At 33.1% G+C, this 126,263-nt stretch overlaps 8 protein-coding genes, 1 long non-coding RNA gene and 3 pseudogenes across 9 annotated transcripts; 10 read left to right on the forward strand and 2 right to left on the reverse strand.

Moving 5' to 3' along the window:
- Window positions 1-17,394: 17,394 nt before the first annotated feature.
- Window positions 17,395-20,024, forward strand: LOC128186960 (uncharacterized). The gene is made up of 6 exons (XM_052856959.1): window positions 17,395-17,511; window positions 17,972-18,039; window positions 18,420-18,674; window positions 19,124-19,253; window positions 19,350-19,375; window positions 19,507-20,024. The coding sequence occupies exons 1-6, from the start codon at window positions 17,411-17,413 to the stop codon at window positions 19,809-19,811; spliced, it is 885 nt and encodes a 294-aa protein (XP_052712919.1). The 5' UTR covers window positions 17,395-17,410; the 3' UTR covers window positions 19,812-20,024.
- Window positions 20,025-28,028: 8,004 nt separating this feature from the next.
- LOC128186959 (uncharacterized) lies at window positions 28,029-29,733 on the forward strand. The gene has a single exon (XM_052856958.1). The coding sequence runs from the start codon at window positions 28,041-28,043 to the stop codon at window positions 29,730-29,732; it is 1,692 nt and encodes a 563-aa protein (XP_052712918.1). The 5' UTR covers window positions 28,029-28,040; the 3' UTR covers window position 29,733.
- A 9,322-nt stretch (window positions 29,734-39,055) lies between these two features.
- On the forward strand, window positions 39,056-49,268 carry LOC128186961 (uncharacterized; annotated as a pseudogene).
- A 2,306-nt stretch (window positions 49,269-51,574) lies between these two features.
- Window positions 51,575-54,274, forward strand: LOC128187513 (uncharacterized). The gene is made up of 6 exons (XM_052857937.1): window positions 51,575-51,675; window positions 52,268-52,332; window positions 52,503-52,769; window positions 53,555-53,705; window positions 53,821-53,846; window positions 53,970-54,274. Exons 1-6 carry the CDS (start codon window positions 51,575-51,577, stop codon window positions 54,272-54,274), a joined length of 915 nt encoding a protein of 304 aa, XP_052713897.1.
- Window positions 54,275-57,187: 2,913 nt separating this feature from the next.
- Window positions 57,188-59,951, forward strand: LOC128187867 (uncharacterized; annotated as a pseudogene).
- A 2,273-nt stretch (window positions 59,952-62,224) lies between these two features.
- LOC128187879 (uncharacterized) lies at window positions 62,225-65,589 on the forward strand. The gene is made up of 6 exons (XM_052858529.1): window positions 62,225-62,360; window positions 63,125-63,189; window positions 63,539-63,785; window positions 64,832-64,954; window positions 65,072-65,097; window positions 65,239-65,589. Exons 1-6 carry the CDS (start codon window positions 62,260-62,262, stop codon window positions 65,550-65,552), a joined length of 876 nt encoding a protein of 291 aa, XP_052714489.1. The 5' UTR covers window positions 62,225-62,259; the 3' UTR covers window positions 65,553-65,589.
- Window positions 65,590-67,489: 1,900 nt separating this feature from the next.
- LOC128187874 (uncharacterized) lies at window positions 67,490-71,298 on the forward strand (annotated as a pseudogene).
- Window positions 71,299-75,663: 4,365 nt separating this feature from the next.
- LOC128187878 (uncharacterized) lies at window positions 75,664-87,336 on the forward strand. The gene is made up of 6 exons (XM_052858527.1): window positions 75,664-75,769; window positions 81,653-81,717; window positions 83,944-84,198; window positions 86,346-86,463; window positions 86,578-86,603; window positions 86,731-87,336. Exons 1-6 carry the CDS (start codon window positions 75,669-75,671, stop codon window positions 86,979-86,981), a joined length of 816 nt encoding a protein of 271 aa, XP_052714487.1. The 5' UTR covers window positions 75,664-75,668; the 3' UTR covers window positions 86,982-87,336.
- Window positions 87,337-87,824: 488 nt separating this feature from the next.
- LOC128187876 (membrane frizzled-related protein-like) lies at window positions 87,825-89,362 on the reverse strand. The gene is made up of 5 exons (XM_052858524.1): window positions 89,195-89,362; window positions 88,904-89,113; window positions 88,369-88,530; window positions 88,113-88,250; window positions 87,825-87,991 (listed from the first exon to the last, which is right to left on the reverse strand). Exons 1-5 carry the CDS (start codon window positions 89,274-89,276, stop codon window positions 87,840-87,842), a joined length of 744 nt encoding a protein of 247 aa, XP_052714484.1. The 5' UTR covers window positions 89,277-89,362; the 3' UTR covers window positions 87,825-87,839.
- An 827-nt stretch (window positions 89,363-90,189) lies between these two features.
- On the forward strand, window positions 90,190-94,349 carry LOC128187870 (uncharacterized). The gene is made up of 7 exons (XM_052858518.1): window positions 90,190-90,606; window positions 90,722-91,204; window positions 91,457-91,621; window positions 91,996-92,247; window positions 92,545-92,649; window positions 92,748-92,834; window positions 93,259-94,349. Exons 1-7 carry the CDS (start codon window positions 90,495-90,497, stop codon window positions 93,489-93,491), a joined length of 1,437 nt encoding a protein of 478 aa, XP_052714478.1. The 5' UTR covers window positions 90,190-90,494; the 3' UTR covers window positions 93,492-94,349.
- Window positions 94,350-95,497: 1,148 nt separating this feature from the next.
- On the reverse strand, window positions 95,498-101,265 carry LOC128187514 (low-density lipoprotein receptor-related protein 12-like). Its single transcript, XM_052857938.1, has 5 exons — window positions 101,244-101,265; window positions 97,361-97,514; window positions 96,888-97,111; window positions 96,487-96,600; window positions 95,498-96,272 (listed from the first exon to the last, which is right to left on the reverse strand). Exons 1-5 carry the CDS (start codon window positions 101,263-101,265, stop codon window positions 95,857-95,859), a joined length of 930 nt encoding a protein of 309 aa, XP_052713898.1. The 3' UTR covers window positions 95,498-95,856.
- Window positions 101,266-103,253: 1,988 nt separating this feature from the next.
- Window positions 103,254-106,352, forward strand: LOC128187881 (uncharacterized). Its single transcript, XR_008244100.1, has 3 exons — window positions 103,254-103,352; window positions 105,010-105,049; window positions 106,186-106,352. It is a non-coding gene; the product is annotated as an uncharacterized LOC128187881 (long non-coding RNA).
- Window positions 106,353-126,263: the final 19,911 nt, after the last annotated feature.

Raw genomic sequence — 126,263 nt, forward strand, 5'->3', positions numbered from 1 at the left:
CATGTCAGCTTTATCCACATTTAGCAAGGAAAGAAACGGTAAAATGCTTAACTATACTCACGATTCATTAAATTTCTGCAGAATATTAGGCTCATGAGAATGTGGTTTTTAAATTATGAAGAAGCACTTAGGATTCTGGTAAACCCAATCAAACATGAAGAGTATTCACAGCATATGTATAGTTAATGTATATGTAGTAATATGTACGAGGAGGTTTGTAACAGGACACTGACACTCAGAGTGAACAATGAACGTCATAGGAAATTTTACACCTAAGAACCAGTCATCATGATGGTGGACAACAACCTCTTATACACATTTCTAACATGATTTAAGCAATTATATAACTTGCAAACTCCTTAGACGTGATTCCTTGTTTTTTCATTCGTGTAATTTTAATATTTATACTGTGACAATCACTGTTCATATCGAACACACCCGATTTTATTTTTCCCATAATTCTTTGCAACGTGCTTGGCCGACGCTAACAATAGGCGCTAAGTTATACCCGGCCGAGCTGTCCAGCAATAAAGACGTGCTTAGTGTGTGAAGGGGGTATCGTGTTAGAAGCCTGTGTGGCATGTTTTAGTTTCACAAGTTCAGCATTTGACGCGGACACGGATAGCTGACCGTGTGTCATATTGTTCATGTTGATGACGACGATGATGTTATGATGTTGATGACGACGACGATGATGATGGTCATGTCGATGATGATGGTGTAGATGATGTCGTTCATGGTGAAGTCGATGACGATGCGATGTTCATGTTGATGACGACGATGATGTTATGGTGATGATGACGACGACGATGATGATGGTCATGTCGATGATGATGATGTAGATGATGTCGTTCATGGTGACGTCGGTGATGATTATGAAGTAGATGATTATGGTGATGACAATGATGTCTATTATGATTATGGTGTTGTAGGCGATGATGTTGACGATAGTGTCGATGATTATGATGGCGATGGTGATGATGATGATTGTGGTGACGAAACTACTCTAGTTGTGGTTGTCCGTAGTTGGTCCAGGACTACAGCCCCGGAGATTCGGACACTCTTCTAATTTATTTTTGGTCATTTGTATAAACATCATATTTTTTCTTGTTGAGTGAAAGGTGTGTGAGTGTTTGTGTGGTTTAGTGTTTATATTTCTATCTTTTCTTTCTTTCTCTTATTTTTTTTGTTATTAAATTTTGTTAAATTTAAGATGTCTTGTTGTTGTTTGGAGTAGCCTCCGCTCATCCCGTTACAATTGGTGGCAGCGGTAGGATGAGTTGACTCCTCCAGATACTACAAGATATCTTTATAAGTGAACAGTTGCCAAGGTTTATTTTATTTTTCATTTTTTGATCTTTTTTGTAGTACATGTAAGAGCAAGTGTAGGTCGTTGTTTCCTTTTCCCTTGGTGAGTACATTACGTTAGGCAGATTGTTTTGTTAAAAGTTGAGAAGTTAGTCCCTTTATGAGATAATTTTGAGGTAAGTTGGTCTGTCAGTCAATGCACCATGTCTACTGTCAAGGAGATGCTGGAGCTACTTGAAGTGGGGACCAAGATGGGGATGAAGGATGAAGACCTTCAACAATTCGTGAAGGACGAACAGGCCAGAATGCGGGACGAACGTGAGAAACATAGAGTCGAGAGACAGGAGGAGAGAGACCGCGACTTCAAACTACAGATGGAGGAGAAAGACCGCGACTTCAAACTACAGATGGAGAAAGAGCGCACCGCAAGAGAACATGATGAGCGAGAGCACGCCCGATTGATAGAAGAAAAGAGACATCAGCAAAAACTAGAAGAACTGGAACTTGATCACAAACTGCAACTCGAGAGATCTCACATGAATCCGAGTGTTGTGACTAAAGAGGAGAAAGAAACTTCTCAAGTGATAAAAGGACCAAAACTTCCTCCGTTTGAGGATTCGAAAGACAACATTGACGCGTACATTCAAAGATTTGAGATATACGCAACAACGCAGAAATGGAATAAAGACACGTGGGGGACTCATCTTAGCGCATTACTCAAAGGAAAGGCACTGGATGTGTTCGCAAGACTCTCACCCGAAACAGCACTTGATTTCAACGAGTTGAAGAACGCCCTGTTGAAACGATTTGACATGACGGAGGACGGTTTCCGCAAGAAGTTCCGATTTTCAAAACCAGACGGAAGTGAAACTTTTATGCAATTTTCTACCAGACTGGACAGTTACCTTGAGCGGTGGATTCAGCTGTCTAAGACTAACAAGACATTCGATGATCTGAATGACTTGTTCTTACGTGAACAGTTTTTATTGTGTTGCTCGAAAGAACTTGCCTTATTCCTACTTCGATCCAAGACATGGCGCGATACGCGGACCAGTTTGCTGAGGCCAGAACAGTGACATCCTCTTCACTTACGCAAAAACCGCTCTTTGACAGACGACAGCAGTCCGATAGACAACCGCCGTACAAAGATTCCGTGCAACAAAACCAATCTGGAAATGCAGTGAAGTGTTATGAGTGCGGACGACAAGGACATAAAGCCTTTAACTGCAACTTCCGCAAAAGTCCGAATAACAGGCCGTTTAATTCGAGCGAGAAACAAGAAACAACACCGAAACATACTTACCCTAGTGATTTTCAACGTGGGTCGTACAATAATGGGAACCATGGATATCCAGGACGCGGTAGAGGTCGCCAAGGAGCCGCGAGTGTCGTCGAGAAACATGGAAACTTACCGTGTGTTGGTGATTCGGTTGCTTTCTGTGAAACGGAAATGCCAGTTGTGAAAGGATGTGTTGGCAATAAACTAGTGACTGTGCTAAGAGACACAGGTTGTAGTGGTGCCGTTATTCGTAGAGAACTGGTAAACGATGATCAACTAACAGGGACATCTCAACGATGCAAGTTAGCAGACGGTCGTATTATTGATTCAGATGTGGCTAGAATTGATGTCGATACTCCTTACTTTACCGGAAGTGTTGATGCTTGGTGCTTTGATTCGCCTTCGTACGATCTTATTCTTGGTAATATTCGTGGAGTAAGGAAACCACATGAACCAAATCCAGCCTGGATTCATTCCGTTGAAAACATAGCAGCTGTTGAAACGCGTGCGCAACTGATAAAGAAACAGTCTCCATACAAACAATTGAAAGTACCGGAAGCAATACGGGATGTATCGCCGGAGGATATCTTACAAGAACAACGAAACGACGAGACACTGAAAAAGTTATGGAGCTTAGCTGAGAGTGGACAGCTTAAACATTTCAGTGACGGCGGATTTTCAAAAATGTGTGAACGGAAGCAAATGTTGTTCAGAGAATTTTGCAGTCCCAAAGTGTCCAGTGGAAAACTTTTCCGACAGTTAATCGTTCCCCGGAAATACAGAACTATCGTTATGAAGATAGCACATGAAACGCTGATGGGTGGTCATCTGGGATCAAAGAAAACAACCGACAGAGTAGTGTCCGAATTTTACTGGCCAGGAATTCAGTCAGATATTAGACGGTTTTGCAGATCATGTGACGTGTGTCAGCGGACTATTCCAAAAGGAAAAGTACCTGCAGTACCGTTAGGACAGATGGACTACAAGATCGATATGGGAGGCAAGCTGAAAACTTTCCACGCAAATCTTCTTAAGAAGTATGTTGAACGAGATACATTGAACTGTGGTGTTTTGTCAACATGTGCAATTTCACTCATAGACTTTAGTGACCTAGATGATAATGAACAACAGGACTCTATTCTTATGCCACCTGTTACTCAAACCGAAACAGCAAAGGACATAACGTTTGCAGACAGACTAACACCAGATCAGTTGGAAACTGCTAAATCACTGTGTGATTCGTTCTCAGATGTATTTACGGATATACCTGGAATGACGAACTTAGTGGAGCATAAGATTGTTGTGACATCGTCTGAACCTGTGCGTGTGAAACCATATCCAATTCCGTTCAGTACAGAGAAAACAATTACAGAAGAAGTTCAGAAAATGCTACAGTTGAATGTGATTGAGCCATCATCTTCCCCTTATTCAGCTCCAGTTGTCATAGCTCGGAAGAAAGATGGAACGAATCGATTTTGCATTGATTATAGACGACTGAACTGTGCTACGGTATTTGATGCAGAACCAATGCCCAGTCCAGAAAGCATATTTTCCAAAATGACCGGAAAGAAGTTTGTGTCAAAGATAGACTTAAGCAAAGGATACTGGCAAGTACCGATGGCTGACGAGAGTAAGCCGCTTACAGCCTTTTCCACACCATCCGGATTGTACCAATTCAGGACAATGCCGTTTGGTCTTGTAAACGCGCCGGCAACATTTAGTCGTATGATGAGAAAACTACTTCAAGGTATGAACGGCGTAGAAAACTTTATCGATGATGTCATTGTTTTTACAGATACCTTTGAAGAACATCTACACATACTGAAGACTGTGTTCGAACGACTCAGAGATGCGGGACTTGCGGCCAGACCGACAAAATGTTTCATCGGATTTGACAAGATTGACTGTTTGGGACATATGGTGGGCAACAAGTGTCTAGAACCAGAACAGGACAAGATTGATGCAGTCAGAAATGCGCCAATACCACAAACCAAGAAACAGGTTCGTGCCTTCCTAGGCTTAGCAGGATTCTACAGAAAGTTTATTCCGAATTTCTCTGCGATAGCCATTCCACTTTCTGATCTTACGAAGAAGGGCCAACCAAATAAAGTTATTTGGACTGAAAGTCAGCAACGAGCTTTTGATACATTGAAACACATGTTATCAGAAAGGCCAATATTGAAGTTGCCAGAATTTAATGAAACCTTCATTTTACGCACGGACGCTGCAGATGATGGGATAGGTGCTGTGCTGTTACAGATGGAGGATGACGAGAAACTACCCGTAGCGTACGCCAGTAGGAAACTTCAACCAAGAGAAAAGGCATACGCTGTTATCGAGAAGGAGTGTTTGGCGGTAGTGTGGGGAATACAGAAGTTCCACCAGTACCTTTATGGACGCGAGTTTCTACTTGAAACTGATCACCAACCCCTGACCTACCTTAACAAAGCAAAGACAGAGAACTCCAGACTGATGCGTTGGGCTTTGCAGCTTCAGCCATACCGCTTTAGGATCATTGCAATCAAAGGAAGCGACAATGTGGGTGCGGATTACCTGAGTCGTCAGTGAGATGTATAGTAGACAGTACAGGTATGTATATAGGTTTTATTGTAAATACGTGAGAATTTTCAAAATTCAGTGATTGTTTATTTGAAATTGCAGGACAATTTTTTAAGGGGGGAGGTGTGTGACAATCACTGTTCATATCGAACACACCCGATTTTATTTTTCCCATAATTCTTTGCAACGTGCTTGGCCGACGCTAACAATAGGCGCTAAGTTATACCCGGCCGAGCTGTCCAGCAATAAAGACGTGCTTAGTGTGTGAAGGGGGTATCGTGTTAGAAGCCTGTGTGGCATGTTTTAGTTTCACAAGTTCAGCATTTGACGCGGACACGGATAGCTGACCGTGTGTCATATTGTTCATGTTGATGACGACGATGATGTTATGATGTTGATGACGACGACGATGATGATGGTCATGTCGATGATGATGGTGTAGATGATGTCGTTCATGGTGAAGTCGATGACGATGCGATGTTCATGTTGATGACGACGATGATGTTATGGTGATGATGACGACGACGATGATGATGGTCATGTCGATGATGATGATGTAGATGATGTCGTTCATGGTGACGTCGGTGATGATTATGAAGTAGATGATTATGGTGATGACGATGATGTCTATTATGATTATGGTGTTGTAGGCGATGATGTTGACGATAGTGTCGATGATTATGATGGCGATGGTGATGATGATGATTGTGGTGACGAAACTACTCTAGTTGTGGTTGTCCGTAGTTGGTCCAGGACTACAGCCCCGGAGATTCGGACACTCTTCTAATTTATTTTTGGTCATTTGTATAAACATCATATTTTTTCTTGTTGAGTGAAAGGTGTGTGAGTGTTTGTGTGGTTTAGTGTTTATATTTCTATCTTTTCTTTCTTTCTCTTATTTTTTTTGTTATTAAATTTTGTTAAATTTAAGATGTTTTGTTGTTGTTTGGAGTAGCCTCCGCTCATCCCGTTACATATACATTATATCAAAATATATCATAGTTAGATCATATAAAGTTAAGTATCAAACCAAATTTTCTGTCAAAAGTTAACAATTAAAAGAATTATTTACATGTATTTGTAGGGTCTAATATCATCTTATAAACAATAAACAGGGTTTCTATCTTATATGTTCAAGACATTTTATGTCATACATGTATAATATGTTAATTGGTGCAAATGAATTACATGTATAAATAAAGGAACACATAGACATAGCAAAATTTAAGAGACTGGGGAAACAATTTTTAGTTAAACTTTACATAACAAAGAACACTGCACTCTGATACTCTAATGATAGTCGACTTTTGGCTTTTAAGTAGATATGAGACAAGCATTACAATTTACCATAATTTAAGGTTTCTGAAGTTGATATTAAAAAGATGCTTGAGTTTCTGATAGACAATATCTATGTAGTTTTTGGAAATCAAGTCTTCCTACAATCTGTTGGAATTCCCATGGGTTCCAATTGTGCCCCATTGTTAGCAGACCTATTTTTGTATTCTTATGAAGCAGAATTTATTCAAAAACGTGCACGTGAAAAAAATAAATCACTCTCTGTGGCCTGCAACTCAACATTCAGGTATATCGACGACGTATTATCAATTAACAATTGTTATTTCCATTCTTATGTTGGCTCGATATATCCCAATAAATTTGAAATAAGATATACGACAGAGTCTGCTTCATCTGTTTCATATTTGAATAATTTACTGGAAATGAACATTGATGGTAACCTAACGACAAAACTCTATGATAAACGCGATAACTTCAATTTTTCTATAGTCAACTTTCCTGTCTTATGTAGCAATATACCTTCATCACCTGCATATGGTGTTTTTGTCTCTCATTAAATTCGATACGCAAGGGCATGTTCTTCGTATGAACAGTTTTTAAGGCGAGGCAAGCAACTGACAAAAAAATTGATAAAACAGGACTATCAACAGTCTCGATTGAAGTTATCTTTTCGTAAGTTCTATGGTCGACACAACAACCTTGTCAGCTAATACAATCTTTCACTGGGTCGCATGCTGACTGACGTTTTTCATACTAATTGTTAGACCATAATTAATCCCCTAATTGTGTACGGTCTTTTCCGGCTTTTTTTCTCTCCCGATTACGACAAAGAACACAAGACGGGTGTGACCGGTCAGCAGAGGATGCTCACTCCTCCTAGGCACCTGATCCTACTACCTCTATCTTTTTGGAGGTCCGTGTTGCTCTGCTTTGAATTTGTATTTCGTTTTGTGGATTGTTGAGATGGTTGACGGTTTGTTATTGTCATTTTTTTCATTCAACACCTTCGAGTCTAACAGCCTAGCTTCAATTGTACTGATCTACAAGTTTTGAAATTGAAATTCATATTCTCTTAAATTTTAAAACTTTATACGAGTTTTTAAAATGCTTTTCATTGTTTAATACTTGAACATTTAAAAAAGGCAATTATTTTTTTTATTACGGTGTTCATTCATCCATACTGAAATCTCAAAATGCGCTTTACATCATTAATAGTATGTTGCGTTTGAATAAATAAACCTTAACATTAATAGTATCTTTACAAAATTTAAAACCTGAGAAAAAGCCACGGTTTATTTTCAAGATTTAAGAATATTTAAATCATGGTGGATAAAACCTCGTGGTAAGATTTTCTCTTAAGATGACATAGTTATGGTCCCTTAAATAATACACCAGTCCCTAAAAAAATATGCCATATTAATAAAATTCAAAGTAGTATTCATGAGTGATGATCAATACCAATTGGAATCTTTTAAAGTATTAAATATTTCCATACTTTCTAAAACGTCAAACGCAAGGGTATTAGTTTATTATCATTTTTGTCTTAAAATATGTTTGTAGAGAAGAACATAATGCCGATTAACTGTACGTATGCAAAAATATTTATAATTGGTTTTCTATAGCCTTGTATCTTTATATTAAAAATGTGAGTGCGAATTAGATTAATCATCTTAAAATAAAATGACAGCTACTTTGTATTATTAGTCATTTGATATATATTGTGTTCTTTAAAGAATAGTTTAAAGTCGAAATGAAGCTCCTAAAACATGTTAATTAACAGATAAAACATAGCGAAATCTGAATCCTTATCTGAGCAGCAAATGTCACTGGTACGTGATTTTCATCCGGATAAATACTAATATGATGGTAATAAATTATCTAATATTCCTATTTCCTGTTGAAAAAGTTAAACAGCGAATTTAACATTTATAGAAAACTAATGTACATAATATCTACATGACATACGAATCTATTTTGACTTTTGTAGGCTGCATTTGAGGAGCCGAAGGGAAAACGCGGGTTGTCGGCAATAATTCAATTTGTTCAACTGCTTCTTTGACAAACATACGAATTATGATACAACTTTACACTCAATTTACCACTAAGCACTTAACATAAGTAATATAGGTAAAACACCTTTATTAGTTTTATCAAATTCTGCAGAAAGTCACAACAAAGTGGTGTACAATTTAGAAAACCCACCAATGAACACAAGGAGTCAACAAAGTTTTTATATGGTGAAAGCAGTTACAAGAACACTGACGCTCGAAATGAATAATCAGGCCGGAAACCATGATAAACAAGAGTACCAGTCTTCATGAGAATGCACACCATTTGGCTTTTTCAACATGAGTTGAGCAAGTGAATGACTGAATGCTTCTAATGCGTTGAATATTTATGAGAGCAATGCCATATGAAAGCCTTTTAGTGATCAGCCTATCCGTCGTTTGTCTGCGGGACATCACTTGTTCATATGTTTCTTCTTTTTCCCCTCCTGGCTCATATTTTACCCACATACATGTAGGTATTTGGCTAAAAAGTGTGAAGTGACCTTAAACCAACTTTCTGGGCCAAATGTTAAGGTCAAAGGAGATCGTTGTGTAAAATCTTTGGCCGAGGACACAGATTGATGTTCGAGATAGTATTTAATTCATTGTATCTGTTTTTGTCGTATATAGGAGTAAACCTTGCAATCAACGCGAGCCATTGGAAATTACGATATTATACAATCGATTAAAAATATTTTTTCCCGTAAAACTTACCAAATAACAATAGTTATATCCATTAATATTCATTTTCAAAATACATTTGTTTTATTATTTACTAGGATTTTTATGTTTGCTGGAGACTGGACAACAAATTACCAACTTGTTTTGTCTTAGAATATAAGAGGTGTTTTTTGCCACATTTGTTAAAAGGGTATAACTAACAATTGTGTAACTGAGAAAAATCGTGTAATTGCGAAAGATTTCTGGAGGGTCTTGACTACTTAGTCTTTCATATTGGTAGGACACTATCTTTGGAAACAATAGTACAAACCTGATCAAGATCACAAACATAAATGAATCCCGGAAAAATTTCACATTTTTTACTTGTGAAAGTTTTACTGAAAAATTTTATTGGCTTCCTTTTCATATTCATGAATATCATTATTTCCCCATAAATAAGCAAATTAATTGCTTTTATTAAATTTGTAAAAAAAAAAAAAAAAAAAAAAAAAAAAAAAAAAAACTGGTTTGCTTGACTTTTGGTTTGCCTTAACGGGTAATTGACAATGCACCTCGATCGAAGGAAAACATTTTAATAACTGTGTTTTGGTATTGTTTAGCTAAGTGTGATTAATTTTCAAAAATTATGAATTGGTGTTTAAATATTATATTGTTGAGGTAGACTGCAAGTTTTATCCGTGATAGATCAGAATTTTAGCTGCATTGAGAGCACATGTGGAAGAATTAAAAGTTTCTTCTAATGACGTGCTAATCGACAAAATAACAATTTACACTAATTTAAACTAATTTATATAAAATTATTTTAAAAACAGTGATGTAAATTTTGGTGTATTATATAGGACATGAAGGTAGCTTGCACTGCATATTACAACATTGCCATGATTTTAATCTCGAATAATTTTTGTCTCCTTTTTGTTCCCTTTTGGGGGTCAAATTAAAACTTTCTTTGCAGAATTTACAGCGGATTCTTTTAACTTTATCCTCCGTTGATGTTGGTAGTCATAAAATAGAAAGAAATGTAATATCAGTTATAGTGATTTAAAGTGAATTTTTGGAGGTTTTTATTTTTTTTTTTGGGGGGGGGGGGTTAATCATATATTGTTGATAATGGACGAAAGTGAGTATGTTATATTAAATCAAAATACAACAATTCTGTCGCTGTACCAGTGATTTAACAGTGTAATTTTCAGGAGAGCATGTTTAGTTATGTAATGATTTTTTATTCTAATAACAAAAACTTATTATTGATAATTAATCACTTTTGTTGATAACAGGCCTTTATGATTGGATTTTTATTCACACAATGCAATTAATTTTTTTTTCAAAACACATTTTATATATATTTATATTTTTTATATGGTAAAATCAACATTTTTGTAAAAATGATAAATGATTAAAATTGCATGGCATATATTAACTTTATGTTTTAAAGCTCATATGAAATTAAGGAATGCCTCAACTGCCTTATGAAGGTAATCCTTATAATATGATAATATTTCAACATAAAATGATTACATTATATGACAATCAGCATGTAATGTTAAAGTATCAGCACGTGATGTTGAAATATCAGCATGTAATGTTAAAGTATTAGCATTTAATGTTTAAGTATCAGCATGTAATGTTGAAGTATCAGCATGTATATTGTTGAAGCATCATCATATAATGAAAATCACCCACATGAGGCAGTTGAGGCGTTCCATTTGAAATCATTTTTATATTGTGTGGTATTTTCATCGGCATGGATGTTGCAATCTTTTGTTTAGTAATCTTTGTTGTCGTCTCGCCCACTTACACTCTTGAAGGAGGCCATATCTGTTTAAAGAGTAAGACAACGGAGAGGTAAAGTACAATTTTCTAAATATTAACTGTGAAGAAATTAAATAATTGTTTTATACATATTGTAATGTCGTAGTCTTGTATTCTATATTGTTTTGCCTCGAACTAGGATGTCTCGACGTCAATGGATGAATCGCGTCACGTGGTTGCCTTATAAATTTCTTGACACGGCAAGCGTCAAAATTTATACGGCAACATGGCGAACGTAACGTTATTTGAGCTGATTTTTACACAAACATTCAACCATGCCTATAATTTTTAAGCCCCAAAATATTTAGAGTGACGCCCCTTTGCCCTTGACGTAATATTATGACCCTACAATAACACCCATCTTTGCACAAACGACTAAAGAGGAAGGTATAAAATTAGAGAATGAAGCTATGAATTTAATTGTTATATATTATGTTTTGTTTGTTTACATATCAAATTGTAGGTCCTCGACACAACAAAACACTTATTAGGTTTGTTACTGACTGTTTACAGAAATTTGCGGAGCCGAGCCTTCTATGGACATTACCGACACCACACATTTCTGTAAACAGTCAATAACAAACCTAATAAGTAATATTTATCCTTAAAGGGGCATGGTCACGATTTTGGTCAAATTCTATTTTTATGTTTTTATTATTCACAATGCTTAAGAAATACATTTCTACTGATCAAATAAAATTTGAGAGTCATTTGTAGAGTTATAAGCAAGATACATGACTCACAATTCTTTGTCATGTAAACAAGGCTCGGGCCCTGTTTTTGTTTACATAGGTTCAATATACCAGTTAAACATCTTTTTCTAGCTTATTTGTCTATCTTTTTATTTATTTTTAGCATAGATAAACAGTTCCTAACGTTTAAAACATTTGTTTTAGGTTTAAAACTGAAATTTTTACTTAAACGTTCAAAATGTAAACTTTGTAAATATTAAAATTGGAAAAATAATTTTTGACCAAAATCGTGACCATGCCCCTTTAACGTCTTTTTATCTAAACCTTTAAGGGCTTAATCTTAAAACACTATTTTATTATTTCAAAATCATATTCTAACGATTCATCAAGTTTTAATGCCAATATTTATATATTTAGAATACTAGGTTTTAATTAACTTCTTTTAAACTCATTTTTCATTAATATTATATGTCAGGATTTACACTCATAACTTCTTTATGGATTGATTTAAGATTAGTACAAATGTTCAGGGCCGTCTGAAGTTGGTTCCTTGTACATGTATTTTCTTTTTGATTTGACTAATTACAAACTCTTAAAGATGTTTAAGTCTACTTTTGGGGGTCTCCGTCAATTCAGATTACTTTCTCAAAATTTCATAACATTACTTGTTTATGAATTTTTTGTTGTTGCTGATTTTAATTTATACAGATGATGATGGTTATCAATGTTATCATGATAACGCCCCCTCCTCTTTATTGAATTGCATTCTATTTGAACTTACAACAATTAATGTCAGTTAGTAAATAATGTATGTTAGTCATGCAGTAGAATAATGTTTATAATGCTAAAATAGAAAGTGTTGTTCATATATTTATATCCATTTCTTATCAAAAGGGGAGAACGTGAAACAATAAAGACATGCTGTGGGGACTTTAAAGAAAAGAATGATAAGTGTGTAGGTAGGTACATGTATTTGATAAAATAATACCTTTAGAGGAACATATTTTATCATAATAATGTCAATTAATTAATTTAGTTGGTGATTTGTATATACAGGTTCTTAAACTGGAGATGCAATTTTATTGCAAGGCATATCTTGCCTTAAAGAGACTAAATCTTTAAGGAGGCTGGGTGGTCAACAAATTACACATTTGATCTACCTTAAATTTTCATATATCTTAAGCTATAAACTATTTAATAATTTTAAAAAACCCATAAATTTTAACTTTAAATTAGAGTATTTTTCTTAAAATGGCCAGAACTAGCCAGCCATTTTAAATATTGATATTGTTTAAAATAACAAGACAGTTTGCTAATTAAAAAAAATAGTAGCGGAAGGAATCATCATGTGAATTTATTAATGTAAAATACCAAATCTAAACAATACATATCAATAACATATCTTAATGGGCACGATGATATTTGAAATGACGTTTATCATTACCAAAACAAATCATTAATAAATATTTTATAACAGTTTACTGTACTTGTTAAATGCTTTCAGAATGCAGTCCCGGCTTTTTTGGATGGAACTGTACTAACAGGTGTCCTGGGAATTATTATGGAAGAAGATGCAGGGAAAAATGCAGCTGTAATAAACTCCAAATTTGTCATCATGTTTGTGGATGCTTGCAGAGAGTTTACTTAGATAATTTAAATATAACAAAGAATGGTGCTGGTATCTCTTTAGAAAAAGGGGCGTTTTCACCTTTTGTAGAAGAGTGTCCTACTACAAACGATGTGTTCTCAACAAGCACAGGTCTGATCTACTTATATATTTGTTTTTATTCGCAAATTGAAACTCTTATTCTTCCCAGACCTTTAACTATAACAAATATTTTACCTACTCTAATCTTAATGGCAGCTGCCAGGGATGGGTCCCTGACTAAGCTGCAACCTAATACAGAAAAATAATAGTTTTTCTAAATCATCTCGCAAGATGACACATTCAATGTATTTATAATAATAACAATAGAACAAAAAGAAAGATGTATAACGTATGTATGACATTTTAGGTATATTTGAAATACATATTATAGAAAATATATGAGTTTACGTATATAACTGAAAAGACTATCTCATTTAAACAAATAAAATATGATGGATATTTTTGGCCTTGAATTAAATAATAAGTTCATATAATTATATACATATATTTGCAAAATCTCTTTGCTGCCACAAGGGATATCATCACATATCCTACAGAGTCCTCGTTTTCCCCTATAGCAGCTCCACTGGAGAGACAGTAACCCTCCAGTAGCGTGGGTTATGAAGTTAATTGTATAATTTGAGAATACATGCAAAAGAAACATAAAGACTACACATCCAGAATATGTTTATTCAACATAAGCCCATATCAGTTTTGTAATACTTTTTTAATCATAATTCAAAAATAACATTACAGCTTCTCAAATAAAAGCCTACACATATCTATGTTAAAATTACTAAATTATTGTGGGTTTTTTTCAGGGCTAAGTAAAACATTTTTATGGACGTTTTCACGTGCGAAATTATGTCTTCTGATTTTTCAATATCATTATTTATTCTGCACCACATCTTGTATTTATAAATTCTAAGCGCTACATATGATATAACATTGTTATAAATGATAACTTTGTTATTGATTTCTTCATATAGTCCAACAATTACATGTTTCCATGAAACAGCAAAATGTATTCTTCTTTGAAATGCATATTTATCTAAATAATTCTGGTTTTTATCCCTTCTAAGGGTATGATAAGTTCTTTGAGAATTGGTCCACAGTGCACCCTGTTACAACAAATTTAACTCTGTATTTAATATTTAAGTCTTGTATAACGGTTTTGAGGTGAGAAATAAATACAGGCTTTTGCACATACACTGTCAAAATAGAGTTAAACCTATCTAAACAACTGTTCCCACAATGATTACAACTCTAGCTGAAGTACTTAGATCTGTCCATTTGATGAGCATTCCTGAAATAGAAATTTGAAGTTTACTCTTCTTTAATTAGCTAATAATTAACTATAAAAAGGAAATTAAACAATATTAAATAACATTTGTGCTGACCACCACAACCTGTATATTGCGCAGACTGTCTGAATGATCTCGACAGTCGATTACTTTGTCACATTTGAGCATTTCGTCAATGCAAATCTCATCAAGACACCAATCGATCACGAAAAAAAAACATTTGAAAAACTACATTCAACTGCATTATTAAGTTGATAACTTAACTGTTTTATTTCAGTTAATTATAATAATGTATACATCGTTCATTGATGTTTTATTCTCTTACGAGTTTGATTTGCGTGAATTATTTTGTGATGGATCAGAATTTATCACAACATTGAGAGCACAAACACGGACCCCTCGGACGACTCAGGGTAGTCGTAGTAAAATTCACATACAATGCGTAAATACTAAATTGTTTTAATTGTGGACTTGATATAATTGACTAACTATATTTGAAGTTTTACTCCGTGTCATATGACACTCGTGCTTATAGTGCTAATTACTATTGTTTTCAATTTATTTCGTTTGTTCATTATCATCATCAGGCAAGAATTAGGCTACGGATTGTTCAGGTGTAGGTTTTGGATTCCCAGAAATCACCCATACCGACCTAAAGTTCATATAAAGTGCCCTTTTATCATCTAGAGCATTCAGTCTTATTGTCGCCAAATTTTCCCCGGTGGTAGTTTGGTGGAGTTACATGCTCAAAGCACATGCCGTCAAATATAAATGAAGATCCCGCTGTCTTGTCGAGCCACAATAGCAGAGACTTTAGCGCGCGCACCTCGGCGTTCTGCATTTTTAATGGATGCAACAGAATGGCCTAAGGACACAGTCTTGATGTGGCAGCGATTTCGAGTAAGTTAATGCGAGTTAGATTTTTGTTTTTGTTTTTTTTAAGACTGGGGGGGGGATAAGTCAGCATGTTCTATTTAATAACGAAAATGTTTTGTGAACCAAACATACATTTTAGCAAAACTAGATCAATGGACATTTCAAAAACCGTTACTCCCACGACGAATTTATTGTTTTGGGTCATCATGAAGGTATAAACAGCAACTGCTTTGCAAGTACATTCCATGATTTACGTTAGCAAATTTTGATAAAAATGTTTACAGTTATTATGTGAAAATATGTATCATTTTCAAATTAGTTCATCAGATACATGCTTTGATGTATGAATTTAACAATCATATCCGTAATAGAAAGAGAATAAAATAAACCGTTAAACATATAATTTTTGTTAGTAAAATCTATAATAAATATTAGATTATATATTTATCTCAAGCAATATATAAAGTAAAACCCAAATGTTATTGATTATAAACCGTAACATTTTTGTTGCTAGTTGACATTTATTTAATGTATGAATTCTTACTAAAAAAATCAATTTAAAGTTAAGAATTGATATATTTTTAGACACATTAATTTTTTTTGTTGGTACAATCAGCATTTTTAGCAAAATGATAGATATTAACATTACGTTCTTAAAGCTCATATGAAGTGTCTTATGTAAACTATCATAAAATATTGCTAGATTAACAAACGAAAAATTATTTTTTTACAGGTAAGTTTAGAAAATACTACTTCCTCGAGACCATCATTATTACAGAACATTGCAGATTTCCTGGAAAACAGTATATCAGGAGGTGATTGACTTATAACTCCTTCATCAGTATAACAGAATTACGATTTTCTTGGTTCGTATATTTCTAAATTGTAAACTCGAGTGACCATGAAGACAATTGTAATCTATACTACTATATTAAAATAATAGACTCGAATTTTTGGGCTTTAAATACCGAGAAATCGGAAGAGTACTGTATATATTTCAATAATCAGTGGTACTTGAAGGTTACCAATTTGTTTTTATTTTTTCTAAATCAAGCTTCGCTAATTAACATTTAACAAAAATTCCTTTAAAAAATCCGGAAATCATCTGGATATTTTGGATTTTACAATCATGCGCATTAAATTCACTCTAAATCATGAGAGGCTCTTTATGTTTCCACAATATCACATTTGCATGGATAAACTCAGGAGATATTTCAAGTACGTGTAAATTTTAATTGGAAATTTGTTATATATTCTGTCCATCAGATAAATTCAGTGCATTTTTTATGAAAAATTCTAAAAGTTCCGAATGTCAACATGATGTGTAAATTCGTGTTTTTCGTGATGGTGAAAAAGAGTCGTGTTTCTTATCAATATAAATTAAATTTTTAAATGAAATGTATTTACAGCCTCAAAATGGTTTGTTATGAATAATTTGACTGTAATTATCAATGCAGCTTCATTAATTTTCTCCAAAATCGTTTCAGAGCGATTCTGCAATGTTTTGCTACATTACGGGTATGTGGGAGGCACTTTAACTGTGGCAAAGGCCTGTCCCGAGACACAGTTAGATTATTATAACTAAGCAGAGTGTAGTGAAATAATAGCATTATTGTTCGCTTAAAGCTTGATTATGTGAATGTCAACAATACGGTGTGTCGATGTGTTTATTTCGTAAATGTCCGATATCATATCCAATTTCAACTCGTGCACGCACGGGTCAAAATCTAGTTTAGTTTTAAAAAATGTACGTTTCATGAATATTCAAACATGGAATTAAATTTCCTGTTTCAATATTCAAAACTTTCAAAAATTGTTATTGGATTTAGGAAGTAAATGCATTTGTATAATGCGTAATTAATACTGTTAACTTAATTTTGATATATAGTTGGTGTGTTATTTTCCTCGGCATGGATGTTGCTATCTTTTGTTTGGTAATGTTTGTTGTCGTCTCGCCTACTTACACTCTTGAAGGGGAAAATATCTGTTCACAGAATGTGACAACGGGAAGGTAAAGTCTAATTTCTAAATTTTAAGTGCAAGAATTTAATTCATCATGATAACCCACTCCTCTTAATTGACCTACATGTACATTTTGTTTAAACTTACAACACTGAATGCCAGATAATAATTAATTTAAATTTGCAATGCAATAGAACAATGATTGAAATGATAAAATAAAATACAGCGGTATTCTGATTTTTTGTATACATTATGCTAAGCCAGTCCTAGCTAAACACAGCATTTAATTAATTTTACATTGTAAAAGGTATTCTGGGTTGAAGGGTCTTATAGAACTTTTCGACAAAAATCAACTATACCTTTTTCAGTTGTTGAACTGTAATAGTCGGATTGTAAGATCAAATTCACCTAGTTGGACAGATCTAGCTTAAAAGTAGCTCTAGCAACAGGTATAGACGATTATTAATATGAGTGCGTTGTTCATTTTTTCTTATTCAAACTTTTATCAGTAGAGGAGAACTTGAAACAATAAAGTTATGCTGTAAGGACTTTGAAGAAAAGAATAATAAGTGTGTAGGTAGGTACATGTATTTGATAAAATAATACCTTTAGCGAACATATTTTATCACGATAATTTCATTTGCTTGATTTATATTGGGAGTGTAAATACTGTTTCTTAAATTGGAGATGCATTTTATAGCATAATTATATACCCCAAAAACTTTTTATATATTTTGTCTAAAATAAAAAACAAGATAATTTATCAATTAAATCAGTACGTTTAACAAAAGGATTTATCACAAGAACATATCACTGTAAAATAACAAATCAAAACAATACAGATTCGTTACATATCTTAATGGATACGGTGATATTTGAAATGACAACCTTTACCATAACCAAAACAATTCATATATTATTTTATAGCAGCTTACTGCACTTGTTAAATGCTTTCAGAATGCAGTCCCGGCTTTTGGGGATGGAACTGTACTAACAAGTGTCCAAAATATCATTATGGAAGAAAATGCTTGACAAAATGCAGCTGTAATGAAACGCAATTTTGTCATCATGTGTGTGGATGCTTGCAACGATTGGACTTGTATAATTCAAACATGACAAACAATGATGCTAGTTTCTTATTAGAGAACGTGACGTCTTCGCCTTATGAAGAGGAGTGTCCTTCTACAAACGATGTGTTATCAGCTAGCACAGGTCTGATCCACTGCTATCTTCCTTTATAGTCATAAACATAATATATCACCTGAATTACTGTGTATTTTCCAGAATTAAATGTTAAAATACTTTTTTTTAACTTTGGTCAGTAAATTGATTATTTTATTTGTCGTTTTAAATATCTAATTTTTGCATTAGCTAAAACATCTACCATATCTTTTTGCCTAGTTTGTCTGTACAATTTTAAACAACAATAGATAAACCGAAAACTGAATTAGTTTAATTTTCTGTTACGTTAATAATTCGTATGGCACTCGTTTATATGAAAATCATTTTCGTCGAGAGCAGCAGTTTTCTGATCAATGTTTTGGATCCGCGTCCTCCTAGTCAATACCTAACAATAATAAATATACGGTAGGTGTGAAGAAAAAATTAAAAATCAGGTTTTATCATAGATTCAAATGATAATTTTCTAAATGCATTTACAGTTTCTACACCGTATTCACAGTCCCCTATCGGAATGCATCCCCCGGAATCCAATTTTAGAAGATCATTTCTTATTGGAGCAGCAATTGTCACGGGGTTGTGTATTGTATTTGGAATAGGACTGTTATATCGGTAATCATGTTTTTAGTATATACATGTTCTTCCTGTATTTGACATTATGAATATTAAAGTGTATTCTGGGGATCAAACATATTTCGCCTTTTGTAGGTTGCACTTGGGGAGAAATAAAGCAGGTTGGGAATTATGATGTTAATTCTATCTCCTATCCTGCTCATGACACATTTAATTAATAACAATGTAACGTTAAATACACTGAACCACAAAGTAATAAAAGTTTTTAACAAGTATTTCAAAATTTTCACAGAATGCCGCGTTCATCATAATATGGTGTACGATTTAGGAGATACATCAAGGATTCGAGAAAATCCAAGTGTACACGAAGAGCCAGCAGAGCCTTTGTATGGTGAATGTAGTTACGAGGACACCTACAGTACATTGGTACTAAGAGTGAACAATGAATCTGGTCGGGAACCTAATACATCAAGACAGCCAGTCTTTACAGATGATGACAATATATATGAGTTTGCACATCGTTATACGTATCATAGTGATGAGGGAGAGCCAACAAACGTGTATATTACTGGTATGACTGAAGACTGTTCGCATTAACAAAGCTCCGATCGTCTATAAATCGTATAAGAGTGTTACTCAAATGTTGATAAGTAAATAGAAAGATTTATAACTTATCTTTACTTAAAGAAAATTATGATGGACAGAGGGAACAAAAAATCAGTTTAACTACGGTTCAAAGTTTATCTAACACAGTATCGTATTCATTTAGGGTTGTTCACACGAAAAACGTTTTTTTTAAATCTATACCACTGTTAATAAACTGACGCTTTCAAATATTTAGATTTTTTTTTAAATTTACGATTCTTAAGGTAGTCCTATACTCAGCACTAAATGGGCTCAATCATTAAAAGCTTAGCTTTAAATGATAAATATACATTTTAGCAATACATATACAAAAGAAAATATGTATGTTTACATGCTAGTTTGTTTGTTATCACCTCTCAGACGGGTGTACCCCTTGCGAAAATTATTGACAATTATGAAATTTGCCAGGCGTCCGTTTTTCCTAAAAAATAATTTTCAATTTTGGGAAAATTGGTACTAACCATACAAAATAGAGTATAAATATTTATTTAAGCCATATTTCATCAAAAATTTTGCGCAAAATTTTTTAAGTAAGTGCGCTTTATGGACCTGGTGTATCAAAATAGAATACAAAAATGCAATGCTAGTATCGCGTTTGGTAATTGTTTTACTATTTTATGGACTCAAACTTAAATTCATGGTGTTTATTCTATAGATTGACATCTTAGAAAAAAGATTTGTAAAAATAAATTATATGTTGACGGATTACTTTTCACGCTATAAGCTCTAAACAAAGTAGACCCTGACGAAAAATTCCGTAAAAATCACATTTTGCTACAGTTTTCTGCCTAGATCTGTCAACAATGTTAGATATCATTTAAACATTAATTAAATGACGATTGATTAAATTCGAAATAGCTTCTGTCTTTAAATTTAAACCGGTTTTAGTAAAAGAAAAAGACAAATTCGGGGGGGGGGGGGTCAAAACAAATAAGATATAAGCATACCTGAGATCCTGGTTAATCAGAAACTTCGTTTAAAATTTTACTTTAACAGAATCGAGTTTCTCAACATTAATCATTTCTATCTCTCATAGAATACATATATATCCGTTCTAATTGCTTATTATTGCCATTGTTTACAACAGCGATGTAGAGCAAAATCAATACCGGGTATCAAATACGCTTTGTTAAAGTCGAACCAATATTGTAAAATCCGTATTATGACGTAGTGCGATACTCGGACTACTTTAAAAATAATAATTTGATGATATTTATCAAAACAATATGTTCAACCAATACAATACAAGTTTGCTGCATGCAATATCTTTTTAAATACGGAGATGACTTTTATATAAGGACTTTACCGGGATATAAGTTGAAATATTCTTCGTAAAATTGATCATGAACACATTCAATGTATGACAGAGTTCAACCAGTGCACCAACTACTGGACCATCTAAACAATGCAGAACTTCAGTGACAAACAAATCTAGATACAGTAGCACGAAATACACTACATGGTCGCACAAAACACGGTTTTTTTTCAATAATTGTTGTAATATAAAAAAGATACCTTATTAATAAAAAAAAATATCGTGAATCAACAAAATGTTATCTCTAGAGGAAACATTAGCTGTAACTCCAGCTTGGTTTTCCCATGCTCTATTAAACGATAATCACAAATAAAATTGAAAGTAGCTGAATTTAATCTTTAAGTCTTTTATATCGTTTTGTGGGGAGAAATAAAAAGAAGCTGTTACACATAAAAATAGAATTAAGCCCATTCCAACAACTGTTCCCACAATGATTCCAACTCTAACGAAAGTACTTAGATCCGTCCATTTGGCGAGTATTCCCAAAAATAAAAACTTGATGTTTACTCTTCTTTAATTAGCTACACGTGTTGGATTTCATGAGCTCGTTTATAAATAAATTTTTATAGAGTCAAAATGAACATCTGTGCATGCTGACCTTCACAGCCAGCATATTGTGCAGACTCGTCCGAATTATCTTGACAGTTGACTTCCTGGTCGCAGTTTAACTTTTTGTCAATGCAAATATCAAGACATTGAAACTCGTTCTCTGAACAAATCTTTGAATCTGGTTCTGTAAAATTATTTAAAATTTAAATCAAATCTTTTGGCTGAAATCCAAGTATAAGCATCTTTTTTTCTCTTCCTTTTCTGACTGTGTAGTATCTCCTAAAAATACACTGTGTTTTATTCTAGAGTTTACATCAATATCTATACTTACCTGCATCAACTTTTTGCATTTTCCCCGAGCTGCCTACGATCATGCCTGAACTTTTGAGACCACCCCTGTGGTATCATGTAGTGTTTACCCATAATGCACAAGCATACTTCCGTTTCAGTTTTGTTCGGGCATTCGAGAAGAAAAGCCGCGTATTTTTCTTCGATTAAAATTTCTTAAGCCTGCGGTCTTAAAATGTCTGATTCAATTAAAAGAACTTGATTCAGTTGATGTGATATTACGCCCTCAAATTTACTAAGAAAATTAACTGTACTCTTGAAAAATAAATTGTACCTTAAACATATCTTTAATATATGTATGATTTAAATACAGAATAAAATTTTACCGATATTGCCTCAAAAGTTAATTTTTGATGCGAAATTCTCCGGCGGAATTAAAATTTCCGGAAAAATTTCGTAAAATCGGTTATTTAATTAAGCATTTTACCGTGTGCGCATGAAATTACCAAGTTCCCACTTTGACAAAAAATAAAACTCTATAGGCGCGACTTCCATGCCAAAAATCACGATGGTAAAATTCTGCGCACTATGTTAATTTCTTGAAAATACCAATTTTGAGTTGCTTCCCTTTCGTTGTGTAAACAATATGACGTCACCGTAGTGACAAACGCAGACGAATGATCGAGCTGTTTAAATCCATAGCATTTTACAGTGTGAAACTGTCATGGAAAAAGATCAACATTTTTACAAATAACCTTGTCCCCTCTTCCTGATTCGCACATGTGTATCATTATATGCATAAAATAAAGGTTATATACCGGTAGGTGTATATCGACGTACATGTACATGTACATCCATAGTTCTAAAATAAATAAATAGCAGTTTAGGGTATAATAATAAGGCCAAATGGTGTCGTCAGTTGTGAATTTGTGCACTTGATCACAGTTGATCAATGGTCATATTTTTTTTTATAAACTTGTCCATTATGAGAGGCATATAGTGCACTTATATGCAGTGTTTTTCCTACTACCTTGTTCAATGGAAAGTACCTGTTACTATAAATAGATTTACTTGGCGTACTGAATTAAGGAAACCAACTTTATTAAATAGATATGTGGACGAACTGTGGGATGTGATAGAAAATATAAACATACATTGTATTTATGGTCCATTAAATAAATAAATTTGTTTTTAAGGTTAACGTTACAAGTTATTTAACAAATATACAAGTACAGTCGTTTGACCAGTTCCGAATAGGGTACAGATTTGGCGGTGATGTAAATGTTCCCGGGTGTTATTTTTTAAAGATCTAATTTTTTGGCCGATATACACCATATTCCTGCTGATATTAATGCAATATTGCTGCATTTAATTTTTTTAAATACCAAATTACGCGGGAAGCCATTTTACCAGTTGCGAATAACATAACTGTTTCTATACATATCAAATGTAGATAAAAAAAAGTTTCGACCCTAAAACCATTGATTGAACCTGTTGAATAACAGGTTTAATGCAAATTACTCAGTTATTAGTATTTTCTTAACCTATACAGTTTGATTTGCACGGAAATGACAGACAAAATCACCGTAACAATAAGTTAGACTGGTTACTAACATCTTGTCGGAATACAGTCGCAGCGCCTCCACTTATCATTATAGTGGTACAATATGATTTATTTAAGCCTGAGAAAGACATTTAATGAGTTCCAGAAGTATTTGTTTTAAACTATCCCTTCATTCTATCCCAAAACAGAGGGAAACAAATTGGGTATTCGGAACTCATAAAATGACGGCTCAATAAAATTCTGCATCCACTTGCGTTTTTATTTTATTTTTTATACTGTATGCTCGTGGGTATGTTAGAATACATACTAAAACTACGTTTAATAAAAGTAATCTTGTTACAAGTGAAAACTTAAGGCACCGACAGACGATTATATGCGCAATTTAGCGTTGCAATGACCTGGATTTAGTAGGTCGACTAATCTAAGACCGATATCAAGTACATATATATGACCGCAAAAAATGAAACTACTGCAGAATTCAAACAAGCATTAATACGTGTTTATATTAAAGGTATTGAATTTTTTTCTCCATCTTTTATTTCATTAATTATTTGCTATTTAACTTCTGAACTATTCGGAACTGGTCAAAATTCGGAAGTGGTCAAACGACTGTATACAGCTATTTTATAGTATATCTGTGTGTTTACCGGTACATATATCTGTTAGAACAGTTGATATAAAGGCAGGGTTTTTTGTTATAGCTATATGTTTATTTATTCATAAAGGAAAATATAATGAAAAGACAAAATGTTATGAAGTTTTAATAGTAATGTCTCATAGTAAGTCATGATGTTTAGGTACATTGTGTGTATTTTTAATATGTGTAAATGCCTGGGACACTTTAAAAAATATTTCAACTTGAACTTGCTTTAATCTTGGCCCCTGGTAGGTAGGGTGATTAGAGAAAGTTTGACAATCCTGGTAGTTTTACATAGAAATTTAGACCTATAGACCTGTATCACTTTCCCCAGTACATGTAAATGACTATTTGTCCGTCACACCTCATATCTTGAGCACAGTTAGGATTTGATATTTATTTGGCTCATGTACCGCTTGGAAGAATGACTGTAAAATATATAAATTAAACTTTTAAATGCTTTTCGGCATAAGCATTGTTTTTTTTATATATACATGTTCAAAAACACATAATGGGCGTTTAAAAATACTAGATTATATCCCGCGCAAGCGCGGAATTTAACATTAATATAATAAGATGCTTGATGTGTTGATCCAGATTTTTTTGTTCATTTTGTATGTACTGTGTCCGAAAATTTTCTTGATCTCTATTCTTTACATATTCTATATAATTAAAATAAAAAAAACCCAACTGCATGGGAACAGGCAGTGATGAAAATTGAAACTGAAATTGGTTATATATACATGCACATGTACATGGCCTTAATTTCTTTTGTTGCAGCTGACTGGAAGAAATTACAATTTTTCAAATTTCAAAAAAAAAAAAAATATTTCAAACCAGGGAGTGGGTATATAATGCGTCGTATTTCTTTTCTAAATTTTGATCTATAGGCCAAATCTCACAATATAATTTTTATCATTGTCCCCAATCAGAATTTCAGATTAAAGACTGTCATGTAATCCCCACCCCCCAAATTCAACTTCCCTGTTTTATGCATACATAACTTATTCATATAGACGTTGAAACAATTTGTTCATGTTTCACAAATTCATTGATAAGGTTTACTACCAATATGTCGTGGTATAAAATGTATGTAAATTATTTTAAACGTGTATACATATGTACCGATCAGACCCAACGTAACAGAAAGTAAACCCCAACTAAAACCTGGGTTTACTTTCTGGGTTTACTCTTGGTTTACTCCGGGTTTACTAGAGTGGACCCAGAGTAAACCCAGAGTAAACCCAAAGTAAACCCAGAGAGTAAACCCCGATCAGAAGTATATTCCTGAAACAGACGCTACATGTGTATTCGGAATATACAAAGGGCAGGAATTACAGGCAGTAAGATGGTGAGATAAAAGACGGGTCTGCTTCACACTTCAGTGCATACAGTTGACCCCAACAGCAATTCCCGAGTAAACCCAAAGTAAACCCCGAGTGGACCCAAATTTTCTAAAAGTAAACCCAAAGTAAACCCCAAGTAAACCCCAAAAGTAAACCCGGGGTTTGGTTGGGGTTTACTCTGGTGTTAGGTTGTGTCTGATCGGTACTGCTAGGAATTCCTCGTTCATGGGGAGAATTACACACCCCAATGTATTTATTTCAATAATATGATAAACCAATTAAAGTTGAAATCCAAAGTATCTGCCCGGTTGATTTCATGTAACTCGCCCTACAGTTTCGGCCTAATGTTAATTAGTCAATCCGCGTTTTTTTCCGCACCCCGTAATCGCATCTCCTCGGGCCTTTCCGGCAGGCTCGGAAAAACTCTGCCGGAAAGATCCGAGAAGTTGCGATTGCGCATCCCGTTCTCTAAAGTTCTTTCCATCAAAACTAAAATCGCGTCAAATTGGCACATTTTATATATCAGCTTTCTTTGTATTAACCAAAGATGTCCGATCCAAGGTACATGTATCTGCCAGCGATGCATATTGAACTCGTCCTACATGCACGTACACTTTCCACCTTGATGTTAATTAGTCGACCCGCGTTCTTGGTTACCCCGTTCTGAAAAGATCTATTGCCCCAGTCACACATTCACGGATCAACTCCACGGTTCTCTATGGAATATTTTCCACGGTTGTCACCGGAAAATCTAATTATCATTAATGCCCCAGTCACACATTCACGGATCAACTCCACGGTTCTACTACGGAATATTTTCCACGGTTGACACCGGAAAATCTAATGATCGTTAATTGATACGGAGTTAGTACGGATGCACTACGGAATGGATACAAATTGATACATACACTGTACGAATTACTACGGATTTATACGGAGTTAAAACGGACTTCTACGTTCTAAAACGGTTTAAAGTAGGTTTTACTAAGGAAGTACTACGGTGATTTCATCCGTAGTGGAATTTTGAACATGTTCAAAAATTGTCGCAGCTATACACGTATTGCTACGTTTGGATACGATAACAGACGGAAAAGCCACGGGTCAACACATATCGCCACGAATGATGCCGGATCGCTTCCGTAGCTAATCCGGCATTTAATCCGTGAATGTGTGACTGGGGCATATCCATCAAAACTAAAATCGCGCATTAAAGAAACGAATTGGCTCATTTTTTTTTTATTCAACATTTGTCAAATCACAATTTCTATGTATACCCTAAATAATTAAGTTTCCAATAAATATATTCACTCTTTACGTAATCATTCAACATTATTTCAATGCAAGTGAATATATTGATGCAAATTCCCACTGACTTGTATCCGCCAAAGCGTGTCCACCACCTTTTTCTCATTTTTACCATTTCGGTCTGGTTTATCGAAAATGAAAGTAGGTTTTTAATTTATTTTACAATAATTACAAATCAGGTTAATTTCAATCATAGCTTACGGACATCAACTCACGTGTTGAATTACCAAAGGTGTAAGCAGTTACTCTGGTACAAGCATTTCGTAGTTTATCGGCAAAATGTCTTAATTTATAAGTATAGATTGTCTTATTGATCTATTTAAAAAAACAATTCTCAAAATCATTGATACATCATGAATTTTGTGAAGTATAACTTAGTTACATTTAAATAATATTTTAGTAAGAATGTCTTTCAAATGTTTTAATGACTTGAACCACACATGTTCCATATGTTCCAAAGCGTTCTGTAAGCAGTTGGACATCCATCAACCAGAATAAAACTTCTGTTTTTCTCGACGGAAAAAGCCAAGTGACGTCTTGAATTAGAGAAAACGCCATGTGTGATTTAATAAAAATTCCATTAGTTGACATCGTATTTTTACAAAAACAGAATCAGAATATAGTATAATGACTTTTGATTGTGAATCTCGAAAATTTTTAAATCTAACTTGCGTAAATGATAAAAAAAATAATCTAAACAAATTGTTGTTGACTTGATAGAAAAGGCCGATGTTGTTGACTTGACGGAAGTCTGTGTTGTTTTGATTCTTTCGTTAGTTCTGGATACATATACCGACTAAGATCTTACAGACTTTGGCTCATTAAATTTTTAAATTGTTGAAATAAAAGAATTAAACTGTAAACTGATAATTCGGAAAGAAAATGAGTCTATTTTGACTTAAGTATAGCTTAAAATAACGTTCAACCGTCTTATATTGCCAAGTTCTTAAAGATATCCGACGTCATGACGTCGCAAATATTCGACGTGACAAGAGCATAATCATGCAATATTCAAAAAGCTGGTGAGGGGTAATTAAATGTCTAATTAAATTTATTTTAATAAATTTTTATTCTACACGTTCCCAAGTCAATATCGTAAAAAAAATTAGCTCATTTGAAAGAGGGCCGATTTTTATGGAAAGTGAACCAAGTCCTTTGCGTAAAATGTAATAGAGAAATGACCGTTTTGGATGACCACGCAGAGTGCTATAGACACAGAGTTTGCAACGAAGCATTTCCATGCGAAGTTTGCAGTAAGTGGTCAGAGGAAAAACGGACGTTGATCAGAAAGATGATCGAGCGAAAGAAATCTGAAGCGGGGAGAAAGTCAGCTACATTGCCAAATCCAGAAGTTCCCTCTGTGGGGAATAGTGGCAATCGTTCTGATAGTCAAGTTTCCTCTGCGGGAAACGTAGCTGCATCAGAAATTCTTTCTCCGACAGAAAGGAGTCAAAATGGCGGCGACTTGACGCAGGGTTCAGTCCCACCTCAAGTAGGTAATTTTCCGCCTTTCGTGTTGGGGAATTTCGAAGCCCAATGGCAGCAATATCAAGAGAATTGCATGAAAAGGTTGATTGACGCTAGAATTAAAGAGTTGGTCCAGGATTCGAATAAACAACCGACTATTGCTATTACGTCTGATGTTCGTTCAGACAGGGCGTGTAACAGGTTCGATAGATTTCGACCGTCAGATGATCAACGCTCCAGAGAATCGGATGACGATGATCTGGTAAGCCACAGAGGTGAAACTGATCAAGTCTTAAGCAATGCACTTGATGATGTTATTGATGTTCACGAGGATAATCGTTCAGAGTTTGATAACTCTGTCTTGGGTTCAGTACATACGCATGACACAGACTCTAATGGTTCATGCATGGTAGACTGGAAAAATTTTGTTAAAAAAGTGTCTACAGAACTGAACATCAACTCAGTTGATGCCTCTGAAACTCAGAGCCGAGACTTCAAATCATACATGTCAAATCGTTTGATTGGGACAAAATCATCTACCCCACAACAGTCTTTGCCTATGGATGGGTACATTTTAAACACATTAACAGATGTTGATGAAGAATTCCAGCGAAAAGGTGCGATTCGGACTTATAAAGCATCAGATGATGAAAAATACCGAGTCGCTTCTTCCGACTTTGACAAGTACTGCACAACGCCGCGCCTTGATGACAACATTGAGGACAGCAGTTTTACAACAGGGAGAAAAGGAAACAAAAATTCTTACCGTTTCCGCAACCCTATGTTGCATTCACGCAACAATGAGTTATGGAAGATAGATCAAGGATCTCGACTTCTTCTAAGAGAGTTGACATATGCCTCTCTAATTACGTCCTACGTTGATAACGTTGTATCTGATGAGGACAAGACAGAGGCCCTAAAAGCACTCATGCAGGTGTTCAAGTCAATGGCTGATGTTACTTCCGGCATGTTAGTGGGTGCAGTTGCAGCCCGCAGAGCCATTCACATTGAGGATTTGGCTTTTAAAAACAAAGCAACTGAAAACAAACTCCTTGTACAGACAACTCTGAATCCTAAGCTCTTTTGTGGGAAGTATTTTGATATTCTTCACGCAAGTGCAGAAAGTATGCGCGATGCTAAAGAAACACAGCACCTGAGGGGTTCAAAGCAGAAAGATGGTTCAGCCCTCAGTTCTGCAAGGAAAAGAAAGAGAGATGATTCAGTGGGCACCTCGGAACCAAAAGAACAGCAGTCATCCTTTGCAAAGAAGGGAAAGTTTGCTGCAGAAAAGAATCAAAAGACTACTATAGGAAGAGGACGAAATTTCAATTCAAGAGGTTCCTTCAGAGGTCAAACTCGTGGCTCTGCACAAGATCGTTTGGGGTTTCGTCCCCCAAAGTAATTTTGACGATCAATTAGAGAGTCGACTCGAGTTGCAGAAATCAGCCAAAGTAGGCTGTCGGATCATTTCGTACCACAGGGAGTGGATGAAAATTACATCCGACGATTGGATTTTAAAAATAGTCCAGGAAGGACTCAAACTTGTGTTCATAAAACACCCTCCAAATACAGGAGTAAGAATAACAAATGTACAAGATGTCGTCCAAAGACAATGTATTTTAGAAGAAATAGAAAGTTTATTAGAAAAGCATGCCATAGAGATTGTTCCCAAGACCCAGGAAGGTCAGGGGTTTTACAGCACCTTTTTTGTTGTTCCAAAACGAGACGGAGGTTACCGTCCGATTCTCAATTTGAAACCGTTAAATATATTTCTCCAAAATCAACATTTCAAGATGGAGTCTCTAAGGTCAGTAATACAGGCTCTGAATGTAGGAGACTGGGTGGCATCAATAGATCTAAAGGATGCATATCTACATGCTCCAATTTATCCAGAAGACAGGAAATACCTCACGTTTTGCATAGACAATATCCATTATCAATTCAGGTCAATGCCCTTCGGTCTAGCAACAGCCCCAAGAGTGTTTACGAAATTAATGGGGGCAATAGGTGCCCATCTAAGAAGTCAACAGATTTCCATTTATATGTACCTGGACGATTGGCTTCTCAAAAATGCAGATCGAATGACATTAGTTCATCAACTAAGGAGAACTTTGTTTCTGCTGATGGACTTGGGCCTGGTAATAAATCAATCCAAGTCAATTCTGCAGCCAACGCAACAGATAACTTATCTTGGAGCACTATTCAACCTCCAACAGGGTATGGTCTACCCCAGTTTGGACCGTTTTCTCAGTCTGTTTGGGGCAATTTCTACCATGGTTATGGAATCTTTTATCCCAGCACGTACATTCCTCAGAGTCCTTGGTTTAATGGCAGCCTGTATAGATTTGGTACCTCTTGCCAGACTCAAGATGCGTCCCATTCAGTTCTGCCTTCTGTCCCAGTGGCGTCCACATGTGGACGAACTGGATCATCTGATTCAAATGGACAGTTTCCTCATCCCACATCTTCTCTGGTGGATAGAGAGAGGGAATGTTCTGGCAGGAACGTCTATTCTGAGCTTCAGAGCAGACCTAACCTTGTGGACGGATGCATCAACTTACGGGTGGGGAGCCCACCTAGAGGATCGCAATGTGTCGGGGAAATGGACGGTGATAGAACAGTCATCACATATAAATCTGTTGGAACTCAGTGCAGTGGAGAATGCACTTCATCACTTCAGGGACAATGTCAAACACAAGCAAGTCTTGCTGAGGACAGACAATTCAACAGTAGTGTCTTACATCAATCGCCAAGGGGGGACAAAGTCTGCAGCCCTATGCGTGATGACATGGAGGATTCTGCATTGGTGTCACCTTCTCGGGATACAGCTCAAAGCAGCTCACATTCCAGGGAAAAAGAATGTAATAGCGGATCAGTGTCCAGAGGGCGACAAATTCCCAAGATGACAGAATGGAGTCTCAACCAAGAAATAGTTCAGCAGATTTTTCGAGTTTTTCCCACTCCAAACATAGATTTATTCGCAACAAGGGAAAACCGGAAACTAGCAGTGTTTTGTTCTCCGTTTCCAGACCCCTTGGCATGGGAATGCGATGCGCTAGCTGTAGATTGGACAGGAATGTTTGCATATGCATTTCCGCCTCCCATATTAATTCCGAAAGTACTCAGGAAAGTGGAACAGGAGTCGTGTGTTCTTCTCCTCATCGCTCCGTTTTCACCAAGACAGTCATGGTTTCCAGACCTACTACATCTATTGGTCGACATTCCAAGGGAACTTCCAATAATAAGAGACATGTTGACTCAAAGAAGAGGGCAGTTCATTCATCCAAGTCCAGAAAGTCTGCATCTGGCGGTTTGGAAAATTTCAAACAACAAAGAACAGAGAATAGATTTTCTGAGAAAGCTAAGTCATTTATCTTCAACTCACGAAGACAGTCAACAAGAAAAATTTATGATGCTAGAATACGAATCTACAAGGAATGGTGTGCCAAGAACCAAAAGGATTCAGTTGAGGCCACTGTAGCTGATTTAGCAGACTTCTTCATCTATTTGCATGAAGAACGCAATTGTAAGCCAAATACTTTAATGGGTTATAGGTCAGCGATAGCATCTATGCATAAGGGTTGGAGCAATAGTTCTGTCAGTAACAACACTGATCTGTCAAAGTTAATAAAAGGAATATACAATTCTGAACCTAATGTACGACCATTACTTCCAAATTGGGATTTGCCGACTGTTCTTTGGAAGTTGTGTGACTCCCCATTTGAACCGATGAATTCATGCGATATGAAGTACCTTACATGGAAGACAGTGTTCCTTGTGGCTCTGGCAACAGCATCAAGAGTAAGCGAAATTCAAGCTCTTTCAATTGGAGAGTCACATTTACGTCTTGAGCAGAATGGAATACGTTTATTACCAAATATACAGTTTTTAGCCAAAACTCAGAGATTAGGAAAGCCATGGAAACCAATATTCATACCAGAGTTTAATAGCTTTGCAACAGACAGTAGAGACTTGCTTTTGTGTCCTTGTAGAGCACTTAAAATGTACCTAAAAAGGACAGAGTCTTCTCGTGGTGATGAAAAGTGTTTATTCTTGACTTACAAATCGGACTCGCAAAAACCAGCATCCAAGAATTCAATTTCAAGATGGATTGTGTCACTAGTAAAGTTTGTGTATGAACATAACAGTGAGACCTTATCTCATGTGCGTGCACATGATACAAGACGATTGGCAACTTCATGGGCCCTTTTCAATGGTGCAACTCTAGAAGAAATTCTACAGACAGCTCATTGGGCAACAGAAAACACCTTTACTTCATTCTATATGAGAGATGTTCCTCAAGGAGAAGCTCGCTTTGCCAAGTCATCAGTTCTTGATACATCGAGATGGGCAAAAGAAAAAGAACAAAAATAGAATATCTTTTTGGGTGAGTGTATTCTTTATTTTACTATTATATGATAGTGATTGTAATCCCGCCCAATATTTCTGCTACAAATTCTGCAAAAAGTTGATGCAGGTAAGTATGGATATTGATGTAAACTGGAGGTTTTTAAAGGTAAAACCCCTGTTTACGAGATATCTATACTTACCTGCATCACCCACCCCTGTTCATTGGGTCCTAGTTGTGTAGGCCCTCACAAAACTGAAACGGAAGTATGCTTGTGCATTATGGGTAAACACTACATGATACCACAGGGGTGGTCTCAAAAGTTCAGGCATGATCGTAGGCAGCTCGGGGAAAATGCAAAAAGTTGATGCAGGTAAGTATAGATATCTCGTAAACAGGGGTTTTACCTTTAAAAACCTCCAATCTCATTAGTTTAACTTGGGGGGAGGGGGGTTGCGTGTTACACGCAATCCCCAAACAATGAGAAGAGTTTTTGGGAAACGTAAGGCAACGGTATAATAATTTACATGTTATTGATAAAATTATAATACATTATACAAAATGGACGCTATTATAATAGCTATCAATAGTACAATATATATCTAGTGTTGTAGTTTTATGACGTCATATGTCTTGAAATACAATGACATTTATGTAATATTGTTGATCTGGCAAGGATTGATAAAAAAACCATAAAACATGATTGTGTGTATCTACTGTCATTTATTTTTGCTAATAAGACAAATTAGGCAATAAGGGGAGGTCCTCAAACAGTCATAATATCAATTACCAGACATTGAATGTAAGTTATAAAAGGTGAGCAAATGACCTCCCCCATATTAAACAAAGATGTATACAATATCAACATGTACCAAATATACATACAACAAACATATTGTTGAACAAAAACAGCATTTCACACATCAACAGCAACATACATGCGTAATACATTGCAAAATAAATCACCTCCAAAGGTGATGATGGGGAAGAAGGGTGGGTTGATTGCGGTATTCACAAACTTGTTGACAGCTGACAGTTAAAATGACATAGTCAAAACATCGCGCGACTAAATGCCACACTCTGATTAGCTAAAGTAGACAATTATAGACAATTAAAGAAGATCAGCTAAATACTAAAAAATACTCAAAAATTAGAATTACAAATATATTATGACTAGACTATTATTTTTGGTACTGGCATAAAATTAACATATCACAATTTACATAAATGCTATTATTTACAATAATGCTGTAATAAACAAAAACTGGTATAAAAAAACTCTACTTTTTGAGCCAACTCATTCGGTATCAACAACCAACTGCTCTTATTTCGCTTGTTGTAAATAACAACAATTTCAAAATCAAACTCATTGGTCGATTTACCATCATAGATTCTTCATATATTGGTGCAGTATATCACTGACAGTCTTCCTATGTCGAAATAATGGAAGTTGAACTAGATGACGTGAACATGGGGCGCTTCCAATGTTGTTTGACATCTCCATCCACTGAGGGAAAATACGTCCTCGGGCAGGGCTTTGTTTTATACGAATTCGGGTGGTTTCGCTCCGATCGCTTGTTCGCGCTGAGTGGTTTCGCTCCGAATACATGTTCGCCTCGAGTGGATTCGCCCGGATTGTATTAATAAACACTACAATACACACTGCTTGTTGCTTTTGTTTTTAAATACGTAATTTAAATTATTTCTATCTATACATAAGTGGTAAATAAAATGTTTTAGCATTTAGTAATTTAGTTTAATTAGACAATAATTATATACACATACACGAACATGGCCTGAGCAAGTTAATTAGTCGGCAATTAATCCACCATTAATGAAACCGTTAAATAAATAGCTTTGATCTAATTTGGAGAATTATGCGGGGCCACGTATGCTCATGTGAGTGACACCGACAGTGCAAAGTGTGCGATTAACACCCATAGTGCAAACGGTGTATGTGTTTCCACCTCATATTGAACTAAAAAGACTATCACTAGTGCTTTTGACCCCGATAGCGCAAACTGTACGGTTTATCTCCTCAATGTGAACTATAGACTATCACTAGGTTTTTTTTAAATGTGTCAATGTGTGTTGATGTATGTTGATGTGTTTTTTCTATATTTTCTGTGACTTTTATATTACAATAAATCTATAAAAGTTTACATGTCTTCGTCTGTTCTTCTGTTCATTATGTATTCAAGTTAAAGAGAAATAGATGATAAAGATCACAACAGCATTATTATCTATATATACAAGAGCACCTTGATTTTTATAACCATAAAATATATCATGAGCTAGCCATAATAAATATTTTTTTGTTATACTTTCAAGTCAAATACTGAAATCTGATTGGTTAAGACGCAGTTCATAATCTGTTCTATTGCCCTCAGCGTTAGCAACGCACTTAGCAACGGGTAACATTATATAAATAGTGCCTGTTTGGGAGGGTAACATTACAAGTTGTAACATGCGCGAAAATTATGCGCGTACGGTTCCCTGTATAATTCACGTTATTCCTATATAAAAACAATAAAATTTTCTAAAAAATTAAGACATTCAGTATAACAAAATAAATAGTGCCTGTTTGGGAGGGTAACATTTGAAATTGACACCCCGAGAAAACCATTGTCAACCGACGCGATTTTATTTGTGTGTCAATCGAAATCCAGAGTAAAAAAATTGAAGCTCTGTAAGGCATTACTACATAATTAATTAAGAGCACATTGCAAGTTAGATGAGCAATATACATTATTAAGTGAAATCACGGAAAATTGGCAAAAAATGATTTCCCTCCCAACATGACAAATGTTCATAAATGCATTGTAAGTAATGTTAAAATCTTATATAATTAAGTGAATTCACGGATATACAATGTATAATGGCTCACGGAAAATTGCCAAAAAAAGCGATTAGGTGAAATCACGATAATTTTAAATTATTCCATAAAACACAACGTTAGCAATTATTTGGGGTTTACTTAGATCGATAAATACAGGTAACCCTTGATCGTAAATAATATTTAAATAATATATTGAAAAGGAGCGAAACCACTCAGTGCAAACAAGTGATCGGAGCGAAACCACACGTTACCTTTTATACTGTCCCTATCCTTATCTCATCCAAATGGTCTTCTATGTAAACTGAAACGTTATCAGATTAAATCCGCAACTGTACACTTCTATACTAGTTTCGAACACCCATGACTGTACCTGCACGCTAATGTTTAAGTCGGACTATCAGAGCAAGGTGTCGGGATTGTTACAAATTATGTTTATATTCATAGATAGTCCAAAATTCCGAAAGGTCTGACTTTTTCACATCGTAGACTCTGCATTTAATTGCGTTTCTTGAGTGCGCCAACATAGCTCTAGTGGCGCTGCCATAGACCTCACTGTGCTTGTACGGGATCACACTTCTACTTCGTTTCTACTGCATGTTTCTTAAAACGCTTAGCCATGGCCCGTTCTTTGGGCATGCTTAAAGTATTTGTTCACAAATATGATTTTTAATGCTACTGTCCCGAGACTTCCATGTTTCTAAAAGGCGATGAGATTATATATTTCTTGGAAAAATCATTATAAAAGTGTATCTCAAAATGATTGACTTATAACCCCTAAATTGATATAACATAACTATGAATTAAATTCATGGTTCAAACATTTCTAAATTGTAACCTTGGATGACCATTAAGACAAATTGGAATCTTGGAAAACTTCAATATGTACTTTTCATAGATATTTGAACATGAAACTTAATTTCCCGTTTCAATATTCAAAATTATCAAATACAGCTTTTATGATTAGGAAGTAAATGTATAATGCGTAATTAATACTTCCAACATAATTTTGATACAGCTTGTGTGGTACTTTCATCGGCATGGATATTGCAATCTTGTGTTTGTCAATGTTGGTTATAGTCTCTCCTACCTGCACTCTTGAAGGAGATAATATTTGTTTAAAGAGTGAGAAAAATGAAAGGTAAAGTCTAGTTTTCTAAATATTAACTGCAGATAATTTAAATCATTATTATAAATAGAGTGAATTCGTAGTCTTTTATATTGCATTCATACTGATCTTCCGTTTCTATCTAGAACTTTTAGGCTTGACCTTCAACACAATTATTTTGAAATAAAATTCTATCAACTGTTGATCATCATCTAAAGTTCTGATGCAATTAATTATTTATCTTTGGGATACATAGTATTAATAAAAATAATGACCCCGTTTTATAAAACTTACTCTGACATTAAAAGTTGATGGTTAATCTTTACTAATATCAAATTATTATGGACACACGGAACATAGCATCAGTTAAGCTACGATTCAAAGTTTATTTAAAACAACATGAGCTGGGTTTTTTTAGAATTTTATTTTGCTGCAAAACCTGCTAGTATGATAAGTCTGCATATTATATATTTTTGTCAGAAGAAAGATTTCTCTATAAAGAATATATAGCAGTTCAATTTTTGTACAGGACAATAATTCAATTTTGCTTCAATTAAGGCTTCTTAAAACAGCTTTCACTACAAATATATGGTTAACAGGAATTTAAAAACCGTGATATTTTTTTTCATTTTAAAGAGGTTCGCTCCATAGGTTTTGGGCAGCCATTTTGGGTCACCTCTTGTCTAAAAATTTTGCATCACATATTAATTCTAGTGGTATATTTATATTTTACAATGCCAAAAAAACTATATTAATTGTTTTAAAAATATACATTTTACAGAGTTTAGTAAGGGACTATATTTTATGGCGGAAGGTTTTCAAGAAGGAAATGAACGATTTTCATTACTCACTAGTTTTAGAGTAATGTTACGTTAGCTTCCAAATTTTTAGCGCAGACCAAACATTTAGATAGTTTGTGTATTACGATATATTTATGATGTTCTAAAAAAAGATATTTAAGCAATATTTTGATATTTCTATCGATATATTTTGGCATATTAAGCATATATTTTATTGAAGTTAAGAAAAAATTAACTCCAATTTAGTCCTTAAATACGCTTATTTAATGCTATATCTCAAATTTTTGAGATATGACCTCTACTTGTTTTACTTTTAAATAAGACATTAAAAGTTCGTATATTTGTATGCAAAGTTTTGGAAAGATGACATTACTATACTATTTTTTATTTGCATAATAATTTGATTACTCTTAACTTTTGTACATCTGTGATTGTGTTCATTATGTACTGGCCTTTGAAGCCACCAGTAAAGCAAGAGTTTTAAACTTTGACTTATTATTACTTTTATAGTCACTGCATGTGTTCAACTTCATACTGTATTAAAATCATAACTAAATAATAAATCAAACTATAAAAAATTGTTTGATTTCTTCAAATTATCAATTTCTTTCAGATTTTAGCAAACATTTCAGGAAAATTCGGGTCCTATATTTCCTATATTTGTTTTCACGTGATAGCATCATGTTCTCTACATGCATTTGATGAATGGACGGGTTTATATAAATGCACCAGTCAGAATGTTTGTTCCAAATCGGAATTGAAATTCACACCGATTAGAAAGTGCCATCACTCATTGCAATGCAACATCCGCCGTACCGTTGGATTTGCGATAAAAGGATGCAACTAACAATGGTGTAACTAAGCAAACAATTTCAATTGCGCAACATTTCTGGAGGGATTGACCACTCCGCCTTTCATATTGGTCGTACTATCTCTTTTTAAACAATAATGCAAACCTGATCAAGATCACAAACATAAATGTATCCCGAAAATATTTGATATTTGTTTTGCCCCTTTAGATCAAGCTCGGCTCCAAACATACAGTGAGATTAGGGTAAGAAGTTATTGGCTTCTTTTTCATGTACATGATTATGATTATTTCATTTAAATAAGTAAATCAGTTGCTTTTATTGAGTTAGTTAAGAGTCTGGGATGCTTGACTTTGGGTTTGCCTTAACGGATAACGGTCACTTTGACCCTCGATCGAAAGAAAGTATTTTATAATCTGGGGTTTTTTGCATTATTTAGCTTACAACTCGTCAACTGTGATTAATTTTAATTTTGTAAACTGTGAAGTCATTGATCATTGGTGTTTTAATATATAATTGATGTTGACTTAGAGAGTATAATTCGTTATAGATCAGAACTTAAACTACATTCAGGGCACATATGGTAAAATTGACAGTTTCTTCTAAACTCGACTTAAAAGACCAATTGGAATATTGAAAAGACTTCGATATGTACGTTTCATGAATATTAGAATATGGAATTACATTTCCTGTTTCATTATTGAAAACTGTCAAAAGGGCTATTAATTGGAATTAGGAAGTTAATGCATATGTAAAATACATATAAAACGTTATCAATACTGTCAACATAATTTTGGTATTGTTTGTGTGCTATTTTCAACGGCATGGATGTTGTAATTTTTTGTTTGTTAATGTATGTTGCCGTCTCGCTTACTTCCACTCTAGAAGGGGGAAATATCTGTCGAAAGAAGGTGACAGACAGGTAAAGTTTTTATCTCTAAAATATTAATTCTAGGGTCTGTCAATTAAGATGACTTTCCTTTTTCAAAATTTCAAAACTGTACTAGTTTATGATTATTTGTTTGCTGATTTTAAGTTATGCAGATGTTGATGATGATGATGATGATGATGATGATGATGATGATGATGTTAATCATGATGATCATGGGGATGAATATTGCTGATTTTAAGTTATGCAGATGATGATGATGATCATGATGGTGATGATCATGATGATAAATATTATCAATATTATTTAAATTATCATAATAATGCAACTTATTTTCTTAGATCTAATTGCATTCTGTTTAAACAATTCCAAAATTAATGTCAAATAGTAAATAATTCATGTTAGTCGATCATACAATAGAATAATACTTATTAGGTTTGTTAGTTTTGTTTTTTCGAGGACCTAAAGTTTGATATGAAAACACACAAAAGATAATACATACATTGAAATTTATAGCTTAATTCTCTAATATTTTACCTTCCTCTTCAGTCGTCTGTGCAAACCTGGATGCCATATTGTAGGATCATAATATTCTGTCACGGGCAAAGGGGGGTCACTAAATATTTTGGGGCTTAAAAGTTAAAGGTATGGTTAAACGTTTGTGTAAAAAAAATCCGCTCAAATAACGTTACGTCCGCCATGTTGCCGTATAAATTTTGACGCTCGTCGTGTAAAGAAATTTATAAGGTATTCACGTGACGCTATTCATCCAATGACTTCGAGACATTCTAGTCCGAGGCAAAACAATATTGCTTAGATGGCTAAACTCAGATACTGTACCTCTCCGAATATTCTTTTTGTATGTGTTAATGTTGTTACAATGCTAGTTCAACACATTATCTCTTTTAATACTATATTGTAAAAAATATTCTCCTCGCATGAAAGTAAACACGATAGATTATATCTTTTTAGTTGTTAATGTGCAGAAATGTAGATGGAGAAATATTCCTAGTTTAAGCAGACCAAGCTTCTATTTAGATCTAGAAGTATTTACATTTATTCTGGACGTGTTGCTCATTTTTCCCTATAATTTTATTTTGTCTAAAAGGGGTGAAGTTGTAATAAAGGAGAAATGCTGTGTAAACTTTGAAGAAAAAAATAATAAGTGTGTAGGTAGGTACTTGTTTTAGATAAATGATACTTTTAGAAGAATGTATTTTATCTTCATGCATATAGCTTATATCATTTTTTTTTCCCATTTTGCTATATAATGTGATTTTATTTGCAAACTTCAGAGGCTTTCAATATAAGCCTTATAAAGAAACAAGATAATGTATTGATTAAATTAAAAAAATAAAATAGTAAAAAGAAAATCATCATACGAACATATCAATTTAATCATTTTTACTCTAAATAATGCAAATCAATAACATAACTAAATGTATCTGATGACATTTGAAATGAAAGCAATCAAAACAAATTATCTTACAGATTTAATACAAATCTCTTAAACTGTTAAATGTTTACAGAATGCAGTCCTGGCTTTCGAGGAGGGAATCCTTGTGAAAAATGTCCAAAGAATCATTTTGGGAAACAATGCCTCTCAACATGCAATTGTAGTGAAACGCAAATTTGTCATCATGTGTGTGGATGCTTGAAAAGATTACACTGGGATAATTTAATTATGACAAACAATGGAACTAGCAACTTTTTAGAGAACGTAACGTCTTCGCCTATTGCAGAGGAGTGTCCTTCTACAACAGATGAGTTATCCACAAGCACAGGTCTGATCTACTGTTATATTCTTTTTTAGTCGTAGGCATCATATATCCCCTTAATTACTGTTGATTTCCCAGGAATAACTGTTAAAAGTTTCTTTTTGCCACTCGCACAAATTTGAGATAGTGAATTGGCTCCTGTGTTTGTCGTTAAAAATATCTCATTTTTGTACTTACTGACATCTACTATATCTTTGTGCTTAGTTTGTCTGTTGGATTTTAAATAACAATAGATAAACCGAAATCTGATTTATGTTCATTTTTTGTTTCGTTAATCATTTGTATGGCACTCGTGTTTATGAAAATCATTTCCGTCAAGAACAGAAGTTTTCTGAACAATGTTTTGGATCAGTGTCATCATAGTCATTACTTAACAATAATACATATACGGTAGGTGTGACAATATACATTTATCGCATCATGATGATCGAGGGAAATATGAAGATTTATTCCCCCAAAAAAAAAATTTCTGGGGGAATAAATCTTAATATTTCTCGAACTTTCGTGCAATTAAAGTTTTATTATACCGAACAACACATGATTTTACAACATACGTCGACTTTTAATAATTTTTGGGAGTTGATTTTAATCAACTCTCATATGCAGTTACTCAGACAAACCGAAAGTGAAACAGTGTTTGGACCTAAGCACAAATCAACACCGCTGACAACATTTAGTTCTAATCAATAAATTCGATGTAATGAGTTCTTAAGCATTGTTTTCGTATTCGTACATTTTATGTATTCCTACGCCAGAGTTCAATATAGTCTCGTTCAACCAGACGTTCGGCTGTCTCCGTTAATCTCCGATAAGCAGAGTCTCTCTTGTTTGTCGGAGATTAACAGATACAGCTGAGAGTCTGGTTGAACGAGACTAGTTCTTTGAATATTACACAACATGATTGATATTGGATTTTCACGAATTTCCTGAAGGAGAATTCATATAAAAAAATGTGCGTAGTTCAAATACTTATTGGAATTTACTTGCCCTGCATGCAAAATTACATATTGTTGATTTTAAAATAATAATCGATAAAATAAACTCCCGTCAGTACTTCAGTACTTTGATTCGACTTGTGAAAGCAATTACGTCGTGATTTTTGTTTTGTTTTTCTGATTGTCTATCTTTGTTTTCATAAATTTGAATCAAATATAGTAAAACTGATTTTTGTAGCATAAAGAGAATTTAAGTGATTAAATATTTTTGATTTCATCATATTTGTCAACATCGTATGCTCATATTGGCTTTTTCATACCTTTGAGATGAAAAAACCCGAGATTTCCGAAGAGGTGAGACATTTATTCTCCGGAACGACGTTTTGTCGCCCGGTCACGTGATTGCCTAGAACCAATCGGATGACGCGTTAAATAGAATAATCATATTGAGGTATAATGAAAAGAAATAAAGATCTCGTTTTATCATAAATTCAAATGATAAACTTCTAAATGTATTTACAATTTCTACACTGTATACACAGCCTGCTGTCGGAATGCATCCCCTGGAATCAAATTCTAAAAGAGCATTTCTTATTGGAGCAGCAAGTGTCACTGGTTTGTGAATTGCATTCGGAATAGGACTGTTATATCGGTAATCAAGTGTTTTAGTATATAAATATTCTTCCTATATTTGACATTATGAATATCAAAGTGCATAATACCGGTATTAGTCTGAGGATCAAATATATTTCGCCTTTTGTAGGTTGCACTTGGGGAGAAAAAAAGCAGGTTGTGAATCATGATAGTTATGTAACCGAGCAGAAAGGAGGCAGATGGTGATTTCAGTCGATTTATTAAGTAGATAAATAAAGCATTGACCTATAAACAAAGAAATAATACATTAGACATAAAATAGAGTTTTACATGTACATTTAATATCTTTAGTTTCTGAAATCTTTGACAATAAGCTACCGTTACTCCAGTATTCATTTATAATATAAAAACATGTTTTGTAACAATTTAACATTTGAACTTACAAACAAGTTTTAGAAACTACTATGACAAGTTTAACTGCAAAAATACGATAAAGTATAAACTTTGCAATTAAAATAAAATGCCCTAATCACTAACATGATAGTAAAGAAATATATAAGTAAATATAATATTAACATACCACAAGATGCAGCAGATATACGCTGGATTGACTGACGATGTTGAAAATGAAATACTGCCTTATTTTATATTAGTTTAAACGGTTACTTAAATCAAATAGAGAATTAAATTTATTGGATAATGAAAATAAGAAAGACCAATGAAATTAGAGAACCAATGAAAAACGAGAGACTTTAATCAGCCAACTCAATCCAGTTGCGCAGTGTAACTGGCGGTTATTTAAAATTTAAGACTATTTAACAAAAACGGATAATAAAATAAATAAAACGAATAAATACATATAGAAATATGTTTGATACTATCACATACTCCCCCGAAAAATTGTTAATCTGTCCTCAGATCATAAATGTATCATTTTAATAAATAATACATACATATAGAAACCACAAAATAAATAAAGCACAAAAATTAATCATCACAAAAGTTCATTTAAGCAAATGCATGAAAAATATGACCACACGGTAGAACACGGGCTTCAACTCCGGTCTGTTCACATTTTTAATTACGGAATCACTGGTTTCTAACTTGACACTATACACTGACGGATATGGTTTCCCGACGATGACGTACACTTCCGTTCGCCACTTATCCTGAATCTTGTCGCGTCCTTTGATTCCTCTGTTGCGTAGATACACTCGATCACCAATCTGTAATTCACTGTCAACTTTTCCCGCTTCGTGTCTTCTCTTCCGGTTATCTTCATTGCTTTGGATTTCTGCTTTGGCCCGACCATACGCAAACTGCAACTTCTCAGAGTGTAGTTCGATCCATCGGTCCATGTTTACATCGGTTGTTAAAGTAGCGTTGCCTCTCCCGAGTAGGAAATCTACAGGTAGGTATGGGTCGCGACCGTACATAAGGAAATATGGCGAATATCCGGTGGATGCATGCGGCGTCACATTATATGAAAACACCAGTTCCCTGATGTATTCTGGCCATCTCCGTTTTCTCGCTGGGGGTAGAGATCGAAGTAGATCATGGAGTGTTCTGTTGAACCTTTCACATTGACCGTTACCTTGAGGGTGGTATGCAGTTGTTCTTGATTTCTTGATGCGGTATATGGTACACAGTTGCTGAATAATTTCTGCCTCGAAACACCTTCCTTGATCGGAATGAATTCTTTTGCACACTCCAAATTTAAAGAATAATTCATTCACTAATATTCGAGCTACAGTTTGGGCTGTTTGGTCACGTGTAGGTGCAGCTATTGTCCACTTAGAAAATACATCTGTTATAACCAACACATTTTCGTACCCTTGTGCTTTTTCTAGTACGGAAAAGTCAATAGCAATGCACTCTAAAGGTTCCGATGCTGTAAGATGTCCCATACTCGTATGTACTTTGGGTGGGGGAATTTTTTACACAGCGCATCGTTCACACTTCTTACAGTAGTTCTTAATGTCCATAAACATTTTTGGCCAATAACATCGTTGTCTAATCAAATTAAATGTTCTCTCTATCCCCTGATGTCTATTTTGGTCGTGTAGACTTTCGAGAACGATGTCCTTTAGACACTCCGGAAGTAATAACTGAGTGAGGTCACCTAATTTCGGATCGTTGATCTTTCTGTGAATAACACCATCGATGAAGTCCATGTGTTTTAACTGTCGTTATAGCACTTGAGTTCTTTTACCCAGTTTCTTTAGAAAACTTGGTTTTGGGACAGTCTTTGATTTCACAAATCCAACACATCTACTTATCACTCTGTTATTCAACTTCATGTCTTTCAAATCACAATTGGAATAAGTAGGGAAAGTCTCTGCACTTGACACGTCCGTAGCTTCAATGAATATCGTCGAAGACTGTGCAACTTTAATTTCTGGTGGAATCATGGATCCATGAATACATTCACTAATGATGTCCCTAGTATCCACATTTAACCTTGATAATGCATCACCGTTGGCGTTCTCTTTGCCTGGTCTGTACTTTATTTCGAAATCGAAATCAGCGAGTTGTGCTGCCCATTTTTGTTCATATGCTAAAAGCTTTGCTGTAGATAGGTATTTCAGAGGATTGTTATCCGTAAGCACTACAAACTTATTTCCCAGTAAATAATCCCTGAATTTTTCTGTAACACTCCACTTGAGGGCTAGTAATTCCAATTTGAGACTGCTCATGTTCTTTGCGGATCTTTCATTTGGTCTAAGAGTTCTACTGGCGTACTCAATCACAACAATACGTCCATTCTGATTCTGAGGTAACACAGCACCGAGTCCATGCGCACTGGCGTCAGTTTCCACAATAAACGGAATAGTAAAATCGGCGTATCCCAGTAGTGGTGCAGTTGATAAGACAGTCTTTAACTTCTCAAACGAATTCTGGCATTCTCTGTTCCATTTATCACCATCTTTACTCACTATATGACCTAGGTATTTCACAGATGACTGAAAAAATTTGCACTTGCGCATTTTCAATTTTAATCAATGCTTGCGAAGAATATGAAACACTTTGTCGAGACGGTCTATTTGTTCACGCAATGTTTTGGAATAAACTATGATATCATCCAAGAACACTAATAAGATATTGAACACTTCCTCTCTGAAACAATGCTGCATTAGTCGCTGGAATGTTGCAGGTGCGTTGGTAAGTCCGAACGGCATTCTGTTAAACTTATAAAGTCCGAATGGGGTGGTAAACGCAGTTTTCTCTTTGTCATCGTCGGCAACTGCTATTTGGTTATAGCCCGAGGTAAGGTCCATAGTTGAGAACATAGACGATCCGTGTAAAACATCAAACGTTTCTTCTACTCTTGGTAACGGAAACTTATCTTTGATGGTCTTCTCATTCAGTTTGCGGTAATCCACACAAAGACGTAAAGAGTTATCCTTCTTGCGAACTAGCACTGTCGGTGAAGCAAACGGACTGATACTTTCGCGAATGACATCATTCTTCAGTAACTTGCGGATATGCTGTTTGACTTCTTCAAACTGGGACGGAGGAATTCGTCGGTACTGTTGAGCGATAGGCTTGTTGTCCATGAGTCGAATCTGATGTGTAACTGTACTTGTACATCCAATATCGTCATCATCCTTCGAGAAGACTTCTCTGTGCTTTCGGAATAAAGATGTAATCAAGGACTTCTCTTCTTCACTACAGTCAAGTTGGAATATATCTTCAGGTAACTCAAACGGTGTCTCAGAGAGAGTAATTTCGTTGATTGCATGACTTGGTTGAATGAAGATCTCTTCAGTGTTCCCCACGCGATTAAATCCAATATCTGAATTATCACCTTCAACATCACAAAAAGACACTGTACCTATCGTACTGCGTGGTTTAAGATAAATATCTTCATCACCAATGTTAGCTGTACGAACCCACATACGACCGTTATAAATGTTGACACAAGTATTCACAGTACGGAAATTCCTATGTAAATGGGCACCATTGGTCAAAGGATTAACAATAACATCCCCCTTAACGTGCGGTCTGGTACATGGAATAACAATGGCGGTATTTGCAGGAATGCACACTGGTACAGTTCCGAATACTCTGGCAAAACCACAAACAGACTTCTGTTTTAAATTACTTGACACAAAAACTTCACTTAAATTTCCGTCCCTACGAACATCACCTAAAATGTCCGTGCAGGCACCAAGAATATTCATTCCAGTTATTCCGGGAACAGATTCTTTACGTTTACGCGTGGCGTCATCACTCGAGTCTTTCACTATTAGGAATCCACGTCGTTGAGGTATGATTTTCTCGTCATAATTTACGTGAAGCTCAATGTAACCAATGTAAGGAATAACTAGTCCGTTGGAAGCTTTTAGTTGTAAATGACATGTTGGGTTCACCATCTTTCCAAGCGGCTCGATATACTTTCGATAAAATGTTTCGGTTATTGTAGAAACCATCGAACCAGTGTCAACTAGGCATCTAATATTTAAATCCATCACACAAATGTTAATCACTGGACACTGTCCTATGATACGACACTAAAATGTAGAGTCCTGTAAACCCCCATCTATTAACGGACTCTCTTTAATAGATGTGACTTGTTTTCCGATGCCCCGGCTGTTGTTTCACTTGGTTTAGAACGACAATTTCTCTGCATATGACCAACTTTACCTCACTCATAGCACACAGGTGGTGAACGATAAAAATCCCGGTTTTCCTTTGTATGCTGACTGGTTCCGCGATCTCTGATCAAACCGGTTAGAGAGTCGATCTGCTTTTGCTGTGCTTCGATGATTTTCAAAAGCTGTTCCGTTGTAGGCGAGTCGCTCGGCTGGGTGTTTAAATTATTCTGATCGCTGATCGTGTTCGAATGGGTTGAGTTAGCGGAATCCTTGTCTATCATTTCCTCTTCCTCGCTAAACAGTATAATTTCGTCTCGGAACTTGTGGAAATCTGTAGGTTCATTACGCAATAGCTTCTTTGCTTCTTTTCTTAACAATGAATCCCGTAGACCATTCGCAAACTTCTAGCACAGCGTAATGTGTTCATTTGGAAATACACTTCTGTCTTTTCTGATAACGTTTTGATATAAATCCAGCAATGCGTATGAATAGTGTCGAATAGTTTCCAATTCTAGCTGATTTCGTTCAAAGAATTTCTGCTCAAGTGACGTCACAGTTTCGGATTGCCAAATGCCACACGAAGACAGTCCAAAATGGCGTGCGGATCCTGTCGTATATCTGGTGGGAATTTGACTTCTTCTCTTGCTTGACCCTCTAAATGTGAATAAATCAAGTCAAACTTTTTGAGTATCTGAATATTTTCTTGCTGAAAACGCAATTTCTATGTCATCAATCCAGTCATCAACAGAAATGTCAGACTTTGATTTTGGGCGGCCACAAAATGTCTTTATTTTTCTTGTTTCTGGGATAAAGGTTTGCTTTTCAATGACTTGTTTCAATTGCGATCTATATTTTGCTTCTAGTAATTCCATTTGCAATTCATGGACACGGTGTTGTAATTCAGCTTTCTTCATGGTGATAAGTTTACAATGGTATCAACAGTACTCATGAAAACGATTCACAAAGCGGAAAGTATTTGGGCTTTAACACAGACAGGGAATCGTTCGGCGTGATATCTACTCACTGACACAATAGCAAGTCGAACAAGTTCTTTCCGATATAAAATTCACTTCAATAAGAAACTTAGCTGCATATTTGGAAAATAAATTCCTACGCTGGTCAATGCTTGGATATGTTTTCTCGCAGCGCCATGATGTAACCGAGCAGAAAGGAGGCAGATGGTGATTTCAGTCGATTCATTAAGTAGATAAATAAAGCATTGACCTATAAACAAAGAAATAATACATTAGACATAAAATAGAGTTTTACATGTACATTTAATATCTTTAGTTTCTGAAATCTTTGACAATAAGCTACCGTTACTCCAGTATTCATTTATAATATAAAAACATGTTTTGTAACAATTTAACATTTGAACTTACAAACAAGTTTTAGAAACTACTATGACAAGTTTAACTGCAAAAATACGATAAAGTATAAACTTTGCAATTAAAATAAAATGCCCTAATCACTAACATGATAGTAAAGAAATATATAAGTAAATATAATATTAACATACCACAAGATGCAGCATATATACGCTGGATTGACTGACGATGTTGAAAATGAAATACTGCCTAATTTTATATTAGTTTAAACGGTTACTTATATCAAATAGAGAATTAAATTTATTGGATAATGAAAATAAGAAAGACCAATGAAATTAGAGAACCAATGAAAAACGAGAGACTTTAATCAGCCAACTCAATCCAGTTGCGCAGTGTAACTGGCGGTTATTTAAAATTTAAGACTGTATTTAACAAAAACGGATAATAGAATAAATAAAACGAATAAATACATATAGAAATATGTTTGATACTATCACAGTTATATCTCCTTTCTTGCTTCTTGACACAATATTTAAATTACAATATAACGTTACACACAGTTATTAGCAAAGCAGTAAAGAGATTATTGGTGTTAAAATTTGTTTTCAAATGTTCACAGAATGTCTCGTTCATCATAATATGGTGTACGATTTAGAAGATATATCAAGGATTCGGGAAAACCCATGTGTACACGAAGAGCCAGCAGAGTCTCTGAATGGTGAATGTAGTTACGAAGACACCTGCTACAGTACATTGGTGAACAAGGAATCTAGTCGGGAACCTAATACATCACGACAGCCAGTCTTTACAGATGATGACAATATATATGAGTTTGCACAGCATTATAGACACCATAGTGATGAGGGACAGCCACCAAACGTGTTTATTACTGGTTTGGCTGAAGCAGCTGATTAACTGAATTCACTTGATTATCGTGTAAGCTTCGTGTAGTATGCTATACAGCTTTACAGGTGTGCTCGTATTAACAAAGCTCCGAGTCGACCATGAATCGTATTGGATTGTTATTCTGATATCAAATGTTGATAAGTAAATAGGAAGATTTATAACTTATCTTTACTTATAGCAAATTAATATGGACTGATAGAACATTGCATCAGTTAAGCTAGGATTCAAAGTTTATTTAAAGCAATATGAGCTGTATTTTTTAAATTCAATTTTGCTGCAAAACCTGCTAGTATGATAAGTCTGCATGTTATAAATTTTTTTCATAAGAAAGATTCCTCTTACACGGAATATATAGCAGTTTAATTCTTGTACAGGACGACAATAATTCAATTTTGCTTCAATTAAGGCTTCTTAAAACAGCTTTCCCCACAAAAATATAGTTAACAGAAATTTAAAAACAGTGATATTTTGTCAATTTAAAGAGGTTCACTCCATAGGTTTTGGGTAGCCATTTTTGGTCACCTCTAGTCTGAAAGTTCTGCATCACATATTAATTCTAGTAGTATATTTATTTTTTACAATACCAAGTAAACTATATTGAATAAAATTGTTTTTCAAAAATTAAATTTTTACAGAGTTTAGTAAGGGACTATATTTTGTGGCGGAAGGTTTTCCAGAAGGAAATTAACAATTTTCATAACTCGCTAGTTTTAGAATACTGTTACTTTAGCTTCCAAATTTTTAGCGCAGACCAAATTTCTAGATAGTTTGTGTATTACGAATAATTTATGATGTTCGCAAAAAACATATTTAAGCAATATTTTGATATTTCTATCAATATATTTTGGCATATTTAGCTTATATTTCATAGAGGTTAGGAAAAAAATTAACTCCAATTTTGTCCTAAAATATGCTTATTTCATGCTATATCTCAAATTTATGAGATGTGACCCCTACTTGTTTTACTTTTAAATGAAACATTAATAGTATGTCTTTTTGTATGCAAAGATTTGGAAAGATGACATCACTATATTAGTTTTTTATTTGCGTTATAATTTGATTACTCTCAAATTTTGTATCATCTGTTATTGTGTTCATTATTTACTTGGCTTTGAAGCCACCAGTAAGGCAAAAATTTTAAACTTTGACTTATATTTTACTTTTATAGTCACTACATGTGTTCAACATCATACTGTATTAAAATAATAACTAAATGATAGTTCAAACTATAAATATTTGTTTGATTTTTTCAAATTATCAATTTCTTTGTCAGATTTTAGCAAAATGTTCAGTAAAATTATCATTTCTGTTTGGGGTCCTATATTTCCAACATTTTTTTCCACGTGTAAGCATCATGTTCTCTGCATGCATTTGATAATTGGACAGGTTTATGTAAATACGCCAATCAGAATCTTTTCCAAATCGGAATTGAAATTCACACCGATTGGAAAATGCCATCACTCATTTCAATGCAACATCGGCCGTACCGTGTACATCCATGTTAGATTTGCGATAAAAGGATGCAACTAACAATGGTGTAATTGAGCAACACTTGCAATTGCGCAACATTTCTGGAGGAATTGACCACTCCACCTTTCATATCAGACGGACAATATCTTTAAAATCAATAATGTAAACCTGATCAAGAATCACAAACATAAATGTATCCAGAAAATATTTCACATTTTTTTGCCTCTTTAGATCAAGCCCTGCTCCAAAAAACAGTGAAATTGATGTAATATGTGTTATTGGCTTCCTTTTCATGTACATGATTTTGATTATTTCATATAAATAAGCAAATCAAATGCGTTTTTTGAGTTAATAAAAAAGCCAGGTCTGCTTGACTTTAGGATTGCCTTAACGGGTAACGGTCACTTTGAACCACAATCGAAAGGAAGTATTTCAAAATCTGGGTTTTGGGGGTATTATTTAGCTTACAACTCATCAACTGTGATTAATGTTTGTAAACGATGAAGACATTGCTCATTGGTGTTTAATTATATTTTTGACGTTGATTAAGCGAGTATAATTCGTAATTGATAAGAACTTAAGCTACATTGACAGCACATATGGAAAAATTGACAGGTTCTTCTAAACAATGTGTAATCTCGACTTAAAAGATCAATATTGAAAGACTTTGATGTGTATGTTTCATGAATATTAGAATGTGAAATTTCATTTCCTGTTTCAATATTCAAAACTGTCAAAAGGGTTTTAATTGGAATTAGGAAGTTAATGTATATGTAAAATGCATATAAAACGTTACAATACTGTCAACATAATTTTGGTTTTGTTTGTGTGGTAATTTCATCGGCATGGATGTTGTAATTTTTTGTTTGTTAATGTTGGTTGTCGTCTCACCTACTTCCACTCTAAAAGGGGGAAATATCTGTCAAAAGAATGTGACAACGGACAAGTAAAGTGTTACTTTCTAAAATATTAATTGTGAGAATTTTAGGTTCTGTCAATTAAGATGACTCACCTTGTTCAAAAATGTACTAGTTTATGATCAGTTGATTGCTGATTTTAAGTTATGCTGATTGCCGATGATGATGATGATGATGATGATGATGATGATGATGATGAATATTACAATATTTTTAATATTATCATGATAACGCAACTTCTATTCTTAGATCCAATTGCATTTTGTTTAAACTGTCGACAATTAATGGCAGATAGTAAATGATTCATGTTAATCGATTATACAATAAAACATTGCTTAAAATAATAAACTAAGATAGTGTAGCATTCCAAATATTCTTTTGTATATGCAAATGCTTTTACAATGCTAGTTCAATTTCTTTTAATACTATATTGTAGGAAAAAAGTATCCTTGCATGGAAACTTAATATGATAGATTAAAACTTTTTAGTTGTTACTCTGCCGAAGTGTAGTTGGAGAAATATTCCTAGTTGGACAGACCAAGCTTCTATTCAGATCTAGTAGCATTTACATTTATTCTTAATGTGTTGTTAATTTTTCCCTGTAATTTCTTTGTCTTAAAGTGAAACACTTGTAACAAAGATTAAATGCTGTTTAAACTTTGAAGAAAAGAATGATATGTGTGTAGGTAAGTATATGCATCAAAGAAATGATACCGTTTTATCATATTTTTACATTCCTCTATATAATGTGATGTTTAAATAAAAAATTGTTGATTTCGACAAAATGAAATGAAAATGAAAGCAACTAAGACAAATTTTCTTAAATATCTAATATAAATCTGTCAAATGTTTACAGAATGCAGTCCCGGCTTTCGGGGGTATAACTGTGCTGAAAAATGTTTAAATGATTTATTTGGGGAAAAATGCAACCTTCGATGCAGTTGTAATGAAACACAAATCTGTCATCATGTGTGTGGATGTTTGCAAAGACTGGACTTGAATTATTCAAATATGACGAACAACGGAACTAGTATCTTGTTAGAGAATGGGTCGTATTCGCCTTTTGCAGAGGAGTGTCCTACTACAACAAATGTGTTATTCACAACCACAGGTCTGATGTACAGTAAGCATACATATTTTTTTATATCCCCTTGATTACTTTTGATTTCCCGTCACATCTTCATCATATACAGAGGAATGTCCTTCTAAAAACCGTATGTTACCCACAGCTCAGGTCTTATCTACTGCTATCTTTCTTTTTATTCCTTATCGAAATATTTATTACCTGAATTAATGTGTATTTCCCAGGAATAACTTTCATTATTTCTTTGTCTGAGAAAAATGGGCTTTGTCACTGAAACAGATCAGAGATAGGAAACTGATTCTCGTGTTTATTTGTTTTTAAATTTTTCATTTATGTACTAGCTAACATTTACTACATTTTTTTTTACTTAATTTGTATGTTAAACTATATTGTTTAAAAATGACAATATCGTATATCCGGTAATTTTCGCGATGATCTATTTTCGCGGGGTTTTGTCTTAAAATAGCAAATGATTGAATGCGTTAAAATTATATCCTTTTTTTTTAAACAAACTTTTGAAAATGCAATTATGACGGATGCAAATTAAAAAAATTCTACACGTTTTCCCATTTTCGCAAATTTTGTGACACGCATAAAAAAGTTATGTTAATAACTCGTATTGCGCTCGTCCGTTTAATGCAATTTTTTCCGATGAGAGTGTAAGTCTACTGAACAATGGTTTCAATCACTGTCATATTATAGCCGTTGCCTGAAAAGATACCGTCTGTATTCAAAAATAAATTCAAAATCCTCTTTACATTAAAACTTCAAATGTTAATGAAATCCAGCTAAACTGTTTTTTATTTGATCCTTTCTTATAATAGAAATTCGGTTAGATGAAGGTTGGGTAACCAAACTATATTCCATTACAACAGGTACACCAAACAAAGACACAAATTTCAAGATTTCATTTCTGATCGGAGCAGCAGGTGTCACTGCTGTGTGTAGTGTATTCGGAATAGGACTGTTATATCGGTATTATATTTTTATGCAGAAGTATATTCTTTCTGTGCCTGGTATTTATTTTTTAACATAAATGTACATGATACTAGTATATGGCTCATGTTTAATTTTATTTCTCATTTTGTAGGTTGCGTTTGATGAGAAAAAAACAAGGTTGTATTCTTCTCTTTCATTCAGACACAATATATGAATTACAATGCAACCATATTTTAATCAACAACAAACAAAAATTAATTAAGGTTAAAGTTCCTAAAAAATATTTTCAACTTTTTACAGAATGCCGCGTTCATCATAATATGGTTAAAAATTTAGAATATACATCAAGGAATCGGGAAAACCCAAGAGTACGCGAAGAGCCAGCAGAGCCTCTGTATGGTAAATGTAGTTACGAGGATACCTGCTACAGTACATTGGTACTAAGAGTGAACAATGAATCTGGTCGGGAACCTAATACATCACGACAGCCAGTCTTTACAGATGATGACAATATATATGAGTATGCACATCGTTATACACATCATAGTGATGAGGGACAGCCTCTAAACGTGTATATTACTGATCTGATTGAAGCAACTGAATAACTAAAAACTTAATTATTTTGTTTATCATGTAAGCTTCTTGAATATATTATAAGGCTTTACAGGTGTGTTCGTATTAACAAAGCTCTGATTCTACTATGAATCATATTTGATTGATAATCTGACATCAAATGTTGATAAGTAAAGAGGAAAGATTTATAACTTATCATTACTATTATCAAATTATTATGGACAGATGGAACATACAATCAATTAAGCTACGATTCAAAATTTATTTAAAGCAATATGAGCTGTATTTTTTAGAATTATATTTTGCTGCAAACCCTGCTACTATGATAAGTCTGAATGTTATAAAATTTTGTCAGGAGAAAGGATCCTCTTATTAAGAATATATAGCAGTTCAATTTTTGTACAGGACGACAATAATTCAATATTGCCTCAATTTAGGCTTCTTAAAACAGCTCTATTTTTCTGACGGAAGGTTTTCAAGAAGGAAATAAACAATTTTCATAACTTACTAGTTTTAGAGTACTGTTACTTTAGCTTCCAAATTTTTAGCGCAGACCAAACTTCTAGAGAGTTTGTGTATAACGATATATTAATGATATTCTAAAAACATATTCAAGCAATATTTTGATATTTCTATCGATATATTTTGGCATAATTAGGTTATATTTCATAGAAGTTAAGAAAAAATTAACTCCAATTTTGGCCTAAAATATGCTTATTTCATGCTATATCTCAAATATTTGAGATGTGACCCGTACTTGTTTTACTTTTAAATGAGACATTAAAACTATGTCTATTTGTATGCTAAATTTTGGAAAGATGACATAACTCTAATATTTTTTATTTGCGTTATAATTTGATTACTCCAAAATTTTGTAACATCTGTTGATTGTTCATTATGTACTGACCTTGGAAGCAAGAATTTTAAACTTTGACTTATATTTTACTTTTATAGTCACTACATGTGTTCAACTTAATACTGTATTAAAATTATAACCATATAATAGTTCAAACTATAAATAATTGTTTGATTTCTTCAAATTATTAATTTTTTGTCATATTTTAGCAAAAATTTCAGGAAAATAATCATTTCTGTTTGGGGTCCTATATTTCCGACATTTGTTTCCACGTGTTAGCATCATGTTCTCTACATGCATTTGATAAATGGAAGGGTTTATATAAATGCGCCAATCAGAACCTTTGTTCCGAATCGGAATTAAAGTTCACACCGATTAGAAAGTGCCATCACTCATCGACCGTACCGTGAACATCCATGTTGGATTGCGATAAAGGATGCAATTAACAATGGTGTAATTGAGCAAACACTTGCAATTGCGCAAAATTTATGGAGGGATTGACCATTCCGCCTTTCATATCGGTTGGACTAATACAAAGTATCTTTAAAAACAATAATGTAAACCTGATCAAGAATCACAAAAATGAATGTATCCCGGAAATATTTCATATTGTTTTTTTGCCTCTTAAGATCAAACCCTGCTAAAAACAAACAGTGAAATTGGTGTAATATGTGTTATTGGCTTCCTTTTCATGTACATGATTTTGATTATTTCATATAAATAAGCAAATCAATTGCTTTTACATCTTCGCTAGCCAAGGGTTTCGGTCCACTTTGCTCCCCATAAACCTTTGGCGGATTTCATTGCGAAAACTCGGTGATGTGGTGGCGCTATCTAGCGAGCAACTTGAGTTGCGCCCCTTGCATATTTACATTTTAATCGAATTAAACAACGGGTTATATACACACTACGGCATTAATACAACTTGAAAACATGTTGACTACCGAATATCGGAACATAATTAACGATGTTATTAAATACAACTTAAGTTATAAACTAGGGAAAGCATGGAATGTTTTATTCACAGTGTTTTGTAAGGACCTGTACCAGGAGTGAAAAAGTCGCCGATTTATATCAAAGCTTTCATGCCATAAAACCAGGTATCGTTGTCGTAAATATTGTAAACCAAAGAAATTAAATAAAATAAATCTCATTGAACCTTTAAAAGCAATAACCATAAGCACCGAACGTATATACTAACGGGATGGGCAGCTTCTACATTCGCCATGTTTACTTCCCATGCTATCACGCGAGCCTTGACAAGTTTGTAGAACTATGTTCAATCCCAGTAAAATATATAGGTTTTTTTAAGCGATCTGGTTAGAACATCGTTGGCGAGGCACTGTACTCGTGAACTTGTGTCTCAATTTGTTTAAAAAACCGAATGATTTACCAAAGATCACACATGTGTTTTCTTTTAAAGTTTATATTTACAAGCACTGCGATTGGATCAGCTACTCGCAGCTGCAGCCAATCATAAAACGGAGCTCGCCACCGAGTTTTCGCAATGAAATCCGCCAAGGGTTTATGGGGAGCAAAGTGAACCGAAAACCCTTGGCTAGCGAAGATGTTGCTTTTATTGAGTTAGTCAAAAACCTGGTCTGCTTGACTTTAGGATTGCCTTAATGGGTAACGGTCACTTTGAACCACGATCGAAAGAAAGTATTTCAAAATCTGGGTTTTGGGGGTATTATTTAGCTTACAACTCATCAACTGTGATTAATGTTTGTAAACTAAGAAGGCATTGCTCATTAGTGTTTAATTATATTTGTGACGTTGACTTAGCGAGTATAATTCGTAATAGATCAGAACTTAAGCTACATTGACAGCACATATGGAAAAATTGCCAGGTTCTTCTAAACAACGTGTAATCTCGACTTTACATATCAATTGGAATATTGTAAAGACTTTAATATGTATGTTTCATGAATATTAGAATATAAAATTACATTTCCTTTTTCAATATTCAAAAGTGTCAAAAGGGCTATTAATTGGAATTAGGAAGTTAATGCATATGTAAAATGCATATAAAACGTTATCAATACTGTCAACATAATTTTGCTATTGTTTGTGTGGTATTTTCATCGGCATGGATGTTATAATTTTTTGTTTGTTAATGTATGTTGCCGTCTCACATACTTCCACTCTAAAAGGGGGAAATATCTGTCCAAAGAATGTGACAACGGACAAGTAAAGTGTTACTTTCTAAAATATTGATTGTGAGAATTTTAGGTTCTGTCAATTAAGATGACTTACTTTGTTCAAAACTGTACTAGTTCATGATCAGTTGTTTGAGTTTTAAGTTATGCCGATTGCCGATGTGAAATGTTGATGATGATGATGATAATGATGAATATTATCAATAATTTTAATATTATCCTGATAACGCAAATTCTATTCTTAGATCCGATTGCATTCTGTTTAAACTGTCGACAATTAATGGCAGATAGTAAATATCATGTTAATCGATTATACAATAGAACATTGCTTAAAAGGATAAACTAAGATAATGTAGCATTCCAAATATTCTTTTTTATATGCAAATGCTTTTACAATGCTAGTTCAACACATTATTTCTTTTAATACTATATTGAAGGTAGAAAAAAGTCTCCTTGCATGGAAACTTAATATGATAGATTAAAACTTTTTTAGTTGTTAATCTGCAGAAGTTGGAGAAATATTCCTAGTTGGACAGACCAAGCTTCTATTCAGATCTAATTGCATTTACATTAATTCTTAATGTGTTGTTAATTTTTCCCGATAATTTCTTTGTCTTAAAGTGAAACACTTGTAACAAAGATTGAATGTTGTTCAAACTTTGAAAAAAAGAATGATATGTGTGTAGGTAGGCACATGTATCAAATAAATGATACCTTTATATTATATTTTACATTCCTCTATATAATGTGATGTTTAAATAAAAAATTGTGGATTTCGAAAATTGAAATTAAAAGCAACTAAGACAACTTTTCTTAAAGATTTAATATAAATCTGTCAAATGTTTACAGAATGCAGTCCCGGCTTTCGGGGGTAAATGTTCAAATGATAATTTTGGGGAGAAATGCAACCTTCGATGCAGTTGTAATGAAACACAAATCTGTCATCATGTGTGTGGATGTTTGCAAAGACTGGACTTGAATTATTCAAATATGACAAACAATGGTACTAGTATCTTGTTAGAGAATGTGACGTCTTCGCCATTTGCTGAGGAGTGTACTACTACAACAGATGTGTTATCCACCACCACAGGTCTGATGTACAGTAAGCATACTATATCCCCTTGATTACTTTTGATTTCCCGTCACATCTTCCTCATATACAGAGGAATGTCCTTCTACAAACCGTATGTTATCCACAAGCTCTGGTCTTATCTATTGCTATCTTCCTTTTTAGTCGTTATCGAAATATTTATTACCTGAATTAATGTGTATTTCCCAGGAATAACTTTCATTATTTCTTTTTCTGAAGAAAGTCGGCTTTGTCTCTGAAACTGATCAGAGATAGGAAACTGATTCTCGTGTTTATTTGTTTTTAAATTTTTCATTTATGTACTAGCTTACATTTAATACATTTTCTTTTAGTTAATTTGTATGTTAAAATATATTGTTAAAAAATGACAATATCGTATATCCGGTAATTTTCGCAATGATCTATTTTCGCGGGTTTTATGTAATCTCCTTAAAATAGCAAATTACTGAATAAGTTAAAATTATATCCTTTATTTTTTAACAAACTTTTGAAAATGCAATTATGACTGATGCAAATTAAAAAAATTCTACACGTTTTTCCATTTTCGCAAATTTTGTGACACGCATAAAAATGTTATGTTGATAATTCGTATTTCGCTCGTCCGTTTAATGCAACTTTTTCCGATGAGAGTTTAAGTTTACTGAACAATGGTTTCAATTACTGTCATATTATAGCCGTTGCCTGAAAAGATACCGTCTGTATTCAAAAATAAATTTAAAATCCTCTTACATTAAAACTTCAAATGTTGATGAAATCCAGCTAAACTGTTTTTATTTGATCCTTTCTTATAATAGAAATTCGTTTAGATGAAGGTTGGGCTACATTCCGTTACAACAGGTACACCAAACAAAGACACAAATTTCAAGATTTCATATCTGATCGGGGCAGCAGGTGTCACTGCTGTGTGTAGTGTATTCGGAATAGGACTGTTATATCGGTAATTAGGTTTTTATGCAGAAGTATATTCTTTCTGTGCTTGGTATTTATTTATGAACATCAATGTACATGATACTAGTATATGGCTCATGTTTAATTTTATTTCTCATTTTGTAGGTTGCACTTGATGAGAAAAAAACAAGGTTGTATTCTTCTCTTTCATTCAGACACAATATATGAATTACAATGCAACCATATTTTAATCAACAACAAACAAAAATTAATTAAGGTTAAAGTTCCTAAAAAATATTTTCAAATTTTTACAGAATTTGAGTTCATCATAATATGGTCTACGATTTAGGAGATACATCAAGGATTCGGGAAAACCCAAGAGTACGCGAAGAGCCAGCAGAGCCTCTGTATGGTAAATGTAGTTACGAGGATACCTGCTACAGTACATTGGTACTAAGAGTGAACAATGAATCTGGTCGGGAACCTAATACATCAAGACAGCCTGTCTTTACAGATGATGACAATATATATGGAGTTTGCACAGCGTTATACACATCATAGTGATAAGGGACAGCCACCAAACGTGTATATTACTGATCTGATTGAAGCAACTGAATAACTGAAAACTTTGATTTAATCATTTGATGATCGTGTAAGCTTCAGGTTATATGTCATACAGCTTAACGGCTGGCCGGGAGTGTTCGCATTAACAAAGCTCCGATCGTCTATTAATAGCAAATTTTTATGGACATATGGAACATAGAATCAGTCAAGCTACGATTCAAAGTTTATTCAACACAAAGTAGTATTCACTCAAGGCGTAATGATACAGTCGTTAAAAAAACAACACTTTTTTTAATTTAAAAAATATGTGCGTAATGGGTTTTCATACGTACTCGAATAGGTTTCGGGTCACGTGATCAGGTAATATAAATAGTAGGAACATGCAGTGACGTGGCACTCTAACTTCGCTCTCTAGTTGTGATTTAAGTGAGATAAAATGGAAGATGAAATGGAATGCGGTGGTTTTTGGCTGACAGATGGAGATTAATATGTGTTGTTTAAAATAAAATAAACGCTACCGGGTAGTGTACCTATGCAATACTTATTGTTTTTATTCATTTAACACTTTATTGTTTTATATTCGGACAAAAACGTAGTGAGGGAGAATATATTAATTAAATTTATACCACTGTCAATAAACTGACGCTTTTGAACATTTAGAGTGAAATGTTTGATTTTTTTTAATTGGCAATTCTTTAAAATAATAATTTGACGATATTTGTTATAAAAACAATATGTTCAACCCGTAATAAATGATGGACACAAATACCATTGAAATTGGCTGAAAATAATCTTTTAGTCTTTTATATCGATTTTGTGGAGAGAAATCAATACAAGCTGTTACACATAAAAATAGAATTAAGCCCATTCCAACAACTGTTCCCACAATGATTCCAACTCTAGCAAAAGTTCTTAGATCCGTCCATTTGGCGAGTATTCCTAAAAATAAAAACTTTAAGTTTACCCTTTTGCATATTAGCTACACGTGTTGGATTTCATGAGCTCGACTATTAAAATGAATTTTAATAGAGTCAAAATAAACATCTGTGCTGACCTTCACACCCAGCATATTGCGCGGACTCGTCCGAATTATCTTGACAGTTGACTTCCTGGTCACATTTTAGCTTTTTGTCAATGCAGATATCATCAAGACATTGAAACTTGTTTTCTGAACAAATCTAGGGATCTGGTTCTGCAAAATTATTAAAATCTAAAATTTAAAGCATATCTGTTGGTTGAAATCCAACTATAATTAGCCTTTCTCTTCTCATTTTCTGTTCAGCTCTGATAAATGATAATATAGGCCATACTTCATACTTCTCTGGACCGTGGTGGTCAACTTAAATCCAGAACTGGTACTGACTACCATACTTTTGAACTTGAACGTCGCAATGTTGCCACTTGTAGTTATTGGCCGAGGAATGAGTCGTCCACACAAACCTTTATAGGGAGATATCTCAGTATATGTAGTATCTCATAAAAAATACACTGTGTTTTATTCTAGAACCTCATTAGTTAAACTTGGGGGGGGGGGGTGTCACACAAGACACATTACAACAACAGTTTCTCTTACGGTGAAAATCATGTTTCAGTGATCATGGAGTTATAAACGTCAATTGCTCTGCTAGTACATTCCATGATGCACATTAGCGTATTATGATAAAAATGTTAACAGTTACAGTGTATAGCATAAAAATTTCATCATCAAAGTAGTGCATGATGTGCATGTGTATTTACATTCAATTCCGTGTCCGAAAGAAAAAAAAATTAACCGTTAATAATTCATGTTTACAGGCATCAATATTCATGATAAATGTTAAGATGATAAATAAATGTCAATCAATATGAAGGAAAATCCATTGTTATTCATTATGAAGCATAGCACTTTTGTTGCTAATTGATTTTTATGTTTGGATTCTTGATCACACTATGCAATCAATTTTTTTTTAAATGTTTTGAAATGTGTTTTAAAAATATATTAAAATATTTTTATTTTGACACAATCAACATTTTTGGCAAAATGAATGTAGTTGGGATGTATTAAAATGACTCATATCAAGAGTCATAAAATATTGCTATAATCGCAAACGAAAGAAATTCTTCATTCACAAATATGTTTTAAATGCTACTGGTCCCAGAGTACCATGTTTCTAAAAGGCGATGAGATTATATATTTCCATGAAAAAACATTTTAAAAGTATATCTTTAGTAAGATATTCATGGTTCAAACATTTCTAAATTGTAATCTCGAATGATCATGAAGACCATTTGGAATCTTAAACTTGTAAAGACTTCAATATGTACGTTCATGAATATTTGAACATGAAACTAAATTTCCTGTTTCAATATTCCAAATTATCAAAAACGGCTATTATGATTAGGAAGTTGATGTTTATGTGTAATGCGTAATTAATATTGTCAACATAATTTTGATATAGCTTGTGTGGTATTTTCATCGGCATGGATGTTGCGATATTTTGTTTGTTAATGTTGGTTGTCGTCTCACCTACTTGCAGTCTTAAAGGGGATAATATCTGTTTAAGGAGTGAGACAACGGAAAGGTAAAGTCCAAATTCTAGATATTAACTGTAAAGAATTTGATACGTCGATATTCATATTGTGAATTCATAATATTTTATATTACATTCATACGGATCGTTCTTACTTTTCTATCTAGACCTTTTAGAGCTTAATCTAAAACACTTCTTTACTATTTTAATCTAAAATTCTTACAAATGCTTATCAACCTCTAAGTTCTGATGTCAATAGGTATCTATTTTTGGGAAACAGAGTATTTATTAAAATAAGACTCCTATTAGCACATCACTTATAACAATCATTTGTTCAGGTTGGATCATAACTTTTATTGATTGATCTAAGATTTGTACAAGTAATGTAAACGACCGTTGAAGGACGGTTCATCATATTTTTCATTTCAATTTGACTATTAACAAAGTTTACAGGTCATAAAATAGTTTATTTTTAAAATTTGGGGAAAGGAAAGTCAGTTCAGTTTATTGTTTGCTGATTTTAACTTATGCAGATGATGATCATGAATATCATCATTATCATAATTTGCAAGTGTTAGTGCAATTACAATGCTAGTTCAACAGATCATTTCTTTAAATTCTACATTGTTAAGAAATGGAAAACAAATTCAAATTACTAGTATATCTGTTTTATTGTTTTGTTGTTAATCTGTTAAAGTGTAGATGAAGAAATTTTCTGGATATCCTAGTTTGACAAATCAAGTTTCAATTCTAGCAGTATTTACCTTTATCCTGATTGTGTGGTCCATTTATTGTTATTTATTTATTTATCAAAGTCGAGAACTGAAAACAAAGGAGGAATGCTGTTTTAACTTTGAAGAAAAAAATGATAAGTGTGTAGGTAGGTACATATATTAGATAAAATCCTCCATTAGAGGAACATATTTTATCATAAACTTGCCTAATACAATTTAATAGAAAGGTTTATTTTAAAGACTATCTCTTTAAGTATAAATGTTGTCTAAAATAACAAAAACATAATTTACCAATTGCAACTAAATTAAAAGTTAACATAATAACAGAAGGAATTATTAAACGAACATATTACTTTATAATAACAAATCTAAACAATAAAAATTCATTACATATCTTAATGGATGCGGTGATATCGGAAATGACAACCATTATCATAACCAAAACATATCATTAATATTTTATAACAGTTTACTGTACTTGTTAAATGTTTTCAGAATGCAGTCCCGGCTTTCGAGGATGGAACTGTATTGACATGTGTCCATATAATTATTATGGAAGAAAATGCAAGTCACCATGCAGTTGTAATGAAACGCAAATGTGTCATCATGTGTGTGGATGCTTGCAAAGATTGGACTTGGATATTTCAAATATAACAAACAACGGTACTAGTATCTTTTTAGAGAATGTGACGTATTCGGCTTTTGCAGAGGAGTGTCCTACTACAACAGATGTGTTATCCACATCCACAGGTCTGATGTACAGTAAGCATATTATATCCCCTTGATTACTTTTTATTTCCCATTAATCACTGTTAAAATATAATTTTAAAAAAAAATTATTTTATTGTCATCCACACAAAGAACTAGGTACAGTTTCAGTCATATTTTGCCCTGTTTTAGAGTGATTTTTAAAAATATCACCAAAAATGGAAATGAAACATTAATTTACACAAAAATATCCATAAACTAAGAATCTATAAATAGTAACCTGATGAGACTTTCACAAGGGTAATTGTGACGCCACAAACAGTGCATTTCTCCGTAATTTTCATAAAACTGAGCAGAAGACACCAATTCCTTGGTAGTTTTTTGGACAGAAAACTATGTCCACAGCCATCGCCCACGATGAAATTCACATTATAACTTTTTATCATGTTAGAACACATAAAATATATTAATTTTGTTGTGGGCGACGGCTGCGGACACATTTTCCTTTTTAAAAAACTACTAGTATGAGAAAATGTGCCATTTTCACCAATTTTTTACTCTATCTTAGAAATGTGCTAAAATGTTGAAGTCATAATTCTTTTTGAAACAAGATTAAAGTGTATAACTTGGCATTTCATATACACACATGTTCAAGATAGTATATGAGTATTTTCATGAGATTTAAACAACTTTCGAATTTTAGAGCAAATATTAAAAGAAATTGTACCTTCTTCTTTTAGATAGAAAATTTGATATTGTGATTGTCGTTATAAATATCTAATATTTATACTTACTAACATCTACTATAACTTTTTGCCTAGTTTGTCTGTTGGATTTTAAATAGCAATAGATAACCAAAAACTGAATTACATTTACTCTGTGTTACGTTAATAATTCGTATGGCGCTCGTTTTTATGAAAATCAGAGCGGAAGTTCTCTGAACAATGATTTGGATCAGTGTCCTCATAGTCAATACCAAACAATAATAGATATAAGGTAGGTGTAAAAAAAAAAGAGTTAAAAATCACGTTTTATCATAAATTCAAATGATAATTTTCTAAATGCATTTACAGATACTACAACGGATTCACAGTCTGCTATCGGAATACCTTCCCCGGAATCAAATTCTAGAATAGCATTTCTTATTGTAGCAGCAAGTGTCACTGGTGTATGTATGGTATTCGGAATAGGATTGTTATATCGGTAATAAGGGTTTTTTTTAAATATAAAATTATGTTCTTGCTGTATTTGACTTATGGAATATTCACTTGCATAATGTCGGTATCAGTCTGAGAATCACACATATTTCGCCTTTTGTAGGTTGCACTTGGGGAGAAATAGAGCAGGTTATGAATCATGATATTAATTCTATCTCCTCTCTTGCTCATGACACATTTATTAATAAATTGATTCATTAAAATCTAATCTTAAACCACAAAGTCATAAAAAGATCAACGTTTTTAACAAATATTTTAAAATTTTCACAGAATGTCGCGTTCATCACAATATGGTGTACGATTTAGAAGATACATCAATGATTCGGGAAAACCCAAGTGTACACGTAAGGCCAGCAGAGCCTTTGTATGGTGAATGTAGTTACGAGGATACCTGCTACAGTACGTTAGTACTAAGAGTGAACAATGAATCTGGTCGGGAACCTAATACATTACGACAGCCAGTCTTTACAGATGATGACAATATATATGAGTATGCACATCGTTATACACACCATAGTGATGAGGGACAGCCACCAAACGTGTATATTACTGATATGACTGAAGCAGCTGAATTTATCGTGTAAGCTTTAAGCAATAGGTTATATAACTTTACAGGTTTGTTTGTATTAACAAAGCCCTGAGTCGACTATGAATTCTATTGAATTGTTACTCTGGCATCAAATGTTAATAAGTATATAAGAAGATTGATTACTTATCTTTACTAATAGCAAATTATTATGGACAGATGGAACATAGCATCTGTTAAGCTTCGATTCAAAGTTTACTAAAGCAATATGAGCTGTATTTTTTAGAATTTTATTTTGCTGCAAAACCTCCTAGTATAATAAGTCTGCATGTTATAAATTTTTGTCAGAAGAAAGATTCCTCTTACAAAGAATATATAGCAGTTCAATTCTTGTACAGGACGACAATAATTCAATTTTGCCTCAATTAAGGCTTCTTAAAACAGCTTTTCCCACAAATATATGGTGAACAGAAATTTAAAAACCGTGATATTTTTTGTCATATTAAAGAGGTTCGCTCCATAGATTTTAGGTAGCCATTTTGGGTCACCTCTAGTCTGAAAATTTTGCATCACATATTAATTGTAGTAGTATACTTATATTTTACAATGCCAAATAAACTATATTGAATAAAATTGTTTATAAAGAATTACATTTTTACAGAGTTTCGTAAGGGATTTTATTTTGTGGCGGAAGGTTTTCAAGAAGGAAATGAACAATTTTCATAACTCACTAGGTTTAGGGTACTGTTACTTTAGCTTCCAAATTTTCAGCGCAGACCAAACTTCTAGATAGTTTGTATATTACGATATATTTATGATGTTCTAAAAAACATATTTAAGCAATATTTTGATATTTTTATCGATATGTTTTGGCATATTTAGCTTATATTTCATAGAAGTTAAGAAAAATTAACTCCAATTTTGGCCTAAATAAGTAAATAATAGTACAAACTATAAAAAATTGTTTGATTTCTTCAAATTATCAATTTCTTTGTCAGATTTTAGCAAAAAATTCAGGAAAATAATCATTTCTGTTTGGGGTCCTATATTTCCGCCATTTGTTTCCACGTGTTAGCATCATGTTCTCTACATGCATTTGATAAATGGACGGGTCATTATAAATGCAACAATCAGAATCTTTGTTCCGAATCGGAAATAAAATTCACAATCGACCCTAGCATGTACATCCATGTTGGATTTGAGACAAAAGGATGCAACTAACAATGGTGTAACTAAGCAAACTCTTGCAACTGCGCAAAATTTCTAAAGGGAGTGACCACTTCGCCTTTCATAGTGGTCGTACAATCTCTTTGAAAACATTAATGCAAACCTGATCAAGATCACAAACATAAATGTATCCCGAAAATATTTCACATTTTTTGTCTCTTTAGATCAAGCTCTGCTCCAAACATACAGTGAAATTGGTGTAATATGTATTATTGGCTTCTTTGTTTATTACATATAAAGAAGCAATTCAATTGCTTTTATTGAGTTAGTAAAAAACCTGGTCTCTTTGACTTTGGGTTTACCTTAACGTGTATCGGTCACTTTGAACCTCGATCGAGAGAAAGTATTTCAAAATCTGTGGGTTTTTTTGTATTATTTAGCTTACAACTCATTAAATGTGATTAATTCTTGAAAACTATGAAGACATTGCTCATTGGTGTTGTAATATATTTTTGACGTTGACTTAGCGAGTATAATTCGTGATAGATCAGAACTTAAACTACATGGAGAGCACACATGGAACAATTGACAGTTTCTAAACAACCTGTAATCTCTACTTGAAAGATCAATTGGGATACTGTAAACACTTTGATATGTATGTTTCAGGAATATTAGAATATGGAATTACATTTCCTGTTTCAATATTCAAAAGTGTCAAAAGGGCTATTAATTGGAAATAGGAAGTTAATGCATATGTAAAATGCATATAAAACGTTTTAAATACTGTCAACATGAATTTGATATAGCTTGTGTGGTATTTTCATCGGCATGGATGTTGCGATCTTTTGTTTGTTAATGTATGTTGACGTCTCACCTACTTCCACTCTAACAGGGAGTAACATCTGTCCAAAGAATGTGACAACGGACAGGTAAAGTGTTAATTTCTAAAATATCGATTGTTAGAATTTTAGGTTCTGTTAATGTATGTTGCCGTTTCACCTTTCCCACTCTAAAAGGAAGAAATATCTGTCGAAAGAAGGTAAAAGACAGGTACAGTTTTTATTTCTAAAATATTAATTTGAGAATTCTAGGTTCTGTCAATTAAGATGACTTTCCTTTTTTCAAAATTTCAAAACTGTACAAGTTCGTGATCAATTGTTTGCTGATTTTAAGTTATGCAGATGATGATGATAATGATGATGAATATTATCAATATTTTTAATATTATCATGATAACGCAACTTCTATTCTTAGATCTACATGTAATTGCATTCTGTTTAAACAGTACAACAATTGATGGGAGATAGTAAATTTTCATGTAAGTCGATCATACAATAGAACATTGCTAAAAAGGCTAAACTAAGATACTGTAGCACTCCGAATATTCTTTTGTATGAGTAAATACTTTTACAATCCTAGCTCAACACATTATTTCTTTTAATACTATATTGTAGGAAAAACTCTCCTTGAAACTTTATGTGATAGATTAAAACTTTTTAATCTGCAGAAGTATCAAAATCTAAAGTTCTAATGCCAATATTTATCTATTTTTATACAGAATATTTATTAAAATAATGACTCCTGTTCACTCATTACTTACAAGAAACAATTGTTCGGGGTTGAAATCAAAACTCTTTTATAGATTGATCCAAGATTTGTACAAGTTATATTAACGACCGTTTGAAGATGGTTCCTCGTATTTTTATTTCGATTTTTATATTAACAAATATTTAAAGATGTTTTAGTCTACTTTTAGGGGGCTCTGTTAATTAAAATGACTCTCCTTTCCCCAAATTTTAAAACTAAACTAGTTTATGATCTATTGTTTGCCGATTTTAACTTATACAGACGATGGCCATGAATATCATGATTACCATGATAACTCAATTGCTCTCCTAAATTGAATTACATTCTGTTTGAACTGTATAACAATTATTATTGTCAAATAGCAAATAATTCATGTTAGTCATGCAATAGAACAATGTTTTAAATGCTTAACTAATATAATGTAGCATTCTGTAAGATAACGACCCCGTTTTACTGAACATTCGACATAAAAATTCATAAATATAATAAAAATAATGTTCACGATCTTGTGAAAATTGCTTCTCATATTTAAATTTCAATTTGAGTACTTACATATTTTACAGATGTCTATGCTACTTTGTTATTGGGAGGGGGGTTCTCTAAAAAAATATTACTTTTACTTTCCAAAAATTTCAAAACTGTACTAGTTCATGATCAAATATTTGCTCATTTTAACTTAAACAGATGAGGAGGAGGAGAAAAAGGAGATGATGATCATGACGACCATGATTGTCAATATCATCATAATAACATCACTACTTTTAACTTAATCTAAACAATACAACATTTCACGTTGTATGAATGACGTATTATGTATTAACAAATTATTAACATCAGTACAACATTTGACGTTAATAATACGTTATACATACAATAGAACAATGCTTAAAATGGTAAACTAAGATACTGTACTTTTGGTATGCGTAAATTCTATTACAATGCTAGTCCTTGACCTGCAAAAGTGTAGATGGAGAAATATTTCTAGATATTCTAGTTGGAAAGATCAAGCTTTTTTTTAAATTTTAGCAGCATTTACATTGGTTCTGAAAGTGTTGTTTTTTTAAATTTTAATTCATTTCTTTATCAAAAGTGGAGAACTTGTATGCGGTAGGGGCTATGAAGAAAAGAATAATAAGTGTGTAGGTAGGTACGTGTATTGCATAAAATGATAAAAGTCTAGAATATTTTTTTTAAATCCAACTATGCTTTGTTTTGCATACAAAATATACCAATAATATATTCCTCTGTAAACTGGTAATACTATATTTTAAAGATTCCTCTGTAAACTGGTAATACTATATTTTAAAGATTATTTTTTAACGCAACTACTTGACTTTTTATTTTTGAGAGGGTTTACATAGGTTTTGACTGTTACCCAATCCATTTCTCAATGAATTATGTTTAAATTAGATAAAATGATACCTTTAGAGCAATATATTTTGTCATAAAATTGCCTAATGCTTAATTTATATTGTGAAGTGTAAATACTGGTTCCCAATTAGGGATGTATTTTTTTAAAAAAGGTATATTTCAGAGACTATCTCTTTAACTATGGATATTGTCTAAAATAACAGCGTAATAATTTACAAATTTTAATTAAAACATAATATCAGAAGGAATCATCATACGAACATTTTGCTGTAAAATACCAACTCTAAACAATACATATCAATTACATATCTTAATGATTACGGTCATATTTGAAATAACAACGTTTATCAAATCCAAAACAATTCATTTATTATTTCATAGCAGTCATTGCACTTGCTAAAATGAAAATGCTTTCAGAATGCAGTCCCGGCTTTTTTGGGTGGAACTGTACTAACAGGTTTCCGGTGAATTATTATGGAAAAAGATGCTTGACAAAATGCAGCTGTAATGAAACGCAGATTTGTCATCATGTGTGTGGATGCTTGCAACGACTGGACTTGGATATTTCAAATATGACAAAGAATGGTACTAGTATCTTGTTAGAGAATTGACGTATTCTGCTTTTTCCTAAGGAGTGTCCTACTACAACAGATGTGTTATCCACATCCACAGGTCTGATGTACAGTAAGCATACAATATCCCCTTGATTACTTTTGATTTCCCAGTAATCACTGTTAAAATAAAATTTGGAAAAAAAAAAAACATTTGTTTTATTGTCACCCACACAAATTTGAGATATAAATAAATGACTAATTTTTATACTTACTAAACATCTACTATAACCTTTTGCCTAGTTTGTCTGTTGGATTTTAAATAGCAATAGGTAAACCCAAAACTGAATTCCTTTTAATTTGTGTTACGTTAATAATTCGTATGGCGCTCGTTTTTATGAAAATTACAGCGGAAGTTTTCTGAACAATGATTTGGATCAGTGTCCTCATAGTCAATACCTAACAATAATAAATATACGGTAGGTGTAAAAAAAAAAGGTTAAAAATCACGTTTTATCATAAATTCAAATGATAATTTTCTAAATGCATTTACAGATACTACAACGGATTCACAGTCTGCTATTGGAATACCTTTCCCGGAATCAAATTCTAGAATAGCATTTCTTATTGTAGCAGCAAGTGTCACTGGTGTATGTATTGTATTCGGAATAGGATTGTGAATCATTATATTAATTCTATATCCTCTCTTGCTCATGACACATTTATTAATAAATTAATTAACTGAAATATAATCTTAAACACACTGAACCACAAAGTCATATAAAGATAAATGTTTTTAACAAATATTTTAAAATTTTCACAGAATGTCGCGTTCATCACAATATGGTGTACGATTTAGGAGATACATCAAGGATTCGGGAAAACCCAAGTGTACACGAAGAGCCAGCAGAGCCTCTGTATGGTGAATGTAGTTACGAGGATACCTGCTACAGTACTTTGGTACTTAGAGTGAACAATGAATCTGGCAGGGAACCTAATACATCAAGACAGCCAGTCTTTACAGATGATGACAATATATATGAGTATGCACATCGTGATACACATCATAGTGATGAGGGATAGCCACCAAACGTGTATATTACTGATATGACTGAAGCAGCTGAATAACTGTAAACTTAATTCAATTGATTATCGTGTAAGCTTTATGCAATAGGTTATACAACTTTACAGGTGTGTTTGTATTAACAAAGCCTTGAGTCGACTATGAATTCTACTGAATTGTTACTCTGGCATCAAATGTTAATAAGTATATAAGAAGATTTATTACTTATCCTTACTAATAGCAAATCATTATGGACAGATGGAACATAGCATCTGTTAAGCTTCGATTCAAAGTTTACTAAAGCAATATGAGCTGTATTTTTTAGAATTTTATTTTGCTGCAAAACCTGCTAGTATGATAAGTCTGCATGTTATAATTTTTTGTCAGAAGAAAGATTCCTCTTACAAAGAATATATAGCAGTTTAATTCTTGTACAGGACTACAATAATTCAATTTTGCCTCAATTAAGGCTTCTTAAAACAGCTTTTCCCACAAATATATGGTTAACAGAAATTTAAAAACCGTGATATTTTTGTCATATTAAAGAGGTTCGCTGAATAGGATTTGGGTAGCCATTTTGGGACACCTCTAGTCTGAAAATTTTGCATCACATATTAATTGTAGTAGTATATTTATATTTTACAATGCCAAATAAACTATATTGAATAAAATTGTTTATAAAGAATTACAGAGTTTAGTAAGGGATTTTATTTTGTGGCGGAAGGTTTTCAAGAAGGAAATGAACAATTTTCATAACTCACTAGGTTTAGAGTACTGTTACTTTAGCTTCCAAATTTTCAGCGCGGACCAAACTTCTAGATAGTTTGTATATTACGATATATTCATGATGTTCTAAAAAACATATTTAAGCAATATTTTGATATTTTTATCGATATGTTTTGGCATATTTAGCTTATATTTCATAGAAGTTAAGAAAAATTAACTCCAATTTTGGCCTAAATAACTAAATAATAGTACAAACTATAAATAATTGTTTCATTTCTTCAAATTATCAATTTCTTTGTCAGATTTTAGCAAAAAATTCAGGAAAATAATCATTTCTGTTTGGGGTCCTATATTTCCGCCATTTGTTTCCACGTGTTAGCATCATGTTCTCTACATGCATTTGATAAATGGACGGGTCATTATAAATGCAACAATCAGAATCTTTGTTCCGAATCGGAATTAAAATTCACACCGATTAGAAAGTGCCATCACTCAATGCAATGCAACAATGACCCTAGCATGTACATCCATGTTGGATTTGCAACAAAAGGATGCAACTAACAGTGGTGTAACTAAGCAAACTCTTGCAATTGCGCAACATTTCTGAAGGGATTGACCACTTCGCCTTTCATAGTGGTCGTACAATCTCTATAAAACATTAATGCAAACCTGATCAAGATCACAAACATAAATGTATCCCGAAAATAGTTCACATTTTTTTGTCTCTTTAGATCAAGCTCTGCTCCAAACATACAGTGAAATTGGTGTAAAATGTGTTTTTGGCTTCCATTCATGTACATGATTTTGTTTATTACATATACATAAGATAGGTAAAGTTAGCTACTAGTAACTGGCTACTAGTAACTGGCTACGAGAAGTAAAAAAAAAGTTAGCTACTAGTAACTGGCTACGAGACTTAATAAAAGTTAGCTACTAGTAACTGGCTACTAGTAACTGGCTACGAGAAGTAAAAAAAGCAAGCTACTAGTAACTGGCTACGAGATGAAAGAAACTTGGCTTCTAGTTACTTCTTACTGTCCATGTGAGAACACATACCAAGGATTTCTATTTGTGTTCTTGAGATGTATATTGCACTAAATCACTGTCAATTTTAAATATATCTCAAGTAGCTGTATATATAGACTGAAGATATATGCCAGACCTGCTAATATCAACAATCTGTCAAGTCATCCACATAATATTACCACATAATTACTCAGATATCTCTCTTTATGTAGTCAGCTACTTGTGCGTTTCGTTACAAATATCTTTATTTTTTTGCAGTTTTGTCAATATATCTCAAGTAGCTGAATATATAGATTGAAGATATATGCCAAACATGCTAATATCAACATTCTGTCAAGTCATCCACATAATATTACGACTTAATAACTCAGATATCTCTGTTTATGTAGTCAGCTCCTTGTGCATTTTTTTTACAAATATCTTTAACTTTTTTTCAGTTTTGTGAATATATCTCAAGTAGCTATATATATAGATTGAAGATATATGCCAGTCTTGCTAATATCAACATTCTGTCAAGTCATCCACATAATATTACGACACAATTACTCAGATATCTCTCTTTATGTAGTCAGCTACATGTGCATTTTGTTACAAATATCATTCTTTTTTGGCGGTTTTGTGAATATATCTCAAGTAGCTGAATATATAGATTGAAGATATATGCCAGACATGCTAATATCAACATTCTGTCAAGTCATCCACATAATATTACGACACAATTACTCAGATATCTCTGTTTATGTAGTCAGCTACTTGTGCATTTTGTTACAAATATCATTCTTTTTTGTCGGTTTTGTCAATATATCTCAGGTAGCTGAATAAATAAATTAAAGATATATGCCAGACATGCTAATATCAACATTCTGTCAAGTCATCCACATAATATTACGACACAATTACTCAGATATCTCTATTTATGTAGTCAGCTACTTGTGCATTTTGTTATAAATATTTTTATTTTTGGCGGCTTTATCAATATATCTCAAGTAGCTAAATACACAAGTAGATGACTACATAAAGAGAGATATCTGAGTAATTGTGTCGTAATATTATGTGGATGACTTAACAGATTGTTAATATTAGCATTTCTGGCATATATATTCAATCTATATATTCAGCTACTTAAGATATATTGACAAAACCGCCAAAAAATAAAAATATTATAACAAAATGCACAAGTAGCTGACTACATAAAGAGAGATATCTGAGTAATTGTGTCGTAATATTATGTGGATGACTTGACAGAATGTTGATATTAGCATGTCTGGCATATGTCTTCAATCCTTATATTCAGCTACTTGAGATATATTGACAAAACCGACAAAAAAGAATGATATTTGTAATGAAACGCACAGGGAGCTGACTACATAAAGAGAGATATCTGAGTAATTGTGTTATCATATTATGTTGATGACTTGACAGAATGTTGATATTAGCAAGATTGGCATATATCTTCATTCTATATATATATAGCTATTTGAGATATATTGACAAAACAGCAGAAAGATAAAGATATTTGTAACAAAATGCACAAGTAGCTGACTACATAAACAGAGATATCTGAGTAATTGTGTCGTAATATTATGTGAATGACTTGACAGAATGTTGATATTAGCATGTCTGGCATATATCTTCAATCTATATATTCAGCTACTTGAGATATATTGACAAAACCGACAAAAAAGAATATTTGTAACGAAACACACAAGTAGCTGACTACATAAAGAGAGATATCTGAGTAATTATGTGGTAATATTATGTGGATGACTTGACAGAATGTTAATATTAGCAAGTCGGGCATATATCTTCAGTCTATATATACAGCTACTTGAGATATATTCGAAATTGACAGTGATATAGTGCAATGTGCATCTTAAGAACACAAATAGAAATCCTTGGTATGTGTTCTCACATGGACAGTAAGAAGTAACTAGAAGCCAAGTTTCTTTCATCTCTTAGCCAGTTACTAGTAGCTAGCTTTTCTTACTTCTCGTAGCCAGTTACTAGTAGCCAGTTACTAGTAGCTAACTTTTATTAAGTCTCGTAGCCAGCTACTAGTAGCTAGCTTTTTTTACTTCTCGTAGCCAGTTACTAGTAGCCAGTTACTAGTAGCTAACTTTACCTATCTATATAAATAAGCAATTCAATTGCTTTTATTGAGTTAGTAAAAAGCCTGGTCTGTTTGACTTTGGGTTTGCCTTAACGTGTATCGGTCACTTTGAACCTCGATCGAAAGGAAGTATTTCAAAATCTGTGGGGTTTTTTGGTATTATTTAGCTTTTGGTATTATTTAGCTTACAACCCATTAAATGTGATTAATTTTTGTAAACTATGAAGACATTGCTCATTGGTGTTTTAACATATTTTTGACGTTGACTTAGCGAGTATAATTCGTGATAGATCAGAACTTAAACTACATGGAGAGCACATATGGAACAATTGACAGTTTCTAAACAACCTGTAATCTCGACTTGAAAGATCATTTGGAATATTGTAAACACTTTGATATGTATGTTTCAGGAATATTAGAATATGGAATTACATTTCCTGTTTCAATATTCAAAACTGTCAAAAGGGCTATTAATTGGAAATGGGAAGTTAATGCATATGTAAAATGCATATAAAAACGTTATCAATACTGTCAACATAATTTTGGTATTGTTTGTGTGGTAATTTCATCGGCATGGATGTTGTAATTTTTTGTTTGTTAATGTATGTTGCCGTCTCACCTACTTCCACTCTAAAAGGGGGAAATATCTGTCAAAGGAATGTGACAACGGACAGGTAAAGTGTTACCTTCTAAAATATCAATTGTGAGAATTCTAGGTTCTGTCAATTAAGATTACTTACCTTGTTCAAAACTGTGCTAGTTTATGATCAGTTGTTTGCTGATTAAAAGTTATGCCGATGATGATGATGATGATGATGATGATAATGATGATGATGATCATGATGAATAATATCAATATTTTTGATATTATCATGATAACGCAACTGCTATTCTTAGATCTAATTGCATTTTGTTTAAATAGTAAAACAATTAATTGCAGATAGTAAATGATTCATGTTAGTCGATCATACAATAGAACATTGCTTAAAGAGATAAACTAAGATAATGTAGCATTTCATTCACTGGAATCTAATTTTATAAATAATAACTGGAAATAATGTAATTTGTTGTTATACTTAAAGTGAATTCGTAGTCCTTTATATCATATCAATACTGATCGTTCTTCCGTTTCTATATAGATCTTTTAGAGCTTAATCTAAAAACACTACTTTATTTATTTAATGTTCCAAAATAAAAGAAATTTTAAATTCTCATTGTCATCTTTCAAAGTTCTAATTTCTTTATTTATTTATCTCTGTAATACAAAGTATATATTAAAATGATGGACCCTCTTTTACTCAGTATTTTTCAGGAGTTGTGCTCAAGAATCCTTTATGGATTAATATAAGATTTGTAGAAGTGTTCAGTACTGTCTAATAATGGTTCCTTATATTTCATTTTGATTTAACTATTTACAGATGTTTACAGTTGTTTAAACCAACGTTTGGGGGTCTCCGACAATTAAGATAGCTTTACTCTCTCAAAAATTAGCTTATACAAATGATAGTGATGATGATTATAGAGTGGATGATAACAATGATTACAAGAATTATCATGATAATGTCACTCCTCTTCATTCAATTGCATTCTGTTTGAACTTGCAATAATCAATCTCAGATAGTTAATATTTCATGTGAGTCATGGAATAGAACTATGCTTAAAATTATAAACTAAGATACAGTAGTATTCAAACAAATCTCTTTATGTGCTTTAATGCTAACACAATGCTAGTTCAACACATTATTTCTTTTTGATATACTTTTTTAATGATATTTAGATCTCCTTGCATGGAAAACAATCATAGATTATATCATTGTTTTGTTGTAAAACCGCAAAATTCCGGATGAAAAAATATTCCTAATTGGACACAGATCAAGATTGTAAATGTATTTAATTCTATCAGCATTTAATTTTTTCTGAATGTGTGTTGTTCCATACCAAAGCATTATGAGGCAATGTCCATTAAACACATCGTATGTGAAGGGAAAGCTTTCGTCTCGGCAACCACCAGGTTTAATTTCACACTCGTCCAAATTTCTTTTTTAAGCCTTACTTATTTGATTAGTAGATAGTAAGTTTCAACTTGGATAGAAATTTATTAGTTACAGATTAATGATATTTAAAACAAAAGAAAGTTTTTCGCGATTCAGCGGTATTAGAGAACAAACAAAGCATTTAATGTTCTGTAAAGAGGGGAGCAAATTTGTTGGAAGTATTTGCATTATTTATAGTAATTCCATTCTTTCTTCGACCAATGAGGGTCGTTATTTCAATCCTGCCTATTGTAGTGCTTATCGGATGAAAATCATAGACTCCCTCTGGATGGGATACCAGTCCATCGTAGATTAACTTCCAGCCTGAACCGGGACCCAATTTTATCTTTGTGGACTAAGACAAATGTAGATAAAGTGAATTGTCCACAGACACAGCACACAGCAAGTGGCCATATCGGGGCTTGAACCGTCCACCTTTTTATATTTTCATATAACTCCTCTAATAATATATCATAAATCATATAGCATCTGAATCGTTCTGAAATAACACACAGTGTGAACTCCGTATGTGCATTGAGAGATAACGCAAGTTGAACAAAGACCCATATTGATTTAAATATTCCTTGACCTTTTTTCACGGGATATAAGAACATATTTCATACCATATTGTTTCGTTATCAATTTTATACACTATACACATAAAAAACGTGCTACATGCATGGAAATGTTATTACATGTAATACCCAAAATTATTAACCTTTCACTTTCAGAGATATAGCGCTGACTTTTAATATCTGATTTTAAAAAGTGTTGAGATGGCTGTTGTGATAATTGTATGATGTGAATGTTCTTACACATGTATATATTCAGAACAATAACTCCTTCTTAAATGTCCGTTGATTTCACCAAGTACCACATGTTGACGAAAGAAGATATGGATTTGTAAGTCACTTTATATAATAGTTTTTTGATCATACATATACATTTGTAGCCATTTACATGATATTTGTCACTTCAAATAGCTATCTACACATATGTCTGTAAGTCATGTAAACCCAATTCCAAATAATGGTAGACTCGACAGCCGATATTCCGATTATAACAGTATATTTTCCAATGTCTTTGCTTATGATAACTCTACGTATCGATTTTGTACTATATAACCCATAACTTTAAATGACGCCAAATTGAGGCACCAGCGGGGTTTGCTTATTTATATCTAAATATTTAATCGTACGATGGCTTAAAATTACATAAATATAAGTAAAAAGGAATCATTTTTTGAATATTATGTTATAGCCTTTCGGGCTTTATTGAATTTGATCACGCCCCGACCAAAATTATCATCTTATAATACTCGAAGAATGATTTCTTATTCCTTATATCATACTATTTTCGCCAGGCTAGCTGGGCCTGTTGATGGCCGTGTAAACCCAATTTCTTTTGAGGGTCGACTGGACTTTCCCGGGCCCCATCCTCATTAAATATTAAGGCCCAAATATGTGATACACTGTGTTAGCCAGCCCCTTGAAAGATATCCCATTATAACTATATTATACGAAATGTCCATTTTCGCCAGGCTAGCTAAGCCTCTTACTGGTCGTGTAAACCCAAATCCTTTCGAGGATCGACTTGGCGTTCCTGGGGTTCCATCACCATCAAATATGAAGGTTCAAATGTGGGATACAGTGTGTTAGCCAGCCCCTTTAAAAATATCCCATTCTAACTGTACCATACGAAATGTCCTATTTTCACCAGGGTAGCTTAGCCTCTTAGTGGTCGTTTGCAATATTTCAATGTTCAGGTTAGGTCAGCAAATGATATTTTTTACCATAAAATTGATTTTTCATGAAAAATTGAAGTTAATATGAAATTTTGAATTTATGTTTATAAGCATGTTTACGATAATTTGTATAGCGAACCGACCACAGAATTCTATTCGCTATTCGAATAGTGAATAGCGAAAAGCAAATAGAACTCCAACTTCTGAATGCCTCTGGATTTAAAATACAACCATGCAGTGTTTTGGGTTCAAATCCAGCTCGTGACGCTTTTTAAACTGTTTTTTTTTAAACTGTTTTAAAAAATATATGTTGATACTTATAACATTATGTTGTATTATAGAATATCGGTATATTTTAATTTGTCGTTATTGATCAAAACTATTTTCTGTTCTTATTTCCACATGTAGTTTATTATGATATAGAATATAACTGAATTAAAATGTATACATTGTATATGCTTTAAAATTTCCAATACAACTATTTTTCGGTTTACACGTCTTTGCCCTTTCAGAAAGCTTGTGAGTTTTATTCAATACATTTGTACTTCAAATCTCAACACAATATAGTTTGAGTAATCAATTTTGTTCAAATCTGTACATAGCATTTCGAGGTAAGGTTAGACGACACGTTCCTCAATTTTATATAACTTTATTTTAGGAATTTGTTAATGGTTTACTACTACTTTGATAAGCTTTCTTGCAAAACATTAGGATACCTTACCAGGCATTTCTGCAGAATACTAGAGTATGCAATTTCCTATAAAATCTTCTTGAAAATACACTTGAGTTGCCAATATAAAAATAAATAAATATGCAGCATAGCGAAATTCACTATATTTGAACTCTATCTATTTTAGAACTTCTCAAAAATCTTCTTCTTAAGAACCATTTGGCCAGGAAAGCTGAAACATGTGTGGAAGCATTTTCAGGTAGTGTTAAGTTGTGAAAATCATGATTTTCGGGGGCAGGGTGGGGTCACAATGGGGAGTCGAACTTTTACATAGGAATATTATAATAGAATAAATCTTTAAAATCTTCTCCGAAACTAATCAGCCGGGAAAGCTTAAACTTGTGTGGAAGCATCCTTAGGTAAGGTACATTTAACTTATTTTAAATTATGATCCCCGGGGGAGGGGGTGGGTAGGGTGGGGCCACAATGGGGGTCGAACTTTTACATAGGAATATATAGAATAAATCTTTAAAAATCTTCTTCTCAGAAACCAATTTGCCAGAGAAGCTGAAACTTGTGAGGAAGTATCCTCAGGTAGGATAGTTTTGAGTTTTTTAAAATCATGATCCTCGAGGGTAGGATGGAGTCACAACGTGGGGGGGGGGACAAAAATTTATATAGAAATATATAGAGGAAAATCTTTAAAAATCTTCTTCTAAAAAACCATTTGCTTAGAAAAGCTATAACTTTAGTAAGCAACCTCAGATAATGTGTTCAAATCAAAATCTTGAGAAGAAGGCCACATTGGGGATCCAATTTTAAAAAGAAAAACATTTAAATCATTCACAAAAGGTGAAATGTTATAATTCTATATATTTTTACTTATATGCAATCGATTTGACATATGGCTGAGTCTTAAAAATTAATTAGACTTTGGCCCCAAGACGATTCTTGGGCCTCACAAGAGGTTCAGAGTTTAATAAAGGTTTATATCCCATATATGGGTATAGTCCACTAATGCATTTTCCATAGGCGGTAATGTTAACGTTATGGTTCATAGCTCCGGCCCTAATTTTCGTTCAGCAACGAAGGACCTCTTGAATGAAAGCTCATCAAATTGTCTCTTTCCTGTTAAAATGTGGTTTGAAGTCAGATTCGTTTTCCGGCAAAATGCGTCTGTATTGAAAAACTCTGAAAATGAAAGTAAAAGTAGGGAATTTCTCAGTTTTGGAAAGGGTGTACATCAAACAATTTCAATTCTTTTCTTCAAATGATAATTCAATTTTGACACTTGTTTTAAAAATTGCAAATCCTCTTTTCTGACATGTGTCAAGCATTCTGATTTAAAATATCCCAATAAATGTATATACACTCTGCAAGTATAGGGACTATTTTGCTTAAAGACACTACTTTGTTGTCCTACCGATTCTAAAAATAGTTAGAGGGATATACCCAATATAAAACAGTCATTGTGGTTATTTACAATTCTTAGCTTATATATTCACTCTAGACACTATACAGAACCATGATTCCAAATTAGGAAAAATTCAATACATAACTATGGATTTTGCAGCATTGATACACATGCATGAAATTTGAAGAAACAGTCCAGTCATAATTTACCTAAACAACATATAGCTCATTAGCACTCGATGCTCTTCAAATTGCATAAATTGAGGAAACTTTAATCTCAAGGATTAAAATACATGTAAAACATAAAAATCATATACCATCGCAAACCATGAGAGATCCTATATATATTTGAACAGTACAAAATTTAATATCAGACAGAAAAACATTCATGATCACGTTAGTCGTGCAATAAAATAATCCTTAAAATTCTAAACTAAGATATTGTAGCACTCTAAATATTTTTGTTTTGCATGCGTAAATACTATTAAAGTGCTAGTTCAACACGTGATTATTTCTTATTTTATTCATTGTAAAAAATGTTCCCCTTGCGTGGAAAACAAATAAAGATTAAATTTTTTTTTTAACTCCAGAAGTCCGGATTAGGAAATATTTCTGGTATGACATCTATCAAGCTTGCATTTAATTACATATTCTGAATGTGTTGTTCATTTAGTTTTATTCATTTCTTTATCAATAGGGGAGAACTTGAAACAAAAAAGATATGCTGTAAGGATTATGAAGAAAAGAATGATAAGTGTGTAGGTAGGTACATTTTTTAGATATAAGTATACCTTTACAGTAAGAACTGCTGTTATCTTATACTGGTTTTAAATTTGCTTAATCTGTGTCACTAAGGTTTTCAATTTTACTATAAAACGTGAAGTATAAAAACTCAAATTGGGTATGCAATTTTATAGCTATAGTTTTTTCTTTGAGCTGTTTCTTTGAATATTGATAAAATAAGACATGTTAACAATATAATTAAAATCATCATACGAACAGAATACTGTAAGATACTAATTCTAAACAAATTAATGACAAATCTTAATGTGTAGGATGGTTTTTGAAATGACAATGTACATGTATATCTTAACCATACCTACGAGGGTTGTTCGGAAATTATTGAGACATTCTCTCTAATTCTTTAAGGAAACAAGAAAAACACTTGAAATTTCACCAAAACGTAAATAAGGTTACAGTTTATCAATAAAATAAAAAGTTTCTTGTCCATGGCTTGATTAGATCATTCCTGGTAAGCGGATCGACGTGCCTTCGTTCAGTGACCCGGCGCAAGCGGAAACTTTTCGCAACGTCATTTTAACGCTTCTCAATGCTCCTGTGATTTGAACACCTTACAAACGAACAGAAATAAAGATTATTCTTATTTCTCAGTTTTGTTTTCATTTCAAGGTGTAATCGCCAAGGCTCGGGGATAGAAAACACACAACTCGTTGTATAAAAATCATATACCATCGCAAACCATGAGAGATCACCATGAGAGATCCTATATATATTTGAACAGTACAAAATTTAATGTCAGACAGAAAAAACATTCATGATCACGTTAGTCGTGCAATAAAATAATCCTTAAAATTCTAAACTAAGATATTGTAGCACTCTAAATATTTCTATTGCCTGGTAAATATATTTGTACCATATTCATATTTCATCTCAAACATTAGTGAAACTTGGTCAAAAGTTAGTCGCAAAAATAGCAAAGTGAACATTCTTTTATTTGATACACATTTAAAATATTGTTACTGCGTTTCTGCCGGATAGTTCTTTTTTAATAGAATTAATACTATGCCTATTATATGAATTAAAAGTAAATTTGCATGTAGAAATATGTTGTGTGCCTTTTAGAAAATATCACATATTTTTTGTTTTACTCGTAAATGAAAAGTAGGTCATACTTAGTAGATTGTCGTATTTGGCGCGTTTTTATCGAGACTATAATCTATTCGGAAAAGTTCTTCATTCTATCAGGATCGGTATGCGGGACATACTAAAGACCTGAAATACTAAAGACTGAATGTCATTAAATTTTATATAAATGATATATTTAAATTTCTATGTGCCGTGTCAAATAAAATGACTTTGCGTGTGTATTTATCATATTTCCATGTAAGATGTGGTAGAAAACATCATGAAATGACATTTTATTTTATATCAATTATTTACGCAAGAATTTGACAAATGAAAATTTGAATTGACTGGAAAATTTGAACTAATCCATTTTTATTTCATTATGAGGTCCCTTGAAATCATATATTAAACAAATGCAGTAAGTTTTCATTCAAAACAATGCAACAACAACAAAACCCAAAATGGTTTGAAATACATAATCTCCAAGAGAAAAATGATGAGTTGAACTTTGTATTACAGTAATGTACAAATCATGCAGTGTGTTCTCCATTACTTCATAATATGGCAATGATCATACAATTTCCGTTAGAAATGCTTACAGTAACGAAATCGATTCTTTATGATAATTGTAAAATGTTAAACTTTAAAACAAGTTGTTGAAAGTATATTATTAAAATTTACCATAAAAATTAGTACAAATATTACTTATTGTTTCCTTAAGTTTGCGGTGTGTTTTTATGTAAACAACCAATGATTCATACAACAATTATATTTTTTGCAGCCCATTTGACACTTGCGTCAAAATGATTTCTTGTCATTAACTGTGAGTCAACAGACACTTAGAAAGAAGATGTTTCAGCTTTTCAATCTCTGATTTCAAGCCTTCGCCGGGTATCCCGACCACTGACTTGTTTATCTACCGTTGTAAACAAAATATAAAACATTCTTTTAATATTACTTTGTTTAACTACTCGTTGAGGTTTCTTCAATGTTTATGCCATTTTTAACCAAAATTTGTCTCTAAGAAAGGGAAATATTCGAGTTGCCTCAATAATTTCCGAACAACCCTCGTATTCATTTATTATTTTATAGAAGGTCACTACACTTGTTACATGCTTTCAGAATGTTACGGCTCTTGGGGATGGAACTGTTCTGGAACATGCCCAGAGAACTATTATGGGAGAAAATGCAGGGAAGAATGCACCTGTGATAATGAAACACAAATCTGTCACCCTGTGTGTGGATGTTTGAAAAGATTGGACTTGAATAATTCAAATATGACAAACAACGAAACCAATATTTCATTAAAGAACGTGACATCTTCACCGTATGCAGAGGAATGTCCTTCTACAATACAAGTGTTATCAACAACCACAGGTCTGATCTACTGCTATTTTATCTTTTTTTCCGTAAGCATCAGATCTTACTGAATTACTGCTGATTTAAAAAAAAATAACTTGATTTTTTCTTTAAAAATCGGGGTTTTTTTTATTTTCACTGAAACAAATTGTGGATACAAAATTGGTTCTCGTGTAAAGTGTATTGTATGACATTTAAGTAGCCATATTTTGTTTCCATTCCACAAGATGGGAGGGGGGCTGCTTCCCTCTCCCTACTATTTTTGCAGCAGTCACTTTTCTTAACTTTATATTATAAATGGAAATATCATGGAGTTGCCCCTCCCCCTTTCACTTTTGTAGGAGCATGCAATAAATGAAACTGCAAATAAGGAATTCTAATTGAATTGAAGTTTCAGATAAGGGATTTTTCATATGCATGAATTTGAGAATTCACCCTTTTTTGATTGCTTGTCAAGGTGATTTTGATGAAGCTGCCCCACATACATTCAAAAACAATACGTGTTTGTATACCCTTTCATATTTCATATGGTTGGAATTTTTTTGAATGCCTTTCATTTGATTTTGCATCTTAAAATAACAAATACAATTTTCAAAAAATGACTATTTAATCTAAAGCTTTCAAGCTTACATGCACTTATATGATATGTGTACATTCCTAAAATAAAATTGAATTAATAAAATAATTAAATTTCAAGTGATATATATGTACATTTTCAAGATTGAAGACAAGACTAACATTTCGTCTTAAATTTGCACGTTCCCTTTATAAATTTATGATCAGCAGCGAAAATTAAAATTCTTTTCTGATAAGATAGCCTAATTGATACATGCATGATTCAATTGAATAATTTTCTTCAGTCATGCAAGCTTTTTAGAAAGCTATTACTTGTGTCTTGTAGTCAAGATCATCCCGTTATCAAGCTGTGAGTTTATAGTCAAATTGCAGCTGAAGTTGTTTTGAGAGTGAAACTATGCAACAGTTAATCTTAGTTAGAGTGTTAATTATCTTACTCTGCCCCGATTTATATAACTTACGATATCAAAATAAGTATGTATAAATATTCATATAAACTCAGTTAAATTACGAATATTGACTCAATGTGCCTATCGAATATGTACCAATGCCATGTCATGAAACGTTTTCAACACATCATCTGTACTTACTTACTTCTTACTGATTTGAAAGAGTGGACCAAAATCTCGTCACCAGAAACAATAAAAGTATTTGGATGTTGTCTTTGTTTGAATTCAGGAAACATTTTTAGCAATTGCTTAGTGTTTTCTACTCGTAACGTTTTTTTTTTTTGGTCACCTGTTAATATAAGCGGTATCCATCAGGCAGAAATATTTCGTACTTTCAAAATACGCCATCACTTTCAATTATTTTCCGACTTTTGAGACATTCGCCTTGTCTGTTACAGTCACAGGTCGGCCAGATTTTCTGCATTTTTGGCTTCGGCTAGTCATATTTTTTCTCTCTCCACCAACAAACTGTCTCAAATGATAATCTATCAGACCCGTAAACTTTTTCCAATTCAGTTAAAACCTGCAGTAGCAAAATGACCGAGTTTTGTACAACTTTTTATATACTAGTACATATATAAGCACCAATTTCTTCAATGTTCTCAATCCATTTCCCAGCCATTTTAACAACAGTGTTCAATGACTGGATCTATTGAAATGACTAAGTTACAATAGTTTAAAACTATGTAAAGCTGAAGGCTCGTGGTTATTTTGTTTGAAACGTATAGAATAGAGCTATAAAATATTACGATCGTCCACGAAATCGTGCAAAGCGGTATGAAGCTATGCTACAGCTATGCTACAGCATACATTACTAATCTAACACCCCCCCCCCCCCAATATCTTCGTACTATTGTTAACATTCACTACATTTTTTTGTCTAATTTGTGCTTTCAATTAAAAAAAAAAACCAAGAAAAAACCAAAAACTAAATTACTTTTAAGTTACGTTAGTATTCCTATTGCAAATGTTTTTATGAAAATCTTTTCCGTTGGGAGCCCAAGGTTATCTGAACAGTGATCCACACTGTCCTGATAATCATTACCTAACAATAGTACGTATACGGTAGGTGTGCGAAAGGAAATTAAAATTCTCGTTTTGATATAAATTCAAATGTTAAATTTAAAAATGTATTCGCAGTTTCTACTGCACAGACCTCTACAGCTCCCCTAGAAAAAAAGTTCAAAATAGAATTTCTTATTGGAGCAGCAAGTGTCACTTGTGTGTGTATTGTGTCAGGAATAGGACTGTTATATAGGTAATGAAGTTTTTTATAGAAAGAATTTTGTTTTTCCTGTGTTTGATATTATGAATATTAACGTGAATAATACCGGTATTAGTCTGAGGATAAAATATATCTCGCCTTTTGTAGGCTGCACTTTGGAAGAAAAAAAGCAGGTGATGAATTTTAATTCTATCTCTTTTCTCGTTTCTTGACACAATATGTGATGTAACGTAAAACACACTGAATCACAAGTTTTCAAAAAGGTAAAAGTTCTAAACAAGTATTTCTAAATTTTGACAGGAATTCGCATTCATCATAACATGGTGTACGATTTAGAAGATACGTCAAGGATTCGGGGAAACCCAACTGTACACGAAGAGCCAGCAGAGCCTCTGTATGGTGAATGTAGTTACGAGGATACCTGCTACAGTAAATTGGTACTAAGAGTGAACAATGACCCGCATACATCAAGACAGCCAGTCTTTACAGATGAGGACAATATATATGAGTTTGCACAGCGTTATACACATCATAGTGATGAAGGACAGTGACCAAACGTGTATATTACTGATCTGATTGAAGCAACTGAATAACTGAAAACTTTATCCATTTGATGATAGTGTAAGCTTCATGTAATATGTCAGACAGCTTAACAGCTGTCCGGGTGTGTTAAACGTTCGTATTAACAACGCTCCGAGTTGTCTATAAATGGTACTGGATTGTTACTCTGACAACAAATATTGATTAGTAAATAGGAAGATTAATAAATTATCTTTACTATTAATAGCAAATTATTATGGACATATGGAACATAGAATCAGTTAAGCTACGATTCAAAGTTTATTCAAAACAAAATAGTATTCACTCAGAGAGTACTGATACAGTCGTTCAAAAAAAACACAAAAACACGTTTTTTTTTTAAACTATGTGCGTGATAGGTTTTCATACGTACTCGAATAGGTTTCGGGTCACGTGATCAGGTAATGTAAATAGTAGGAACATGCGGTGACGTTGCACTCTAACTTCGCTCTCTAGTTGTGCTCTAAAAATGGAAGATGAAATGGATTGCGGTGATTTTGGGCTGACAGATGGATGTTTGTATGTGTTGTGTAAAATAAAATAAACGCTACCGGGTAGCTTACCTATGCAATACTTATTGTTTTTATTCATTGAACACTTTATTGTTTTATATTCGGATAAAAACGTAGTGAGGGAGAATATATTAATTAAATTTATACCACTGGCAATAAACTGACGCTTTTGAACATTTAGAGTGAAATGTATGATTTCCCGTGATTTTTTTTAATTGGCGATACTTTAAAATAATAATTTGATGATATTTGTTATAAAAACAATATGTTCAACCCGTAATAAATGATGAACACAAATACAATTGAAATTTGTTGAATTTAATCTTTTAGTCTTTTATATCGTTTTTGTGGAGAGAAATAAATACAAGCTGTTACACATAAACATAGAATTAAGCCCATTCCAACAACTGTTCCAACAATGATTCCAACTCTAGCAAAAGTACTTAGATCTGTCCATTTGGCGAGTATTCCTAAAAATAAAAACTTGATGTTTACTCTCTTTGATATTAGCTACACGTGTTGGATTCCATGAGCTCGTCTATTAAAATAATTTTTTTATTAGAGTAAAAATGAACATCTGAGCATGATGACCTTCACAACCAGCATATTGGGCAGACTCGTCCGAGTTATCTTGACAGTTGACTTCCTGGTCACATTTTAGCTTTTTGTCGATGCAGATATCATCAAGACATTGAAACTCGTTTTCTGAACAAATCTTGGAGTCTGGTTCTGTAAAATTATTAAAATTCAAACTTTAAATCATATCTCTTGGTTGAAATCCAACTATAATTAGCTTTTCTCTCCTCATTTTCTGTTCAACTCTGATAAATGATAATATAAGCCATACTTCTCTGGACCGTGGCGGTCAACTTAAATCCAGTACTGGTACTGACTACCACACTTTTGAACTTGAACGTTGCAATGTTGCCACTTGTAGCTATTGGCCGAGGAAGGAGTCGTCCACACAAACCCTTGTTTGGAGATATTTCAGGAGACTGTGTAGTATCTCCTTTAAAAAAATATACAGTGTTTTATTCTAGAATCTCATTAGTTTAACTTTGGGGGGGGGGGGGGTTGCTTGTCACACGCAATACCCAAACAATGAGAAGAGTTTTTGGTAAATGTTAGGCAACGGTATGATAGTTCCCATGTTAATGATGATATTATTATCAGACAAATTGGACGCTCTAATTATCAGAAGTGTATACCTAGTATGGAGTTTAATGACGTCGTATGTTTTGGAATACAATGACATATAAGCAAAACCTGAATCAAAAACCCTACTTCTTAGCCAACTTATTAGGTATCAACATCCAACTGCTTTTACTTCGCTTGTTGTAAATAACAGCAAATTCAAAAATCAAAATCATTGGTAGTTTTACCATCATAAATTCTCAGTACATCGGTGCAGTATATCACTGACGGTCTTCCTACGTCGAAATAATGGAAGTTGAACCAGATGACGTGACCAGGGGGCGCTTCCACCGTGGTTTGACATCTCCATCCACTGGGGTAAAATACGTCCTCGGACAGGGCTATGTTTTGTACTGTTCTTATCTTTATTTTCTTATCGCAATAGTTCTCCATGTAAACTGTAACGTTATGAATTATTTAATGTAGAGAAAATTCAATGGGAATAAAACAATATTATGTTTGTGTACAAAAAGACCTACCTGTGTTATCGTTATGTGCCATACAAGAGCTTAAGCTTACATACACAGCTGCTAATTCCAGTAGGAATTTGGTAAGAGACATTTTTGTTCAGATAAATGAAAAGTTGAAAGGAACGGTGATCAAGGAGTTTCGTCGTAGATAATGGACTTCTCAAGTACTCACACACAGGTAAAACCTTAGACAAGTGCCATGAGATAAAAATTGTATTGTTTTAGAGGGAGGAAAACTGGAAATGTGCAAAGTATAAAGACACAAACCACACCACACCCTTTTACCTACTACCCCACCCCGACCCCTTTTGGGCTTTTCAACAAGTTAAATTCAGAGGAATTAGTTTTACAATGTAACTACGAGAGTTTTTAAAAAAATCAACGAAACGATTACAAAATTAGTTTTATTGCTGAATTTATAAAAAGAGAAAATGTTGACAATGACTGAATTTTAAATAGAGTATAAGGAAGACTTGTGTGAATTGAATGTTTGGCATATTGAAATTGCGAACAAAAAGGTGACCAAAAAGTTAACATTTTACACGGTCTTAATATAGGAACGGCCTCCAAATATTTCATATATAGAACGAGACAGACTACTATGTACCTGTATTGACGATTCGGAATATAGATCATGTCATGAAGTATATCAGTGTTTTCAAAAAAAAAAAATCTTTGTTCAAACATCAAATTGGCAACACAACTTTTCTTTATTAGTAACCATTTGGGTTGCCTGTTCGTGCTATTGCGAGAAAAAATGCATCTTAAAATTCCAGAATCGGCAGATAAAAGTGCCTTGGCAATAAGAGAAAGCGCCGGCTTTCAAACTAAGTACATTGTGTTCCCTATTTTAGAGGTAAAACCAAAAGACGAAGAGGATTAGGGTGAATTTTAAAGCCATTGTGCGTAAATATTTTATCTCTACGGTGGTAGCCTCAGTTACATCCATCATTAGCATTTTATTGTTTGTAGCAAAGAGGGCATTTCATGTGACACATTAAACTGTCCAAAGCGAAGGTTTAAACTTTTGGGTGTTCGTAAATAACTGGTTCTTATAGAACAAAATTTAAATGCAGATCGCGTATTATCAATATAAGCTGCAAATAAAATAATTTTACGACCCATTTATGTTGATTTATCGTAATCCTGTCCATGGCAACAACAAAAACCTTTGAGCACTTTTTTGAAACGTTTACGTGTATGTAACCTGTGCATAAATGATAAAAGTAAGACTTTAACCGAGGTCCTTTTCGTCTATGTTTGAATTAAGAAACTCTCCAAGTGTTAGGGTCTGCTAAATTCACATTCTATGAAAACTTGGGTTTTTTTTAATTATAAAATGAGATTCGAGTTGCGTGCTGCGTTGTTTGTGGTTTTCGACACACTATCATTGGGGTTCGTTCGATGTGGAAATATCCGGTGTAAGTAATTTCATTCTATAATTCATTTTTTTTTAATCATATCTATAATCATTTTATTTATTTCGGCTGTGACGTTGTAATTACAATTCAACTTTACATTATGATTTATTTAAAGATTTTGTGACTGAAATTTGTGGACAGGAAATAGGTCCAGACTTCGGGACCTATCTTGAATTCGACAAGGACGGTATTATAGCCACGGATGGAAAATTTGCCCCACCAAATCTTATTGGTAAAGAATTCAAGTGCACAGTTACAATTCGAGGAATGCCGTCTTCCGGCGCAAAACGATACATGTCTGTCTATTGGCGAAATTTCATATTTAAAGCACCGGAAGTCGACAATATTGCGAAAGATCCGGAGACGTGTGGTAAGGCGTATGTTACTTTATACAAAGGCAAGGGAACTAATGTTGCAGAGAAAGAAACATTCTGTGGATTAAATGCTTTACCTACACACATTGAATGGGAGGGGGAGTATGCGACCTTGTTTTTCTACGTGGACTATCGATCCCCGTCATCCCAGGATCCGGATGATCCCTCTAAATTCCTGTATTCTGAAATCTTTTTCCGACTTGATATTACTTCATTTGACTTTGGTAAGTTATTGTCCCTTATTAATTTTCAATCTTAAGTTTAAAATTATTACATGACAAATGTAATAAATGTTTGAACTTTTTATCGAAAATGACGCTTGTTATTTAAAAGAAATTTAACTTTAAATTTAAAATTAGTAAAATTTAATGACAAACACATATTAGAGTCTACGAATAAGCCGCATTAAAATTTAATGAGATTCCATGCCACTGTATATGTTGAAGTAATTTTAGTGATCTGAAATCTGTGTGCAGGGTGTGCGGATACCAAGGAAGGGGTGGTCATGATGTGCAATAACAGCAAGCGGTGTCTGGACGACTCCTTGCGCTGTGATTTCTGGTTTTCCCGAAACTGTCAATCGGAGTCTTATCCCAGGGATAACTCGGATACGAGTAGATGGCCCCCGGGAAACTGCTTCAGTATATATATGCACTTATATACATGTATTCATTTGTTTTTTTAAAATCAATCATCGATTATTAAACATTTCTATACGAGAAGAGTAATAAATGTACGACTTTTACGTTTGTATATAGCCTAAGGAAATTGTACAAAAATGAAATAATACATGTACATAAAGATTTTTTTTAAGCTAAAATTGACCGATGTGCAGTATGATAATTTTGCAATTATCCATTTATATGGGCATTTTACAGATAAACAGATATATAAAAATTATAATAACATAATATTGGGATTTTTTGGTAAATTTTATTAGTTTTGGCGAGAAATTCATCATATATTATTTGTGAATTCATATATGAAAACAATGAGTACATGTCTTTCTTTACAGAGATAGTTCAAACAACAACTACCGAGCCCCTCCCCACTACTCCCCCTCCTGAGCCTGACTTCACTCCCCTGATTGTTGTCGTAGGACTGGCGGCTGCCCTTGCCTTCTTTTTCTGGTGTTTCTGGAGGCCTGGCTACCTGATATGGCGACTCGGTCGACTGCGCAACCATCCCTGCGTGAGAGCATGTGGGGCGTGCATTCCGTGCTCTGTAATGTGCGTCAGATGTTGCAGTTGCAGCAGCTGCTGTATAGGTAAAAATCCGCGCACTTGCAATTCACAATAATACTGGCATTGAAATAAGCACTATTTTCATAAGAGCACGTTCAATGGGATAATTTGTTGTGAAGATAGGATGTGTAATTTTTCTCTTTTCCACATCCAGTATAATTGCGATAGTATTAAGATTACCTATCCATCATGATATCTCATCATGTTGATAAAAGACATAAATCCACCATATATTTAACTTATTTGGGTGAAACTGTTATTAATTGTTGTTGTTTTATAAGACTCTTCATTGATCATATACATTCTGTATACTGTTTAAGGTGAATATGAACAGAGTCCTACGGGGCCTGCAGCCTTTAGAGCCCTTCAGGTGCAGGAGATGGAATCTCAGAATTCTTCTGTAAAGGAGAACAGTATGCTCATTGGTAAATAGAAAAATTTGGCTTTCATTGATATTCATGTAAAAATCTCCAAAATTTTGCTATCGCAATTAGCATTTCTAATATTCATTCACAACATCCAGGAGGAAGTTCCCACTCTGGTAAGTCTGGGAAGGATGCAGGACGTATTTTGCCATGCTTTCCAAGGACTTCCGTGCCGGAAAAGCAAGGTACAATCAGGTGTATAATCAAACCAGAGAATGTTTGGTATTGGTATGCAATTTGAAAAAAAAGATATTTACAAAAGCTTCCGTGAATAACAATACAGCTGTTGATTCAATTCCAACAATATTGATTTAGAGTCGGTATATGTTGGTTCTAAGTTGAAGTATTTGAATATTTTAAACACAGTCACACGTTCTGAACTGATTGCATTTTATTTATTTTATTCAAATAGTTGTTAAACATGAAATACATAATATAACATCGTTAATTATTTTAAACCAAATTCCGTTTAATGATGTTAAGATTATCAAAGAATGTATGAAAAATGTTTAATTATCAAAGACTTGCAAAGTTTGGACAATATTATGGTTAACGATGTTAAAATTGTAAAATTCAATTTCAATGATAAAGCAGTATTTTCTATTGCAGTGGGTAAAGTAAGATTGAGACAGGCCACGGTTTGTCCTTTACAAACGTCAACAGAGGAACAGGACCAAGGAAACGGGGAACAGGGCGGCTCCGGCACAGAGCCCGGAACAGGAAGTAATGAAACCAACACAGAGAACCCAAAAATGGGCGTGTCTGCAGGCGACATCAACTTCGTCAATGATTGGATGAAAATGTTAACTGGTGATGGATGCCATCTTAGAGAGCATCGATGAGACTTTATAAAGTATCAGTCACATAAACATCGCTGATTTAAGTGACCAACATTTGTATTATATTCTAATATACCGTCCTCGCTTGACCTTACATATAATAACAGTTATCATACAGCTTCATTGCCTTTTTGTATCTATAATAAAAATCGCCCGTTTCTGTTTTGACTTTTATAAGAAAAAAAAATTATATGTTATCTATGGATCATTTTGAATTTTTAAAAAAAAATGTCTTCCTGGCTTTTGCATAGTTTCATCTAAACGTTATTGACATTTGTATGATTATCTATAAGCGTTCTTGACTTGCATGGATTTAATCTAACAGATATCATATTTTGTGGCTCCATCAATGTGACAAATTCGATTTTATAATTTTTTTTAAAATTTATGTGATAAAACATAAATTTCGGATAATATTTGCGGTATCCAAAGTTTTATCGTATTGCATATGCACATAATTTTATAGTTCTTTCCTTATCATTTATCTACTAGTATTAAGTACCACTCAGCTTGCCGATCAAATAGCTAGTTATAACCAATGAAAATTATTTAGTTTTAATTGTTAACCTCCGTCAACGAACGATATTCGAATCTGATTTAACAAGTTTTAGCCACTTTCGATAAGTGTGTTAGTTTTGTTCTGTGCAAATTCATTGAAGACCCGGCACAGGTGAATTAAACTCTGTCGATTGATTTACCGATAGTATTTCCGTGGGAACGTGGAACGTGCGAGTACTTATGGTGTACTTATATCACTTAGGAATGGCTCTTCCTCCATCAGAATTTTATAATTCATTTCCGTATTTAATGCCAATCATTCATTCAAACTGATGTTATGTATTCAAAATTATTTGTTTTTATTTTGAATTAAAGAGCATAGACAAATTAGATCATTTTTTTTGGGGGGGGGGGGGGGGTCTATCAAAGAAACTTATCTCAGTAAATTGGATATGATTTTAGCATGTCTTGAGTAAAACTTTAAAAAAAATAATCACTCCTACAAATATTTCAACTTTAAAGGAGTTATTTGTCTATCAATATTATCTAGGAAACAATATACGGAAATCCAAATGTTTTGTTTTATCATCCCTTAAAATGGAGAATCAAACATTTTTATTAGGAAACTTTCAAATATTTTGTTGATTGTTGTTTCCTTTCATTTTAAATTTCACTTCAATGCATTTTTTAAATATCGTGATTAAACATACATGTAATTGCAAAGTCAAGCTATTTTACTGAGGTACGCGTTGCCAAATGACGCAAACAAATTTAGTTTAATACAGGCACGTAGCATCGTTTTTGAAAGTGGGGGGGGGGGGGGCCAGACTCATCCAAAAAATCTTGACAAGCAAAAAAAAAGAAAAAAAAGAAAAAAAAAAGGAAATTTAAACTTTTCCAAAATCTTCAAAATCCTAATACGTGGGGGGGGGGGGGGGGGGGGGGGGGGGGGGCTGGGATAGTATATAACTTCAATTTCATTCCTTATTTCCTTATTTTCATATCAATTTTTTACATACTCCTTAAAAAGTGGGGGGGGGGCCAACTCTATGATAATTCAATTTTTTATATGTAAATTTTAAAAAATTTGTTGCTGCGAGAAAAAGTAGGGTGCCCAGGCCCCCCCTGGCCCCCCCTGATGCTACGTGCCTGTAATATTTGGCTATCGACACATCGTCTACATTTCTGACAACAGGTGGGTTTCCTCTTCATTCGTACTTATACTAATCTACCTACGGGAACAAATCGTTTGACATTCGAATTGGATTGTTCAAGTTCATATTGTCGCTCACAGCTAATGTAGTGTTTTGTACTTTGTACAGAATGCACCTGTAAAAAGTGAGGCAGGTGTTAAAGCATTTCAAACGCAACCACCTGGCGTTTTAAACTTTTTCCCTTTATATATACAAATATTCTTACAATAATTAGATTGAATGATAAGAATTATAAGGAAAATCATAATTCCTGTACATGTGATTTGGAAAAAAGAAAAAGAAAAATGCAACTCAAAATACATGTACATTATAATTTTATTGCATCATTGTTTTCGCCAGCGAAATACATGGTACAGTGACAAAATGTTATCATTACATAGTACATGCTTTATCTATGTTAAAATTTAATTGAAAATTTAATCATCTTGCACCTTTTAAAATAGTCAGCATACGTACAGATTAAAAACTGAACATAGCCGTGCATTACTAGTATCTAATGATACCATTAAATAGATTGTGACTGAAAATATGTCTCACATTTCAATTAAAATATGATGATCCAACAAGTAACGATGCTAAATAACTGTAAAATCACTAACAATTATATCTTTTATATTAGAAAAGGAGAAGAGGGTTATAACTCAATCTAAATGTATTTAACAATTGCTAGCTCCTGCATTTACATTCATATTTATTTTCCCTGATTTTGCTCCCGGAACTTGTAAGTGATTTTTCTTGGAAGCGGAGGAAGAAGGCGTCGTGGGTCGTGATCCGATGTCAAGATCCTCATCCGTCTCAAAATCGTTAGACATGCGCGAAGGCGGCCCGGAAGCGACGTTTGTGTATGCGTAAGATTGGTAACCTTTTTTGTAATATTTCTTGGTTACGGGATAATTTCGTAAAGTACTTGTGTAATGTTCCTTGGGTATGGGTTCATTCAAAAATCGTTTCCATTTGTAGTGCCTGTAGACTAAGACTCCAATGATAACTCCGATCACAACAAGGGAACCGAGACCGAATGCAAGACCGTAAATCAGGGCAGAGTTGTCTTCAACGATCCCAAGTTCTTCCGCTACAAAAAAATCAATCAATCAATAAATTAATTAAATTTATCAATCAATCAATTAAATTTAGCAGCAAAAAAACACAGACAGAATATTTTGAAAATGGAGTTTTGCTTTAAATTGGTTTTGTTGATCACCAAATAAAGAAAATTGGACTACTTTTGCTCGACGTGATTGTAACGTAAATATGAAAAAAACTATATGATCTGTAATTTTATTTACCTGTACAAGCAGTTTCATCTGATTCGCCCCCACATTGATTAAAACTGTCACATCGCAGAGATTTGTCAATGCACAATCCATTACTACAGCTGAAGTAATCAGTGGCACATGGCGCTATACGTGCAAAAAAAACCAAGATACATTACTATTAACTTATCAAAAATATATATATAATTCTCAACAAGAAAAACAAAGAGAGATGTTGTAGAGAGTTCAATGGAATAAATAATTTAAAATGTTCAAAATGAACCTTTGTAAAGAAAACAGACAAAACTCACTTATTTTATTATTATTTTAATACAATAAAGTCATACTACCAATACATTTCAATCAGTTAAATGCAAAATTAAAAATCTACTTCTTTATGATTTAAAAAAGAAATAATTTTAAAAAACGTTTACCATTCGTGAAGGCTGCAAAAATGATGTCAAAGCCCCTGTAGCGGGCGCTACCGTCGATGACGAATTCTAAGGTCATTGACGTGGAGCTGGAACTGACGTTATGGGGACCAGACCTGTCGCAGTAGGGCTGGGGGTTGATCTTTGGGGAACCAGTGGAGGCACCGGCGTAGAATTTGACGTAGTCCACGCATGCTCCAGTTCGCTGTTCTTCCAATTCAAATCTCCTACAGAGAGCGATGAATGGTGAAAACATTGCATTAAAAGGATTTCGATAAAGATCGGTTATTTTTGCTATATTATTAGTGTATGCAGTATTCCCCACAACATCCTCCCCCTTTCAAAAAAAATTATAAAATATTAAATAGAAATCAATTTTTTCAAATAAGATGATCGCTAAAGTAAACAATTTCAACAAAAGCAAACACACATTAAATTAAAAACGAAAAAAAGAATTAAGTAAATTTTTTAATTACCTGGGTACGGCAAGCACTTGATGACCAGATGGCGCTGTTACCGTGATGGCGCAATTAACATTGTTGCTATAGGTGAGAGCAGTGCTAGATGGTACTCGCATGCTGGTGGTGAATGTAGATGACGGAGCGGAACTGCATGTCGATGGAAGATACACTGAACAATAGAAAAATGGGGTGTTAATAAACGTATTTAATTATAAATACATGAATATATAAATATCTTTAATGACTGTAGAAAAGAATTGTTTAACTAAACATAAGGATTAGTCCCAAATATTTGACGTTTTCCTGGCCTTTTTAACGATTCTGTTATTTTACATGCCAAGAAAACATGTAAAATATCAAAATCGTTTAAAAATGCCAGGAAAAGACAGATATTTTGGACTACATGTGGATTTCAATTACATGTATGTGTGGTTTGTTTGTCTGTTTGTTTATTTGTTTTTGTTTTTGTTTTGGTCACTCTATATAAATACTCCTCACAAAATATTTTCACAATCGTGTTTGTGAAACTAGGCAAAAGAGAGGTAATGCAACAAGGAACTTTGTTTGCAGTTAACATCGTTTTATTAATGACAAACTATAATATAAAAAGTTTACGATTACTTTCCGATTCATTCTTTGCTTTTGCAATTCGTAATTCGGTGATTTTTTTCTTTTATAACGTGATTTGATTTGTATCATTAAAAAATACTACTGATGATAATGTGGATTTTTTACCTTACATTGTATACAGAGAATAAAATCATAGATGTTTAATCTTTTAAGATTTTATTACTATCGATAATTGAAGACATATCACTTGAACATTACTTTTTGGAGGGAAAACTCAGTAAAGATATAGTACACATTTTTAGAACAGTTCAATATAGGAGTATATAGGATTTCCTTGTGAAGTTAACAAAACTTATCAAATATTTATACCATAATTATAGCGAGCGCAGCTCGCCGGCGCTGAGCGAAGCGAGCTCTAAGAACCAGTGTGCGCGGGAAAAAGAACGAGCTAAACCTACAGTTCATCAAACAAAATTTTTTGTCTGCGTCCCATAATGCTCTCTAATGTTTTCACCCGTGGTGCTATGCCAAAAATGGCCGACTTTTAACTCGTAATTTACAGTGACTTAAAGTCTGAAGACACGTTTTGAGTATCGCATATGCTTTGGCGAGACTCAAAAGATTTGTTACATGCTTTCATACCTCCGTATTGGGTCGAGAAACATAAACAAAGACATGGATGACGTCACAGTGCACTCGCGCTATATTTCCCGCGATATATTTAGAGGTGGATCAAACATCTGTAATGCGTGTACTAGCTATTTCAGTATAGACTGCAATACCTTCCCCATTGACGTACAATTTGTTTTTAATCTTTTTTAATATAGAGATGTTATGTATATATATTAGCAAGAGCCATACTTTACTGTCATATCGATCCATTTTTAAGCTAATTGTGCATGCATGAGTAGGGAGGAAATAAACAATAGGACATTTTGAAATAAATAAAAAGGAATAAAATGAAAAAAATAAACAGATTAAAAAAATTATGTAGATATTGCATATAGTCAGACCATTAAATTTAAAAGTGGGAAATTACACACCTACAAACAGGTACCGGGCTCTCTCTCTCTCTCTCTCTCTCTCTCTCTCTCTCTCTCTCTCTCTCTCTCTCTCTCTCTCTCTCTCTGGGAAGGGGGTTGCGCTGTATGTATCATAACCATTAAAATTAGTACCTTTGGCATACTTATTGTAGAGCAATACTCTCTCAAAAATTCTTTGACGTTCGTTGATACCTAAATAAAACTATAAGTTGACAATGATGCAAGGTATGTGTAATTCTTGCTGCGCTCGCCAGAACGGTAGCACCGTAAAACATATTGTTACATGAAAGTTATGTACATATATAATTTCAATGACCACATTATCATCGAATGAATATGAATGTACTGAAATTACTTTGATTTTGGTGCGATATTTTCAGAAAAACAAACGAGAAGACGCTCAAAGTTTTCGTATCAATTATTGATTTGTTCTGATTTTGATATCGGTGCGATATGTTCAGAAAAACAAACGAGAAGACACTCAAAGTTTACATATGAAAAATCGATTTGTTTGGATGCCACTTTTTGTTTATAAAAATTGAAATTAATTTACATTCATTTGTTTAATATTTGACTTTTGCGTAAATTATCTTTAAAAAAAATACGAATGTTAATTTACATACAACTCTCGAATATTTAATCATTATGTGTATGTATATACAATGTTAGACATTTTTAATTTGGTTGATATACATGTAGAATAAATAAAAATAAACCAAAAAATGTTTATAACTCTCTAAAATGAGATGACATTTTAAATGAACCACTGAGTAGAAAAGAAATAATTATAAATATGTGTGTGGCATAATGAATCGATGCTTTTTTGGTGAAAAAAGGATACTAAAAATAATAAAACATCTAATTTTAATACGTTAAGTTGAGATATTCTCCATAATTTTTATTTCAGTTTTACATTGTTAAATTTTCAAGTATCAGAACGTTTTTCATAACAGTTTATTATTTTATATTATATACATAATATGCATAATTACACGTGCTGTATTTAATTTGTTTTGCATTATCATTTCATCATGTGATTTTTATCTACTTTATGAGTTTTTGATTTCTGGAAATTTCACATATCAATATGAAAACTATGTTATTATAAGCGATGTACATGACAGAAAAAAAGATTTTCCTTCTTTCTACAGAAGTGGATTATGGTTTGCAAAAAGTCAATATATGCTCAAACAACAGGTTTAATTGCATTTTATTCTTCAAAATAACTTGTCTTCAAAAATTCAGAATATGTAAATAAGAAGTTGTAATTTTTATATTTCTTAATATTGTAAATTCATTGAATATTTTTTTCAAAGTGTTGGAGTTAGTACATGTATATTGTTTAAGATTTGTTCGCAATATAAATATCAAATGTTTCTTTAAAGACTAGGAAAGTCGGGTTATTTAATCTTTTAATTAAATCTTTCTTTATTAATTTATAATTGAAACTTCTTTTTGTGTGTTTGCCTTAAATAGAGGTTCAACTCTGGTTAAATATATAATACAATAAAATATTTTATTGGAGCAGCGAGTGTTTGTTGTGCATGTACATGTTTTGTTCAGATTAATATTTTTTAAGGTAATATGTACATCTGTATATAATGTCTTAATTACGTACAATGTTTAACGAAAATGTATGCCGCGGTTAAAGAGGAGTTGCACTCGTCATCTGTTTCAGTAATATTTTCAATAAATTGCTAAATTCCTCGTTCAAAAACCCCAACATCAAATAAAGTTCAACAAGAAATAATGAAATCGAAATTTCCTAGTAATACCGTAAAGAAGGAAACTTTCGTCTTTGTTTTATTTTCGCCCCTTTCGCCCACGTTGTCAGCGGGCAAATTTTAGACAGGGCAAATTCCCATGTCTCAAATCATCTCATAGTAAGCACAAACCAAACATGACCTGGTGAATTCAAAACGGGACAAAACTGTTTGCAAGTAAAAAAGAGCGAAAATTACACGAGGCGTAAATAATCCAGTATACAGTTTGCATATACAAGCATTGTGTTTTAAATATCATAGATAACAAAAAAATCAATATCAAAGATAACAAAATTTTGTGCAATTGTTGAGGAGTATTCGTACTAATAAAACCCTCCTGAATTTACAGAATGATTGATTCACGGGCCAAACATATTGCAAATAAACGAATGGAAAAAGCCCAAGCCAATGTGTGTTCCTGACGTAATATATGGTTTGAAATGAAATAATCTGTACCTAAAGTAACAGAATATTTAGACAATTATCATTATTGTTTTTAAGTCAACTCGCGTTCTCACTTACCCTGTTTTGATATTTCTTCCATCAAAACTAAAGTCGTGCAAACAAGAAACAAACTGGCTCAATTTCATATTTCAAAATCGGTAAATCTTAATCTCTATATATGCTCTTAATAAATTCCCGTTAAATATATTCATTCTTTACGTAATTATTTTATATTATTTGAATGCAAGTGTATATTTTAAACTCCCATTGACTTTGATCCGCCAAAGGATGCCCAACACCTTACTCTCATTATTGCTGTTTCGGACTACTTTATCGAAAATGAAAGTAGTTTTTTGTAATTAATTTAACAACAACTACACATCTTAAATAGGTTGAAATATCAAAGGTATAAATAAGTACTCTCGTGCAGACATTTCGTAGTTTATTGGCATAAAGGCTTGATTTTTAGTATCGGTTCTTTAGACAGGAAACAGAATGAATTTAGTTCCGTTGAACACTACTTTCTAACGAATTGTTCTCTTTCAAATATATCCAAAGGAGGTATGAACGTAGAGTGGCTTAGTTTAAAAATGCGGTTTTAAAAACCTTAAAAAGGTTTATTAATTAAAGTACAAAAATTCTATAGATCTGAAAATATTGCCTTAATGTGTTATTTTCCCTCATTGAGCCTCCAGGCTTTACTCTGGTTTAAATGGAATATCGTGTGACACTAGTCCACGTGTACCTTGTTTAAAGAAATCAAAATAAAAGCTATTTATATCACTATTGAATACTATTCACCCAGGGTATATAAGGCCTTACCTGGCCACACTTCGAGTCTTTCGTGTAAAAGGCCACGTGTACGTGGGTCATTCACGCAGTGTATGACAGAATTCTTTACTGCGCTGCAGTACCATTTCTTATACTGAGAGTTGGAGAAAATTCGGGTGTTCGTGAAAACTCCCTTTCATACCTGGTAAAATGCCAAATTTATCTGACTCCAGCTCTGAAAATGAAAATGTCGATAAGGACATTGTTCAGTTATTTGCGTCGGATTCGGAGGTTGATACGAACATACAAAATGAAAATGCCGACCGACCAAACACAAGAAGCGTGGCTTCTACTTCAACAACCGGGAAGGGTAAAGGATTAAGTTCCAACAAAAGGGGAAAGGCCCCAGCAAAAAAGGTAAACAATAAAAGAAAAAACAAAGAAAAAACAACAAAAAATAAAAAACAACAAGACTTTAATCCTTCCCAATTATTTTCGTTATTGAATGAATTTCTTAAGAGAACAGAACACGTCGATAATAACAACAATCCATGCACTTCCGGGACTACCGGCGAGAACCCAGAAGGGGTGATAGAATGTTTTCCGGATTCGGATTTCGATCATGTTAAAAATAACGAAACAGATATGTTCTCTATTGATAATGACCCAGAGGTGGTCTTTGATGATGATTATTCTGAAATTTCAATGCCAAAGATATTTGAGGATGAAACAAAATTTTCAGAGTCGATTTCGGAAAATATGGCTAAGTTTATTAAAATGGGTTGTACCCAAAAGGCTGATGTTTCAAAATATTTAGATGAAGTCAAAATTCCAGAAAACTGTAAAAATCTTGTGCCACCATTAATAAATTCTGAAATTTGGAATAATCTTTTTCCTAATGTCCAACAAAGAGACAAAACATTGCAAGATGCACAAAGAATTCTCGGTCTATCTATAGTTCCCATGATTTCACTTGCTGAAATGTTCAAGACAAATAAATTTGAAATGAAAAAAGCCAAAAAATGTGTTTCAGATGCAATTACTCTGGCATGCAATGCGATGTACGAGTTGAATGTAAGACGCCGCTTTATTCTCAGGCCATTTGTACATAAGAGATTTCAACAATTGTGTGCTGCAACAACTCCAATTGAGGAGAAAACTCTTTCCCCCTCTGACATTACAAAACGTATGAAAGAAATTTCTGATGCGTCAAAAATAAACAAGCAATTAACACCTGGTTTTCCTCGCAATATTCAATCAAAAAAACTTCAGGGGGAAAATGAACTTCCGAGGAAGGACAAGTCAGTTCAATCCATACTCTCGAGGAGGCGGCAGGTCAAGCCGGTCAAGAGGCTCGGGTTACAACCGAGGACAAGGCAGAGCAGGGTACAACAGATACCAGCAGAATTATTAGATGTGAGTAACTTAAATTTTGTTGCTGGGGGTTTAGCAAACAATATAAGAGAATGGGAGAAGATAACTTCAGATTCATGGATCCTTAATACAATTTTAGGTTACAAAATTGAGTTTGATGAAATTCCTTTTCAAAACAAAATTCCTGTTCCTATTAAATTTAATGAAAAACAAACGGATATAATAGATCAAGAGGTTATAGATCTCCTGAATAAAAATGCAATCAGTGTAAGCAAGTTTGAAGCAAATCAATTTATTTCTAATATTTTTATAGTGGAAAAGAAAAATGGCAAATTTAGACCGGTGATAAATTTGATGAAATTGAATGAATTTATTACTTATCACCATTTTAAGATGGAAACTTTAGATGTGGTTTTATCTTCTATAAAAAGAAACTCATTTTTTGTCAGTATTGATTTGAAGGATGCTTATTTGTCAGTACCCATTTATAAAAATGACAGAAAGTATTTGAAATCTTTTTGGAAAGGAGTCCTTTATCAATGCATTGCACTAATGTTTGGTTTGGCATCAGCTCCGAGAGTTTTTACTAAATTAATGAAACCCATTTTTGCTTTTATACGACAGCAAGGAATATCTTCATTGTATTATATTGATGACTCATTAATTCAGGCTAATCATTTTGCTAAATGTGAACGGGATGCAAAATTTTTAGTTAATTTGTTAGAAAGTTTGGGATTTGTTGTTAACAGAGAAAAATCGGTTTTAATACCATCTCAAGAAATATATTATTTGGGTCATATTATAGACTCTGTCAAATTCAAGGTATATCTACCAGATGAAAAAGTTGAAAAAATTATTTCTTATTGTAACTTACTTTCAACCAAAAAAGTATGTTTTATTAGGGAGATTGCAAGATTGATAGGATTATTTACTTCCTCCCTTCATGCCATAAATCTAGGAGCTCTATTTTTTTTAGATACTTAGACAGAGATAAAGTTCAAGCTTTGGCTAAAGAGAATAACGATTATGATGCACAAATGTTGTTGAGTGATATGTCTATTAACGAAATAGTTTGGTGGAAAGAAAATATAACACTTAGGAATGGGAAATGGATACGGGACCCAAAAGTAGATATTTATTTGGAAACAGATGCTTCAAAAGCTGGATGGGGTGCAAATTTAAATGGTAAAATCACTGGTGGCAGATGGTCAAAAACAGAATCAGTTTTGCATATAAATATTTTAGAAATTATGGCTATCAAATTTGCATTACAGAGTTTATGTCAGAATATGAAAAATATACATATTTGTATTAGATCAGACAATAGCGCTGCTGTCTCATACATTAATAATCAAGGCGGATCAGTATTATCATTATTTGAAGAGGCTAAAAATATTTGGCTTTGGTGTGATAATAAGAATATACTAATTTCTGCTGTTCATATTGCGGGAAAAAATAATGTTACTGCTGATTATATGTCTAGATCCTTCAGTGATTCAACAGAATGGAAATTGAATGAAAAGGTCTTTGATGAATTATGTAGAATATTTTTTTATCCAGACATGGATCTCTTTGCAATTAGACTAAATAGACAATTAGAAAATTATATTTCCTGGTTTCCTGATCCTTTTGCTTTTACTTCAGATGCATTTTCTATCAGTTGGTCAGATTTTAAACCTTATATTTTTCCTCCTTTCAGTTTGATTGGGAGAGTTTTACAGAAGTTGGAGGACGATCAGGTGAGCAAGGCAATTATAGTTGTACCAAAATGGGCAACACAATCCTGGTATCCAATGCTTCTAAACATGTTAATAGGAATTCCAGTGCGTCTGCCAGTAATTCCAAATCTACTTCGGTTAGCTCACAACAATCAGTTACATCCTCTAAACAGAAGGAAAATGTTTCTATTCGCCTGTATGGTATCAGGAGAAATCTCAAAAGCAGAGGTCTTTCAGAGAAATCTATTGAGCTCATTTCAAATTCATGGAGACAAAGTACCAATAAAAAGTACAACTTTATTTGGGCAAAGTGGAATTTTTGGTGTAATCAAAGGGATATCAATCCCATGCAACCAGCTTGTAATCAGTTAATTAATTATTTATCAGAATTGGCCGAAAATAATTATTCATACAACACTATTAATGCATACAAAGCTGCAATAACTCAGACACTTTCAGTCACTGGAAATTTTTATTTTAATCAAAATCCTTTGCTGATACGATTTATGAAAGGAGTATTTTTGAAAAATAGACCTAAACCAAAGTATACCTCAACATGGGATGTTGGTAAGGTTTTGACATATTTAAAATCTCTTTACCCATTGGAGAATTTAGATTTGAAAAGTTTGACTATGAAATTGGCATCACTGATAGCTTTGACTACAGCACAAAGGGTTCAGACATTAATATCATTGAATATCAAAAATATGTCTGACCATGGTGAATACGTGGTGTTCACCATTTCTGATTTACAGAAAACTTCTAGACCAGGTCATGATATGAAAAAAGTAAAAATAAATTCTTTCTCTGACAAAAGTTGTTGTGTGTTACACACATTGCGATATTATTTAGACAAAGGATTTAAGAAAAACGAGCAAATTATTAGTTTCATTTAAAACTTATGATGAAATTTCAACTTGTACAGTTGCTCGATGGCTGAAAGAAATATTGAAAAAAGCTGGTATTGATGAGAAAGTTTTTTCGGCTCATTCTTACAGGAGTGCTTCTACCTCAGCAGCTTTTGCTAGAGGTGTGCAACTTAAAGACATTTTAGAAACTGCAAATTGGGCAAATGCAAAAACATTTTATAGAAGAGAATTGAGGAACACTTATTCTGATACTATTTTAAGCTCATCTAAGAATTGATTTTCTTATAGAAGTGGTTTGACTTTCATCGATGGACGGATTTACGAGTACCCGGATACAGTCTCAGGATTATTCTTAAAAATGATTGCACAGGAGGAACATGGTCACAGTGACATATTTTTGCGTGTTAGTGTTAGTGAACGATGAACTGTATAGACTGTGGTGTGTTCTTTATGACATGGATATATCGGACTTTGGAGTAATTATTGCGTATAATTCAACTTGATTAATAAATGTATTTTTCTTTTCAAAATGTTGTTATTTTATTTTCTCTTATTATGTTGATGTTTTTAATTTGCTGTCTTTATTGCTTTAAAGATTCCATTTAAACCAGAGTAAAGCCTGGAGGCTCAATGAGGGAAAATGGAACCCTTATCCAAGCATCCTTAAGGATGTGATGGATGAGGGTCATTTTCCGAATTAGCCGTAAGGCTGCGAGGGTTTAAATACCCTCCCATATATTTCTTTTGATGCATTGACGCAGAAACAATTATACTAAAAATCCCACCACTAGACAACAAATTTAAGAACATGAACCCGATAATATAATTATTAAGTTTGCTTTAAAACGACTCGAAGTGTGGCCAGGTAAGGCCTTATATACCCTGGGTGAATAGTATTCAATAGTGATATAAATAGCTTTTATTTTGATTTCTTTAAACAAGGTACACGTGGACTAGTGTCACACGATATTCCATTTAAACCCTCGCAGCCTTACGGCTAATTCGGAAAATGACCCTCATCCATCACATCCTTAAGGATGCTTGGATAAGGGTTCCATTCTTTTATATTAGAGAGAGAGACAGAGTGAGAAAAGAGAGAGAGATTGTATAAAAAAAAATCAAAAGGATAAAAGATATTTTACTGCGAGGAAATATTTTTCCAACTGTTCTAAACTATTCTATTAGCTTACTTAACCATTAATTTGACTGATTTAGCAGCATTAACAAAATTAAATATCATCAATAATTGCCAGGGATTATTTTTTGATAATAATTATTTTAAAAAACAGGTGGCTTTGAATGAAAGTAAGTACCGATTGGCAATCAAAAAGCAATTGCAAGCTATAGAAATTATTTTGTTAGAAAAGTGATATTAGTGTATTTAATAAAAAATTATAATTGGTTTTATATAAATATGAGTAAAAAGCATCAAAATCGTTTGATATCTTTAAGGGTCATTCAAATGCGATGTCGTAAATATTATCCGTAAGTCTATTGGAATTTGGACATAATTTGATTTTCAATTGAATTTCGATTTGATTTGATTGGTTACAAAGAATAATTTTAATAAAAGTAAATTGTTTTTTTTTTTCATAAATCGAATAAAGTTTCATACCAAAGATTGTATCGTGTGACAGCAGTTTTAAGCATCTATCAATATTATCATTAATAGTCAAAAAAGTTAGTTTCAAACTAGATTTTAGCTGTGATATGAAGGACAGATCGATAAATCAGAAAATAATCATTTAACCCTATTATAAAAAATTTCTTTATTGTACCAAAAAACCAATATATTAATTAATGGTTACAAGTATTCATGTTCAGCTTGAGAATTGAATTATGCATGGTCAGAAAGAGGTGATTTTGGCTCAAATTAATTTCATGAGGAAGCTATTAAATGTAACCTTAGTTTTGTTTAACATTGTCTTTTACCATCCCCACTGCTTCTGTGTCGGTTACAATATTGTGATGATTTAACTGTATTATCTTCTTAAAAACACTCCTATGATCTTTAATAAAAACCGTATACTAGTACCAAGCTTACATTAAAAATTTTATTCGGTGGGGGTAAGGGGGTATGAAACAATGGATAAGTCGTTGCTCACTGAATCATTTCACGATTTAGATTTTACTTAGTGAAGATTTTATCGAAACCATCTGAATCCATCCATCCATCTATCCATCTATCTATCTATCTATCTATTACATGCAGATTTTGCATTGTCGCGCCTTGTTACTTCGTATATATCCAAATTATTTTGTAATATCTTTTGTCACAATTAAAGGGGAACAAATGGTATTACCCATGTTTGCATTTGAGACTATGTGAAATTATTATAAATCAAAGAACAAGCCATAACTCCGGGTTTCTTTTTCACTTACAATCTGTCCCAAGATATCCTGGATTTACAAATATTAATTGCATGGTATTTATAAATACCTCAGGGTTCAACGATGTTCATTCAAAAATATGAAAAATTTCCAAGATTTCTCAGTCAAAACACCCTTGTTAGCTTATCAGGTTTCAATACATTGCTAAAAAAATGTGATGTCTACGGGGATTTTGCATTAAGTAAGCCCGGATGATAACGTTATAAAATTGCGCGATGTATTCCGAGTGTATTCCGAATGGAAAAGAGATGTAAACATTCCCCATTATAAAACTTCGTAAGGAATCTTTTTTCGTTCCTGTGAATTTTTCCGAGCGAAGGATGATAATGTGTCAATGAAATTACCTTGGAAATTATCCCTTTCAACTATTTCAATTGCACTTCTTTCACAGGTATGTGTATTTTTTTTTACCGTTTTAGTATTTATCCTATTTTTGCGAATTGTTATTTTTAAATCGTTGATTTTTCAATTGTTTAAGTTTTAACCATCTATTACAGGATTTTAAGAAATATCTACAGAAAAATGAACACTGTAAAATAACTTACTCTACTGTAGTGCACAACAGTATTAATAGAGCTAGAATAAACAAATATTGAAAATAATTCTACTCTTAAAGTAACAATTGTTTAAAATTACATTATTCTGTCAATCAATTTCAACATTCCGTGATACTATAAGTCCTTTGCTTAGAAAACCTAATCTTAAATCTTTAATAGTGTTTTGGATACACAACACACATTTTAATGATGACAGACCTTTTCACGACAGTTGATAAAAATAAAAACATTCGTAATTTTGTATAAAAGGAGAAACCAAAACTATCGTTAACTCTGAAAAAAGGACTTATATAAACTCTGAAGTACATTTAATTTAAATAAAATCATTTCCTTATTTCAATATTAAAAGAATATATAGCAAATGCTTATGAGTTATAGGAAGTTTATGCATATATTTAAAACGATTACATATCGATATCCAGTGTAGTATTTTGTTGTATATTAAGAATCATGAATATTGTGGATCTTGGTTTTCATATGATCGTCCATGTTACGCTAACGAACGGCCTTATAGGAGGTAACGTCTGTAGGTATAATGACACGTATTTAAGGTAAGAACCAACAGAATTATTAAAAGCAAAAAATGTTGATTTATTATAATACAATGTACGTTATTTTACTATAAAGTTTTTTTGTGAGCTTTTCCGCATTAAATTGTCTATTTGTGTTTTAGTTTTTTTAATATCGACGATTTCGTCTTTACTTAATTTTATAAGCCACTTTCTTGGTTATTAACAGTATCTTAAAATATTCTTTTAATATTTGACTTTAGGAAGAAGTCTTCTTGTGATGAAACATAATTCTTATATTCAGAAATTTAAGAAATTTCCACACAGTCAAAAACACCACATTACCAAATAACAGATGTATATGGAACACTAATGCCCCATCAATTAGACAAACATTATAAGATTCACTAGATTGGCAGTATACATATAATGGGCAGTATGCATGGAAATGAAATTGACGTTTCGAACATAAAATCGATAGCCGTCATCTAACAGTACTGTTATAGATGCATCAACCTATCAAAATGACGTGTCTAAGTTACGCACTGTGGACTTGAATCACAGGTACCTCAATTAAAGAGCAATCAAGGAATAGTCTTCAACATCACATCTTTGGCAAAACACGTTTTCTTGATATAACAGTAATTAGTTTCCTCAACCTTTGCGGCGATAATGCACTATTAAAGCAAATAATTAGATTTTTCCGAGTACTAAGGGCATAACTCTGTCAAAAATTCCTCGATCGTACCTAACACTAAACTGAACCTAAATATTTGTATGATAAATCTGTTTACCGAATTTCATTTCATTATATGCTACCTTTACAAAGAATATGAACGGACCGACCGACCGACTGACTGACCGACAGACAGCAGCAAAGCGGAATGCCCTCCCTTTTTCGAAGGGAGGCATAATACTCGTACATTTATCAATGAAATTTACTTTCTAAATGAATAGGAGAAAAAAATGTTTAAAATAAATCATGTAAGAGCGCTTACAAGAGCTTATAAATATATAATTTATTTAAAAGTTATATTTTAAAAACACTTTTTGAAACCAAATGTCTTGTTTCTAGTTCACAAATCATCATTAATGTTATTATTTTTAAAATGTTTAAATTAATAATTCTACAGTAATTTTGAATTACAATACAACGCGATATATTTCTACGCCAGTGTTCCACCAGAAATACATATAGTCTTTGTTAGATTCTAGACTTTGGTTACTATTTTTGATCTTTTTGATCTTTCATCTTGGAATGATTGAGGGTTCAAAATTATATACGTAATAGAACATTTCAAGTTTGCATGTTGTCAGTTTATACAAGTTGTCTTGTATGTACTTTTAAAATTCTCTTTCAAGATGTTGTAGGAACTATGAAGAGAAGAATAATAAATGTGTAGGTAGGTTTACGTTTGCAAAACACATGTATTAAATTGAAATAATTTGCTTTTACTAGGCAATATTTTTTTTATATATTTGCATTTTTCATACTAAAGTTCAGCGATGAATATGCTTTTTTAAAACAAAACAATGAAAAAATTATTATTTAGGTACTTTTTAACTTTAGATATTTCAACTTGTATAAAAAGTCATATTAACGTTTTCATATTGTCAGAATGCAGACCCGGCTTTTTTGGTGTAAACTGTCTTCAGACGTGTGAAGAAAACTTTTATGGCATTTTTTGCGAAAGTAAATGCGACTGCATTGAAACACAAATTTGCCATCATGTATGTGGATGCCAACCTGTTTCAAGTTTGATAAATGACAGTTTAACAACAGAGAATGAGACGTCATCATATTTTGCGGAGTCATGCCCACCTTCAACCACTGTAGTTCTCATAGGTCAATGTATCAATTATTGCAAAACAATTTTATTTTGTACATCAACTGACTTATTTAATTAATATATCTAAGTATAATATATATATAAGTAAGTGATAAAAATAACAGGTTATTTTTATCACTTACTTATTTCACTTACTTTTTTTCTTATAGCAACCATTAATGGCACACAACCAAAACAAGGTTTGTGCATGCTATATCCATTTATCATGAATTAAAAGTCAATAGTTACATGTATATTAAAATTGTATAACTTATCCACATACATGTATATGATTGTCACATTAATATTTTAGTGTATATAGCTGGTGATATTAAATCTAAAACAGTTGCAAGATTTTAGTGATGTTAAAAGTTTTATATTTTTTGCCCTGCATTTTGTGCATGAGCATAATCAACCTATTTAAAGATTATTTAACAATTTAATAGGTTTGAATGGTTAAGATCCAGGAAATATGATATTGCAGAATGTCGTATTTTATTTCTATTTATCGCTCTTGACTAATAGGAACACTTCCTAACGTGTTTGACTTCGAATCAGGTTAAAAAACAGAGGAACATATTGGAGCAGCGAGTGTCATGAGTGTATGTTTTTTAATCGGAATATGGATATCATATCGGTAAAAACTTCAATAATACCGGTATTTTGGATTTAAAAAAATCAGCATTCCTCGTTTGTTTCATTTTATTAACTTTCACGTGTTAAACATTTAACTAAACTACATCCTTCTCTTGTCATTCGTAGGTTGCACCTGCAAAACAAAAAAGAAGGTATTAACCCATCATTTTGCTCCTTAGTTAAATGTTATCTCATACATTGAAGATTTCCCCGTAGCAAACAAAGTGAAATATAACATATTCTTTTTAAATTTTAGAACATCGCAGTCACCATAATGTAGTGTATGATCTAGAAGAACCGCCAAGGATTCAGGAAAACCCCAATGATAATGAAGAGGCAGCAGAGCATCTGTATGGTACATGTAGTTACGATGATACCTGCTACAGCACATTGACTCTCAGAGTGGAACTTCTGGGGCCTTGTACATCAAAACAGGAAGTCTTCAATGATGATAACGTGTACGAGCTTGCTTACAGCTTTGAACGTCAAAATGATGAAGAACAGACACCACATGCATTCATTTCTAATATGAGTGAAGCAACTTAACGACTTCAAAAATTCCTTCACGAATGAATCTCGAATGACCATAAAAATCAGAATAACAGTTTTATAAAATATGCATATTTACTAAATATGAGGCGACAGGACGTTGGTCAAGAGACTTTTGTTGATCACATGACAGTTATAATACATCTTTTAAAAATGTAATAAACATTATGGAAGTCAAGTTGTTTGAATTGTCTACATATTTAATCAGTAGGTAAAATAAGTATACTTCTCCAATTAAATTTGTGCCACAAACACCCAATTTTTCAGTTCTCTTAATGTTTATTTATTTTTTTTAAGGGGGGAGGGGAGGGAGACTGACATTTTCTGATCAGTTGTATCATGTAAAATTTCCTTATCAAAATACATAAGTTGGGGGAATTTTAATGTTGTTATCTTTATCAATATAGATGTACAAACTTATAAGTGGTTATTATACCCATTGATATATTCTTATTACTTTTTATTGTTAATAAATAAATCTTAAGAATGTAATTCATTTTTCGATGTTTCAAACCAAAAACTGTCACAAAAAGTCATAATTCTGAAAAAAGGAGTAGGGGTGATTCCTATCGTAGTAATTCCGTTGGGGCAAAGAAAGTGGCATTGAAATTTGTATATATTGTATTTAATGCTTAAGTTGATATGCATTCAGGTCAAGAGAAAGTAAATGAAAGGTGCCTACAGCTTTATGAAATTCGAGATATTAATTCTTTCATTGATGCTTTATAACAATACCTTTGTTTCATAGGGTGTACCGGGGCTTAAAGTTTTGGTAAACACTATGAAAAATCATGCTTTCAACAATCATTTTCTATGATATATGAAGGATAAAACTAACAAATCTTGGAGTTTTGTCCATTTTTGACTAATGAAATATATCTAGAATGCCTACAGTCTCTCTAAAAACGGCATTAAACAAGCTCTTGACCTCGTCTTTAAAATGATGTCAAATTAAATATAGGTACCGGGATTACTTTTCCCGTGATTAAATATAGAATGTCAAAATATTCTTTTAATTTCTACATAATTCCTTTTAGGTATTCAATGTATAACGAGCTTAATTAGGTATAGACCTATACTTTCCATTTTTACAATAAGCATATATCTCAGTTCAATATCACAACCAAAAAAAAAATGAAAAGAACTATATATGATAAGAGTTAAATTTGGCCCCCATAATTCGCCATTTTTTAAGTGTTTCGGGTACAATAAAATGTTAACTAATTTTTTAGAAGAGTTGATATAAAATATATTTTTCATCTATTTATTTGATTTATTTGCACTCACTGGCAGTAAATGACGTCAGAAGTGACGCCATTTCTATAATTCAATCAAAATCAGCCAAAAATTGACATTTTTCTTATCTATTTACGAATTGGAAATATAGAGCGCATGCTTGAACAAGGAAAATCTTTTTGTCACGTATAAGTCTTGGCTAGATACATCTCTGATTAAAATATTTTATTTGTTCAAGAATGCGCTCTATGTTTTCAGAAGGAAAAACTGCTTGTAAATAAGCTGGTTTACGCTAAAAATGCAAAAATGGCGGGAAAAGGTTGTCGTTACGGTGTCATATTTCTAAATTGTGGGCACTTGAACCAAAATGAATATTATGTAAACACATCAAATACATATCTGTACTAAGAAAACAAAGAATGATAGTAAAATGATGATGTTCATTTTAGGGGGCCATTTTAGGCCCTTATCATATATAGTCCTTTACCATTAATTTAGAAAAGTATGCTATTGATATTTCGGTGCTTTAGCACTAAATGTAATATCAAACCTCAGTTCATATCAAATAATTCAAAAAGAACTGTATGATAGCTTCAAATTATTTAATTAAATATACAAGAAAGAGAATACAATAAAAAAAACCAGGCATGGGCACGATTACTCAAAAATGTAATCGATTAATAATCGATTACATAGGGCAATTTTGTGTAATCGATTATTAATCGATTACACTAATTTTTGTCCAGTAATCGATTGTAATCGATTACTTTATAACATGTAATCGATTAATAATCGATTACTTTAAAAAAAATTCATTAAAATGTGCATGATACATGTACCTCTTCAGAACATATCATATAAACTCTTCAAGTTAATTTGGTTTTATTAAAGATGTATTTTCATTATAGGAATGATATGAAAATTTCAGACTTTATATTTCAATTCTAATAAGATAACATTTTATAATTTCTACTGTTTATTTAAATCATAAGCAATTATAAAGAGAGCTTTGTCATTTAAATTATGAAAACAAAGGTATTTTCTTGGAAGTTAACGACTTTGTATGAAATCTTGACCTTGCACCTTTAACATCATATTCATTCTGTTGTTATTGATAATTTCTCGACAATAGGAATTAGATTAAAATTTTATAATTTTGAAAATATCATCGGCAATATCCAAAAAACTTTGAGGGAACCTTGCTTATTGATTTGAATGAATTGGGTTTGGAGCTTATAATTGTTCTGATTTAATAGATCATTGTTTGGGCTATTTCAATTATTATCTAAACGTGATTAGGGTGGTCACACCTCATTATCTGCTTTGTGCATTTCTTACCTGGCAAGAACAAACACACTTACTGACACTTACACACCCTTTTATTTTTTTCTCTGGCAAAAAAGACACTAAATATAACCTCTCTCTCTCTTTCTCTCCCTCTCTTTCTGTCTCTCTTTAAATAATGGTCAGTAGCTTAGTGATTTTTCTAAGCCACACTAGGTTAAATAGTCAAAAAATTCTGCAAGGAAGTGTGAAACACAGACTGAGTGAACTGATTATCTGATTATATACTCAATGACATTTGAACCAATAGTTTAATTTATTTTAAGTGAAAATGGAAAATCATAAAAAATGAAAGTAAACAATTATATTTTATAAAATGTATTATAAACATTACTTGAAGAGCATTTTTTCATACAATATGTGCATCACAATATGTTTATGTAAAAAGTAATCGAAAGTAATCGAAAAAGTAATTATAATTACACTGAACTTTTTGGCTGTAATCGATTAAATTACGATTACAAGTAATCGAAAATCTCTTCGATTACAGATTACTGTCGATTACTCCAAAAAGAGTAATCATTACAATCGATTACGATTACTCGATTACGATTACCCCATGCCTGAAAAAAACAAATCGAAGAATGAAGGTATCATATTTTTTTTCACTCAAACTGTACACATGGCTTCCAAGAATGTGTTAGTGAAATACTTAGAAGTGTACAATATGGCCCAAATTAAATAGAAGTATAAAGTGCACCAATATTTAGTATAACAAAAGTTTAAAGATATTTATAAGCAACAAATTCAGATACAAATTTCGTTTTTTTACCGTCAATTTTTTTAACCGGGTTTTCCAACGGAAAAATCCGGTTATTAAAATGGTGAAAATAGCGGGCGGGTGGGCGGGCGGCTGCCAAAAGGGTACCCTCATTGTACGGATAACTCCTCCTACAGTTCTCAAGATAGGAAGTTGTTCTTTTGCAGATCAATTGTACATATATCAGAGGTGTGCATATTGCTAGGATTTTGATTTCTGATAATTTATCGAAAAAATACCAGCTTTTGAACTTAGTCATTTTTTGGCAAAATATTGCATATAGGCAACCCTCATTGTACGGATAACTCCTCCTACAGTTCTCAAGATAGGAAGTTGTTCTTTTGCAGATCAATTGTACATATATCAGAGGTGTGCGTATTGCTAGGATTTTGATTTCTGATAATTTATCGAAAAAATACCAGCTTTTAAACTTAGTCATTTTTTGGCAAAATGTTGCATATAGGCAACCCTCATTGTACGGATAACTCCTCCTACAGTTCTCAAGATAGGAAGTTGTTCTTTTGCAGATCAATTGTACATATATCAGAGGTGTGCATATTGCTAGGATTTTGATTTCCAATAATTTATGGAAAAAATACCAGCTTTTGAACTTAGTCATTTTTTGGCAAAATATTGCATATAGGGTACCCTCATTGTACGGATAACTCCTCCTACAGTTCTCAAGATAGGAAGTTGTTCTTTTGCAGATCAATTGTACATATATCAGAGGTGTGCATATTGCTAGGATTTTGATTTCCGATAATTTATGGGAAAAAAAATACTAGCTTTTGAACTTAGTCATTTTTTGGCAAAATGTTGCATATACATGTAGGGTACTCCATTTCACTGGATAAGGGTTGACATGGATTATGGATACAGTTTACATAAAAGGAAACCCGGTTTGCTGTCACATTGACAGCTTTTCACTTGTTTTATTCTAGTGTCTACTACCCCTCCCGCCAAAATGTAAAATCTGAGAAGTAATAACCTGATAAACATAAACATGCTTAATCAACTCAAGTGTTAGATATCTTCATTAGAAATGTTACAATCAGATACATAATGTATAAATACATCAGAATAGTGAATATATTTATATGTGAATGCATATACTTATATAACATAGGTATACACGCATATATAAATGGTTCTTTAAAAAAAGCACGTTTTCCAGTACTTGACTTCACAATCATTTAAAAAGCACTCATGAGTTTAGATACAACATCATCTAGTGTTTTCTTAGTGCAGCTTACTGTTAATTGTCTTTCTGTTTTAACAAGAAAAGTGTTTTGGGTCCATCTTCAGTATCACGATTCTTGATCGCCTTAAGATGTCCAAGATCTAGAGTCAGCCCAGATCCGGCTATTTTTCCTGCCATACACTTTGAAAGAACAGCATTTTGCACAAGTGTTGCCAATGAATTATAGTTTTAGCTTTTTCACCATTGCAGATGAGTTGCTGGATTTCTGCTTTGAGAGGAAATGTAAAGGAAAGAGTGTATATCTGTGATAGCAATGCATGCTGCACAAGCTTCCCTAGGGCCTTCACATCGTCTACAGCATTATGGGCACCGTATGTTTCGTTAAAAAGGGATCGGTAAAGACTCTCATGCTTGTATGAATCTTGATTTTTAAAACACTTCTTAAACATTGCTAGACTGTCTTCACAACCAGTCACAACACTGGCAAGCTGGGTGTCTTTCTGTATGTTTTAGAATGTCGAAACAAGAACAGGAAAATCAAACCGCCGGCCATTGTCAGCAATTTAACAAACATTTTTGAATTTTGTCAAATATATGATAAATTTGTCTGCAGCAGAATGAATACTGTCGGACTTCACTGATTTTCCTGCAACAGAGACGCCACTAGAATTTGCAACAATACCAGTTACTAGTCGTGCATTCTCAGTCTGAAGCATCTTGGGTCGAACATAGGTACTGAATTTTGACTCACTTTACAGCTCTACAGCAGCAATTTGCACAATATGGGGCATCTGCCTTCCTCGTACTGTAATATATTTTTAGCAATGAAAACATGAAAACAACATTGCAATAACTCTGAAATTGACATATACCTGCCCATAGTGAATGATAAAGATATACATAAAGCACAGAGAAATTCACCCTTTTTTTTTTTAATCTTTTTTTGTCTTGCATAGATGGCCCAGTGGTTAGCGCGGTGACCGCTCACTGCTAGGAAAATGGGTTCAAGAGGTCGATCGTGAGTTCAAGCCCCGGCCGGGGCGGAGGTGGAGCTCCAAAAAAAAAAAAATAAAGCTTCACCTCAAAACGCTAACACAAAATAATAACTTGCATTCAATTCAATTCTCAAAAGCAAAAATACAATGCCTATATTTGTAACATATCTACCATTGAGATATATCTGCGTCCTTCATTGATAAAAGGTGCAGCTGTATGAACTTTGAAGTCGATGGACTCAGAGTTTCCATAACGCAGGGACATCGGAGCTCTCAGTGTTACCTCACGGTTAGCGTGCTCGTACTGCTGACTTGATCCAAGATCAATGTACCGCTCAGCATTTGCTATGTTAGATTCAAAAACTGCCTCTAACTGATGTCGTAAATCTGTGTCTTTCTATGCTGATTTGTATGGCAAGCTTCTGTGTTACATGTAATATACCTCTCCTTGTTTACGCAAAAAGCCACAAAATCTTGGTTTGCAGTACTGGTGGTCCCCGAGCTGGTTTGGAATAAGTCCTCTAAGATTTTCTTCTAATCCTTATTTATTACCCTGATTTTTCGAAGAAGCATATTTCACGCAATTTCACGCACTACTGGCTGTGATATGGAAAAGGGTATGTATTATTCTCTATATATATTTAAAGTTGCATTTTTTAATTCATTCAATCTAATACATCGATGTTGGCATGTTTTATTAGTCCCCTACCGGTTTCACCGGAGGGGACTATAGCTTTCCTCTGCGTCCGTCAGTCCGTCTGTCCGTCCTTCTGTCTGTCCGTCCGTCTGTCTGTCCCACTTCAGTTTTCCGTTGTTTTTTTCTGCATGCGTTTGACGAATGATGTGAAACTTGCTGAGCAGCTTCAAACAGCAGACCAAGTTTATACTTTTGTAGCGTCTAGTCAACACCATTTCCAGAAATTTAATTTTTTTCACTCCAAATTTTTTAATGATCGGGTTCGTTATCGGGCTCGGTGTGTACTAAATGAACGAGGACATTATGTGGTCAGTAAAATAATAAATAATATCGTGCATTATTTGTATTATTACATTTATCATTTCTAATAACAAACAAATAAGTTCTGTCAAATGGTGTCAAGTATTGTGTAAATTTTAACGGCAGGGTATTATTACAATCGGGTTCGTTATCGGGTTTGGGCTGTTGGATGATAGACTAGACTTCTGTGTTTGCTTTGCTTCAAATATGTACTTTTTTAAATGGATTTTTGAGATTGTTTGCTGTTTATTATAATCATTTTTCATAATTTTCTTTACAATTACTACATTTATGAAAGGGGATATTTAATATACAGGGTCTCAAACTTTTGCCATTCTCAATCAAAGGGGTTATACCGGTAGGGGACGTGTATTGCTTATGCAATACCCTCAGAATGCTTGTTATTAGTCCCCTACCGGTTTCACTGGAGGGGACTATAGCTTTCCTCTGCGTTCGTCAGTCCGTCTGTCCGTCCGTCAGTCCCACTTCAGTTTTCTACACTTTTTTTCTTTATGCATTTGAGGAATAATATGAAACTTGCTGAACAGCTTTAAAATGTCAAACTACAGATCAAGTTTACACTTTTGTAGCGTCTGATTGACATATTTTCGAGAAAAATAATTTTTTATATTCCAATTTTTTAATGTTCGGGTTCGTTATCGGGTTCGGCGTGTACCTGAATAAACGAGGTCAGTATGTAGTCAGTAATAATATCGTGCGTTACGTGCGTACCATTCCTTTTCCTGTACCATTCCTTTTATCATTTCTAACAAACAAATAAATTCTATAAAATAGTGTCAAGCATTGTGTTGTAAATTTAATCGGCAGGTTTTTTTGTAGTATTATTACAATCGGGTTCGTTGAAGGGTTGGGCTGTTTAACTGTTTCGTTTGATTCGGGGTACAGAGGACGGTAAGAAATGATATTGTGCATAACAGTGCATTGTTTTCACAAATTTTTACCAGCGAATACAGAATAGACTTGGCGAAATTACAGGAGATGAAATAAAGAGTATTATTTTACCTATTTCCTATTTAATTTCTATATCAACTATATAGTTTTAATTTCCTCTGTTCTTTTATCTCTGATTAAAGCATGACATCTCGTTTACAATAGCTCTGAAATAGTTGTGTGCTTGGAACCTTTCATAGAATAATACAAACCGGTAGGGGACGTGTATTGCTTATGCAATACTCTCAGAATGCTTGTTTATAAAGCTTTTTATTTGATATTAGAGAGGTTTAACATTAGACCAACGTGTACGCATGCTTATACGTGTATGTGTGAAAAGAAAAATACATTTATGTGCATTACGTCATCAGTTTTTGTAAATGATGAATGTTTACACGTATGTACACGAATTAACAAAGTTTCCGTAAGGTTGTATTTTTTGTGTTGGCTATTTATTTGTTCAAATGTGTTTATTTTTCTGAAGCCATAATATTTAATGCTAATACTGCAGGGGTAAGGAAACATAAATTTTCGCTAATATGTATTGTGTTGAAGATGTTTAAACATTATATCCTCCAATAGAACATACAATAAACCTCAATCACCAGTAATAAATAAAATCTTCATAATGATTACTTAAAACGACAGTGTTAAATAAAATTTATTTTTGCGATCAACATTTTTTGACTTTGCAATCAACAGTCAGATAAAAAAGAGAGGATATAAAACAAACTTCATTTACAAGTACAAGGTACACGTAATAACTGCTAAACAAGAAAAGTTAAGAGAACGGGTACGCCAAGTTCTAACTTGCAACCTACATTTTAAAGTACGCGTACCCGGTGATCTGCTAAACCTCTTAATTACTGCATCAACAACTTGTAGCCAGTTTAGACCTCTCTAACTGTATGACTCTGAGCATATGTTTCTGTATTATGTAATTTTCATTGTTTATTTTAAACCATTACTTTGATTACCGTACTAGTTTTTAGCTTATTTTCTTGATTTGTAATTTTTTTTATTGTTTATGTTTTAATAATCATTTACAGGATTTAAATAAATATCTGCAGAAAAATGGGCATTATAAAATATATGATTTTACCAAAATATATAACAGTATTTTTAAAAAGAGCTAGAATAATAAAAAATAGTTCCACTCTAAGAGTAGCTGTTGTTAGAAAGTACATTATTTTGTCAATCGAGTTCAACATTTCGTGATACTATCAGTCCTTTAATAAGAAAACTTAATCTCAAATCTCTGATGGTCTTTGGGATACACGACACACATTTCCATGGTGACAGACCTCTTCACGGCGGTTTATAAAAAACTAAAAACAATGGTTATTTTACATGAAAAGAAAATTTTAAATATCGTTAACTCTGAAAAAGAGGAGTTATAGAGACTCTTGAGTACATTCAATTCAATTAAATAAATTTATTTCCCTATTTAAATATTTAAAAAAAGGCAAATAAATACGAGGTATAGGAAGTTTATGCATAAATTAAAACAATTAAATATCGATATACACTGTGGTTTTTGTCGTGTATTAAAAGTCATGAATATTATGGGCTTTGGTTTCTTTATGTTCGTCCATGTTACGCGATCCTACGGCCTTACAGGAGGTAACGTCTGTTGGGATAATGACACGCATATGAGGTAAGAACTGGCAGAACTATTAAAAGTCAAAATAATTTATTATTTTATTAATTTATTATAATACAGTGCCTGTAATTTTTCTGGTGTATGAATTTTACTCTCAATTTTTTTTTTCAACTTCTCTGCATTTAGTTGTCTTTCCATGCATTAATATTTTTTGTTACTATCGACGATTTTCTTCATTACAAACTCTAATAAAACACTTTGTTGTTTGTTAGCAATTGCTTCTAATAATCTTTTAATATTTCACTCAAGAAAGGTATCTTCTCGTTATCAAACATACTTCTTATATTTAAAAAAATGAAGAAAATTTCACACATTCAAACAGACAATCTTACCAAATTATAATACCAGTTTAATCGACAATCTTATTTTCGCGGCAAAGACAGATCTGGGTCATTATCTTTTTCCTCAACTAAAAGGATTATAAAAATAGATGCAGTCATTTATGTGGCACTAACATCTATCTATGAAATAAAGTTTTTATTCTTCAATATAATGGTGCACTATCACAATGTCTATCAGACACATCTAAACTTAAATTCATATTGCTTATCTGCATTCCTCTAATTTCTTTTAAATTTTGAACTTATTTTAATTATTGTTCTATGCTTCAGTTCAGTTATTGAAAAATTGCCCATTTTTACATATTATAAGGACTTTATGTATTGATATTGAAAGACAAAAAAGCTAATATATTGATCAAGTAGTAAGAGAGAAAATCCCGGTTATTTATTGAAAGAGAATATAAATATAATTTGTTTAGAAAATCATATTTTGAAAACACATTTTGAAATCGTATCTTGTTATTAGTTCACACATGTTTATCTTTTAAAAAGATAGATGTGCTACCGCTGAAGCCATCATGGAAAAAAAAAATTAAACATTTCATTTGCCTTAATTTTCTGAACAATTAGATAATAAACTAGACACGATCTCGTTGCGAGCAACGAGGAGGTCTTCCGTCCGATTTTTAGAATATGGAAAAACCTTACTCTTGACCTTTATCAACAAAACGTATCCGGAAAAGGAGGCGGGATGTATGAGTAATAGGTGAAAGACTATTTATCCCTTTTGTGTCCCTTATTTGAGGGATCAGTTCCTTTTCATTCATTTTAGTCAAAAGGTATTTTTGTGTACCTCTAATAAGTATTTAGAAATTGGTTACCGTTTTTGAGATATCTGGGAAAAATCGTTTTGATATCCGGTCCTAAAACTCCTTTAGGGTCCAGATAAAAACAATATATATGGTTGTACATTGTTAAGCTCAATATTTTGAGCATCTTTCGTTCAATATTGCTTTCCAAAGTTTTCCTCCATTTTGTGATATTGAGCATCCAAGTTTAGACTTCTGGCCCCTTAAAATCCCTCATTACGTAACATAAGAGTAAATGATTGCCATGTACATGTACATAATACTAGAATGAACATAATTGCTTCTATAACGTATCACAAAATATTTAACACTAAAAGGTTTTCATTAAAAGACTTTAGAGCCCCCTCAGCCCCTAATTTGAAGGGCCAGCCCCTTTTTCATGATTTCAAATGAAAGCTCTTGTCAATTCAAACACTTTTTGTTCAACAAGTAATTACAAATTTTGTACGTTCTCGAGATATCTTGAGAGGGTCGTGTTTGGGGCCAACCCTGTAACACCTTTTAGGGACTGCATAACAAAGAAATTATAGTTAATAATTGTTAAGCTCAATATTTTGAGCATCTTTTGTTCAATATTGCTTATCCAAATGTTTCTTTATTTTGAGATATTAAGCATTAAAGTTTTGGACTTCTGGCCCCTTAAAATCCCTAATTACGTAACATAGGAGTAAATGATTGCCATGTATAGTTAAATTACCTTAGAATGAACATAATTGCTTATATAACGCATCACAAAATATTTAACACTAAAAGGTTGTCATTAAAAGACTTTAGAGCCCCCTCAGCCCCTAATTTGAAGGGCCAGCCCCTTTTTCATGATTTCAAATGAAAGCTCTTGTCAATTCAAACACATTTTGTTCAAAAAGTGTTTACAAATTTTGTACCGTTCTCGAGATATCTGGAGAGGGTCGTTTTAGGGGCCGACCCTGTAATTCCTTTTAGCGACCGCATAACAAGGATATTATGGTTTCAGATTGTTAAGCTCAATATTTTGAGCATCTTTTGTTCAATATTGCTTATCCAAATGTTTCTTTATTTTGAGATATTGAGCATCAAAGTTTTGGACTTCTGGTCCCTTAAAATCCCTAATTACGTAACATAGGAATAAATGATTGTCATGATTAGGTTAATGACCTAAGAATAAACATAATTGCTTATATAACGCATCACAAAATATTTCACGGTAAAAAGTTTTCATTAAAAGACTTTAGAGCCCCCTCAGCCCCTAATTTGAAGGGCCAGCCCCTTTTTCATGATTTCAAATGAAAGCTCTTGTCAATTCAAACACATTTTGTTCAAAAAGTGTTTACAAATTTTGTACCGTTCTCGAGATATCTGGAGAGGGTCGTTTTAGGGGCCGACCCTGTAACTCCTTTTAGGGACCGCATAACAAGGATATTATGGTTTCAGATTGTTAAGCTCAATATTTTGAGCATCTTTTGTTCAATATTGCTTATCCAAATGTTTCTTTATTTTGAGATATTGCGCATCAAAGTTTTGGACTTCTGGTCCCTTAAAATCCCTAATTACGTAACATAGGAATAAATGATTGTCATGATTAGGTTAATGACCTAAGAATAAACATAATTGCTTATATAACGCATCACAAAATATTTCACGGTAAAAAGTTTTCATTAAAAGACTTTAGAGCCCCCTCAGCCCCTAATTTGAAGGGCCAACCCCTTTTTCATGATTTCAAATGAAAGCCCTTGTCAATTCAAACACATTTTGTTCAAAAAGTTTTTACAAATTTTGTACCGTTCTCGAGATATCTGGAGAGGGTCGTTTTAGGGGCCGACCCTGTAACTCCTTTTAGGGACCGCATAACAAGGAAATTATGGTTTCAGATTGTTAAGCTCAATATTTTGAGCATCTTTTGTTCAATATTGCTTATCCAAATGTTTCTTCATTTTGAGATATTGAGCATCAAAGTTTTGGACTTCTGGCCCCTTAAAATCCCTAATTACGTAACATAGGAGTAAATGATTGCCATGATTAGGTTAATAACCTAAAAATAAACATAATTGCTTCTATAACGTATCACAAAATATTTCACAGTTAAAAGTTATCAATAAAAAACTTTAGAGCCTTATTGGCCCCTAATTTAAAGGGCCAGCCTCTTTTTCTTGATCTCAAATGAAAGCTCTTGCTTTAATTAAGTTTTTTTGTTCTACATGTTTTAACAAAATGCTTTCAAGAAAAGAGATATTCAAAGAAAACCAAGAAAAATCACGACGCCTTTTTTATCTTAATTTTCAAGCTCGGGCGAGCTTCGGCGCTCTTTGAGATAAAGATGATTAATGACCATTAGACACAATTTCAGTCTTTCGTCTATCAGCCCAGAAAAGTTCAACATCATATCTTAAATGGTAAAAGAGGAGTTCTCTGTACAAAATACCCCAATAAAAACAGTTAAATCCACGATATCTCAAGACAGGAAGTGACGTCATCAACAAAAAAAATTGCCAACAAGGTTCAGATCAATACCTATCAGAACTAAAAATTTGACGTAAATCGGTTGAGCCGTTTCTGAGAAATCGCGTGCACAAAATCGGTAAGAAAAAAAAATAATAATAACTAGACACGATCTCGTTGCGCCAACGAGGAGGTCTTTCGTCTGATTTTAGAAATTGAGATTTATGTTCGATCTTGATTTTGCTATTTAACAGCTATACATGATTTAAACAGGAAAAGAGGGTCTTCATTTAAAGTGCCTGATACTATTTTGTTTCAGGTGTAAGAGTTTTGTTCAACAAGTGTTTAGAAATTCGTCATCGTTCTTGAGATATCTCAGAAAGAATATTTTAGGGGCCGGACCTTATCTCCTTATTGGGGCCGCTGAACAAAAATTGTAAGGTTGCATGTTATTAGGTATATTATTTTGAGCATCTTTTCTTTTATACTGCATTTTAAAATATTTTTTCTTTTTGAGATATAGGTTATCACATTTGTGGACTTTTGACCCCTAAAAATCCTTAACTACGTAACACATGAGAAAAATCATTATAATGTTAGGCTACACAACTGTTAGATAAACATATTTGCTTCTATAATCTATTACGAAATACCACTCGGTAAAGAACTATAGGAAAAAGACTTTAGAGCCCTCTAGGTCCCTAATATTAGGGGCTAGCCCCTTTTTCATGGTATCAAATGAAAGGTCATTTGATTATAAAGACATTTTGTTCAACAAGTGTTCAGAAATCCGTTACCATTCTTGAGATATCTCAGAAAGAATATTTTAGGGGCCTGTCCCTTATCTCCTTATTGGGGCCGCTGGACCACATTTTTTAGGCAGCATGTTGTTAAGGACATCATTTTGAGCATCTTTTCTTTTATACTGCATTTCAAAATATTTTTCCGTTTTGAGATATAGGTGGTCAAAGTTCTGGACTTTTGACCCCTAAAAATCCCTAATTACGTAACATATGAGAAAATCGTTATACTGCTTGGCTTCATAACTGTAAGATAAACATATTTGCTTCTATAATTTATTACAAAATATCCCTCAGTAAAGAACTATAATAAAAAGACTTTAGAGCCCTCTAGGTCCCTAATATTAGGGGCCAGCCCCTTTTTCTTGGTATCAAATGAAAGG

Source organism: Crassostrea angulata, chromosome 6 (assembly GCF_025612915.1).
Source record: "Crassostrea angulata isolate pt1a10 chromosome 6, ASM2561291v2, whole genome shotgun sequence".
NCBI lineage: Eukaryota > Metazoa > Mollusca > Bivalvia > Ostreida > Ostreidae > Magallana > Magallana angulata.

Excerpts from the sequence above, each read along its gene's own strand:
- LOC128186960 (XM_052856959.1), top strand. The coding sequence starts at position 17,411 with ATGGATGTTGCTATCTTTTGTTTGGTAATGTTTGTTGTCGTCTCGCCT. Across the intron at positions 17,512-17,971 it reads CAGAATGTGACAACGGGAAG|TAGAGGAGAACTTGAAACAA; the intron begins GTAAAGTCTAAT and ends AACTTTTATCAG. Across the intron at positions 18,675-19,123 it reads TGTGTTATCAGCTAGCACAG|TTTCTACACCGTATTCACAG; the intron begins GTCTGATCCACT and ends ATGCATTTACAG.
- LOC128186959 (XM_052856958.1), top strand. The coding sequence starts at position 28,041 with ATGACCGTTTTGGATGACCACGCAGAGTGCTATAGACACAGAGTTTGC.
- LOC128187513 (XM_052857937.1), top strand. The coding sequence starts at position 51,575 with ATGGATGTTGTAATTTTTTGTTTGTTAATGTTGGTTGTCGTCTCACCT. Across the intron at positions 53,706-53,820 it reads GGAATAGGACTGTTATATCG|GTTGCGTTTGATGAGAAAAA; the intron begins GTATTATATTTT and ends CTCATTTTGTAG. Across the intron at positions 53,847-53,969 it reads TTTGATGAGAAAAAAACAAG|AATGCCGCGTTCATCATAAT; the intron begins GTTGTATTCTTC and ends AACTTTTTACAG.
- LOC128187879 (XM_052858529.1), top strand. The coding sequence starts at position 62,260 with ATGGATGTTGCGATATTTTGTTTGTTAATGTTGGTTGTCGTCTCACCT. Across the intron at positions 62,361-63,124 it reads AGGAGTGAGACAACGGAAAG|TCGAGAACTGAAAACAAAGG; the intron begins GTAAAGTCCAAA and ends TATTTATCAAAG. Across the intron at positions 63,786-64,831 it reads ACAACAGATGTGTTATCCAC|AACGGATTCACAGTCTGCTA; the intron begins ATCCACAGGTCT and ends TACAGATACTAC.
- LOC128187878 (XM_052858527.1), top strand. The coding sequence starts at position 75,669 with ATGGATGTTGTAATTTTTTGTTTGTTAATGTATGTTGCCGTCTCACCT. Across the intron at positions 81,718-83,943 it reads AAAGAATGATAAGTGTGTAG|AATGTTACGGCTCTTGGGGA; the intron begins GTAGGTACATTT and ends ACATGCTTTCAG. Across the intron at positions 86,464-86,577 it reads GGAATAGGACTGTTATATAG|GCTGCACTTTGGAAGAAAAA; the intron begins GTAATGAAGTTT and ends CGCCTTTTGTAG.
- LOC128187876 (XM_052858524.1), bottom strand. The coding sequence starts at position 89,276 with ATGTCTCTTACCAAATTCCTACTGGAATTAGCAGCTGTGTATGTAAGC. Across the intron at positions 88,251-88,368 it reads GACCGCCACGGTCCAGAGAA|AACCAGACTCCAAGATTTGT; the intron begins GTATGGCTTATA and ends ATAATTTTACAG. Across the intron at positions 87,992-88,112 it reads CCAATATGCTGGTTGTGAAG|GAATACTCGCCAAATGGACA; the intron begins GTCATCATGCTC and ends TTTTATTTTTAG.
- LOC128187870 (XM_052858518.1), top strand. The coding sequence starts at position 90,495 with ATGAAAACTTGGGTTTTTTTTAATTATAAAATGAGATTCGAGTTGCGT. Across the intron at positions 91,622-91,995 it reads GCCCCCGGGAAACTGCTTCA|AGATAGTTCAAACAACAACT; the intron begins GTATATATATGC and ends CTTTCTTTACAG. Across the intron at positions 92,650-92,747 it reads GGAGAACAGTATGCTCATTG|GAGGAAGTTCCCACTCTGGT; the intron begins GTAAATAGAAAA and ends CACAACATCCAG.
- LOC128187514 (XM_052857938.1), bottom strand. The coding sequence starts at position 101,265 with ATGGAAGAAATATCAAAACAGG. Across the intron at positions 96,601-96,887 it reads TTTTGCAGCCTTCACGAATG|CGCCATGTGCCACTGATTAC; the intron begins GTAAACGTTTTT and ends TTGCACGTATAG. Across the intron at positions 96,273-96,486 it reads AGATGAAACTGCTTGTACAG|CGGAAGAACTTGGGATCGTT; the intron begins GTAAATAAAATT and ends ATTTTTTTGTAG.